Raw genomic sequence first — 144179 nt, forward strand, 5'->3', positions numbered from 1 at the left:
CAGGGGCTCATCCGAGGTTCTTTGCTCGGCCTGTCAGTAAGATAGATGTAATGCTTGGGGTTAGTGCTGAGAGCGTGGGCTTTTCAAGCCTGGTTCGAATCCCCACCTCCTGATGGCCCTCCATATATCGTTTGAATTTGACAACATCGTCCGCTACTTGGCTCGACGATTCGTTCTTTCGAGTTTATTTCTCTTCCTTTACATACTTCCGCAGATGTCCTTTGCGAATGAGAGTTTCAATCTCTTCTTTCAAGTTGACACAATCGCTGGTGTTGTGCCCATGATCGCAATGAAAGCGACAGTATTTGCGCTTGTCTCGTTGGCTTGCTTCTGTTTTCATGTAGCTTGACCAATGTAACAACCTCTTGTCCCAGATATCTAACAGGATCTGCTCCAGAGGAATGTTGAGGGGAGTATATGAGTTGAATTTGCTTTTTGGTCTCCTACTTAGCCTCTGATCACAGGAGGCGTTTGCGTCCGACCTCCTTTTGTTTGCTTGGGATGGCATCTCGTCTTTTCGCTTATTTTTCTTTAGATGAATATTCCGAGCCTTGGTTGTTCTTTCGCAAACTGAAGAATTCTTCCGCGTTCGTATACTTCTGAGCCCGACTGATGAGCTTTCTAAGTGTAGTTGGCGGATTCTTCCCTATAGAGAAGAGGAACCTCCCATCTTTGAGTCCGCTGATTATCGCGGTCAGAGCCATCTTGTTGGGGTAATCGTTGAACTGCAACGCCTCCTCGTTGAAATGAGAAATGTAGTATTTTAGTGATTCTTCGCTCTTTTGCTTGAGGGTGAGTAAGTGAGTTGATGGCTTTCGACTCTTTTTCCTAACAATGAACTGCGTCAAGAAAGCTCTATTGAGCTCGACAAATGTGCTGATTGACTTTGGTTTGAGCTGTCGGTACCAACTTCTCGCAGCCTTTGTGAGGGTTATGGAGAATGCTTTGCACATCATCACCTCCAATGCTGACTGGATCTGCATCCAAGAGCGGTAAGATTCCATGTGCTCTGTCGGGTCCTCAGAACCTGAGTACTGAATGATGGGGGGCATCCTGAACCTTAGAGGCATTGCTGCGCCCATGATTTTGCTGGTGAACGGAGGCTCGATCTCCTCCATCATCGCTTCCACTGCGGTTGGAGTCTGCATTTGGTGATCCCATTGCAAGCTCTTGATTTGGTTTCGGAGTTCATTAAGTTGGGCTTCCCATGGATCTTTGTTCTCAGCAACAGTTTCACGAGGAGCTTCGACCTCGGGTGTCCCTTCTCCTCCTTTCCACCTCATGGCGGAGGTCAGTTGGGGCTAACACCGAGGTCTCAGACATGTAAGTCAGTGCTCGGGTTGCTGCATTTCGCACAGGATTTGGGGCTCCAGCTGACATACTCTTGGACGCTCCTGCTTGCGAACTTACGAGAACGGGTTGTTCCGTTGCCACTAGAGCGACCTCCCCCTGATCGAGGGGTGGCTGTTGTCTTGCCATCTGCTGCTGCTTCATTTGGTTAATCTCGTTGACAGTGCCTGCACTTGGTTCTGCAACGCACGGTACTTGCCTCCTCGGCTCCGAGTCCGTTGAGACAGTTCTGTTGGAGCTGATTCAACATGAAGTGTTGAAGACAATTGTCGTTGTCTTGTAGGTTTTGGTTTTGCCATCGCTACTTGAGGTGCTTTCTTCTTTCCCCTAACCATTTCTGGTAAAGTCACTAAGACTTTTTGTCTCGTGTTTCCCATAGACGGCACCAAAATATTGATGCAAAAATCTGGTTCATCCTCGCCGAGCTCCAAGCACTTGCTCCGAGCCCTATAAGCCTGCACATGAGAAGGACAAAGGAGACCCTGGCTAGAGCAGGGGACCCTCCAATGCCAAAGTTAGGCTAAGAATCTGGGTCTAAGTAGTGTAGCTAGGGCTTAAGGTGTGAGATATTACATATATGTTCCTGTGGATATGTCTTCTATTTATACCTTCTGATCGAAGTAAATGTGCCCGTCATTCTCGGCATGTGTTACTAGAGTTGATCCTTGAGCATGACCATAAGCTCCATCTCCTTCTGAGCCGACCTTGTAGCCTAGTGCCATCGTCCGAGCAGACCCTATAGTCTGAATCCTTCATTTTACCGTCCGAACCCATAAGCGGGTCAAGCCTAGGCGTTTGTCAACGAGAACTGGGTCGGAACCAATGAATGGGGTGTTTAATGGCTTCTTTCGGGTTCCAGACTGATGTAAAAGCTCTACAAAAGAACTTGGAAGTCGAACTTTGGTTGCTATGACCGAACCAGGATAGACAAGCTATTACCGATGAGCCGAGGTTCGACTCATCAGCCTTAGTTGTCCAGCCTATTATGATGAGTCCACCCAACTGACCGAGTTATGCTTTCCTCAATTGGAGTCGGAGGTGCTCCTGCCTTGGTATATCCACTCAATCGGCCAAGCCGTGTCCACCTCTTCCCACGTGGGCCTAGATTTTCCCATGACAGGATACACTAAACGCCAAGGCATTTTAGAAGATAGCTGGGCCACACAAAGTTAATATATTTTTTTTGTGGTGTCCCGTCTGATTTTTGATCAGGATGATACTCGGGATGTACGGTGAAAAATATATGCGAACCAGATGCACGGTTTGGATTCCACATTCGCATCTTGGGCGATCCCCACATGGATCGGACATACAGTAATTGCTTACATTTGGAACGTAAGCGATCATTCATTTCCCATAGAGTTATTAATTAATTTTTCGATACACTAATATGGAGTGACTCCGTTGATGCTTCTCGTGCTCAAGTGACTCTTTTATCGTGGTCCATGATCCATCAACGAAAAGATCTGACGAATTGACGGTCCAGATAACCGTACACCAGGCCGTACACAGAAGATAGGAGACCACGCATTAGGTGGGCCGTACTGCATGGTGTGCACAGTTCTAGAACCATACCGATCACACATAACCCGAACAAAAAAAGGAAAAAAACAAAAAAAAACGAAGAGCCTATAGGGAGACAGAAAAGTGGAATAAAACACTCCTTGGTCGGTTAGGATCTTTCCAACATCTCGACCTTTAATCTGGACCACTGCTTCCACCTTATGAACACTCCAGGTCTCGTCCACATGCCACGCGTTCAGCTGTCGACCACTGCTTCGTCTGTCTCCACCAGCGTCAAAGAAGTGCAGCACCGCCATTGCATTAGAGAAAAATTCTAAACACTCTGTAGAGTGTGATGAATGATACACAAGCACTTGGAAATTGCATTCGTGGCATACAATTAATTCAAATAATTAATTTATTTAAACACATAAGTATCAGATTGGTGGCCATTCATTGGACGGTTAAGAAATGAAGAATAATCAATGGTTCTATTCAACAAACAAGTGTCCAAGAACCAGAGGCTACGATTGTTCAACCAGTATGATTTTGGTAAGATACGGGTTCTACAATTTAGTGCCAAGTGTACCATTTATAAGTGCCTGCATATCAAGCGTAATACGCAGCCAGAGTATCAAAGAGTTCCCTTGTATTATCCACAGATTTGAGAAGCTTCAAAAGGCCCGCGAAGTCGCAGCTGAAAAGCAAACGGATAAGAGAGAGAGAGTGAGAGAGAGAGTTGAGTTGCAATGGCGACTCTGCAACTCACGGATTCAAACCCGATTCGCTTCAAACCCTCTTTAAATAATTCTTCCCTCTACACGAATCGCCATTTCCGCACCTCTCAAGCTCGCTTCATTCCCAAAGCTTCTTCTGCTTCTCCTCCTTCTTCTTCCTCGAGTCGACGGCAATTTCTCGCCGAAACCGTGGCGATCTCTGCAGCTACTCTCGTTCCTCTCCTCGGTTTCGAGCAACCGGCAAGATCAGATGACGGCCTTTCCGAATGGGAGAGGGTTTTCCTTCCGATTGATCCCGGCGTCGTCCTTCTTGACATCGCGTTTGTGCCCGACGACACGAATCACGGTCAGATCAGATCCAGATCTCTAGTGGTTCTTCCAAATTCCATTTCAGCATATTCGTTCTTTCTCGAATTCATGGATTTTAGATTATTTTTTTCCCGCTGAATTTTGTTTTTAAAAAAAGAAGGATTTGTTGTTTTCTTATTTCTCTCTGGTGGTGTTTGAATTTGAAGTCATGATGTGGATGTTATCATTTGAATTTCTGCTTTGTATTGGTGATTTTTCGTGTTTTTTGGTTCTGATGATGTAATTGTTGTTGAAGTGACATTTTTCACCTATAAAATAGGCCATTTCCTTCCACAATTGCACTTGTTTTTGTAAGGGTTACGTTTGGTAGCACCAAATATCAGTTTCATGATTAGTCAGTCTAATTTGGTGTAAAATATCATTGAAATTGCATGATATTTGGGTGCAACCAAACGCACCCTAAAGTATAATGAACCCATGGAATTGTGCTTGAGGGGTCATACAATGATCTGAGTTCTCATTTTGGTCAATGTTATGTAAAATGGGGCCCACCGCCCACCTTTCAGTGATCGAGATAGTGCATTAGGTGGTACGGGCAATAGGACAGCTACTTCATTGAACAACACCCAGCCATCCAATTCGTGCGCTTCCTGGCATTGCATATGGATCTTTTTAATTGTCCATTTGCAGGCCAATTATGATATCAGATGACTATTAATGTCCAGTAGGAAAGTTCTTTGCAGGACTATCCATCCCATGGGGACCACCAGATGAACAGCTGGATTACTGGAAGGTGTGACCTGGCAGCTGGCAGCAAGGTATTCAATAAAGGTATGGCCGTTACAGCTCCCGTAATGGCTGTTACGGCCTTGTAATGGTTATGTTTTTTTTTTAGAGGAGGAAAATGTATCGGTCCCGTATTGGCCATGACACTGCCAGTATGGGATGCATGCCCGATGTGAACCTCGGTTACCTGGGCCAACAATCTCATATTTCATCTGTGTTCTTACCTCTTTGGACATGCTGTTGGAGGTTTGTTTCTTTGTGAACTTTCGTGTGAATTTATTGCATTAGCATCATCGTGAATCCTGTGATTGTTATATCAGAAAACTGAGATTTGAGCGATAAGAGAAATGAATGGAATTAATCTACGAAAGTCCGCATTTTTAGGCTTTTAAAAAAAATTGTAGGCTTATTCATGGCCACCAGCTATAAGATTTGAGCAGAATAGATACGTTTTTGGGTACTGTTGCTCTCATAGTGTCCTTTTGTTCTACAGACTTCACAACATTTGATTGCATGGTGATTTGGGTAATTCAGGTTTTCTTCTAGGGACACGACAAACCATCTTGGAGACAAAAGATGGTGGAAACACCTGGTTTCCACGTTCAATACCTTCTGCAGAAGACGAAGACTTCAACTACAGATTCAATTCCATCAGCTTCAAGGGGAAGGAAGGATGGATAGTTGGAAAGCCCGCGATTTTGTTGCACACATCGGATGCGGGAGAAAGCTGGGAAAGGATACCATTAAGTAATCAACTTCCGGGTGATATGGTAAGCATGTCCTGTTGGAATTTGTGCAAGTTCTGCACTTGGTGGTATTAGTTTCGATAAATGCAAGTAGCATTTCCTGTTTTCTTTCTTGGTTTCATATATAGCAAAACCTTCTTCTTCTTCTTCTTCTTCTTCTTTTTTTTGTAAAGAAAAGAAAAGGAGAACTGGTTGTGTCTAGCTCAATTTGAGCAGACTAGTGAATTGAGTGCCAGGAAACATTAGATTGACGGTTCCATGTCTCCAGCAAATCCCCTCAATGCCCAGTTGTCATTTCTGTCTGAATGAATTCATGCACATCTCAACATATTGATTCACTTCCCAGATTCACAGTCTAGACTCAACAGTTTCAAAGACTGGTCTTGCACAATTCACGAATTTGTTATTGGAACTCATCAGATGTTCAGGAAACGTTACTGATCTTATCTTGATATTTGATCCCATACATTGTTTTAAGACTCATCCGAGTTCAGTATGACTTGGATGAGTCGAACTGGACTTGGTGGGACCCGATGCAGTTCGACACCACAAGTCACCCCACCTCCTCCTAACTCATGCGAGTTGGGCTGATTCAGCCTCGACTTGGGCAAATCGTGACTCGACTCATGGGCAAACGAGTCGATCAGAGTTGCCGAGTCTTTTAAGTATGATCTCATAAGCCTTGACAGATTTTTCTGACTTTGTTCAACCTATATGTAAACCAATTTGCTACAGATGTCAGATGTGGTCTCATGGAGGGATAATTGCTTTATGAAGATGTTATGAACTTATGATGAGTTCAATACATTGATCTTAAATCTTGATCGTTGGACTTATGTAATGTAAGACGTGCCACAGATGCATTCTTAGCACGATTGGACCAAAAGAAGCCCAAATGAAAACAGAAGTAGTCCGTCAAATCTAGGCCCAATCCTAAGTAGGGCATGACGTAACTGGGCCCCAAGCACATCCAGTTCAAAGAAATTCAGCCCTTACTTTTGATCCAGGCATTGTCACAAAAAGCACAACCTATCGATCTTTATGTAACGATGGTTCTAGGGTCAACCGACTTGCATAGTAGGTCGTGTCCATCCGTTTCACGAGAAACATGCTTCCAATTCAAATTCGGGATTTTAAGAAAATTTTACTATTTTTTGTAATTCCGATTTTTGTCGTATCTTCTTAATTTTAGAGTTTTAAATTTCCATTATTTTTAGATATTGATTGTAATTATGCCACGAATGCTCCAGTAAGGTTAATTTAAGACTTTCTATTTTTAACAAAACTTACTATTTTGGTAAGTTCTATTCTAGTTGAATTAGGACTTCTATTGGGGTTAGAATTTTGCTATTTTGGGTAATTTCAAATTAGGATTTTTTATTTTTTATTTTTTTTAATTAGTAATGTATTTGAGAAATCATACATATTAGACATTATTCAATAAAATATTTGAGTTCTCTCTTTTTTCTTGTGGATTGAAGGCCTTTACTATTGTTTCACACTCTTCCCTGCGTCATTATGCCTCTCTAATAATTCATAATCATGCACCATGTTTTAATAAGGTTATGACACATTGCCTTTGAAGCCATCTACTGATTCATCTAATGTTAGATTATATTTCTACTACATGATATAAGTGATCCTGGTATTATGTTATACGTGATAAATAACAATCACCAATAGACCAAGATGAGGCTGATGTTACATTACGATCACTTAATGTAACTGTTGTTGACAATTGTGTTGAAAAAAAACAATTCCCAAATAGAAACAACAGAAATAAAAATAAAATGATATTTTAATTCAAACACCTCTGATAAGAATGCCTCAAGCTCTTCGCAGAACCATTTGAATAACACTTCATTCCACTCTCTTGTTGACGCTTCCTCGTGGTTTTTCTAGATCCCCATGAAATAAGAAGCTGGAGTTTCCCTTTGCTTCTTCTTCTTCTTCTTCTTTTTTTTTTCTTCTTTTCTTTTATCACTTCCTTTTTCGTCAACCTTGATCCCTCACATATTCATCAAGTGATGAAGCTCACTTCCACTTAGGAAATCTCAAGATTGACTCCCTTTTCTTTGCTACTAATGCAGGTTTATATAAAAGCAACTGGGGAGAAGAGTGCAGAGATGGTCACAGATGAAGGAGCAATTTATATTACATCAAATAGAGGATACAACTGGAGGGCCGCTGTACAAGAGACAGTTTCAGCTACTCTTAACAGGTATATTTTAGAAGGTGAATGTAATGATCTTACTGTTTGAATAAAGAAGGGGTTTTGAAGATTTGTGCTGAATGGTTGCTACTTCTGCACCTGAGAAAGCTAAAATTAGAATGCTCTCTTCTTGTGGGTGGGAAGGTGCTGTTAGTAATCAAGGACATCTTGACTCCAGACATGCGAGTGTATGTGCTAGAGTATTTGAACATAGACTAAATGGAAAACAATGTTCGGACTTTTGTCTTCTGTCTCTTTGCCAGTGGCAATTAAGACTTTTTTTCTTTTCTTTGGAGTTGATTGACGTTTAACATGTTTAATGTGCTTGTAGATAATCAATTTGCAATGGTATAGCACATCGGTCATAGTTGCAGTTGCCTAGTTAGTAGGATTCAGGAGATAGGGTCAGAGTCTGTTATGTTATTAATATCCAGGAGAGCAAATCCCTGTAGCTGTACCTTGTCCAGGCATTAGAAACTATGGTGTATAGAGATTCTTTCCTTTTCGGAATGCAATACCAATGGCAGACTTCATCTGAATTGACACCTAGGGCACAGTTCCAGCCCTTCAAACTCACCTTTCTTTATTACTGTTGCAGAACAGTTTCTAGTGGCATTAGCGGCGCTAGCTACTATACAGGAACTTTTAATACAGTAAACCGCTCCCCTGATGGCAGCTATGTTGCTGTATCCAGCCGTGGGAACTTCTACTTGACCTGGGAGCCTGGGCAGGTGAGCTGCTTCTCTTTATGAATGCTGTCTCAGCCATTTTCTTTCAGCAGCTCCACATGCTTAAGTTAAAATCCATCTACTGTCTTTGTGTGACTATGAATGTGGTTTGCTTATGGCAGATGAGCAGTTATTAAGCCCCATGAAGATTCTTATGTAATTCTCATATTTTGCAGCCATACTGGCAACCACACAATAGAGCAGTTGCACGGAGAATTCAGAATATGGGATGGAGGGCTGATGGTGGTCTTTGGCTTCTAGTGCGTGGTGGTGGACTTTACCTTAGCAAAGGCACAGGGGTAAGTAAAAGAGAAGAACTTTCTCATCTTTAAAGAAAAAAAAGAAAGAGAGAGTATGTGTAATGTAGATCTGTGTATCCATATTCTTATCTAATGATGCCTGAATACTAGTATTCTTCATTTTTATTTTTATTTTACTGAGATTGCAAATGCAGGTGCTTTTAGTTTTGGAGGCAACTGGTAGATACTTGCACCAGAGCTGATTAGTTGTGTGTCTTCACTTTCTACTTGATGTTGAAGGGATTAGCCATCTGCTTAACCCATGAAGTTCTGATTGAGTCAATTTAATTTAAGGCCTGGTTTTAATCTTTCGTTTATAACACCTGAAAGTTTCCACTGTTAGTATCAAATCAACTTGCTGCAAAAGAACAGGCAAAGGTCTCAGACAAGAAGACTGTACAGCACATTATATTTTGGATAAATAAACTTAACAGATTCCTGGATCGGAATCATAAGAATAGTTCCATAATCCAGAACCTATGTAGCTACCGATTCATTGTGTCCTAGTAACAGTGTTCTTTCTTCTGTCAGTGACATTCGTAAACCCCTTTTCTTGAATAGATAATGAGTGTGACAAGATCATGCCATTTTCTGGAAAAAGTGGTTTCTGGCAGTGTTCAACACTCGTGTCAGACATTGACACGGCTGTTAGGGAAAAGAAAAATCAATTTATATTCTATTCTATTAGTTCAGAAGCATTTATGTAGTATTTATACAGGGCTAGTGCATTTCTTTTTGTTTATATACACTAGTCTATCTTATGCATCTGCAAGCTAAATAAACTTTTATGTAATAAAACATTTTTTTATTTATATTACATCTCTACAGATGTGATGGCCTGTCAGGTTTTCCAACATCTATTGACTGAATACCCATGTTTATGTCCACGTTATGTAGATGACCGCTGAAAAGCTGAATTCCGTTCCCTGTTTAAGAGCTAATTGATAGGTTAATAGACAATGAAAATGAGATGAAAAGAAGACCCCTATCACAAACCTTTCCATTGGACAAAAGGGTAACCACAACCCTTTCTGCACTCTCTAGCCATGATTTGGTGGGGCTTAACTGAGTTGAAAGAAAATACTATGCAAACTATATCTTCATTAGGAGAAGAAAAAAAAAAGTTGGTTGGACATCTGTTAATTCTACCATTTTCATGCAGGACTGGGCATTGTCCCTTTGATGCTATTGTTCAATGAATTCCTATTAGCCAGTCTAGTTGATGCCTGTTTCCAGTGGAAATGGGTCAACTGACCAGCTGGGGTCCCATCCAATTCTTTAAAGCTACAAGTGTACATCTTCTATGGTTAGTTTCTTCCAAGTTCAGAGGACTGCGTTGGCTGTGCTATCCTAAGATTTTACCTTGATGATATCTCCTTAGCCAGGAATTCTTTCAAATGAATGAATATGTTTACAGAGCTACTTTTCTTGGTTTAATAGGGGTTGTCTCATTATTCCAATTATATTTATTACTTACTCTCCATGGTGATCAACACCCCCTATATATATATATATATATATATATATATATATATAAAAGAAAAAGAAAAGAAGAAGATTGTTTCCACTGACAAGACAGTTGAGCAGTTTGGATATGTGGATTCCACATGGTAATCATTACTCATATCCATGGTCACGATTCTCTAGCATAAGAAACAAGGTGACGGTTATCTAATGATTTTTAGTATTCCACTTGATATACAAACTGGTACCTACTTGAGTTTTTGCCAATAATTTTTCCTTTCTTAATTTCTTAATCCCTAGTTTTATCTGCATTCACCCTTTTCTGCCCCTAGTAAAATCAACATATGGTGCTTCCAGCCATTTAACTGTTAGAAGATTTTCTGTATTGTTTGTGCGATAATCTATGATTTGATTCTTGAAATTTGAAACTGAAATGGTAAGTGAACTTTTCAGATCACCGAGGATTTCGAAGAAGTTCCAGTTCAGAGTCGGGGTTTTGGTATTCTTGATGTTGGATACCGTTCAAAGGTAATATTTGAAGTAAATGTTGAGATTTGGGGTTTTTATATAAATGTGACTCTGAGCTATATAATATATAGGATTGCGTTTTGCTACAGAAATGTGTGTATTTGAAAGCTACCCATAAATAACTCATCATCATCATCATCATCTAAGACTTATCCCAGCTAATGGGGTCAGCTACGTGAATCCTGTTCCGCTCCTCCGCTCTATCAAGGACCATGTCCGCAGTTAAACCATATGTCAAGTCTTTTCTTACTATCCTCACCTGTGTCCTTTTGGGCCTTCCCCTTGCCCTTTAGTCTTCCACAACAAGTTATGCAGGGAGAAAAAAAGAGATGAAGTAAAGAAACAAAAAGTTTACCAGAATAATACATTGTAAAGAGAAGTAAGAAGGAAAGAAAATCATCATCATCATCATGTTAGCCTTATCCCAATTAATTGGGGTCAGCTACATGAATCGTGTTCCACCTGTTCCACTCTATCAAGGGCCATACCTTTAGTTAGACCGTAGGTCATCAAGTTTATTCTTTCTATCTCCATCCACATCGTTTTGGGCCTTCCTTGCACTTTTAGAGCCTTCAACTAATACCAATTCACTCTTAACTGGTGTGGTTCTTGGTATTCATTGCACATGACCAACCATCAAAGTCTACTTTTCCTCTTCTTATTACCTATTTGTGCTACTCGTAAGTTTCCCTTGAATGCATTCATTTCTAATTCTATCCTACCATGTCTTGCTATTCATCCATCTCAACTATCATGCTAATTAATATGTTCTCTTTTGTTTTCTAGCTAATTTTATTTGCATGTATATATTGGTTTCCTAGTCCCATATGTACGCATGTAGGTTGATGTGCCAACATGTGTAAACATCTGGCTCAGGTGAGGCCCCGCCATGTAGAAGGCCTAGCCCAAAAATCATGCTAGCCTATTCATTAGATGGGTCCACTGGTATGGGAAAAAAAGAAGAGAAAAAGGTGACTGTTATATTCAATGTGCACACATGGTCTACCTGTGGAGTGGACCTACCTCATTTTTGAGCTAGGTAACTAACATAGTGGGGCGCTCCTGATGTGCAGTTCAGACGTTGACAGGTGTGCATTGGTGTTGTTGGATAATTACATGTTTTCTTACCTCTTCCATAATTTTGCAAGTTCATGGAGGCAACGGGCATCTTATGGTTTAATTGGCCAAACGATTGATGACATTTAGTGTTGAAGTCACTAATCCTTGAAAAAAATATACACTAGCTTTGCAGTTCATAGAATTGCATCATCTATTGGATATTTTTCCAGTTCATTGTCTTTACCGTTGCGTTCTTGTAAGGAAAAAAAAAAGTTAAATATTTTTTAGTTTCAAAGTTTTCCACCTTTGAGCCTTACTGAATGTTTCCATGATAGCAGGAGGAAGCATGGGCAGCTGGGGGAAGTGGAATTCTGTTGAGAACAACAAATGGTGGAAAGACATGGATCCGGGATAAAGCTGCAGATAATATTGCTGCGAATCTCTATTCCGTAAAGTGAGCTTTACTTTTCTTGTCAGCACATCACTCATCTTTTGCTATTGGATTAGTAACCTAAGGCCCTGTTTGGATTTGACTTAAAAAATAATTTCATCTCATTTTAGTTAACAGTAATTATGAATTAAAGATAACCAGCATTTACATAAACTATGATCTCTAATTTGTAACTACTGTTATCTATGATACATAACTACACTCAACTAAAATGAGATCACATTATTTTGTAGTGGCAACCAAACAGGGCCTTAGATGCCTTCTCAAATTAATGATCCAGGCATTTCTGGAACTGTCTCCAAGACATGGAACGGCAGGACAGCTTGTCAACCACCTCGTCCGAGAATGTCAATCTGCTATGAACCGTCCTCATTCTGGCTTCTTCTTCTTCTTCTTCTTTTTTTGGGATGAGTAATCAGATATGGGCTGTATCATTAGTTATGATAAAGCCGTTTTTTCTGTCAACATGTCATGTGTAGAATGTCCAATCCATGCAAAACGTGGGCCACACCATGATGATCACTTGATATGAAAATCAGGCCATCCACTTATAAAGAGGGACACAACGTCAACAATTGATTCCAAATGCTGACTCAGGTTATTGGAATGTCCCGCCCAATGAGTGGATTAGCCCAATTTTCATATCAGGGGAATGTCATGGTATCCCACCTTTTACACAAATTGGACGAACATGTGGGAAAACTGGCTCTATCATAACTTCTGATACAGCCACTGTATCTGATCATTTCTCATGCTGGCCATGTGTATTAGCGCCTCTCTGTAGGGCCTCACTTCCCCAAAATGCCTGCATCCTGCATTCTGGGGTACCCATCCAAACTGGCTACTAACATTTGCCTTGCACTGTGCTTGATCCCAACCCTTTTAAATTCCTTTAACAAAGGGTAGTTAACTACAACTCACGTAAAGAAAATGCCTGGGCCGGTTACTTAATAGCAAGTTTATGTTAAGTAGGGAATTAGGGATTAGGTGAAACCACTCAAATCAGACCTGAACCCAACCCATGGATAAATGTTTTGGTTTTGGATCCTCTTATTCCAGACCTGGCCTAACCATGGTTTGCAAATCAGTTTCTGATCATTTCTCATGCTGGCTATGGGTATTAGCGCCTCTCTGTAGGGCCTCACTTCCCCAAAATGCCTGCATCCTGCATTCTGGGGTACCCATCCAAACTGGCTATTAACATTTGCCTTGCACTGTGCTTGATCCCAACCCTTTTAAATTCCTTTAACAAAGGGTAATTAACTACAACTCATGTAAAGAAAATGCCTGGGCTGGTTACTTAATAGCAAGTTTATGTTAAGTAGGGAATTAGGGATTAGGTGAACCCACTCAAATCAGACCTGAACCCAACCCATAGATAAATGTTTTGGTTTTGGATCCTCTTATTCCAGACCTGGCCTAACCATGGTTTGCAAATCAGTTTCAGTGTACCTATTGCCCTGCATTGCCTCCAGTATTGAGCCATTTTGGGCAGATAAAACTGATTTGTTCATGGGCAATGCCAGTACATATCGGGTGATATGTACCCGTTTTGGATAATACGTCAAACCTTATGTTTTTTACTTGGATCCAACCTGGAGATGTGTTGGGTGTTGGGCTAAACCTGATTGTTAAATGGGCCAGGTCTCTTCTCTATCCATTTCAACCCATTTGCATGGGTTATCAATGCCTTGAAATTGTTAATTATAATTCATTTTCTCCTATGCCAGATTACAACATGAAATCTACAGGAAACATGGAGACGATAAACATCTTTTTCATTCCCACTAGTACACAAAAAAAAAAAAAGTGTACAGAAACTAATTAACTCTCTGATGTTTTCATCTTTTCCCGCTGCAGGTTTATCAATGATAACAAAGGTTTTGTACTTGGCAATGATGGCGTCTTGCTTCGGTACCTGGGATAATGTAACAAATTTGCATAAACCTAGATCCAAGCCTTTTTGGTACCAGAAATAGGTAGCCATGTTCTATTTGTATTCAATATTGTTTTAACAAATACATAGAAACAAATAATTCTTTGCTTCAATGTGGATTGCTGTGATTACAGAGAGGAATTTTGCATTTTTCAGATCTCCAACAAATTCCCCCTCCTTTTACCTGAGAAGATGAGTACTTCATTAAGCAAGCAGAAAAAATAATACAAAGTGCAGAAAGTGACCCTGTTGTCACTCCACTGCAAACCAGAAAAAAACTATAATTACAGACATGCAGAAGGAAAAACAAGCTCAGAAAAGAAACAACAATTGCCTGAAAAGCTGGCCAATCACCCCAGAGAACAATTGAATCCCAATGCCTTGTAGCCATGGCCTTCCAGGTTCCAGGTAACTCTGGGAGACCACTGACCCATTCCAAAGCCAAAGAGCGTGGAAAAGGACAACTGACATTCTGACACTCTTTCCTTCAAAAAAATTCTTGCATCCTTTCCTTCCATAACACCCATGGACATCCCAAACTTTTCTTCCACAGGCAGAATGGGGCGGAATTCCAACCAGCCATAACCTGCCAAAGCGTCCTTTCTAGAGCCCAGTTCACTCTAAACAGCTTAAAGAATTGGTCCCAGGCAGTGCAGGAATGAATGATCCAATGTACATATTTGCCATTGCCATATTCCTCCTATTCAGATTATCCACTGTAAGGATCTTATTTGCAACAGCTAGCCACAAGAAGGCCTGCACTCAAGGGAGGCATAAGGCCTCTCCAAATCTTAGTCCAAGGATAATGAAGGACACCTGAGAAGCATATTTTAGAGAATATGGACTTGTTGGCTGAGAATGAACCATTTGACGCCCACTTCCAAAACTTCATTTCCTTCTAAATGCTTCTTTCAGCAACACCTTAATTATGATGACGTGGCAATGTCGAATAATCCGTTTTGAGAATCTCTATGATCTGTGTCACACTTTTTATGGCCGGAAAATTTTCATGGTTTTAGACACCTGAAGCCGGCAAAAGGGGCACCGGGTAACAGCAGATGAGCATCTGCGACACAGGACATGCCCACAAGGAACTATTGCAATGTCCACTTCAGCACTCAGGCAGACACGGCATGACCATGCCGCCTTGGCTGCATCGGCTTCTTTTGTTGCTGTGTCGGCCTTCTCCTGCAAATTCATCCCATTATCAGAAAGAAAAAAAAAAGAAAAAGAAAAAGAGAGACTCCAATCAATACGGCACTAGGACCTAAATTCGGAGCACAGATCTCACTATCCAGAGATGGCAGGCAGGAACCAAAAAGGTATTTCAAAAGGTCATTTGAAAATGTCATTCAATGCATGTTGGGATTCCGACCCGTCATATTTAGACAGTTGGGAAATATGGTTACTGACTCTTGGGGCACACAGCTTTCTTTACTAATATATTATCCAGGGTTGGCAACTTCATTTGCCATTGCAATCTCTACCTCTGTAGTTCGAAACAAGTTTTTGAAAGAGGAATTATAGTATCCTTTACATATGGATAGGTATCATGTGTCCTTGGGTCCTCTTTATGAGAGGGGTCAATATTTGGGTGAGCCAGACATTGGGCACATGGTTGATGACCATGCCCTAGAAGTCTCTCCTATGAGGAGATCCTAGTCCTTTCACTGGCAGCCTGAATACAGGAAGGGTCCACATCCCACTGAAAAAAAAAAGAAGCCAAAGATACAATGGCTTAGATCTTCCAACCTGGATGATTTGGGGGTAGATCATGGTCTGAAATTGTGGGTGCAACTTGGGTGGGCTGGGTCAGGTTGGGTTGAGGGTCAACCCAAGCTTGACCTCAAGACAACCCAACCTGCAACCTGACCTGAACTGAATTCCTCTATACTCAACCCTAAATGAACTCAACGCAATCCAAATACATGTGATCATTCCCAACCTGACCCAACCCGACCTGGATTTGCTCAACCCGAGCCAATCCTATTTCAAATTGATCTGGAGTTTTCCAACCCTGACCCGAGACCCCGATAACCTGACCCAACCCAACCTGAACTTGGGTTTGCTTAGTCAGGTTTGGGTCAGCCCCAACCCAAGTTGCAACCCTAGTCTAGAATCTAGATCACTAAACCATGGGCCATCCAAGTACAAACTGAAAACCCAAAGTCACTGTGCATCTCACAGTTGAATATATTATGGGTTCCCTCTTGAAAGTTTTGACTGACACTGCTGCTGGACTGTGCTGCACCAGCCTTAATCATGAAGAGAATAGAAAAAATAAACTGGTGGTATTGACTCACCCAAGTTAAACAATGCGATAAACAAGAGAGAGAACAACAAACAGACCTGCTCGAGAAGAAGTGCCGCTTGAGATTCTTTGAGCTGTTCTTGCAGAGATAGAGTTGTTCGCAGTAGGGTCTGCTTCTCAGCATCCATGTTGATCCCAGCTGCAGCAAGCATGTCATGGACAGCCTGCACCAGTTCCTCTGCAGACACCCGGCCATACTGGAGTTCTTTAACTGACTGCTGCAAAGAGAACCTTCTTAGTTCCAGGCCTGAGTATCGCTGTAATAAATTTTATCTGAAAAATGCTGTAGTGCACAAAGTGTATGGGAACACTCCCATGCACATAGTGGCATTTAGACACATTGGTAGCTCATGTTAGTGATGTGGAGTTGTGGGTCATTCATTTAATCCAACCCAACTCTCCATGGATCACTGTAAAAATCACATTTGATCAGACAATTCTAACAATCCATGCATTGATCCATTTCAAATGACCATCTCTTTTTGAACCATACATAGGACACGTAAGCATCATCTAACGAAAATGCTTTGCAGCCATTTAATGCAGGGCCCACCGACTGGTTGATTGAGATTGACAATAGGACCCATTTTTATGTAAATAATATTCACTCCCTTCTTTTCCACATATTGATTGAATGGTTAGGAGTGTGGATTTTCAAGTGGCCAAATGAAAAATCAGTTGGATCAAATGGATGGTCCAGATCAATGATAAGGCGTGGCCCACACATCCAAAATGCAACTAGTTGCATGGAAAGGTTTTCACGCACTCAGCATTGGAGAACTTTCTTTTTTCTTTTTGAGTCATTTTTTTTTAAAAGGAAAAGAAAAGAGGTGTAATAGCAGAAAACCAGCTCCATGGATAAAACTAGAGACCCACAGGTTCAGGAAGCACTTCACAATTAAAAGTAAAATCAAACTGCCATCAGGAGGATCAGGGAGTCTCAGACCTGGGAAACTGTTTTGCCACTTCCAGAAGCTTTATGAATCTGTGCACGATCCCTGTTTTCTGCATTAGTCTGACCACCCTCCAGCAAGGTTGACGTTGAAGCCCCATCCTCCGTAGAAATGCTTCTGAACGAGAAAATCTGTGAAGAAAGAAGAGCTTGTGTCTCTCCTGGTGCGGTTTCCACCATAAACCTGTAAAGAGCCTGGCCAGCAGACGGCCTCACATCCTCCGGAACTCTACCATACTTCAGCTTCTCCCCATCCTTTCCTGGCCGCCATGCCACTATCTCTCCTCTGTAAAATGGCCGCAGTGGATGGAACTGTACTTGCAGAGCATCCTGTGGTAATAGCTCCTTGCCTACCAATCTATCGCTACCACTTCCACCGCCTGTTTCCCCTCTATCAGATCCGAGTCTTAGTATATTAAGGATTTCATTTTCTGAACCCTCGGGGCCAGAAAGTAACGGCCCGATGGGTAATACTGTTGGGGAACCCAATACCTGACTCACAATAGCTGCAATGACATCGAAAACAGACATGGAATTGGGAGGCTCTGCAACCAAAACACGAGTACTTGATCTGTCGACATAGTAAAGAGTCCGATGCCCTGGTCCACCTTCCCATTCAGGAATACCGGAATCCTTGGTTATGCGGGTAATGTCCAAAGATTTTGGAAGTAGCAGAAATCGAGTCCAAAGGCATCGAACAAACTGTAACTTCTCTCCCATGGATTCAAGGTAACTTCGTATCTGCTCCAGTGTCAGGCCTTCAAATCCAGGTACATAATCAGTTAAGCTATTTCTAACAGTCCATACTGCAGCTTGGAAAGATCTGCTCATGAGCCTGGCTGTTATCATCTTCAATGGAACCGACCGAAGCTCATCTGAAACTTGTAAGTTTTGCTCGTGATCCAGTTCCTGAAACAAATGCAGATCTTGTTTGAAAAATTGAATAGTTCTTTTCAGAGAGAGACAAATTCTACTGATTAAGAGAGAATTAAGAGCAAGTTTGGATTCTTTTTATTCATTTATTTAAGAAATGGAATCTTCCAGATTCATGATGTCCCTTGATAGAGTGGAATGACAGAATAGATTTGATGGTTGGGATAAGTAGATGACAATGATGATGATGAGAAATGCCATTTTCCATGAAATCACAAATTCGGGATGGGCCTGCAGCATATATCAGCAAGACCGTAAACTACATTCATCATTTCGTGGGAAGAGGTCTGCAAAACAAATGAATAACTGATATCTGGTTGGGGCCACCAAATTTGCGCTTTATGAAAATTTGAGATTTCAAATCCAAATGACACTGAATGCAAATTTAAGGCAGATGCAGAAAAGGATAACATTAGGTTCTGTACCTCCACAACCATTTCAGACAGCATTTTGATGCCCAAGGTCGTGCACATCTTTTCTGGAAGATCTGGGTGAACAAATCTTAACCTAGAAGTATCTATATTCCTGAGAAAATGGGATCCATTAGCATCAATGCAGACACATGATCTTGCCAAAACAAGCCTGCATCCATCATCCGGGACTATTGCTTCTGTTGCCCAATTGGATCGATCTGACCTTGCCTGAGCAATCCCATCACATATGAAGTGAAGAATCTCCATCACAGCACGGAGTTCATTAGGATTGAGACGTTGATATCCACATGATCTCTGGATGCCTAACAGAAGATCCTTTGCACAGGAGAGAGACAGCACATCTTGAAGGCCAATGTCCTTGAGAATCTTCACAAATGGGAGATACCGAGTAGGAAGTTCGAATGCAAATGGGGAAAGGTTGACTGTCAGACGTACAAAAAGGGAACTCGCCTTAACCAAACGTGTGCCATTTGCAACTGGTATGAATGCCACCTTCTGCAACTCTGATATATCTGCCAAAAATAGAACACATCAGAGGCTTGAATAGTAGGTGAAGTTACCAACTCCTAAGATAAACAGGAGGGTACCCATTTAACAACTGGGTGGGCCATTTAACAGGATCTACCGCTGACCTAAAGCATATCAGCTAATCACCCAGATTTGTCACCCAGCATGGGTCCCCTGAAAGAAAAGATATATCTACCTAATATCTATCTACAGACTGTATGGGTGTGCATGTTCTATATTTATACATGCAACACACATACATGCACATGCATGCATGCATACGTGCATTGCAATATGATATTTTTGAAATCATAAGGTTAAATTATGGCCAAGAAAAAGAAAAGAAAAGAAAAAGAAATTAAGTTGAACATAATAACTTGGTTACAATTTTTTCCTGAGAGGAAACACAGATTTTATCAGAAAAAAAGGCGCTGACGAGAAATCAATGCCCTAAAATTACAAGCTAGACCAAGAGGAATAAAAAGAAACAACAGTAGAACTAGTGTCAGGGCTTAAGAATCAAAGCCTATGCGATTGATTCTATTTGATTGTTATTCATCCTAACAAAGCATACACAATTAGTGTAGTCGGTTAATTTATGCATGCTCCTCACAAGAATCACTTGGACGCAGTTTACCATATTTTGAAGTATCTCAAAGGTTCACTTAGACGAGGAATTCTTTATTCTCCACATGGTCATCTTCATATTGAGGCACATACCAATGCAAAGTGGGATGGGTCTCCTGATCACGATCTACTTCTGGTTATTGCACCTTGGTGGGAATCTAGTAACATGGAAAAGCAAAAAGCAATTTGCAGCGGCCCACTCCAATGCCGAAAAGGAGTTTTGGGCGATGGCTCATTGTGTATGTGAGCTACTTTGGCTGAAGGCCATTTTTAACTGAATTAGGTCTTCTCAATTTCTTCTCCCATGACACTACACGGTGATAATCCTGTAGCTATTCACATCTCCTCTAACCTAGTTTATCATGAGCACACTAAACACATTAATGTAGGCCCATGGCCCACCATATACTGATTTTAGACGGTTTGTTGATAGATTTAGGGCCTAAACATCATGAACTGCAATTTACTATTTGTGGAAGATATGGGGCTGATTAAAAGATGGGATTGAGATTTTGAGGATTATTTCTTAGATTTGCTTTTACTATTATTAGTCTTGCTACCATCTTAGGTAGATTAGATTGATTTGAAATCAATTAAGATTTATTTGAAATCATCTAATAGCTTAGGGACTTTCATTAAAGATTTATAAGGATTGTCTTTAGGGTCTATAAGGAGGGCAGAGGGAAGGAGGTAGGCATTCAAAAAATTTCAAGTGTGAGTTTTCTTCAGTATTGTAAGAGGAAGCTTAATATCAATGAAATTATTTCTCCCTCAGTATTGTAAGAGGAAGCTTAATATCAGTGAAATTATTTCTCCCTCATATCAATGAAATTATTTCTCCCTCAGTATTGTAAGAGGAAGCTTAATATCAATGAAATTATTTCTCCCTCTACCAATGTTGTCAAAATCATTATCGTATCGCAAATCGAAGTAGGGGTTGAATCACATCAAATCGCAAATCGTATCATAAATCGTAAGATTTTTTTTTTACAATTTTCTTTAAAAATTGGAAAATATAAATTACTCGATTTTTTTTTTTTGTAAAACTCATCTATCTTCCTTTTGCCATCAATGTGCACCAAATAATAGCATGTCATGATAGTGGTAAAGGATTCTAATTCCTTTATTTTTTGTCTTCCAAGAAATTTCCCTTAAAAATACATACAAGGGTTCTTCAATCATTTATGTTCTTGTTGCCTTTAGAATCACGGCAAAAAAGTAGCCTTTGATACTATAAACTGACAAAAAAGAAAAGAAAAGAAAAGAAAAAGATATTTTGATTTCTAACATCATTCCATAATACATATGAGTTAGCATGATCGTAATCATCCCAAAAAACATTACAGGTGAGTCATACATCAATTTAGTGTTTCGACCAATTAAGATGTAAGAAATCACAAAAAAGCTACATGATTTAATGCTGAAGAAAATATATATCATTTAATCTCTTAGAAAGAACAAATAAAATAATTTACCTTTTCTAAACGAGTCTTAAAGCCCCCAATAATTTAAAAACACAAGATGAAAGCCAAGTTAAGCTTAAAATCGAAGAGAACAAGTATAATTTGAATCGTAAATCAGAATTTCAATCGTAAATCGTAGGATACAAATCACAAACTCGTAGGATTCATATAAAAAGGGATTCAAGGTTGGGATTCAGTTTTGCTTAAGATTTGGCTAAAATTGTATATCGTAAATCGTAAATCGTGGGATTTTGACAGAACTACTCTCTACTAGTGTTCTAAGTATCGGTATCCCAATGATGCGATACGTAACGCGATACTGATATTTCGAACACTGCTTAGTGATATATTGCCAATACCTAGAATTTTTTATACTACGAGTGTTATCAGTATCGCCAAGCCGGCGACACTAATAATATTAGCAACATTATCAATAATATCACCAATACTGAGAACAATGCATGTCATATCAAAAGTTAGATGATAAACTCATTGATTTTCTAAGAAAGGGCACTGGTCGTCACCATCTTCTTCGCCTGTGGCATGATTGTTATCCATGCTCCAACTTAAGGGGGAGCGTAGGGAATGTGAATGTATATGTAAATGTGTGCGCATGTATATTCTATTGTTGAATCCCTGCTGAACATTATGTTTCTCTCATGTTAATATGTCTTCTTCTTAATAATATATATTTTTATAAATAAATCTCTCTCTCTCTCTCTCTCTCTCTCTCTCTCTCTCTCTCTCTCTCTCTCGACTCTTTGATCCGTGAACTGTCTGCATTAACTTCTTTCTACTCGTTGATCCATGAACTATATGCACAACCTCCAACACTAATACTTCCAAGGGAAGTCCCCTAGAGCTGAAACCATGATTCCTTCCTAATAGGAGACCAGTCTGACCATCCTATAAATAGAGATCTAACCGAGCCATCTCGAAAAAATCTCCCCACATACAACAAACCGTCCATGTTGGAATGAGACCAGAGTGAGATCCACAACTCTATTTGGTTGATCTCTTTAATCAGTCTTCTTTGAGAAATCCCCACATAAAAGGACAAACAATCCACCACCTCCATGATGGATGGACATTCCTCACCAAAGCTAACACTCTACACACCAACACTTTCCAGGAACTTTGCACACCATTTGGTGAGCCCCTCACCATAACCCCGTTTTCCGATTTCTCAACCCATACAAAAACCTCCCTTTGACAAGTGTGCCTTCCTTTTTTCTTGCTAGATTCAGCATGTTACCTCTTGAATGAAAGACATCATGAAACAAAGTTGTCCCTCAATGGATGCTAGACAAACAAACTTGGTCTATCACTCCAACTAGGGTGCTTCCCATCTTGAAAGGGGTGTTGGTCCCCTTTCTATGCTCATAAAGGACCTCCCCATATTTAGCTATGGACCATGGTGTGCCATAGCAGCCGTTACGTAAAGGTAACGGTGGCAACCATTACACATTACGGGTTTTTTTTTTTTTTCCCAATAAAAAAAAAAAGAGACCGTAATGGCCGTCGCAACACGTAAAATGAAGGTAATGGTGGTGGCCGTCACGACCACTGTTACCGTTATGGAATGCCTTGCTGTGGACAAAATCCTCCCCCCAAAAAGCCAGGCACCATTCAACTAGTTTGCAGCTTCCTCCACCTTTGTAGATGATTCGAAGTGCACAAACACAAACACCTAAATGATAGCCGATCGATGTATTCAGGGGATAACGACCTCCCAAACCCTACCAAACCTTCCAAACTCCCCATACAAGTGCGCTTTTGACCACTAATCCAAGAAGTTTTCCACATACAGAGTCAGGAATACACTGTATGTGCTTTCCTTTTACATTTCTCTTTCCAATTTTTCACTGCAATCCATTCACCTTCCTTGATTTGTCACTCAATGTTGTTCTCTTACACTGTCCATAACAGCCTAACCCTCATAAACTTCTCCTTAACATGAAAAGAAATTAGGACGGAGTCAAAATTTTAGAAAATGACTATAAGAGCTAATATCAAAGCAATCCAGTTATAAGAAGCTTCATCAACCTTGCAAGTATATACTGTAAGGAATTAAAGAGGATATCAGCATTCTATTTCAACAATTGTAACTTTTGTCTCATGAAATCACATTTTGGCCTAAGCTAGCGAACATCACAAGCAAGAGAGACTCTTATGAAATATGCTGCATTTCTCATCCACAACACATGGCATAGCCCTCACTAAAAACTGCAAACTGGAAGTCTAACCTAGGTGTTCAAACTAGCCATGTATATGATGATGGTCCAGTTGGACCTACATACCCACTCCAAGCAAGTATAGCAATTACCTGCATGGATTCATTTCGTATGGCACTTTAATTGTTTGGATAAGATGCACATGGGTGCATAGACATTCAGGATCTGTGGTGCATTAGGAATTTCGACTGCCTTACGTTATGTGGAGAGACCGATAAAGAAAATACTGACCTGAAGCAGAAAGCGTTCCCCAGATCTTATCCAGATATTTCAAAACTTCAGAAGAAGCTTCCTCTATGGTCATCACATCCGATGATGTTGGCCAGTGTGCAAGGGTGTCTTCACCGCCATTTTTACCAACAATCTGGTAGGCGTTTTAATTATATGTTAAATGTGGATGGTAGTTTCCCGCATATGAACATAAAAAGGAACTAATTTTGGACAAATGATAATTGCAAACAGCTTACTGCACAGGTTTGTTGAATATGATTTCTGCAGTGACATGTTGCAGCTTTATACAAGATCTGAACCACTCAACTACAGGTCTCACACCATGTTTACGCCATGGCCCAAAATTCAGGCCAATCGGATGATTGGAACTGTTCGATCAGAACATAACCTAAAAATTGATGGTGGCAATTTTTCCTCAAATCAAGAGGCTGGGACTAACCTACCAGATTGATTTTTGAGTCACGGCACATCCATGGCATATCTTGCACAATGAACTGGTCCAGATCTCTTAAACCATGTGTCCTGATGGGAACTTGTGTGAAATAAGTTTCATTACAGGAGCATTCCTCTTTAATTTCGTTACCTGTAAATGCTTCAGGACTGTAGAAAAAGCAGGAGGACTCCTCAGATGGAATGCTCCCCAAGAGTATTCTGGTGGAATAACATTCTGTTTGGCAAGAATAGGAGCACAACTCCAGGCTAAAGGCCAATCCTTCAAAAGGATTACTTCGCTATATGAAGAAAGCACCCGCTTCCCACCTTTCTTGCCACCAATACTCGGGAACCCTTTTTCAGCAGGTACAAATGTAATCCTGCTAAGCTGATTACAGAAGTTATTGCCATTATTGCCATATAGAACTACAAAGTTTGTCAATATGGATTCCACAACAGACCCAGCAAGAGACCATATTTCCAAAGGGATTTCATTTTGGGAATCAGAAAAATCCGACTCAAAATCACTAGGATCCTCTATACATTTCATGGATTGGCTCCCAAGCAACTCTACTTTTTGGGCACACTCAAGTATCATATCTGCTTCTGATGATGTTCGAAGGCCTGTTTTCCTTAAAATGTGAAGCCATTCATCTGCAGTAAACCTCTCACCAGGAAACATATTTCTCTCCCCAGAGAACACTGATGTTAGTAGAGGATCACAAGGATCAAGTAGCTCTTTTGGTTTAAATAATTCTACACAAAGTTCCTTGGAATTTCGCACAAACTTAGTCTCTTTTAAAGCACTAACTACTGCAGAATCAAGTTGTAGATCTTGCCAATTCGTATATAAATATATCAATATATCTTCCTGTTCACCCTGAGCTTTATGTTCAAAACCAGGCAGGGCAAACCTAACCAGTATCTCTTGATCATGCAACTCAGGAACCCCAAGGGCACGGAATAATGGACCGCCACTTGAATCTATTGAATTTGAAAGGCACCGTCCATCGTAAGGCTGAAAGAAGGAACTTGGAGAAATAATACACTGATCTGTACCCTGTAATCGTGTATATGATCCCACAGCTGTCTTGTATATGGGTAGTTCTCGCAATACATCAAGCTCTTCTCTTTTGTATGTAGAGCCATTGGAAGAAGTGAAATCTGACGCGAAAAGTGCAAACAGTTCATCACGATCAGCATCTAAGAAAGAAGCTGGTTCAGAAAAATAACCAGCACGTTTAGCTGCAAGCAACTTCGAAACTATCACTTGCCCAAGCGATTGACCAGGTATAGGTATACAATGGGATGGTCCACCGGCATCTAGAAAAGATACATCATATACAGGAACATTACACTGGTTCAACAGTGAAAATAACCAAGGGTATCGTGAATTGGTCATTTCAAATGCTGCTACGTAACGCCGCATTAATTCAGATTGAGAAATATTATTTCCAGATGAACTCGCCATCTCACTCGCCTCATGACTCTCAGCTCTATTTTCTGAAATTGGCTCAGTAATGGGTGGTATAAACACCAGTCGATGCTCCTTCACACGGCATAAGAAGGGCCTACCAAGAAAAGTTGGAATAAGGGGCCAGTCAGAAAAAAGAGAGAGATCTCCTGATGAGCCACTAAAGCTTTTCCAGAAGAGCCGTATCCATTCAGGAGAAGGACCCCCACCTGTTGAATTAGTACTGTTCTCCCATGAAACCCAAGGAGCCTTAGAGCTTGTTACATGATTTACCCAATATTCACTGAAAAGTAACCTCAGATTCTTTGACAATAGGTGAGGGGAGAAATTCTGCAATTTCAAAAATCTGTGAATCGTTTGGTTGGATAAAAGATCATCTAAATGTGGTCTTTCTAAGCATTGCGGATGGATAAACTTTGCTGCTAGCGGAAGCATTAGCGACTGCTGGTCCTTGTTCCCAACCCAAAGTTCAGTAACCCCCAACCTTGCAAGATGCTTTGTTGCAGTTGGACAAGGCAAGTCTTTCAACTCAACAGCTATGGCTGACTCAGCATCCATACTACTACCAGCAGTAGTGTTCCTGTGAACTGAAGAGCCTGCAGCCCTGCCTATATCTTCCACAACCACACGGCCAAAATCGAACAAGGCCTTGCCCAAATTTGTCATCATTTCCACTGCATCTGGATTCTGGGTAACCACATGATGTGACCTCGGTACATTTGGATTTAACATAGAAGGTGCCCTATTTCTGTGAATATTGCTATCCCCAGGCACATGCATCTCATTAACAGGATCCAAACTAGCATGTTCCCCTGATGGGTCAGCTCTGTAGAGATTAGATGACTGCTGCACATGAATATCACACAAACAGTATTCCAGAACATCTATATATGTCTCAACTGATCGAAGAACAATAGATGTAGAAGAAGCTTTCAGAAGATCCCGGACCATCTTAGGCTTGATTTCTCTCACTGTAATTCCCACAGCTTGAATTTCACTGACCAATTCCCATGGTACTGAAAATACAGGATAATGTTCTTTTATGAAGCTACAAACTGTGGCGGGGGGCAAATGATCGCCTGTTCCCTTCCCAGATTGGGAAAGAAACATGCCTTCATCAGCTTTGACAACATTTCCGCAGTAGAGCTGCCAGACCGGAAGATCAACAAGGCGTGCATAAAAAGGCCTTATCACTTGTTCAATCAGGCGTTCCCAATCTGCCTCAAGTGCTTTGCGTGGACTTGAATTACTGACAATAGGATCAGGTTGAATCCCAGCTAAAGACCGCTGTTTAGACCTTGGCCAGAATGAGTAGATTCTATCTGCATAAGCCTGCAAAATCAGGCTAACAGCACGTGCTGAATTTGGCTCGATACTTGAAGTCAAGGGGTCCCTTCTTAGCTTTTGAAATTCCAACACCATTTCAATATATGAGTCACGAATGCAAGACATCAGTTCTTTGTTCCAAGCTTCTATTAGCTGCTTTCCCACATCAGGTCGTGATTCTGATGAAGCCACACTGTTTTGGTACTTGAACAGATAGCGTCCCCCATTGTGACACACAAGGAAGCATCCAAGAGCAGTGACTGGCATGCTTATGTCACCAGAAAGGGGAAGGGGAGACAAAATGCAGCTGGATGAGCGCGCACTGGCAGGCTGTCCATTTCGAGATATGTGTGCTGCAACTCCAGCAACTGGTGTTAAGTTGTAAGCAAGATACCTCCTGGAAGGAAATATATGGGTAAGTAATGAGTATCAACTACAAAGAATTTCATCAATGTCCCTAAGTTGTAAGTAATGAGTATCAATCAGAAGTAATGATGGCGTTAAGTTGCAAGTAATGAGTATCAATCTACAGAGGAAAAAGTACATAGGCTGAAAAATATGATTGTGTATGCTAGAAAGGGCAGAATGTGCTATGATGTCCTTCTATCATCCTCACCATCATCGCCATAGCCTTATCTCAACTACAAAGAATTTCTTCAATGTCCCTAATTTTCTTTAAATAAGAGAAATAAATACGGAAACAAAGACAGTTTTCATTAGATGCATTGAAGCAATGCAGGATTGATGATTCCTAGATTGAAGGTTAAATGGAAAGAGATGACGGCCATGCATCTTAGAACTCCTTTTGTGAATAGAGAGTGAGATACCACAACATGCAACATAGTATGGACTATGGAATACCTAGAATTAACAATGGCATGTGTTCAACCGTACATCACCTTGAACCCTTGACAATCGTACATAAATTTCTTTTAGCAGCCACTAATGCAACGTGAAGGCAGTTAATGTGGGGTTGCTAGCATAGTTGCCCAAAGCATTAATTGACGCAGCAACGGATTCAGGTGCGGTAGTGGGGAAGTGTCAAATGCTAGGTATATACAGTGAAGCGGGAGTGCAAATCAGAAGCGCGATACAAAGTTGGAGTGGCACCTTTTCAAAAAGGTCATGCAACTAAGGACATCCTAGTGACAAGCAACTACAGATAATTTCTGAAGGGTTTAAGAATGGTTTAGGGATACTACCTTTCAAGAAAAAAAAAGAAGTTAAGGGATATTAATTTTGTATGGTGTTGGAGCCCATATGATGAGATCATTCGGCTCATTGAACCATAAAAGCAAATAAAGTGGGCCCTGATTATCTACATCAAGCATGCAACAACAGGAGATGGTGGGTAACATGAGCACAACGATCAAATGCTTCAAAGCGGTCTTCGGGCTGAGAGTCAATATGAATAAGACCAAAATATTCGAGATTAACTTGGACCAGGTAGAGATCAGCTCCTATGTGGCCCTGTTCAACTGCCTCAGCAGCAGCCTTCCATCCTTCTTCGTGGGCATTCCGCTCTGCATCGGTAAGCCGCCTATATCTTTTTGGAACAAGGTCATTAACAAATTTGATTAGCATGCCAGATGGAAATGCAGATACCTATCCTTTGGAGGCCGCGTTACTCTCATCAAATCGGCCCTATTGAACCTTCCGCTCTACTTTTATGTCTTTATTCAGATGTCCTGCTTCAGTTTTGGATACTTTAGATAAACTCAGACGTGACTTTCTTTGGCACGGGAAAGAAGATAAGAAAAAATTCCACCTGGTGGACTGGAAGGAGGTATGCAAACATAATCAGGCTGGAGGTGCAGGCATTAAATCTTTAAAGAATATGAACAGAGCTTTAATTGGTAAGTGGATATGGAGATTGGGAGCAAAAAAAGGATCTCTATGGAACAATGTCATAAAAAGTTCTTCAGGTGGATGGTGGACCTTAAAATCGTCTTCTTACAGGGCCTCGGCCCTATGGAGAAGCATTCTCACCATGAAAAGAGAGACCCTCAAAGATATCAGCTTTGTCATAGGCAATGGTGCTAATGTCCAATTCTGGGAAGATAGATGGCTAGGAGATCTCCCTCTCAAAGTTGAATTCCCAAACATATACCACATAGTCCCAAATAGAGATATATCCGTTGCAATGTGCACGTCTATTTTTGATGGAATCCTGGAATGGAATTTAGTTTGTAGAAGAAATCTCCACGACTGGGAGATAGAGGAGCTTGCGGCTCTTCTTCATCGAATTTCAAACTGCAAGCTGGATCCCCTATCTGAAGATAAGATCAGCCGGAGGGCAGACAAATCGGGCATTTTCTTTGTAAAGTCTTTCTACAAATCCTTAAACTTCAACCCCTCTCTAATGGCTGATACTATTACTAGCCACATATGGCAGTATTCAGCCCCTCCTAAGGTAATCTTTTTTGGTTGGTTGGTCGGAAAGAACAAGGCTCTCACGGTTGATAATCTAAAGAGGAGAGGGATGATCCTCCCTAACGTTTGCCTCTGCTACATGGCTGAAGAAGAAATGAACAACCACTTGTTCGTGCACTGCTCCCTCATTAGTCAGATTTGGGCTCAAATTCTCACAGCATTTGGCATGTCCTGGTGTTTCCCGAACTCAACAGGATCTCTTTTAAAGATGTGGCATGGTGTTCGTGTTGGTTCCCAAAGAACCCCTATCTGGAGAATTTCCCTCTTGGCTGTCTGGGAAGAGAGAAATGGCAGATGTTTCAGAGATGTCTCTAATCCAGCAGCGTCTCTAGTGCGTAGAGTTAAGCAATTTATTGTAGAATGGACTGCTAGTGTAGACAAGCTTAAGGGTTGTAACCTCCTTTTTCTCAGAGCCTAGTCGGCCCGCTATCTCAGCGGCCTTGCTCCTCTGTGTTTTTTTTTTTTTCCTGTTTTTTGTTTTCTTCTTTCTGTTTGTTTCTGTTCTGTTTCCTCTTTCTTTTTTTATATAATCTTCGTGACTCTTCAAAAAAAAAAAAAACAACATAAACTGTCAATGAATGCGAGAGACGGAGAAGTCCCTTGTCAAGATTAGTTGATGAACCCTATTTTTCTAGCTTTAAGAGGAGATCCATGTTTTAGGAAAGAAATATGTTTAGATACTTGATATCTATGGTGGAGACATTTGAATGAGGTTACTCACACTTTATTATTACAAATGAATGCCCTTATCTGATTGAGGATTCCCTCATCTGTTTAGATGGGAAAACTCCATTCTTATTGTTATTCCCAGATAGATTAGTATTTTTTGTTCCTCGTAAAGTGTTTGGTTGTATTTGTTTTGTCCATCTCATTGGGTCTGGTCAAGACAAATTTGCACCTCAATTGGTTAAATGTATCTTTCTAGGATATTTTCGTACCCAAAAAGGTTATGGATGCTATTGTCTTTCACTCAAAAAGCAGTTTGTAACAATTGATATTACATTCTTCGAAAGCAACCCATTTTATGGTATAACTAAATGCATTCCAAAAGTCACACCTATGGAAGTTCCTTTACCTAATATTTATCCTCCAGATTTTGTTGTCGAGGAATCATTACCACAAAAGGATGTCACGTAGACATATTACAAAAAGCGGAGAAAAAATTAAGTAATACGGACTATTCCCTCTAAATAGACACAATCAACTACTGCGCTTAATGTCGTTCTCACTCTTTCTGAGTCTACAGAAGTGGTTAATGATCTTCCCATTGCGGTTCATAATGGTAAACGTTCCTGTGTTTCTCGTCCAATCTCCAACTTTGTTACCAATAACCACTTGTCTACAGATTAACAAAAGTTTGCTCTTACATTCTCTAATGTATCTGTAGTCCTACGTCAATTCAAGATGCATTGTTGGATAAAAATTTTAAAAGGGCTATGGATGAGGAGGTGAGTGTTATATATTCAAATGATAAGTGGGAACTAACTGATCTACCATCGGGTAAGACACTACTGAAGTGTAGATGAGTTTTCACGGTAAAAATTCTTCTTGATGGATCAATTAATCATTATAAAGACAGATTGGTTGGCAAGGGGTACATTCAAGTTTATGAAGTAGATTATCTAGATACTTTTTCTCCAATGGCCAAGCTCAATTTGGTTTGGCTATTATATCTATAGTTGCAATCTTGATTGGTCACTCCTTTAGCTAGATGTAAAAAAATGCATTTCTATATGGAGAATTACATAAAGAAATCTATATGGAGCAACCTCCTGGGTATGTTGCTCTGGGGGAGTTCTCTACTGTTTGTAAACTAAATAAGTCAATATATGGATTGAAGCAATTGCTACGGGCCTGGTTTGAGAAGTTCATTAATGTAGTTGCGTTGTATGGTTGAAGAGGAGTAAAGTAGATCACTCCATTTTCTCGAAGCACAGTAAATATGGCTATGTTGTACTTGTGCATGTGGATGACATTATAATGACAGGCGATGACCTGAAGCGTATCAAGAAGCTGAATTCATATCTTCAATTCCAATTCCAAATCAAGGATCTTGGTCTTCTTCAATATTTCCTGAGCATTGAAGTGACGAGATCCAAAGCTGGAATAGATCTATGTCAAAGAAAATGTATTTGCAACTTATTAGAAGAGACAAGTATGTTGGCTGCCAAGCTTGCGGATACTCTGATGGATCCACATCCCAAACTTGAGCCTAAAGACAAAGAGTTACTAGCAAATCCTAGCATGTACAGAAGACTTGTCGGTAAACTTCTCTATTTGACTGTCACTAGACCAAACATTGCCTTCTCTATCAGCATGGCAGTCAATTCATGCAAAGTCCAATAGCACCTCATTTGGCTGCAATTATGAGAATTCTCTGGTACCTAAAGGGTACGCCTGGGAAAGGTATCATGTATAGGTCTCAAGGTCATCTCCAGATAATAGGTTATTCCGGTGCAGATTATGCAAGGTCAAGATATGACATATGGTCAACTACAGGTTATTGCACCTTCCTTGGTGGCAATGTGGTTACCTGGAAAAGTAAGAAGCAGAATGTGGTTTCCAGGTCAAGTGCTGAAGCATAACACAGATCAATGGCACATACAACGTGTGAACTTGTATGGCTTAAATCTCTTCTTGAAGAATTATGGTTCATCGTGCAAGATCCAATGTCTTCACATTGTGATAATCAAGTTGTTATACATATTATCAACCATCTAATATTCCATGAGAGAATGAAGCATATCGAGGTCGATTGACATTTCGATTGAGACAGGGTCTCTCAGAAGGAAATTCACGGTCTGTATATCTCCTCTTATGAACAAATTACATATTTATTCACCAAAGCTCTTGGAAAATCTCAATTTGAAAATCTAATATCCTGGATATGTTTGATATCTATGCTCCAGCTTGAGGGGAGTGTTAAATTTGTCAAATTATAGAGTGGTAGTGTGTGGAGTGTTATTGGGCCTTAGCGTATGGGTTTTGATGTTGTTTGGGCCATTGATTAAGACTTAAAGTCATTCCCTAAGCAAGAGGGGCATATTTGTAATTTTACTCTTTATTTTGTGAAGCCCTAATAAAAGAATGGAGAGGGGGACGTGTAATGGCTCTCAATAGTCCAACCATCCACTACTCTTCTTTCTCCTTTTCATCCTTTCTCTTTTATTTTCTTTCTTCTTATTCTTTCATCTCTCTTTTCTACTTTCTTTAATAATATTTCACTTTACACTGTTCACAACAGGAAAATGTGTCATTGTCTTCAAGCATCTCCTCGCCCCCAGCCTTTTTTTCTTTTCTTTTTTTCCAAAGCTTACAACAAACTTGTTATCTGTTAGTTCCCTTACCAAAGCCCTAAAATGTTTTGTAACCATTTTCCCTATCATTGTGCATTTCAAAACCTAAAAACGGAGTAGGTGATTGGTGGTGGGCACGAAGAGCAAGGGTTGTATCTCTCGACTCTCATACTAGCTCTCAAGTAACTAGTTTTCTCAATATAAATAAAGAAAACTCCATAAGTGACATTGTCGCTTTGGTCACCCCTTGGTTCAAATTTTAAATATGTTGTTACCTACTTCTATTGGTTGTAGTCCATTGTCATGTGATACCTGTGGACACTCGAAGCATCATAGAAGTACTTTTCCTAATGTAAGTATGCTCTCAATCTATTTGAAGAAACTGGCAATCTTAGCTTATTGCATGATGGTGAACCTCTTTCGGATCCTCGAGTGTTTCAGAAGATAGTTGGAATGTTGATTTACTTCACAATTACATGTCCAGATATGGCACAAATTGTTGGAGTTCTAAGCCAATCCATGCATGCCCCTCACACAACCCACCTTCTGGCAGCTAAACGTGTTATTCATTACATAAAAGGAGCGCCAGGGTGTGGGATTCTTTACTCAGACCAAGGACACTTACGGGTCATTGTTTATTCAGATGCAAATTGGACAGGAAGACCAAATGACAGGATCAACTTCTAGATACTGTACTTTTGTTGGTGGGAATCTTGTCACCTGGAAAAGTAAAAAGCAGATAGTGGTGGCTCCGTCCAGTGCAAAAGCATAGTACCGAGTAATGGCCCATCTATATGTGAGTTACTCTGGCTAAAAAAGTTGCTGACAAAATTACAATTCCCAGTTAAAGATCCTATGGAGCTGGGATGTAAGTGACACCAAGCCGTAACACATATCTCAACAAACCCTATCTTCCATAAGCAAACTGAACACATGGAAGTTTACTGCCATTTGATCAGGGAGAAGATTGTTGCAAAAGAAATCATCACTCCATATGTCCACTCTAAAGAGCAGTTAGCAGACATGTTTACAAAATGTATCCCTAAGGATCAACTCACTTCGATCACAAGCAAGCCAGGCATGATCGATATTTATGCTCTAGCTTGAGGGGAAGGAGTTCACCTCGTGCATACTCCTACAGAGTACTATACAGTTTTGGGCATCCTTCTTATGTACTCCTCAATGTACCATTCCTGTAATATAGTGTATTAGATTCATCCTTATTATATATTCATTAGGTCTTATCATGTTTATTCTGAAGTAAGAATATCCTCTCTATAAGTTGTAACCTGCCTGAGGAACGAAACACAATACAAAAATCTTCTCCATTCAAGCATCCTCTCTTCTTCTTTGTTCTTCTTTTTTTTCTTTCTCTGTGAGATGCATGAGACATCTCACTTCAACTGCTCCCAACATTGTGACTGGTGAGACAATTGATAACCACCACTCGCCACCTTTAAAGGTACTCATGGTGATCCCATAGTTGTGATCATTGAGCAAGGACTTGAGGAAGCAGCTCCCTCAACTTGCACCCACTCTCCCAAAGTTTCATACTTTGATTCATAAGTTTATTCCAAGGATAGTTAGTGCAGCTCCATCTACTTTATCATTGTAAAAATAGGAATGATTGTACTTTATCTCTACTCATCTAGAATTTTCTCCATTCTTACAATCATGTTGAATACTTAGTCAACCAAAATAAGCAAATTTCTCCTATGCACTTCCAAACCTCTCCGGTATACCATCTGGTCCTAAGGCCTTTTCGAAGCTTCTTGAATTTAAGATATCCTAATCTCATTAAAGTAACTATGATCTTTGACCTCATTTGAGTATATGATTTCTTCTATCCCCAGATTCTCAAAGTTGTTGTCAAGATTCATGATAGAAGTTGTAGCAGAAGTTTCACATCATCTACCAACCTAATGCAACCCACCTCTCTTTGGGCTTGGGACAAAGGATGAGAGCACAAAACTCTCACAGGCATTATTAACTTCTTTCTCAAAAAAAAAAGAAGAAGACACCTAATGATAAAGTTGAAGCTCAATGGCAGGACCTAATAAACAGGGTAACACATAAACTATCGTATATGCTAATGTAGAAAGTCTACTGATAGCTTACCTATGAGAATTCTTGCTTAAAAAGGGACTTGTAAAGCTGATCCCAAATGTATGGGACAAGGATATGGTGATGATGATGGCAACACTAAATGTAGAACATTATATCAATAAATTCATACTCGAAATAAAATTTCAATCATATATTTAAAAGCGTGTCAGCAAAAGTTACTTCCTTTTTCAATGTATGATTTTTTAGAAGGGTTTTCAATTTATGATTAACATCCAAAGTTCGACACAATTAAGCAAGTGTGCACGGGGGGGGGGGGGGGTGGGGGGGGGAGAGAGAGAGAGAGAGAGAGAGAGAGAGATGCCCACCAAGTACTTTTCAATTAACGTACCTATCGAGGGCCATGTTTCTTGTTTGTCCAGATCCAAGGCTAAGCACAACCAACCATTTGTCAATAAATTTGTTTCCTTCATGGAACAAGTGCATATCTATTGTGTGCAACTTTATTGCAGCGCTTGAGCTACTAAACAATCTTGATATTTGGAATTTCCTCCACTTCTTTTCAGAAAAAGGATTCCTCATAACAGCAGATGATGAATCAACACAAACAGAATAGTCCTGACAGGGATGTGAACTTCCCTCCTCCCAAGTTGATAATGACACCTGAGAATAATGGACCACGTTGAGCACATTGCAGTAACAATTACAATTTCCCAGTCTCTTCTATCAAAGTTAATAAAAGAAGAAAACTCTCTTTTATAGAACCATACCTGAAATGATTATAAAAAATACGAGCATATCAACAAGAATTCAATAGGACTAATACTATATGTGCTTTAGAGGGAAATGAGTAAAGAATGAATGTTTCTGTTAAGCAACACAGATAAATAATGTTCCTTCTTGAACACAATGAGCAATTTAGCTGATAACTAAGTTCCGGTTGCCACAATCCAAGGAGTCCGTACTCCAACTCTGTATGACCGTAATCATCTTGTGTAAATATAAGCAATGATTAAAGTACATGCACACCAACAACAATTTTTAATGGCCATACGCCATTGACGTGACACCATACACTAATTAAAGGTTGAAATCAGTTTCCCACAGCAGGATGTTGCTCAATTTTGATGAGGATAGCCCACAATCATTTGACTACCAGTGCTGGGAGTCTAAAAGAAAGTGAACAGAACTGGTGGTTAGTATAAAAGACCAAGATCTGGTTCTTAAGGGTGGCAATTGTTTGGCCTAGAAAGGTCCTGGTAGGTTGGGCCTATTTAAAAATTATCATTTGCACAGCCTAGGCCCAGGCTGTTGCCAACCTAATTATTTTCAAGCTGTATAGATCATAGAAAAAAGAGGAATTGATCAATATTTCCCATCAAGAAGCATCCCAAATCTTCTTACATTTTTTTATTTTTTATTTTGTTTTTATTTTTTTAATAACTGAACTTTTCATTTCAACGAAAGCTGAACACTTTACAGCATGGACAATTTCGGGCAGGCCCACTGACAAAATTGGGAGGGCCCACCTATCATAAGACAGAAGAGGAGAAACAAAACAGCCATGGAGGAAGCTAGACTTCCCTCAAGTTTCCCAGGCCCACTCTATCCATGAAGAACAGGCCACGAATGGGCTTGGGGAGATCACCCAGCGATCGGAACATCTTGTCCCGTTGACCGTCGCTCCCCAATCTGGTGAGGGAATCTGCCACGGCGTTACTCGTTAGCCTCCCGAGGGGTGTGAGAGATGCGTACATCCATGTTGCTCATGAGAGAGCGGATTCTTGACTTCCAGTACCAAATCTTCTTACATGCTTATCTGCCAAGTCAAGTCCACATTCCTCCATGCAGAAGTACCACACCCCCATAACTGCATATTGCATTTTGTGATACTTGACTAATAACCATCATGCATCCATCATCGCAAAGCTGAAACCAGAACCCAAAATGGTTGAGGGTTCACAATAACATTAGTATTCAGTTACGGATAAAAAGGAAACTGACTTGCAAGGAGGCAGCTGCATCCAACAATTTACAATAAAACGCAGCGTAAATTTTACTCGGCCATCAAAAACCAAAAAACAAAAATAAAATACCCAGATCACTCCATTTCTTCTAATGAATGACATAATTTATTCAAATGAAAAGGAAAGAGAAGCATAAAAATTACAGGAGAAAATTCTCAGGTCATTTCTAGGAATTTGCAAATAAATTTAGGGATGCGAGTGCATCAGTAGAAACCATTGTAATTTCAATTTACATTGCCAAAAGTTCAATGACATGGAAGATTAACTTCATGACTGCACATGTAGCAAAAGCATGAATGGAACTTTACCATAGACATTTATGATTTACTGGACAAGTTCAGACAAAGGAATATTAAAAATATAGTTTACCCACAAGATACATCTTTATTGGGCTGCTATTACCTGCAAAACTGACTTTAGAAACAGAAGCGTTGTAGACGCATGCTCCATGAATCTCTCGAAGATCTGTTTTACTTTCATATAGCTAGAGTCAAGTCCTTTCATGCATTCTGGTGATAGAGGCATGCGAATAACTGTTGAATCTGATGATGAAAGTGAAATGCTCTGACTACTAAGCAGAGGATGAAACTGATCATGGAATCTCTCTGCCAAATTAGTACCTGCATAAATTTGCTAAAAGTTGAGCAGGCAAGGATTTTAATTGTGTTGGAAAGGTTTCAACAATTCCACAAGCATGAAATTTTAACATGTTGATTGCTTTAAGATGTTTTTAATGTTTTTTTTTTTAAAAAAAAGTTAAAAGTTAAAAATAGAGGACATGCATAATTCTGTTTCTTAGTGATATCTACATTGATGAGACAGCAGATTTCATTGCTGATGGGGTTACTAATCATGATGCTTTGGTTCATTGGTGGCGTGGTCCTTCACCAGGGGGTTGGGCGGGTTCTTTGTACAGTCTGATTCCTTGTGTGATTATCTGGGAGATCTGGAAGGGCAGAAACGAAGGTAAGTTTGAGGGCAGGCATCCCCCAATCCAGGTCCAGATTGCTCGGGTCAGAGGGTGGATCCAAGCCATAGCAAAAAGGTGGTTCCCTGCTCGGCCTAAGTTGTGGGCCAATAGAAGGTTGCTGTCAGCATTGGGGATCGCTGGGCCCTCTTCCCCTGGCAGTAGAGTACAGGTTGTTAGGTGGCTGTGTCCTCCCCCTGGCTGGTTTAAATTGAACGTGGATGGGTCAGCCATGGGCAACCCAGGTATGGCAGGGGGTGGTGGTCTCTGCAGAGGCGAAAATGGAGATCCTACTTTTTGCTTCCATGCAGGATATGGGGTGACTTCCAATACGGAAGCAGAAATCAGGGCAGTGCATGATGGCCTCCTTCTATGCATTTCCAAGGGGCTGGTTAAGATTATCATTGAGTCGGACTATCTCTTGGTGGTGAACTTACTTTCAGGGCTGTCCAAGTCGGGCTGGAAATGGAGGTACTGGCAGTCCAGGATCTACGGTCTTATGGCTAAAGGTGAGGTTAAGATCCATCACACCCTCAGGGAAGGGAATGGGCCTGCTGACGGCCTGGCTAGAATGGGCAGCAGTTCCCAAGGGTCAGCTCTGTTCCACAGTTCCTCCGGTCTTCCCAGAGAGGTTAGGGGCCGTATCTTCCTTGATAAGGTGGGCCTGGGCACAATCAGAAGCTAGCCGGTCAGCGGTCGGTCTGTCCAGCAGCCTTTTTGCTGTCAATGCTTTGTTTTAGTCTTATGATAGGATCCCCCAGGTCCTTTTCTTCCTGGGGATCCCGAATGTATAGCTGCGTTGTAATGATTCTTTAGTGAATCGGTAATGGAAAAAAGGACTGTTGCCAAAAAAAAAAATCATGATGCTTTGGTGCTGTCTCTTCTAAGATTCTACCCACTCATATCCATGAGGGCGCGCTGGAAGTGCAGATACCTATCCATGGGGGGAAGGCTAACGCTCATCAAGGCCGCTATGTCTAATATTCCTATCTACTTCTTCCCCCTTTTCATTTGCCCGCCTCGGGTGATGCGTAGGATCGACAACTTAAGAAGAGACTTCTTGTGGAGTGGCAAGGAAAACCACAAAAAATTTCATCTTTTGGAATGGAAAGATGTTTGCAGCCATTTCAGAAGTGGGGGTGCTAGCGTAACTAATTTGAAAATCATGAATAAAGCCCTGATTGGGAAGTGGACTTGGAGACTTGGTACAGAACCGGAAGCTTTGTGGAATATTATCATTAAAGGGAAATATGGATCTGTCCCGGGCGGCTGGTGGACAAGGGACTCCACAATCTACAAAGCCTCTTCCATATGGAGAGGCATAATGCGCTACAAACAAGCGGTTACCAATAATATCTCTTTTCAGCTGGGAAACGGCTCGTCGATTCGGTTCTGGGAGGATCATTGGATTGGGGACAGTTGTTTGCGGGACTCTTTCCCTTCAATTTATCGCTTGGCTGTTCATCAAAATAGACATATCGACTGTTTCTTCTCCATATCGGATTCTGCTACTGTTTGGGACATCCGATGCCGCAGAAATCTTCGTGACTGGGAGGTGATTCATTATGCAGATCTTTTGTCCCTCCTCTCCAGGGCGAATCCCTCTACCTCTGAAGGTGACAAGATTATATGGTCCTTAGACAAATCATCCATCTTCTCCGTCAAATCCCTGTATTCCAACCTCATCCAATCCCACCGGCCTGTCGTGATCACCTCCCGTTTCATCTGGAAATACCCCATTCGTCCAAAATATATATGCTTTGCCTGGTTGGCTTCTAGAAATCGGATTCTAACTGTGGATAACCTCATCAAGAGAGGTATGCAGCTCCCCAACATCAGTCTGTGTTGCATGAACAGTGGCAAATCAGTCAATCATCTTCTCATGCACTGTCCGCTCGTCTCTCAGATTCATCAGGACTTCATCTCTCGTTTCAGAGTTGCTGGCTGTATCCCTTCCTCTGCTTCTTCTCTTCTCGCTTATTGGCATGGTTTCCAGCTGGGTAAGGTGAAGTCCAAGGTTTGGAAAATGGTCATTGTGGCCATCTGGTGGGCTGTCTGGAAGGAAAGAAATGATAGATGCTTTAACAACACTCACGGTTCTGCTCAGTCTATTGGTTCGAAAGCGAAAAAGTTTCTTATTGATTGGGCTGCGAATGTGCCTCTCCTAGCTAGCTTTGATTTTCTCTTTCCAGGTCTTTAGTTTTTTCTTTCTTTTCTGTTTCCCTTTTTTTTTTTTTTGGCTATCTCAGCAACCCCATTTGTATCTTTTTCCTTTCTTTCAATATATTCCCATTACTTTAAAAAATAAATAAATAAATAAATATCCATGAGGGCGGTGCTTCATGTATCCTGTCATTCTTCATGGATCCTGTCATTTCTTACTGATGGGGTCGTGTTTTGAGTCATCAGGAAAAAAGTAATGAAACAACACTGAGAATCTTATATCATTTTCATGTAATGTGATACCATCTCAACTCACTTCAGGTGTTAACATCTATGAGGCATGCAAAAATTCCACCTATGAACACAAAGCTCGCTTTACCAGATTTAGAGCTCAAGTAAACCTTAGTTATATAGTTTGCACAAATGCCGTTCCTTTGATTCCATCGCGGCCACTAGCACACCAATGGGTGATTAGACATTAGTTATGAACTGGAAACAGAACAAAGGTGATGTGGGACGGATGATCTAGCCTAGAATAATGCAATGAGATCATCAACGGATTAACTAGAACAATTTAAAGCACAAAATAAAGCTAACCTAACACATATTTTTATTTTATTTTATTTTATTTCAGCTATGGAACATGTTCGAATTCAAGCCATACGACGGTCCCGCAATGTAGATCCAATAAAATACCAAATAATCAGGATCTATGGAAGGTAGGACTTCCATCTAAGCATAGGGGTTGTTCTCAATTCAAATGGGTTCCCTTGGTTTGTGAGGGTTTAGGTGGGTTAGGATTAGGACTTTAGGGTCTGGAAATTGAATTTTGGAAATTAGGGTTTGGAAGTAGGGTTATGGGGAATTACGGTTTTGAGAGTTAAGTTTTAAGACTTGGGATTTTAGGGTTAGGGTTTTAGGAAACTAGGGTTAGGATTTGGGGATTAGGGTTTGAACTGGGGAAAACAAAGGATGAAAGGGAGGGAGATGCTGACCATAAGGGCAGATCTACAAGTTTATCCGTACGGTTGTACGGACAAGTGGCAATGGCCAAGTATGGCCATACAAGTGTACGGTTAGGGGGAGTTTGGGACGGGTTAGGTTGCCAGTGTAAGGATTGGCAAAAGGAAGAAGAAGGATGGAGATGGAGATGGTTTGTTATTGGAGAAATAAGAAAAGAGAACTAGAAAGAAAGAGAAAGAGAAAAAATTACCTCTTGATGGAAGAGAAAGAAAGAGAATAATAACTTGGATTCACTCCATGGCATCACACCAAATCACTCCAACCACAGGAGATTTGCTTCATCTCAAAGCAAAGAAGAAGAAAAACTTTTTTCATATATTCAATCATGGGCCAGGGTGCGGACGTCGAAGAATTTATAATCTCAGAAAAGACTTTTTACAAAAAGACGCTCTCAGATAAGAAGTTTCACATAAAGATGCTCAATAAAATAAAATTTGTTCCTAACTCCCTAAACTGAGCAAAAATATAAGCTAAACCAAAATATAACAAAAATATAAAACAAATAAATAAACTAAACTATTTCGTGGCCCATGATCAAGATGTCCAATGGCAATGATCCAACAGTTGGAATGGTCCATTGAAGTATCCCACATGCATCTTCCCAATGTGAGGTCTTCAAAGAAGCATAATCATGCATGTGGGGTCTTCAACAGGCTAGGCACTTGAATTGGGTCCACGGGACCCCATGTATGCATCACCTAGTCATAAAGAAATAATAGCTCTCCTCCTTCTTTGGTATACTCTAACTGGTGCTTGGATGTCCTCATCAAAAGGTGTGAAAGACATCAAATCCCAAATCTCAAACAAGGGCCATGCCTACAGTATTTGTCAAGGGCTTCCAAGAAGAATGGCCATACGCGAATTTCCACTGGGTTTTTGGGAGGTATAGGAGAGTAATGGAAATTGTCATCCTTTAAGTTCATCGATCAGCAATTATAAGGGTATCATGAGAATGGGATCAATTGATGAAGCAAAGGAGGCATCATCCAAGCTCAATTGTAAATGGTTGTCAGGGGGAGAGGTCTTACCAAACATTGTGCAAAACCATTGGAGGGCCATTGAGTGATATATAGTGGCATTATTGAAGTTTTCATCTAGGTGGTGAGAGATTGGCTGCTTAGAGGAGTGGCTTGTTGGAGCAGGACCACGTTATCAAGACAATCAACCAATAAAAAAGGTGGCCCTCTCTTCAGCAAAACTTAAACGTCGACGGTCTTTTATATGAAAGTAAATTTTCCTGCAATAGATCGGTCAGTCAACTGACTAGATGAGTGTAGTCACTACGTGGATTGGTCGAGCAGTTCCAAATCTAGCTTCTCCCACTTGACGTCTAAACTCTAAAAGTGATGAGAGCATTTGGTGCTTACATCGAAGAACTCACTATAATCGACCCTAAGTCGTAGTACTATGAGGACATCAAGTACATCAAGGCAAAAATCAGAAGAAAAAAGATCCATCCAACATCAGATTCAATAGAGTTATGTATGGGTGCATAACTTTCATGAAATTGGGTAAGGACACATCTTAGAAGATGCAGATCGTAGGATGGAGAATCAAGTTCTCAGTCAGGAAGGGTGGTTAAAGCCCAACTATTAAGGTGGAGGAAGGAACACGAATTCAAATACTTCCAAGACCACAATGATAGGGTCAGGATTAGAGTTATCAATGGGTTGGACCATTATTGATCGAGTTGGGCCATTATTGATTACGGCCCATAAACCCGTGTTTTAGGAGAACCTATTTTTTCCTCACACTTTTCTTGATGTCGACTAGGATGAAGAGGATTTTGGGGAGGGTGGAGGACAAGCTCTGGGTCTCGACAATATGAGTGACAAGTGATCAAGAAGAGGATGGGGAGTAGAGCTATTAATGGGTCAAACTAGCCTATCGGGCTATGGGCTCCAACCCACTTTGGACCGATCTTGGGATGGAGTATCAAGCCTAAGGGCCAGTTGGCCAGGTCTACGACTAAAATTCATACCCATTTATTAATCGAGTTGGGCTCATCCCATGTATGATAGCCCATAGGCCCAACCCATTTAGGGTTTCAAGGACATTTCTACAATATATTACACCACATAAACCCTTCAACCTCCCTCCCTTAGTTAAAACCATTGTTTTCAGTATCGACAATATCGGCTGATATATCCCACGATATATCTTGTATCCCACTTGTGCGATACAAAACATACAACAATGTCGATATATCCCACCTATTTGATCTAGTGAGCATCTTCGATTTTCAATTTTTCTGTTGTAAATCATGTTAAATCAGTGTCAAAGGGTACAAATACATGATTCTTCATGTTTTGCATGAAAAATCATTAATTTGGAGCTTCGATATTGAGATTTGGAGGAGATGGGCCGAGTTGGGAAAATTTGGAAAAAATCAAAATTTTCCAATTTTTCACAAATCGGTTGCAATTTGTGTCCAAACACAATATCAAATATGCATATAACAAAAATCTAGTGATTGTTGGTAATTTGAGGATTTTTTAAATTAAAAATTCATTAAAATGTTAAAAAATATTTTTGTCACAATTTCACTTTGATCAACCGTTAATTGGCCCCCATTTCATAGTATTTAGGAGTGTTTGATGAAATCATCATCACATACACTCTAATTTTGAGATTCAGGGGAAGACCGATTTGCAGCAAATTAGAGAAATTTTGAAATTTTTCCAAATTTTCTCAAATTAGAGGGGATGAGTACCAACGTTATATTAGAGAGTATCTTCACTGGTATCATTCTATTATGACCTGGGCATAGTATTGTTGGTTTGTGGAGAAGCAATACTATGCGTAGCCCCGTATAGATGGAGATGATGATTTTGAGCAACCGTGCAGCTCTATGTGGGTCTCAGCCACAACCACACATTATTCGCTGGTATGTTTCTAATTTTCCACTTCTTTTGCTTTTGAATGTGCTACTTGTGTTTTCATTCATATCTTCTTCCATTTATAACTTACATGAATAGACTTTGAATATACTTGCATCAGTTCAGTTAGATGGCACACAAAATAGGAACTCATACAAAGGAAACCTATTATGTGCACTTATTTTTTGTGACGTTTTAATTTCTATGTATTGATTTCTTTTTTAACAATCCCTAAAGTTTTATTGAAAAATTCATCCAATTTCTTAATGTTTCCCCATGTTTCTTAATAACAACAATACATTATGCAATACAACCAATATATCCCATGAGACAACCAATATGTATATGTATCCTAAGGGTGCGATACATTACAAAATAATGATACAAAAAATATTGGTTCGAACTATTCAAAAACGGTTATGTAGCAGTTATTATGTAACGATAATGGTGGGACCCGTTACACAATACGAGGTTGTAACGCTTGTTTTAGGATTAGAGCTGAAGGAAAAAATCCAAACTACCAAGATCTATAATAAATTAATAAATAAATAAATACAAAGCCAAAGAAAACAAGTGCAAATGGGGGTGTGAGAAATGGAATGTAGCGATGCGAATGAATGAAAACTCCATCTAGTGTGTCCCGTATTCCAACAAGGGCATTGGTCCTAGAGATCGAGAAGGAAGAAGAACTCTCTAATCTTCCTACGAGTAATGGTTTGGGAGCCAAAACCCAAGACACAAGAGGTTTGGGTGCACACCCTTGCCAGCCAATTGCAATGGTCGGAGAGCCACAACTCAAGACCCAAGAGGTCTGGGAGCACACCCTTGTCAATTGCACTAAGATTCTAAGAAGCTTAGGGGGGTCTTAAGTCATTGACACCTCTCTTTTCTTAGTGTGTTGTGTTCCTCTTCTTCTCCTTCACAAAGTAAGCCTATAAGGGGATGAGTTCCCTAAGGTGTTCTCTAGAAGTTAGGGGGACTAGGAAGAAGGCGGAGAAAGAGGACTAAAAAGAGGCATAAGGAGAGCTTGAGAATCCAAAGGCCCTTTACAAGACCCTTTGCTTGGAGGCAAAGGGGCTTTATTTATAGAGGTTTGGACAGCTCTTTGGTAGATAGTGGGGAAGCTTGAGGGCAAAGACACATGGCATATCCTCATACGGTCCTTAGTACTAGGGCCACTTGACATAGCCCTATAGGACCTTAGCAGAGGCTTTTTAGTAGTTTTGAAGTCTTTCAAGGGTGAAGGTTTGGTATGAGAGACATGGCATTTAAAAAAAAAAAAAAACAGAAATTAAAAAGCAAGAATTGCTCCTCTCTCTCTCTCTCTCTCTCTCTCTCTCTCTCTCTCTCTCTGCCTCTCAAATTAGGCCCCACACGAAGGATGCTCCACATCGAAGGTGGGCCCACATGATGGACAATCCACATCAAAGGTGGGCCCCGCATGATGGATGGCCCAATATTAACATGGGCCCACATAATGGATGGTCCACATCAAAGGTTGACCCATAATAAATAGCCCAAATCCAAAGTAGGCTGGTATGATGGACGGTCCACATCAAAGGTGGGCTCCACATGATGGGCAATGGACATTGAAGCTGAGCCCCACATGATGGACGGTCCACATCAAAGGTCAACCCCTAATGATGAATGGCCCACATCCAAGGTGAGCCTCGCATGATGAGCAACCCACATTGAAGGTGGAGCCCACATGATGGACAGTCCACATCAAAGGTGGCTCCACATGATGAGCAATTAATAATGGTGGGCCCCACATGATGGACGGTCCACATCAAAGGTCGGTCCTAATGATGAGTGACCTATATCCAGGGTGGCCCTACATGATGGACGGTCCACTTAGAGGTGGGCTCCACATGATGGGCGATGGATATTGAAGGTGGGCCCCATATGATGGACAGTAACATCGATGGTGGGCCCCACATGATGGATGACCAACATCAAAGGTGGGCCCTGCATAATGGACGGTGCACATAATGGTCAGCCCCTAATAATGAATGGCCCACATCCAAGGTGGGCCACGCATGATGGACGACCCACATCAAAGGTGGGGTCCACACAATGAACGATCCACATCGGAGGTTGGTCCCACATGGGGCAGTGGATGCGAGTAGGACCAAACAAACATGAGGGATAAATACTTATGATATTCGAAACCAAACATGCTTTCCTACATTTTGGCTGATAAGTATGCTGTTTACCAAACATACTTATCTACTGACTAAGTAGAAACCAACATAAGCTACTTCTGGAATAAGTAGCTTATCTAAAGTAGCTTACGATCCAAATGCCCCCTTATAGTGCTCCTAGTTGCATTGGGACACTTAGTCCAATCCATTTATCCAAACTGGTCATTGTGTCCAACAAACATTTCATAGGCTACCTTGCAAACATTACACCAACCCAACAAATATAAACCATGCTCAATGACTATTAATATGGAAGGTCAAGATGGTTTCCACAAAATAGGTCCAATCAATAATTCGATCCATCTTTGTTAGGGCCCATCATGATTGCTTATGATTCTCTAAAGAATCACTTTTGTTAGACAATGTAGCCATTCCATCCATGCTTGGAAAAAGGATCGTTAAAGTATATAGGCAAAATCAAGGGTGAATTAGATCATCCAATCAGTATGATTTTTGCAAGGTAGTCCATGAAATGTGTTATGGACTTAATAGACAATTCAGATTGATCGATTGAACTGTTCAAGTGGACCGATGCAACTAGGAGCACTATAACTTACAGTGTTCTGAGAGCATTGGAGAATTTCGCTAAAAAAGCTATGATTGTTTTCAGACAAGAGTTGGAAGGGGGAATAGTGCCTACGTTGGGTCAGCATATCTGGTGGAAATCCAATTTCCACCATATTTTGATGGCAGGCTAATTTGGACAGATAGTCAAGTCAAATTTTGATTTTCACTGGATGCTTGAGATTCCAGACAAATTGTCTAGCGGAAATTCAATTTCCACTAGATGTTGGGTCCCTAGCCTGATTGACTAGTGAAAATTAGCTAGCGTAAATTGAGTTTCCACCCGCCCTCTTATTGCATTTCAAGCTAAAATTTGAGTGTCTTTTTGGCTTAAAATCTGGCTTAGGCTATGGTCTGACCATAATGGTCATGATCCCTTTTGAAGTAGGTGTTGAGGAGTCGGCCCTCCTGATCCAGTCCGACTAAATGATTTTGATGAATCTTTTGTTAGGTGGAGTGTCTACAGGGCCCCTAATAAAATCCCTCGGAATCTTTACCATATAAAGACTCCAAAGAATCAAGCTACAAACAAAAACACATATGATCCCTATCTCTTAAAATTCCCTAAGCACAACTCAAATGTGCAGGGCACACTAAACAGGCCGAATGACCCGCCAATTGACCTTCTAGAGCCCATAAGTTCATCGCACGCTTTCTGCAATCGTTCCCACTTGCATTTCTTATCTATTCTGGCTGTTGACAGACACCAAGATCTAGTTTCTCTTATCTATTCTTCTCTATTTCCTGCTTTCCTTGGTTCTTGCTTTCTTTTGAGTTGTAAAGGATTCTTCAATCTCCAGTTGGGTACATATAATTCAACTTGAATTTTTTAATTTGGAGCCTAAATTCACCACTGTGCAGCATCAATATGCATATATCGCATCACAACCTACTACTAACTAAAATTAATCAATGCACTTAGTCTGTCAAATGAGCTCTGTGATGCATCCATTGTGCTAGATAACCAACTTGGCAAGATAAGCACAATCAGTTCATGAAATACTGAACTTGTGTGAACTAATGATGACAATGAGTTTTAACATACAGTTCCTGATGTACAGATGCAATTATACAATCCACAGCATATAAACAATAACATTATATATTTGTTAATACATTAAAAATGCAAGTTTGTGAACATGCCATCAAAAAATGTAGAAAAGATGCGTGATGAATAGACTAAATAGCATACCTATCAAAGAGAACACTTTTGCAGAGGGAGCATGGCTCGAAGGTGCAGCAAGAGCCAAACCAAGAGGGTCAAAAATGTAAAAGTAGCCACTTGAAACAACTGAAGGGAGATCGGATACAAAATAACAGCTAAGAAGTCCTAAACCATAGTTAAGAGTAGTGCCACGAAGCTTCCATGGTGGAAGAAGCTGGAGACTGCATATTTCTTCCCTGTTCAAAGTAGCCCCTTCTAGGACAACTGTCAGAGCAGGCCCTTGAAATTCACCTGTACAAATTACAACACACACACACACACACACACACACACACACACACACACACACACACACAAAATAAAAATAAAAATAAAGGATTGTACCCAAGATTAAATATGGGAAATGGAACTCAAATAGAATGGAGCACAATATAAGCTCAACCAAAATTGCAAATTGACAAGACCTCACAGGTGTGATGAAGTTCAAGTCTCCATTCGGGTCTTATAAAAACTGAATATAGGTTACCTAGATTGTGTTGGAGCAAAGATTGGCGTGGATGTTCTCGCTTATCAAATATCAGGTGCACCTTCTTTGCCTTGCAGCAGTCTGCCAACTCTAGCAGGTCAAACAACAAAAAATCATTGTTTCCATATAACGCCAGCAATTCATTTATTTTACCATGATCCATGCATGGCAAGTCTTTTGTCAGCTCATCATCAACTAAAGACAGGCAGCGAAGTGACTGTACCCCCAGTTTGTTTGCCAGATCATTGCTAATACTTGGATGTACAAAATGTTTTGCAGAAAGACTATTCTTCTCCATCCACGGTGCATCATTGTACACTAGATCCATTGAGTGCATCAGAACTCCAGAAGAATCAGGAAGTATTACTGAACTCATAAATGTATCGGATGCTTGGTTGTCTGCAGAACAGTCCACAACAGCTTCGAGGACACGATGAACAAAACTCAACTGCTCCGGTGATAATGGTGAGCCTTTCAGGTCATGTTGCAAGTGTTGCAGCACGTGCAAATAATCCGCAATATCGAAGGTTAGTCGCACACCTAGTCCCGAAAGTAAAACCCTGAATTCCACCAACTCGGATGGTACAACATACAAGTATGGATGAAATTTCACAGGTGAGTCAAATGCAAGTGCCTTTGGTGACACAAAATTGTCACCAATCCAAACCCATGGAATGCCATCCACAGCAGATTTCAAAATCATGAATTCATCAGTACCGACAAATTCCTGCAATTTTGAGTAAAGAGATGGGATTTCCCTCTGCAATGCAGCATCAGGAAGAGGCTCCTGTTCAGACTGTAACTTAAGCTGGCAGTAGGACTTGGACAGCTCAACTAATTGAGCAGAAAGAACATAGATATCAGGTTGATCCATCCAGCCAAGCTTACTTTGTAGGTACTGCGAGCAGCATTCACCATCAAGTATCCTCATTGTTGATGACACCATCCACATCTGTGACTTAGGTCTCACAATGCTTGGAGATGCTACTTGGTGTTTGGAAACAACCCACGGAAGTCCATTTAGTGGTGACTCAACACAAACAGGGCACCAACTAATGGTTCTCATTTCTGACCAAAATTCTTCGTCCGGTTCATCATGCATCAAATTGCCTAAACATGATTGCAACTCCTGATCCCAGTGGCAGTAGTTCTCTTCATCTGTCTTTTTAGAGTATATAAATTCTGCATCTTCACTTGAATTACCATTCTTGGGATATAAAATAGAATTACTGAGATCACTGAAATTTTCTTCTCCATCTCTTCTGGAAAGCTGAGACCCTAGAGCATCTAAGCAAGCAAGTAGCCTCCTTCCATAATCAAAAGCTTCAACATTCCCTGAATCATGCAACATTGAAACTGACCGGGCAGCATCAAGCAAACCAGCAAAGCCCAAGGTTTGCCTAAGTCCCAAGCTGACTAAAGTTTCAAGACTTTCAGTATTTAAGAACTTGTCACAAGGAAAGAAAGCTTCTCTGTGCAGCAATTTCTGTAAGCCAGGAACACGAGCATCATAAAGCCTGCATAGGAAACATTTCAGAACAAGAGATGCATTTACAATCCCACCCTTCATCATAAATTGTAGTTGAAAATCTTTTTGGAAGGCAAAATTCAAAAATATGGAAGAGAAATAAAGTATATAGGTTCCCTAAATCAAAGTAATTAGTGTATATGTTGAAGCTAATACAATTGCTTGTGGATACATACTTATTCATGCAGAAGAGTTCCCCAAACATGAATACCAAACTATCAAGTATTAACCAAACCGAGATCATTAAGTAATGTACCAATTACCAAATACCTTACTGACGCCTCGACAGTCGATACATATTTTTGACAGAAGCATTAAATCCATCTTATAATACCCAATCAGAGGGAAATGATTCATGTGCTTCGTGAATTAGAGCTATGAGACTAAAGGAGATAAAATACACATTGATCTCTAAGTTTGAATTTTTACAAAAGTTTAGTTCACCTTCAATGTCAGGTGATGCAAGACCCCATGTACATAGAACCATGAGAAAAGCAAGACTGTTTTTGTCACCTTGTAAAGTCCTTTTGACTCTGGGTCAAAAGTCATTTGGATAAAATTTTCAGAAGTCTCGAGTTGAATAGCATATTATCATGTGTAGTTATGAGTAAAATAACTATAAAAATAAGGTCACCATACAGTTTTTCCCTTTTTCAAATAGAGAAAAGAAGGGATTCTCGTAGCGAAATGAGTAAGTAAAAGGAGACAATGAGATGATAAGATCTTTTCTTTATTGGATGAGCTAGAGAAGTGCTTGGGACAAGTAATCAATTCACTAAGAGCTTGCAAAAAAAAAAAACATAAACATGTCCTAATACAGCTACATTTGGGATTCTCCATATGGAGATCATGAATTGATCCATAACAATCAACAAGCAGCTCTTCTTGATTATGTAATGGAAATCAAGTTAATTTTTTCCCTAAATGTGAACCTAGGCAGAACTGGATTTACAGGTGCCAGTAAGGCTGTCGACAGGTCATGTTCAGGTCCAGTCCTGGTGTAACCATACCCAGACATGCTTGGGGTCAGGTTCGGACACCCATTGTGTCTTCGGACATTCACTTTGGGTCATATTTGGGTCCAGCTCAGAAGGGTTTGGGTACTGAAGAGGGCAATTGAGGCATGAGAGCTAAATCAACCCACGTTTCACCAAATGCAATGAAGGGCATATGGAAAGGTACAGAGTCAGAGCAAATTGCAGAAACCCACTGACCCATCCATATGATTACAAAAGACAAACAGCCTCTTAAGCACTTCTTACCGAAAATTGCAGCAGACAGAGAAATCCTAGAGAAGCAAATGCTGCCAGATTTATTTATTTTTTTCCTTTTTTAAAAGATAAACAGAAATTTTATTAAGAGAAGAAGTGCCAAAAAGGCACAAAAATTATACAAATGAAAGAAAAAACAAACTCCCTCAAAAATTTACAGCAGAAAAAAAACTCCCCCAAAAATTTAGAGCAGAAACTATACAGAAATGCTACCAGAAGTTAGCAAGAGAAAAGCTCCATCAATACTGAAAGTGTGCACAAGGGTCCCTGAAGAAGTAGCCCGTGAGGCAAGCATCACTAGGATCCCAATAATGTTCCAGCTTAAGGTATCAAAGGAAAAGAAAATCTGGTATATGGATAGGAGAAGGCCAGCAGTCCATAGAAATAGAAAAACAGTGCCAAAATAAATAACTGGCTAAAACAGGTAGGTGATGAGAGACAGCAAGCAGCATGAGAGCAGTAACCTCGCCAAATTCCTCAAGGAACCCAATCAATGAATCCCAGCTAGAATGGTCCATGTAACGATGGCACCGACAGACAGGAACTGAAAAACTGAGAAGATTTAGCACTTAAACTACCCAACTGGCCCATTTAGATTAAGCAGTAGTACCAAAACAGACCTGATTTTTAAACAACCCTGCTATGGTGGACCCAAACCCAAACTGATGTTTAAATGGGTCAGAAAAATAGGCCAGAACCCAATTAAATCAGGCAGGCTTGACGGACCCACAATCCGGGTACCCGTTGACAGCCCTAGGTGCAGGACAGGATTAGAGAAATGGAGAAAAGATCTATTGAATGAGGCCACTTGCTCAATGATATTGATTCGGAAGTTTAAGCGTACAAGATGTGTAAGAAGAATTAAATTTCAAGTGCAGTAAGAACAAACTTAATTTGTCTAGATAAATTTCAGAAGATCAATAACCACAGTAATGGCATTTTGCCATAAGTGTGACCACAGAGCAAGAGAGACAAAATTAGAAAGCATACCTGGAAGGATGTTGCCACGATCCATCAGCTGCCAGAACAAAAGGTGTTTGTGAGAGAGCAGTTTTAATTGAAGCATCTTCTTCAATTAAAAGCTTTAAATCAAGGAATATGGCAGAAACAACAACCGGCCGTGAAAGGAACTCTGACATGTGAGTAAGCACATGATCCTTGTAAAATTCAGTCCTAGAGGGTTCTCGGATCCCCAGATAACTTCTTAGAATGGTTTTTTCCCTTTCTGATTCTGTGCGCACAAAACTTTCATCCAAGAGCTCATCATGCACACCTTCTGGTTTAAGCCATTTGGTAGGCTTATTTAAACTTATAAGCTTCCTATTTTTGTATGACTCAAAGATAGGGAGAAGCTTAATAATGTCAATGTGCGCAGAATCCATCTGATTCCCATGAAACCACTTCGATTGGAAAATAAAACTTCGAAGTTCACGCATCTCTCCTTCTGATGCATCACTAAAGAGGCCCTTGATTTCATGTGGCTCACCAGCAATAGAAAGTAAAGCATTTAAGATGCCAGTTGCTGTTGCATCCTGCACAAAATTGTGCAACTGTGGATGATTGATGGACAGGTCAGACCTCAAGAAGAAACACCCTAATTTCTGCAACAGCGAATACATGTTCTCACTCCATCCATCATCTCTTATCACATTTGAACTTTTGACAAGCTGCAAGAGGCAGCCATTCCTTACAGGCAAAATAGGCCACTTAGAAAAAATTGAAAGGTCAAGACAGGATGACTTCAAATACATCCAAAGTAGTCCCATCCACTCCAAACTTGGTTGCCCTTGGTTGCCTGGGGTCCAAGACACCTGCTTAGCATGCTGCCACTCTACCGGAAGAAGCCTTGGAAAGAGGTCCACAAGTGAATGACACGTCAGCAATGAAATATTTGAGTCCCCAGATTGAGCTATATCCCGTAGCTTCCCGAGAGGTACTTCTGGAATGGTGCAGTCCACAAGAAGGTGAGGAACTGAGCCCTTGAGAAGATCATACTCATTCTGGCATGTGATGAAGACTCTTTCGCCCTCTCCACGCTCGTCAAATGTTGTAAATGAACCATTGGCAAGAGGAACCAAAGGCAAACCATGCAAACTAGAACAGGGAGTAGATCCTTTTATGTCACTCAAGCAGTATTCTAGCGTCACGATCATTGCATCTCTGTTCTTAAATTCACGTTTGCGTCGAATTAACAGGGTCCTCAGCAATTGAGGGGTCAGAAAATGCAGTGAGGGGCAAATCTCCATAAATCTTTCAACCATTGGCTTAGAAACAGTAACCAAAGGCAAACCAGCATTGGATAATGCTTCTGAAAGCTCATTTGCTTTGGGAAAGGTAAAGTCAGGAAAAACAGCCTGTTTCGTTGAGATCCACTGACCCCCTCTAGCTTTTGTGTATAAAACACGGCATCCAAGATCAGCAATGCATGCATAGAGCCTCCTAACCATGGATGCCCATGGTTCAGGTCTGTTTGTTGTGGGCCAAAGTGAAAAGAACAGGTCAGACGGACCAATCTCTGCTGCAACCTTCACAAGCAAGTGACCATAAGCAGGAGCAACAACATCCTCAAGGAGGTAAATATTCCAGTCAGATCGTGCTTTTCCACCCCCTGCCATATCATTGCCAAACCAGATATCCCTCCGATTTGATGACAATTCAAAATATGCATTAACATGTGTTGGCAAACCAGTACTGATTGGCAGAGGCAGGAAGCAAAAGGCTCGGCCCTCAAACTCCCTTCTATGCTGCCTGGAACCTGAAGGAATTTGATAGTGGTCCAAAATGTTACCATTGGGTTCTGCTTCAGTAGTCTGACCACCATCACTTGGTTCCTTTACATCCTTCACAATGACAGAGTACAAGTAAGCAGCAACACACGCCCAGGGAATAAAATTTCGAGATCTGTTATCCATGGCCACAGATTTGCTTCTAGCACGTCCACCTCCCAGACATTCACTGACCATCCAGAAATGTGACCTTTCACCAGAAAGGTCTTGTTCTGTCACCACAATCTTCTGACAATTCCGTGGCAAGTCACTCTCCACAGTTTTGCTCAATTTGCTAAAGAAATTATCTTTATCCATTCCACTCTGCTGATTTCCACGAATAAAGTCAAGCATATCATGTGCTGGATAGGCTTCACTTTCAGGTTCCCTAATGATGTTCCGGGAAACACGGTGAAACAGTTGCATATCATGACCAGCCCCCTCCTTCACAAAAATGGAAATGGTTTTCACATTACGGAGAAAAAGAAGGGTCTCAGAGACAACTTCAGAAAAAGAAGAGAAAAGTGAAAGGACGTCTTCAGGTGCATACTTCTCTTTCTTTATTTGACTTCGTGAGGCTGCATTTTCACTCCTTAGAGGGAAGCGGAAGAGGGTACCAGGAAATGGATGTTGTAAATCACAGCCAAAATGCAGAAACGGAGCAAACTGATCAGGAAATTGTTCTAAGATCCTTCTCCCAACAAATCTTATTCGAAGGCCTGGATGGCTTGGGGAGATCCCAGGCAGATTACATGCATGAGGATCAAACATCACAATGTTCTCTCCAGAAACAAACCCTGGAATATCTGTAAAATGGTAAACACAGTTGAAGCCAAGCCCAAACCTTCCAATTGCAAAAGGCTTTTCAAGTTTACTGTCCTGACCAATGCGTGAAATTGCATAAAGGTCTTGTGGACTAAAAACAGAACTATTGAAACAGTAAAGAGCAGGCCCCTGCCAGTCTGCCATTTCAGGTGACAGAACAGATGAAGTCCCATACTGAGTTTTATCCAACAGAAAGATCACCTCAGAAGCTCCTGCATCATCTGCATTTTGCACCAGCTCAAAAAGTATCCCAGGTCCATCCGCATACATTTCAACTATATGCTTAAGCCTGGTTGTTAAGGCCTCATGCTGCCCAAAAGCTTCAGCAACTCCGGATAAACTCAGATTCATTGAATCAGCACTCTCAGCAAGCAACAGCCGACGGAGGGAGCATACACCAAGCTTCTCTGCTACATCATTTGAAATGTTGCCATGAACGTATTTATGAACATTTCTCTGCACACTCAAAGCAATGGTAGGTGTATTCCCAAATGCACCGTCTCCAGAGCTCAGCAACCATGGAGCATCGTTGTAAACTAGATCAGCGGCAGGAAATAATACAGATGACGCATCTGGTAAGTAGACTTTAACCTGCTGATCCTGAAAGTGAACTTCAGCCAGATGCTGCACAACCAATACTGCTGCTCTGAGTTCCTGCGCATCAAGTGGAGTAGATCCTTTCTTCGCAGCCATTCTATATAGAATATTCGCATAATCTGTGGGCTTCAGAAATTCACGTATGCCAAGTTCCAAAAACAACTCCCTGAAAACTGCTAGATCAACCGGAATAACACGAATGTAAGGAGCCAAATGAAGAGGGCCGTTTAAAACTACTTCATCCGATGTTGCAAACCCATCCCCCACCCAAATCCAGCGACATCCTTCCAGAACAGCTTTGACTATGTCCATCTCATCCAAGCCAATCATACCTGCCAATATAGAGTATATCCTTGGCATCGCGAGGGCTAACTCCTGCCGAAGCACCTGATCCGTCACAAGCTCATTGTTTTTGCCAAGCTCAAGAAGTTGGGCAGCAATTATGCTTCCACCAGGTGGAGAAGACCATCCCAGGCTGCATGACAACGCAGTTGAAGAGCATTCACCATCTAGTATGCGCATGCTTGCTGAAACAAGCCATAAATCGGCCGGTAGTCTGACCAGCTTTGGAGGAGCAACCGTAGATGATACAGAAGGCCATGGTAAAGCTTGATAAGGAGAAGAAACCAGAACTGGGCACCAGCAGATCATTCTCAAGTCACTCCAGAACTTTTCGAAGTCAGACTCCACAGAGGTATCGCGTGATCTAAAAGGTGTTCCAACCTTTGAGAACAACCTGTTCACTGTTCTTTGGCCGTCAAGAGAATTGGACAACCATTTGATTGCATTTACTTCTAGGTAAGAGAGAAGCACCTTGCCTCGTGAATGTGCCTTCAACGGGTTGCTATGCATCGCTGATTCAATCTGGCGAGCACTCTGTATAACTGTCTCAGGAGAGACTGATGATCTAAGGCCCAAACCCTGCAGCATGTCCAAAACCCCCGATTGCAGGAATGCGCCACATGGAAAACTGTCAGAATCTTCTAGAAGATCATATAGTTCTTCATTTCGAGGATCGTACAGCACCTGAGGACACTTTAAAGTCCCAGAAAGTGTAGGAACAAATTCCAGCTTCTGCAAAGATTCCCTTAAAGATGGGTCCTCCTGACACAGTTGAGGTAGATCTTGCAAAATTGATAACATAATCGTGTCACGAACCCCTGGTTGAAACTCATCAATTCTGTTCAACACTTTTTTCTTGTAGAAATGTGACTTCCTCATGCGTTCAATTCCATAATATCTCGATAAGATCTCTTCTTCACTATTAGATAAGCTGCAAACAAACTCTCTGTCCAGAAAGAACTCAGGAACATCAAGAGGTGGCAAGTACTTTTTAGGCATTTGTAAATCAGCAAAACCTCCACCATAGACTTCATAAATGGGTAGCCTTCTGCAGTTCTGTCGGTGAGAATCAGATAGAACACATCCGATATACCACTTTGGATCTAGAAGAAATTGGCGAAGTTCGCTTCTCTCACCAGCTCCAAAATTGTTGAAAAGAGTTTGTAAGATGTCCTCATTTGATGAAATCACATCAAAAATTGCATCCAGAACACCTGCACAGTTTGCATTTTGAACATAGAGAGACAACTCCTGGTGTTCAACACCATAATTACAGTCCAGTATCTTGCAGCCAATCTTAGCGAGGATATTCTTCATTGTATCAGATAACAGATCTGCATTAATCAATTTTGAGTATTTGGAAGCTCTGTAAAGATGCCCTGAAGTGGATGGCAGTATAGGCCAGTCACCAAATACTGATAGATCATCACACTGATTGTGAAGATACTGCCAAAAAAGCATGAACCAAGTGGCAGTCGGATGGTTAGAACAGGATTCTGGATCCCAGACAACTTTATTATTGTATTTCCAATCAGCGGGGAAAACTCTTGGGAATAGCTGAAGAAAACAGTGGACATCAAAGAAAGCAATATTTGCCTTTGAAGACTTTGCAATAGCCGAAAGCCTGCTGAATAAGTTGGGAGGAATATTCCGATCAATCATTTCATTAGAAATTTGGTGCACCAGCCGGTACTCCAATTCATTGCAGATAAAATATGATATTCCTTTTGAGACTTCAGAAAATAGCCCAAACTCGCCACTTGCTAAAGGCAGCAAAGGCAGGCCATTTGCATGTTTACCGACATCAGCATCAGTCAAATCCAGGAGACAATATTCCAACAGGACTAATTTATGATATCTGCTTGACGTAATCAGGATCTTGCATTCCTTAAGGTGCTTTCGTACTGCAAGAGGACTAACCACCCTTTTCCGAGAACTAGCATCATATTTGAAGAGCATGTCAACAAGTGGCTTAGGCAAACTAACAATAGGCATTCCGAGAAGTATAAGGGCCTCCCCGAGTTCTTTTGTTTTATGGAAATCCTCATCATGACGAAAAGCTTCAGCTGGGGATACCCATTTTCCTCCTTCAACATCAGAATAGAAAAGCGGAGCATCATCAATACTTCTATAGATCTGGTTCACTAAAATACTCCAAGGCTCCTCAAATGTACCCTTCGGCCATAATGAATAGTATGACTCAGTGGGACCCAATAACTTGCGCACACCAAGCAATAACTTCTTGAAAGCTGGGGCAACAATATCTTCTAAGAGAAGCCTATTCCAATCAGAACGAAGTTTTCCACCTCTGTCCATGTCAGCTCCAAACCATATGCTGCGACGATTCGAGGAAACTTCAAAGTAACCATTTACTTGGACAGTCAATCCCGTTCTTACTGGCAGCGGAAGAAAACAGAAAGCCCGACCTTGCTTAAGAACATCAGCCTGTTAAAATCATGTTACACAAAAAGCACTAGTTGAGTTAAAATACAAAGACGAAAACATGGCTAAGCTATAACAGCACATCACTCACACTTTAATGAAGAGCAGAAGTTAAATAGCATTGGAGACTACATTGCACACATAGTAGAAAGATAAAGATCTACGAAGTAGTGCTACTAAGGGAAAGATAATGCGCACATATGTCAATGGGAACCTTGATTGATGGAAAGGTGGAAGTGAGGCACAAATCAGATTATTCTGACACATGTTATATCCATACCCAAACATCAAGCTCGTTAAAGCTTTAGTTAAAAAATAAAATTAAAAAAAAACTACAAAGTTCAGAAATCTGAAGATGAAAGTAATGTAAGAGTAAAGGATATGCAGACAACTAAAAATGTGTTGCCAAAGTGCCATGTTTCAATTAATGAAATCATATGTTAGAAAATGAAACTGTATTAGAGAAGTTAAAAACCCAAATAATATGGAAGTTAAAAACTTGAGGTTCTCAACCAGGAACCAAGATAAGTTAACTATAGAGGAAGTCCTTGGACTCATACCAGATACTAACAGAAGTGACCTACTCCGCTCTACATTCACTTGTTATTAAAAGAACTGTCCATAATCCCATACAAGCATGCAAAAGCATCAGACGACCATGAAATAAACAGAGGAAAGAATTTTCTGGAACTGTGACAGTAATCAGTACTGAATTGCAGTTACAAGAGTTCCAAGAATCATTTAAATCAAATAGCATCATTTAAATCAAATAGCACTTGCAACACAGGCCATTTAGATTGGGGGCATTCGGATTCCTGCAGATCCCATTCTCCACTTCAGGAGCAACTTTTGTGTTTGGGCTGTTGGACATTGGAATTAGGATGTAACTTGGGTTGGGTCAACCCTAACTTTAGCATGGGATGGGTTGGGCTTTTGGCCAAAAATCTTCAATCCGACCCCAGGTCCCCAACCCAGCTCAAGTCAGGTTGGGTTAGGATTGACGACTTGGGCAACCCGAACCCAACCTCATATGCATTACATATACATGAGTTATGACTAAGACAAGGCACAAATGTAAAATCATGGCTTGCATAGAAGATAGGGTTCATTATTGGAACTGACCTGGGCCCACATGCCAAGTGGTTCGAGGGTTATATGTTTGACTTTATGTGTTAATTTACTCATTGCAGCTATCACCCAACCCAACCCAATCGAACCCCACCCAACCAGAATTGTGTTAGGGTTGAGTATTCGGTACCTTGGGTTGGGCTTGGGTTGCATCTTAGGCCAACTCCTCTTGAGGATGGGTTGGCTTGGGTTTTTTATTATTATTTAACGTGAAGGATGGGTTGGCTTGGGTTGACCCTCACCCCAACCCAAGTTACCCAACCCACCCAAGTTGCACTGCTAATTGGAATACTAATATATTCAAATGCGCGATGGGTATCTCAATGCCCTAAAAGAAGGGAATCACAATGCCCATAAAAATAAAATTTAAATTTTAAAATTTAAAAAAAAAAAAAAACTAGGATTTTCGTATTTCCACTAGCGATTGCCACCTCTTTGGTTCGAGTCTGGGCGAAGAAAAAATATATATATCTAAGGTGGGAAACACGCGATAGTTAGGATCATCCGACCAAAATATTTTTTTAAGGTGGATGAGCAATCGAAAGTGGGACCCGCATGATGGAGGATCTAAATCAATGATAGCACCACTTTGTAGTAAGGTCCATTTCCCTTGCTATTGGTTGGACGATCCAAAAATCAAGCCATTCCAAGACTAAGATGGGCCACACCACGTGATTTTAGAGGTTCAAGGGATGATTTTACATGATGGCCCACTTGAGTTTTTCAACTTCCTGGTTTTTGGGATCCAAGGAGAACATGATGGTAATCATATTATGGACAGAGTGGATTTCATATACACCCAAACATCAGGCCATTCCAAAACTCAAGTGAGTCACACCAAATGATTTTAGAGGTTTTAGGCATGATTTTATATGGTAGACCACATGGATTTTTAGTTGGCCTGATTTTTGGGATCCAAGGGGAACATGAGGGGGCTCTACATGGGTCATAGTCAGTGTTCAAATTGTCGGCGAAAAATCGATAATATCGCCGATATTATCGGTGTCGCCAAGCCGGCGATACCGAAACCCCCTAGTTTCGTTTCTCTTCCAATTGTCGGCGATTTTTCGGCGATAAATAAAATTATCGACGATAAATAAAGTTATCGGCGATAAATTCGCTGTAGCTAACCCACCGAAAATTTCGGGAGTGCGTAAATATGAAAAAAAAAAAAAATTTAAAAATGAAGAAGATGAAAAATCATTCCGATCCATGTAAGAGGATATTTTCGATACCTTTAAAAGAGGATTCAAAATTTGGAGGTAGCACACCAGTCGATCGATCGTCGAAATCCGTGCGTTGTTCTTCCATATGTAAAAAAAAACTTCGATTTTTCCTTTTTTTTTTCTTCAAATAAATGAAAGATTTCAAAGAAGCGGCAATTTCGGCAAAGAATCTTTCATAGATGGGTGGATATTTCCTAAATTTTGGAGAGAATTTGAGAAATTCCAGGGATTTGAAGGATTCGAGGGCTTCGGAAGATTTTCCCCAAAATGGTTTCCCGCATCCGAAGCTCCCTTTCACGGGATGACCACACGTGAGACATGAAGTGCTCACTGCTCTGTGGGCCCACTATGATGTAATGTGTTTCATTTACGCCGTCCATTTATTTTGAAAGATCATTTTAGGTCATGAGCCGTTAAATGAGTCAGATCCACATTTCAGGTGGACCACATCAAAGGAAACAGCGGTGATTGAACGCTTACCTTTAAAAACTTTTTAAGGCCCACTGTAACGGTTATTTGCCATCCAACTATTTGATTAAGTCACACAGATTTGGATGAAGGGAAAACACAAATATCAGCTTGATCGAAACTTTTGTAGCTCCCGATGAGTTTTTAATGGTGGCCATTCAATAACCACTGTTTCCTGCCATGTGGTCCACCTTAAATTTGGATCTGTCTCATTTTTTGTCTGATGCCTTAAAATGATCTGCCAAAATGAATGGACGGTAAAGATACACAACTGTTGATAAGGCCCTATGATATTTATTTGACATACAACATGTTAAGAAGGTACACAACTGTTGATAAGATCACGTGATATTTATTTGACATCCAAAACGTGTTGATAAGGTATACAACTATGGATAAGGTCACGTGATCCTTGGGCCCATCATAATGTTTCTGTGATGTTTATTTGACATCCAACGTGTTGATAAGGTCACGTGACCGTAGATGAAGGGAAAAAAATAAATCTCAGCTTGATTCAAATTTTTTGTAGCCCATTAACGGACAATCGCCACTTTTTCATCTGCAGGTAGGGTCTAACTGAGAATTGGATCTACTTCATTTTTTGCGGTCATGCCCTAAAATAATCTTAAAAATTGGATGGACAACATGGATATAGAAGACATACATCAAGGTAGTCCCCACACTAAGGGTTACACCGTCTCATGTGAGTTTGCACCTAATCTTCATTAGAGTGTGTGACTTGGGTGTGACCCCAGAACCAGTGGCGTGGGTGCCTATAGGGCCCACTTGTTAAGGCGTGATTTAAAAAAATTAAGAAGATATAAATTACAGGTCTTCCACACTACAGGAAATAGTGGTTGAATGCCTACCATTAAAATTTTCCTAAGGTCCACAGTAATATTTTTTGACCATCTAAGCTATTGATAAGGTCAAACAGACCTAAACAGACCTGAATGAAAAGAATAAAAAAAAAAAAAAAACACACACACACACACACACAAATATCAGCTCGATCCAAAACTTATGTGGCCCACAAAAGGTTTTTAATGGTCATTAACCAATGTTTCCTATGGCGTGGTCCACACAAAATTTGTATCTACTTTATTTTTTAGTCCACACCCTAAAATAAGCCGGCAAAATAGATGAACGTCGTGGATATACAATGCATACATTGAGGTGGGTCCTACGATCAAGATTTAGACGATGACTACAAGCCACCTCATCACTCCATGTAGGGATGAGGGATGGCAAAAAAGGTATGCTTTGTTAGTTCATTTAATTTTACATATCTTAATTATTGTACTATAGTTGCATTTGTATTATATAAATTTATTTTGGTTACTATTTGAGTGATTTTTGTGACAACGCATGCCTTTTAGCCCCCATTAAATGGAACTTATAATTTAATGCATTCTTTTTGCAATTTTTTCATTCTTGAATATGTAAATATGTGTATTTAGGCATGTCCTGAAGTTTCACTGAAAAATTCCACCATTTTCTCTATGTTTCCCCCATTTTCCCTGCATTTCCAGTTATCGGCGATATTATCAGCGATAACGATATTATATCTTTATCTCCGGCCAGCGAAACTTGTAGCGATACCGACAACTCGAACACTGGTCATAGTCTTGTAGAGGAACCAACCTCTCCAATTCGCTGTAAAAATAGTAAGTTCTATGGCAATTAAAACTCTATATAGTCCATGTCCATTACATAAGCTTAATATTTTAAACACACAATCTCTATATTTTTAAGTATTTAATATTAAAATAGCATAATATTTTAAATATGTTAAATACAAGATGCAATACTTTAAAATTTTATAAATTTTTCTAACAAAACTAACATTTTACCAGTCTGTTCTGTTGTGATTTTTAATTAAATATTTTATTAGTTATAAGGATAAAGAAACTTAACTAGCAAAATTTTAATGAATTTCCCTAATAAATCTCTTAAAAATTTTAAATTTTTTATTTTGTGTTAAATTTGTAAAAATGGTGTTCCACGTGCATAAGTGGGTGCCAATTGACTTGTGTGTGCGTGATTTATGGAGACGAATTCTAATTTATACATATCTACATATGCGTGTGCACAAATATAGGAGAATGTTCCTATACAGTGTGGGCTCCACAGTGATGTTTGTCAGACATGCAAATCGTGCATCTGTTGAGTTGCTCAAGATCATGTGATGTCCCAAAAATCAATTGTATTTGGAACTCGTGTCAATCACACAATATAGAACAGCGTAAAATCATGCATAAAACAACTAATATCACTTCATGGGGCTGACATAAGTTTGTGATCTATGAACAATATAATTTATATATTTACATGTGTGTGCACATATACAAGCGAATTTTCGCTAACCTTACGGTAGCTTTACCGTGAGGTCGAGCAATGTGGGTCCAACGGTGATGTGTTAAACATAAACCATGCATTTGGTGAGTCCCTCCAGGTGATGGGATGTCCGAAAGTCGTATTCAAAACTCAAGTCGGCTGCACCATCTAGAACCATTGTTCGAAATATCGATACTATTGGCCGATACATCGGCCAATATTATCGGTATCGCGGTTACGAAACCTTTCAAAAGAGATTAAAAATTTGGAAACTTTTACAGAATACTTTGTATCGATCGATATATTGATAAATATCGCATATTATCGTCAAATATCGTTTGATATCGCTAAATATTGTGCGATATCAACGATATTATCACTTTTATCGGGATTTTATTTTTTTTTTCAAGAAATTTGTTGTACAAGGGCTACAGTAGCCAACTCAGGGATGTTCGGACAACATCATTATCAAAAAAAAAAAAAAAGAAAAGAAAAACTTTCAACTATAGATTTCGGTACCTATAGAGGAGATCGCCCTGATCAGAAGTTGCATTTGATGGGCCATTCGAATCGAAGCGTTGTAGGTTAGTGCAAACAAAATCTTTGATGAGAGATTTGGGCGAAATCTATCGAAATTCAGAGAAATCGCGAAATTTGGAAAAATCCTCGGCCAAATGATAGATTTGGGAGCAATTTTAGGGCTCCGGAACGCCAGAACCCTCTCTACTTCGAAAAAAAAAAAGGTCCCCTGAGCACTTATTACAAGAAGCGGATGCATTGGTGTACCGTACACCACCGACCCGGATGGTGTGTTCACGTCGCCATTTTCAATGGGTCCCATCATAAGGTATATGTCGTATCCAAACCGTTCGTCCATTTGGCGAGCTCGTAGTAAGGCTTGAGCTGAAAAATAAGACAAATCCAAAGATCAAGTGGACCACACTGAAAAAGGCAGCGGGAGATTGAACGTCTACCATTGAAACCCTTTTGGGGGTCACAACAGTTTTGGATCAATTTGATATTTGTTTTTCCTCTTCATCCAAGTATGTGTGACCTCATGAACAGATTGGATGGAAAATAAACATTATGGTGGGCCCTACGAATGTTTTAATGGTGAGAATCATTCTCCCCACTGCCATTTATGGTGTGGTACACTTGAACTTTGGATGTGACTCATTTTTGGGCTCATGATCTAAAATGATCTCCAAATGGATGAATGGTGTGGATATAATAAATACATTATGTGGGGCCCATGTAGCTTTGATCTCCTTTGAACTATTTGTACAACTCGAGCTCGAGGAGTGTGAATTCGCACAACACGTACCCACACTAGCCAAGTCGCTGGTGTGTGGTACACCAGCCAATCCACACCGTCCATCCACTTTCATAAGTCATTTTAGGGCATGAGCCCAAAAAGAAGACACATGTAAGGCTCAAGTGTACCACACCACAAGAAAACATGGTGGCAATGATGTCCACCCTTGAAGCTTCTTAGGGCCCACCGTGATGTTTATTTGCCATCCAATCCGTTCATAAGGTTTGACAGACCTGGATAGGAAGACATAAATATTAACTTGATCCACAAATTTTATAGCCCCAAAAAAGTTTAATGGTGATCATTCAATGCCCACTATTTTGTGTGGTGTGGTCCACCTCAGATTTGGAACTGCCTTATTTTTCGGCCCATGCCCTAAAAAAATTTTGATACACCATCTTATATCGAGGTAGCCCCATGGTCAGGGTCCCATCCAAGTCGTTGGTTGCTTAGATTTGACCAAACAAATTGCGTGCATGAGTAAACTCTTAGGGCCCACCTCGATGCATGTACTGCATAACAACACCATCCATATGTTTGGATTGCTTATTTTATGGTATGGTCCCAAAAATAAAACAGATACAAGTTTCAAGTGAACCACACTATGAGAAACAGTGGTCATTGATCCCCCACCATTGAAAACTTCCTAGGGTCCACCATGACCATCCAACCTGTTGATAAGTTCACACAGACTTGGATGAAAGGAAAAAACAAATATCAACTTGATCCCAAAAAATTTGTGGCCCACAAAATTTTTATTAGTCAATAACCACTATTTTGTGTGGAGTGGTCCACATTTACCTAAAATTTGTATCTGCCTAATTTTTTAGGCCAACCCCTAAAATTAGGTTGCAAAACAAATGGACGATGCCAATATGCCGTGCATGCATTGAGGTGGGCCCTATTGTTTTCGACGGTAGCATCAATTGATCAAAGCCTTTTGCGGCTCCAAGAAGTTTCGACGGTAGCATCAATTCCAACTGGTTTCACTTGCGTAGTCCACATAAGTTTGAATGAAGGGGAAAAAAAAACAATTATCATCTTGATCCAAAACTTGTGGCCCACTAATGGTCAATCACCATTGTTTTTTATGGTATGGTCCCCCTGATTATTGGATCTGCTTCATTTTTTGGATAATGTCTAAAATGATATGGAAAAACAGATGGACGGGGTGGATATTGAATACACACATCATTGATAGGTATGTTTTCTAATTTCTACAATATCGTATGCTTTTGAATGCATTGGTTATGTTTTCATACATATCTTTATACATTTATAAATGTTATGCATTTAATTTGAATTTAGTTGCATTAGTTCAGTCAAACAACGCACAACTTAGGACCTTATACAAAGGAAATTTATTATGTGCACTTCTTTCTTAAGATTTTATGATTTAAAAGTGTGTATTAAGGTCTTTTTAAATAATCCCTGAAGTTTCGTAAAAAAATTCAACCATTTTGCCAATGGTTCCCCATGTTTCCCAAAAAGTGCAATAAATTACGTGATACAAACAATATATCCCGTGCGATAACCGATACATATTTGTATCCGAAGGTTGCGATACATTGCGCGATACCGATATTTCGAACATCGTCTAGAACAATGTGAAATCATGCCTAAAACATCTAAAATCACTTCGCAATGCTCACTTGAGTTTTGGAAGGCCTAAAATTTGGCAAGCCCCCCTCATCTAGGTGGGGGACACAAATGACAGCTTGGATGTTTGAACCACATCTCAATGGGCCCCATAAACAATCCGGAAGGTTTTAACAGCAACGCATCCATTCTCAATTCTTTCCTATCATGTGGCCTATCTAAATCATGGATCAACCAGATTTTGGGCTCTACCTAATAGGAAGGAGCACATATGATGGACGGTGTGGATGTCCAACACATCATGGCAGGGCCCACTTCATCCTAGTGGGGTGCACCAAGTAGGGTTGGATGGCATATACACCACGGTCGAGCCCACACAACATTTGAATGGTTTCTATTTCAGTTCATCCCCATGTCCATTGTTCATTGTTGCATGGAGCCATCACAAAATTGAAAACAGTGGATTCCAACAATAATTCTGCCAGTTGGGTTTGAAGTACAATTTTCAATGAAAATGTTGAAGGATAAAGCTGTCAAAACAACAAGGTCTCTCATAACCTTGGAAATCTAAACTAAACAGCTTTTTTGACAAATATCAATAATTCAATACGCACAATTTTTTGCTAAAACCTAGTAAACAGAAAATGATTTCCTGCCCTACTTTTCTCTTAAACAGGGGAAAAGCAGGTTCCCTTGGAAAACCTTTTCATTTCTAGGTTTTCAACACTCATAAACACCCCCTAAGCAACTCAACATTCAGATCACAACCAAAATAATTTTATTCAAATCTCATACAAAATTTCAAGTTTGAGAATCAAGTTTATACCAATTTATACTACTGCAGATATTGATACACAAATTATAGCTTCCACATGGAAAAGGAGCATAGCTATATGCCTATACCTAGATATATTATTTGTAGAAACGTGAGTTTCATCCATTCTCCATCTGGTACAGTTTATTAATTTATTCACCTTTCTCCTCTCATAAAAATGCGTTAAACATATTTGACATATCCAATCTTTTCTATGATACATCAAAAACCAGAACTACTGAATAAGATACGAGAGTAAAGGGTTTGAGCCCATTTCTCAATGGTAGACAAGGTGCGTTTCAACATTGAGGTCTTGGGTTCAAAGCCCAACTTACCCATCAAAAAGGAAAGGGAAAAAGAAGGTATGAAAGTATGTAAGAAAAGATAACCAATATGGAGTAGAGTGGCATATGGGATGCAAGGGCACACTTGGGGTAGGCGGCCACTGAGAGGCGGGTGGCTTGTGTGAGGCAGTACCCGTGTGATGCAGGGCCCACGAGGGGAGTTCGACCAAGGTCCTAACCCATGGGATGTGGGACCTAGGCTATGAGATAAATGGATTAATTCACCATGCTCTATCAGTTCGAGCTTTTAGGGCATATGGTTAATTGTCCTACATCAAAGTGGTATCTAAGTGGGAGATCTCGTGTTCGAGACTCCTCACCGGGGGTGATTAATGCAGAGGCATTTTCACATCGGGCTCGAGTGGGGTGGCCTGTGGGATGCAGGGGCACACTCCGGGCAGGTGGCCCGTGTGAGGTGGGTGGCTCGTGTGAGGCAATACCCATGTGATGTGGGGCCCACGAGGGGGTTTCGACTGAGGTCCTAACCCATGGGATGTGGGGCCTAGGTTATGAGATAAATGGATTAATTCGCCATGCTCTATCAGTTTGAGCTTTTAGAGCAAGTAGTTAATTGTCCTGCATCAAAATCCTATCAAAATAACGGCAACATGAATTAAATAGGAAAAACAAATGCTATCAAAACTCTTATTTCATTCCAAACTGCACTTATTTCTTCCCCATTGCCTTCCCTTGCCTTCCACTTCTACTACAAATGAATCCATGGCTAATAGGAAGCATGTTTCAGCCAGGAATAATCGTTCTTCCCCATCTGTAGCTGCTCATGCAGCTTCCTCTCCAGCAGCCCGTTCATCGGAGGATTCCTCATTCCGGTTTTGTACAACTGACGAGGAGAAGATTCGATACGCTGTTCTCGTGTTGTGGAATAGCTCCGACACCTCTTTCATCCCGTCTGCATTTGTAGTTGCTGCAAGAGCCCTCCTACGGTTGGAAGAGCAACAAACAGTTGCAGCCAGAAAAAACAATGACTTCTTCTTCGATGTTGAGCTCTTCAACAGTAAAGATCGTCCAGGAAAAATTCGGATGATGTGAGATGTTATCGTACAGCAAAAGGCCAAATACCTTCCTCTAGATACCCCGGCGTAGCTAATGCGTGAGGCAGGAGCAAAACTCAACACTCGTATTGCTGCTTTGTCTTTAGAAAATGAATCTGCAGTACATCCTGTCGCCGTTCCACAAGCCCTGGACAGACAACCCAGATTTCACTCCCGCTTCTTCCCAAGCTCCGGCCGGAATTAATGGCAGCCACCAATCTTCCTCAGCTACTCCTGCTTCTTCCCAAGCTCCGGCTGGATTTAATGGCAGCTGTCACTCTTCCTCTGCTGATTCACACGCTCCAGCAATGGCACCGAAGATTATTCCATCTAGAAAGACGCCGCTCGACGGCAGGGATTCTATCCCTCCTTCCGAGCACTAGAAATGTTGTGCAAAGGGCTACCTCCACCATCATTGCTCTGCCGTTGAAGACGCTATGGATTTTCCGGCCTTGAGGACGACGCCTGACATTTCTCGTTCACCAGAGCTCCGGCAATCGGAATCAGATCCTGGCAGGCATCACCCTACAATTGCAAGTTCCCCAATGATCATCTCCTCAACGGCTACCTGCTCTCTGATAGGTAACCATGCCACTGCAACGGTCAAGTTTCCAACTGTTGCAGAGAACAAGGGATCTCTAGCTCTTAATAAGTTGAATTCTGGGCATGCCTCTGGACTGGCCGATGAGCCCTCCCTACTTGCCCGTTCCTTGAAGGGCGGCTAGATCCCAGTGGACCTGTACCTTCAGGGTCAATCATTAGTGGGCTTACAGCTACTGACCTTTTACAACATAACCGAGCAGTTGCTAGGCCAACATCTACTGTGTCTCACACCTCTGATCAAACCCTAATCTATGGCCCACCTACTAAACCTGTTGGGAATGGAGAATCTGTCGGGCTCATGGGAAGTGTTGGGCCCATTGGGTCTGTTAAGCATGATGTTGGGCCCACTGTTATTGGGCCTGGGAGGACTAGCCCGCCCACTAGACCTTCATCTTTAGTTGTGATTCATGTACCTACTACTCAATCTCCACAATCAAATGCTACTGAATCTAATGTGCAACCGCAACCCAAAGGTAGTTCTAGGGGATGGATTAACCTCTTCAAGGTTGACCCTAATCCCTCCCTCAATTTGAATTTCATTGACCCGGACCCAGTGGAGCACTTCACCATTCCCATAGAGGAAGAGGAAGTCCACGATGGAGAAAAATCATGGAACAACACCCTTTTCGGTTACTTTATTGGTAAGTGGCACTTCTTTCCGGTGGTCAAGTCGGCTCTTGAGCGTGCATGGAAAGTGAAGAACGGTCTGGAGATCTCAAACCTTGAGAATGGTTTCTACATGTTCAAATTCCAAGACTTTGATGAAAGTCAAGCCATTCTTGAGAGAGGACCTTGGTTTGTTAGCGGGCATCCTTTGATGCTAAGGAGGTGGTCTACCACTATATCTCTCCAAAAGGAAGATTTGGACACCATCACTTCATGGATTAAGCTTCCTAATCTGAACTTCATCTACAGAACACCTCACATTTTAAGCAAGATTGCTAGTACCATTGGCAATCCGCTCTTTATGGATAAAGCCACCACTATGGGCATGAGATCCTTTGCGAGTGTATGTGTGGAAATTGCGGTACATTCCATACTCCCTGACTCTATTAAAATTAAATGCAAAGGGAAAATCATTGATCAACCCGTTGAGTATGTATGGAAACCGGCAGCTTGCAAAGACTATGAAACATTCAATCATTCGCAAAAAGGTTGTCCAAAAAATCATGTTGTTGCTAAGGTTTCCCCTCCTACCATGGTAGCTCCCATTCTGAGTGCTTCCAATGTGGTTGGAAACTTGCCTCTGAGAGGATCCTCTTCCTCATCGAGAAATGTAGTCTCCCATGGGAACTTTGCTCCTTTAGGAGCCTCTACCGCCCTTGGAGGATCCAAACAAATTTGGGTGCAAAAGCGATCCATTAACAAAACATCTATTGAGAAAAACCAAAATATAGAACATGTTGAAGTTCGCAATGATCCAGGTGAGGGGCCCTCTTTGCCTACTGCTTGCGGTAGAAGGAGAGATCATGCTCCCCCCATTGACCTTGTTAGGTCAAGATCTTTTAGCCCAACAAACCATTCCAATAACTTTTCTGTCCTATCTAACTTCAATGGAAACGTGGAACTTGATGTAGATCAAGCTACTAACCTTACACAACAAGTGACCTTGGCCGCTGAGGGGAATGTCAATCCTTTTTCTCCTTCCATCAATAGTGTTAGATGAAGATCCTCATCTGGAATTTTAGAGGCCTTAATAGGCCTGCCATGCAGAAAGAAGTTAGAGATATGATTCATAGCCTCAACCTTAATATGATTTGCATTGTGGAGACTCGCATTAGAAGCTCTAACCTTTATGTTGTTTGCAATTCTTTCTTGCCCCATAATTGGAATTATGATATGAATGTTGACATGAGCTCCAATTGTAGAATTCTTATTGCTTGGAATAACTCGATTCAGTTATCTGTTATTCGCAAAATGGACAAACTTATGCATTGTCAGCTTACCTCTTTGGAAATTCCTAGCTCTACGATCTTCATGAGTATCTATGCTGCTAATTTACCAGCCCAAAGAGAGCTCTTATGGAATGGCATCTCCCAGATTGTTGTGAACTTGAACAATCCTTGGGTGGTTGCAAGAGATTTCAACTACATTCGATTCATGAATGAAAAGAGGGGAAGTGTGAATCCTAAACTAAAGCATGTTGAGTACTTCAACAATTGTATTGCTTCAGTCGCCTAGATGACCTTACGCTCTCGGGTAATATATTTTCTTGGTCTAACAGCAGCGTGGCTCCTAAAAGGATGGAATGCAGGTTGGATAGGATTCTTGCCAACCCGACCTTCATCTTGTCTTTTAGATCATATAAAGCTTCTTATATGTCTCTGGGCCTTTCGGACCATGCTTCTATGCTTTTGGATTTTTATTCCTTGTCAATTGCCTGCAAATCTCCCTTTTGTTTCTTCAACCATTGGTGTAAAATGGATGGTTTCTTTCATGTGGTGGCTAAAACCTGGGAGTAGCACGTTGTGGGTACTCCCGTGTTCATTGTTGCTACCAAGCTCAAAATTTTAAAGATAGCCCTCAAGAGCTGGATAGCTAATAAACCAAAATTAAATGATCAGCTTGCTAAAGCTAATGGGGACCCCCTTGCCATCCAAACTCTCATTCAATTTGATTTGTCTTCCACCAACGTTGAAGCTGAGCATAGAGCCAAAGATAATCTTGCTCACCTTCAATCTATGGAGGTCTTTGTGCTAAGGTAAAAGGCTAAAGAAATGAACTTAACCTCAACAACTCTTAACTCAACAAATTTCTATGCTTCCATTAAATCTAAACAAGCTTCATCCAAATTTTGGAAAATCAAAGATAAGGAGGGCACCTTCAAGGAAAACCAAGATGAAATTACGGAAATAGTTATCGATCATTTTAAAGATTTTCTTACTCATAGCTAAAGGGATCGGTTCCCTGTTGACTTATGCCTCTTAGACAATATCCCTAAACTTTGTAATGAAGAGGGTAATCAACTCATTACACCTGTCACCGTTCAAGAAATTGAAGTAGCCAGCAAGTCTACTAATCCCAATAAGGCCCCGGGTCCTAATGGTTTTAATGATCACTTTTATAAGATCTATAGGCCTATTATTGGGAAAGACGTATCCACTGCCATTCTCAACTTCTTCAGCTCTGGAAAAATGCTACAACAACTCAACAACACTCTTGTGGCCTTGATTCCAAAATCTGACAATACTGAAACCCCTAATGATTTCAGGCCTATTTCTTTGACCAATGAGATATACAAAATCATATCCTGTATCACGGTCAACAGAATGAAAGTTATTACGCCTTCCATTATTAGCCATACTCAATCTACATTCATTCCAGGCCGTAATATCTCTAATAATATTCTACTTAGCCATGACCTTATTCGAGGTATCCACCTTAATAGAGGTCCACCTAGAATGTGTGCTAAGATTGACCTCAAGAAGGCTTTTGATTCTGTTAGATGGGATTTCATCCTTGAAGCCCTTCGTATCCTTAACTTTCCTAACGTTTGGATTAACTAGATTCATGCCGCTATCTCCACCCCCTCAATTATTATTAACGGGAAGGCTCGTGGGTTTTTCAAGAGTAGAAGAGATATTAGGCAGGGAGACCTGCTCTCCCCATTCCTCTTTACAATTGTCATGGAAATGTTCTCAGCTTTTGTTTGGTAAATACTATGACAACAGGCTTGTTGATACCCCCTTCAAAGCCAGATGCATTGTCATCTCTCATCTCCTTTTCGTTGACGACTTAATGATTTTTTCTAGTGCGGATCCTCATTGTGCCCTTAATCTGAGAAACTTCTTACCTAATTTTGTTGAAAACTCGAGGCTTCAAGTTAATCTTTAGAAGAGTGTATTAACTATCTCTAACTCATGTACCTGCAAGCAATGTTTTAAATATCGTTATCGCATAATGTATCACACCCTTAGGATACGGATACATATCGGTTATCGCATGGGATATATCGGTTGTATCACATAATTTACCGTTGATGTTGGGAAACATGGGAACGTTGGGAAATTGGTCAAATTTTTCAATGAAACTTCAGGGATAGTTGAAAAAGACATCAATACACACTTAGAAATCAAAACATTACAAAACAAAGTGCACAAAATAGGGGTTTCCTTTGTATGGGGTCCTAATATATGCGGTCCTAATATATGCGCTTTCCAACTGAACTGATGCAAGTATATTCAAAGTCTATTCATATAATTTATAAACGCAAGAAGACATGTATGGAAACCCAAGCAATACATTCAAAAGCAAAAGAAGAATCACTAAATTAGGTTACATACATGTTTAATTTTGTGTTTGGATACAAAGATTGCAACTAATTTGCTCAACTTGACCCATCTCCCCCAAATCTCAAAATCAAAGTTCCAATGATTTTTTGTGGAAAACATGAAGAATCATAGATTCGTAACCATTTGACACTGGTTTAATGTGATTTACAGCAAAAACATAGATCAAAAATTGAAAATGCTTACTGGATCAAATAGTTGGGATATATCGACACTACCAGTGTGTTTCATATCGCACAGGTGGGAAATAAGATATATCGTGGGATATATCGGCAGATATCGTCGATATTTAAAACACTGCTTGCAAGCATGAAATTAAAAGTATCCTAAGTATGGATGAAGGTCAACTCCCTATTTGGGAGTTCCATTGTTCTCCCCCAAACTCCATATTTCGGACTGCCAGTCACTAATTGATAGCCTTAGTAAAAAGCTTGGTGGTTGGAGGCCATCTCTCATCTCCTATGCGGGTAGACTGAAGCTAATCAATTCCACTCTTTCTAGCCTCCATATCTTTTAGTCTCGTGCTTTTTTTCTCCCGAAAGCTTGTTATAACATTAATGCTAGACGTATTAGGGATTTTCTTTAGGGCTTTTCGCCATTTCATACCAACAACTAGGAGAAGATCTGCAGACCCAAAAATGAGGGTGGCCTTGGCATAACTCCTATGGAAAGTTTCTGCCAAAGCCTGCCTTATCAAACAATTGTGGAAAATAATCTGCAAAGAAGACAACCTTTGGGTCAAATGCGTCCACCAGAAGTACATTGGTTGTAAAACTATATGGAATATTCAAATGCATTCCAATGCTTCCTGAGCTTGGCACAACATTCTCAGTGTTCGTAACATCGCTAAGCCCCACCAGATTTCTGATAAGGAATGGGCAATCTACGGACTTCTGGTTTGATCCTTGCCTAGGGAATTCTAGCCTTTTTTATTGCCTAGGCATCTCCATCATTCATGACCTGGGGCTAGGAACTAACTTCCCAGTTAGTCTCCTAATCCAAGACTCGGAGTGGCAATTCCCGACCATAATTCTCATGTCTTGGCGAATCTTTTCCATGAGATAAAAGCTGACCAAATTGTCCCAGTGCAAGATGAAATCATCTGGACCCTATACCCAAATGGCGACCTTAATTTTGCCTTTGCTTTAAAAGCCTGCAGATCTGTTAACCCGAGCTCGCCTTAGAGTGACCTTATATGGAGTTTTATTCCTAGGCACTCTATTGCAGCCCGGATGGCTTTTCTTGAAAAGCTCAAAACGAAAGACCTCCTTTCTTCCCTCAATATTGGATGATACTACTTGTGTTCTTTGTCAGCATGATATTGAATCTATTAATCATTTATTTTTCTCCTATAGGTTCACTGGTTGGATTTGGAGAAATCTGCACTCTAAACTTCTTATCCCCTTTATCCGCCACCCTACTTTTCTTCAATTTGTTGCTTATCTAGTGGAAAATGCAAGTGACCCCCTTTCCTCCTCTTTGCAAGCACTCTTACTCAACCCTTGTATGGCACATTTGGAGAGAGAATTAACCGCATTTTTAACAACACATAGTCACCTAAGGAGACTTTAGAAATATCATCTGGGATCTGAGAGCTAGAGCCCTTTTCTTATTTGGGCCTTCTATTGCGGCCAAAGCCCCAGGCGCTACTTCTGCTGCTTGGGACTTTCCAATTGCTTACTCGGTTATGCGGCCCCCCATTCGCCAAGTATCTCAGCATTGCAGAACTTCTTCCAGTTAGACCAAAGCCTGTGCTGAGATTTCGTCTTCTAGAGTCGGGCTCCTACGCTACACTCCTGATGGGGCTCCTGTTTGCGGAATAGTCTCTGAATGTACCATCCAAGGAACAATGGAGCTTGCAAACCTTACTCCTTGATATATCTAACTTGCGTATGGATCGAACTGCAGGTATTAGCATCCTCGTGCACAATCAGCAAAGTATTGCAGCAATCAAAGACCCGTCGACCTCCACTTCGAAGATGTGCATGTTTGCTTGGAGGCTTCATTCCTTTACTACTTCTCCCAGCAACCATTTTGGGATTACTATCAACTACCTTCGGACAGTTCTCTCCAAATTGGCCGATATCCACATGCACTCCTCTTCCAGATTCATCATTGAGGTTGAGATTGCTGATTTGATGTGATGCCTGGCCCAGGCCATGGGTCCTCTTCCTCCTCCTTTGCTCTTTTTCCTTCTATGCTCTTCCCCCTTCTACTTTTATTTTTTGCCTTTTTTTCTTTTCTCCCTATGGCCCGGAGTGTGGGTTGCTTGTTCTTTTTTTTTCTTATTCTTTTTTCTTCTTTTGGGGTTCACCTCCTTCTGTTGTATCTTTTCAGACTTTGACCTGGGTAAGTAATAAGAGAGTTTTGCTCGCTTGGTTCCCCCCCCCCCCCCCCAAAAAAAAAGACACATAAAATACATTGATGATTCATGATCATGGTATTCCATAACAGTGACGGTGGCCGTAACAGTCACCACTGTTATTGTTATTATATGGGCCATAATGGCAGTTACGGTCTTCTTCTATTTTTCTATTTTCTTTTTTGTCAAAATAAAAATAAATAAATAAATAAAACCTTGTATCAACCCCCTATTACAAGTCATTTTTTCCATAATAGCCGTTACGACCCCCGTAATGTGTAGTGGCCGGACCACTTACTGTTACGTAACAGCCGTTACGGCACACCTTGTCCATGATGTTTTTCCAGTTGACAGCAAATAAAAAAATCAGAATCAACCCAGACTTCATCTCCCATGCCGACAAACCCCCAAACTGAAGTTAGAAGTTCTTTTAGTGCAATTGCATGAGTGTTACAGAAATATACTCCAAAATAGCACAAAACAATCAAGGAATCTTATGCAAAGAAGAAGGAAACATGAAAAATGCCTAACGAAGAAAAAATAGATTGCATCAGAAGTTTGACATGGAAAGCATGATGTCAGATGTTACACATAGAAACTAAGTTGGTTCTGTCTGTATGTAAGTAGTCATGAGTTACCTCGTTCAAGTCATTTGATATGCACGCTGCAACAGATGCCCAAGGCAGTAGGTGAAGATCATATTCTTTGGCGGCGGCAGCAGCAAATGAACCAATTTTGCTAGATGATGGTGCCATTGCCTGTACAATGAAAAAGGTGTCGACCCTCTTCCCCAAATGTGTCCCTAAGACTTCCTCTCTTGAAAAGTCCAAAGAGAAGGTATCTATTTTCCCACCTGCAGATCCAACTGAATTAGAAAGTCGCAAAAGAGCCTGGCGATGCCAAATTGTTTCATCATTAGGTGAGTTGACAGAGCAAGAATACAGCTTCCGTGGCTCTGGTGCATCAGCATCCCATATGTACATTTCAACTGAAAGGACACTTTTAAGAAATAGCATCGTAAAAACTGATTCCTTATAAAGTTGAACAAACATGGAAGAGATGTCATCTTCCAAGTACACCTGCCTTGAGAGCTTACTAGCGGCTGCCTGATCTGCATTCCTCAAAGGGAAACGAAATAAAGTTCCAGGGAAAGGCCTTTTCATGTCACATCCAAAAGCACAATATGGAAAGAACTGGTCTCTATAAAGTGAGATTGCTGAAGAGCTAACATACTCGAGTCGCTTTCCAGGATTTGCTGCCGAAATATTTGGAAGGTAAACACCCTGAGGATCAAATAACACCGCATATTTGCCACTCACAAAAGATGGTAGATCCGTTAAATGGTACACCGAATTGAAGCCAACCCTGGAAAAGCAAACCGCCAGTGGATAGTAAGAACATCTATCTCATCCATGATTAATGATGCCACTGAACTGACTGTAAAAGGACAAGAAGACTTCAAATCACCAATTCGTCATCAAGCATGCAATTGCTTAAAAAATCTATTGCTGATTAGACTTGATTTCTCAAACATCTAAGACAATGAATCCACTGTCGAGGGAGAGGGCAAGATGCATGTCAGCCTAAGACGAAAGGGCCACAAACTCTTCCTCCTCCTCCATGAGGTTTCTCCAATAGGGAGGGGGGCCCACACCACTCCACTGCCCGCCAATGTGAAGCAACTAGCAACCAGTGTTTTAAATAGTGAATAGTGTGTAGCATAACGTTCACCCAGCTGAAGTGTGAGGCGTAAGTTACATTGCGTGTAGCATAAGCTACATACTACTTTTAGATTTTTAATCAAGTTTGTGCTTGGTTGCACCAATTCATGATATTCTACACCAAATTAGATTAATTAATAATGAAATTATGATATTTGGTGCAACCAAACGCAACTTAAAGTAATAGGAAAGGGCAATGATTAAGTGAAAAGGTAAAGAGAGAGAAACGAAACTGATTTAATACTGTTACTTACATCATTTTATTAAAAGCATTTAAAAGATTAACCAAGTGTTATTGAAAATAGAAAAATGTAACAATCATTGAAAATATTAATTCATTTTAATGTTGTAGTGAAAAGTTACTTGTAATGTGAGCTATGTAGAGTGTAGAGTAGTCTACATAGAGTGCAGCATATGCAAATTATCATGTAGCGTAGGCTACATGCAACTTAAGCTATTTTCATGAGCTACATAGCGTCAAGCCTAAGCTACGCACCACACACTACTTAGCTACTTAAAATACTGCTAGCAACTAAGGGCCTGTTTGGTTTTCTAATTTCCTATGAAATGCAAAGTAAATGAGCCATCATTATCATTTCATGAGTTTGTTTAAATAGGAATTATGCCTTGTACATCGAAGGTCAAATACACTTGTAAAGGAAGTAGGGAAAGTAAATTGTAATCATTACATTTTCACATTATAAAATTATTATTTTTACAGTGATTTCTGGGTGAAGTGAATACAATTACCATTTCTCAGAGAGAAAGAGGTTCCCGAACGGAAGATATGTTCGATAAAGGATATAGCCTTCCAAACAAAGGACACACAATAAAGAGAAGAAGACTTTATACCCCAGCCGCCCGATTTAGAGCCATATTTGGCAATAACAAGTTCCCTCCATAACTTGATTGTCTCAACACCAAACCTACAGTGCCATTTTTCGAGAAGAGCGACATTCATATGCTCCAGCTTTTTTAGACCTACTCCTACCTTATTAGTCAGCTTACAAACTTCATCTCATTTGAGTAAGTTCAACTTCTTATCTTCATACCCTTTCCACAGGAAACCTCCTCTCAATTTCTCGAGCCTACTGCCTACCCACCGGCTTTGGGCATTTGAAAATAGACATAAAATATATCGGCTTGTTGGAAAAGGCCGTTTTGATGAACATCAACCGACCTCTTAGAGAAAGAATATGATGCTTCCAACTAGACAGCTTTCTTTTGTTTCTTAACTCTATCACATGTGTAAAGCCAATTTTCCTATGCATAAAGGCCAAGGTATTCAAAATCAGTCATAACCATTACGCATTACGGGGTTGAAATAGCCGTTACAAAAAAAAAAAGGCCACAAAGGCCCTGTAACTGTCCCATAACGGGCTATAAGGGTCCATAACGGCCCCATAACGGTCCTATAACAATTTTTTCAAAAAAATAAAAAATGGTCACAACGACCAATACGGGGGCCAATGGCAACGGCCACCGTTATCGTTTTGGAACACCTTGATAGGGGCAACCCCAAATAGGAAGAGGGGAAGGATCTGTAATGGTCCGTAATGGCCCCATAACGGTCCTATAACAATTTTTACAAAAAATAAAATAGGGTTGACAGCCACCATTACCATTTTAGAACACCTTGATAGGGGCAACCCCAGATAGGAAGAGGGGAAGGATCCTATTTTGCAGCCAAAGACATTGGCCAAGTGTTGAAGATATTCATTAAGCACATGGATTCCTAGCATTTCGCTTTTGGAGACATTAATAAGGAAATTAATTACTAGGAAAGAAATGACGAAGAGCATCAGCAAAAATGTGACCAAACCAAGGGTGCCCAAAACAGACTCGGTCTCCTTTTTCAAATTGGATTCTATAAGGGAAGTAGATGAACTAGCATCCACATTAAGGAAATATAAGCCATGAGCCTCATGACCAACACCAATCATCCTCCTGGTCTGCAAATCCTGAATAACACGAATTGGGAAAAAAGGTAACACAACTAAAGTTGTTTAGTCAGGACACTAACAGAAAGTAAACTAGAACATAAAAATCGAAGATGAGGAGGTGAAGCAATAGATGAGATTAGTTGATAGGATGCTTCCCTAGACACTCTAGAATAAGATCCATCAACTAGTTTAACTCTATGACGAAACGGAGAATAAGAGAGTAAGCTAACTTCCTAACTAGTCAAGTGATTAGTAGCACTAAAATCAATGATCCAAGACAAACTAGGATGTCAAACAGACTTGGACACGTGATTTGTAAAAATACCTAAAGAGTCCCCCGATGGGACCCATCATTAAGGCTAAAGAATCATCATCAACTCCTTGTTGAGGAGCGGTAGCCTAGCTTGGCTTGGTGGTGGAATGCTCCCCCTCCCCTGTCTTGGGATTAGGTCGAAGTTGTGGGTGTAAGTCATAACAGAAATTGTCGGTGTGACGACATCTACCATAGTGAGTACATATCAAATTATCTCGATCCACAGCTCAAGAAGGTGCACGATCGGTGCACTCACTAGTCTGCCCTCTTGTAGGATATTCCCCCCATTCAGTTTGAAACCAACCAAGGCAGATCTCTCGGGAGCAGGCAAAGACTGAGTAACAGTAGAGGCATGGTGAAGGGCCTCGCTCTGAACATAATTATAGACCATCTCTAAGGATGGCAAAGACTCTCTTCCTAAGACTTGGACCCATTAAGACTCAAATTCATCGTTAAGTCCACTAAGAATTTTAGGGATCCGACACTTTTCATTGCACTTATGCAATTCACAATAAATAGCGACCAATGGCATATAATAATCTAATTCCTTCCACCTCTGACATATGTGAGCATAATATGCTTCAATGGATGACTATCCCTGCCACATATGAAGAATTTCCCAATGCAACTAATACGTGCAAAAGTCATCTTTGTGAGAATATGTCTCAGCAATAGTCTCCCAGATCTCCTTACCAGATGTGCGCATCATCAATGGTCCACTAATCTCGGTTTGCATAAAAAAAGTAACCAACTCATGAGTCATGACAATATAATTGTCACTCACCTAGTTGTCACCAAAGGAGTCATTAGGAATTGGTTTTGTCTCATTCCAATCAAGATATCCCAATTTCCTTTTTCCACCAAGGTACATCTTGTTGGATTGGGACCATGTCAAACAATTGTGACCATCTAATTTGATGGTTGTGATATACAAACTTGGATATTCACAAGTTCCAACCTCAGATCCATCCATGTTTTCTCCTCAAACAAGTTTGGGTTGTTGAATTAACTTAATGGATAAAAAAACACAAAAGAACAATCAGATGGTCATAAAGAAACTAAGACAAAACCACGTTGGACTGATTCACATATCCTAGAACTAAAGCCAATGGCAGAAAAGGCCTACGAAGACAATGAGTGATGGTGATAATGCTGCTATAGATGGTGCAGCAACAAGAAAGAGCCCACAAAGATGGTTGGAGGCGGTGACAGTGCCGCTACAAATGGTGCAGCGGTGGCAGAAAACTGTGTGACTGTTGTTGGCTGCAGCAATCAGCAATGGTGCCGTTGGCGGCCCCGCTGCTGGTAGCTACTGTGGTCGGCAGCCCTACCACTGGTAGTTGTTGCGGTTGGCAGTCCTGTCGCTACTCACAGACAATAAGAACGATGACACCGACTCTTATCAGTGGGGAGGAAGAAAAAGAAAGAAGAGAGAGAGAGAGAGAGAGAGAGAGAGAGAGAGCCCTAGCTCTGATACCATGTTTTTGGAAGAAAATTAGGGTTAGGGTTTCCCCCTTCCCCTCTCTTCTATTTATAGACATAAAAACATATGGTGGTCCAAAGGACTACACTTCTATGGTACACAATTACTAACACGCTGCCACTAACAAAGCAGAAAGATTTGGTTGACCTTCTTTCCTCTGCCTTTCAACGAGTTATCACTCTTAAGGTCTGTGTTTTCTTCTTAGGTTTTCTTTGTTCTACACATGGTGTGCTGTATAGGCCGTTACGGGGCCGTAAAGGTAACGGTGTGAATCGTTACACGTTATGGGGTCGTAAAGGTCGTAACGGCCGTTACGGATAAAATGACCCGTAAAGGCCGTTACAACCCCCGTAGGCTGTAATGGCCCCGTAACAGCCCGTTACCGGGCCAATACATGTTTTTCGGATTTTTTTCAATAGAAGAGAGAGAGAGAGAGAGAGAGACCGTAACGGCCGTTACAGCCCGTATCGTAAAGGTAACAATGGTGGCTGTTACGGCCACCGTTACCGTTACGGAATACCTTGGTTCTACACCTTATCTATTCCATATACACGACCCAAATCATTCCTTTACCCATGAGCACATGCATAGCTTCGAAGCCACTCAATTCAAACCTCCAAGCCTCTGGTTGTAATTTAAAATTTGCAATTAGTTTTCTACAAAACCAGATGAGATGAAGGCCAGGATATCAAACCAGATATTTTCTCTAGTAAGTGGATGCTTTTACAGATTTCTGAACTCCCCAATGTAATCTCTCAATTTAATATTCAGATTTTGTTACATTTTGTTTTTCTCATATTCGATTGTAGGGATACTGCTCCCATCCAATCTAACCAATACTATTGCTCATGCAACATTTTAACCAGCTGCAATACTACGAGCCCTGCCAGTAATTGCAGCCTTGCCTGCAATTGGATGCTCGGCCAGTCTGCTTCGAATGCGGTAATTCAATTCAAGACGAGGAAACAGACAAGCTGGAGTTTGTTCCTTGCTATAGGTGTAATGGGGCTTGCTCCACTGTTTCCTCTTCACTGAATCGAATTAATGCACAACTCAATTTTACATCCAAATGAAGCCATAAACAAAAAGCCAAATTGAATTATTGGATATAATTTAGTTGAGCATCCAAAACACCTTAAAATAAGATGCCAAATGGAATTGTTGCGTATAATTCATATTGATCATCCAAACAAAGCCTAAAACGGCAAATAAAAGAACTACAATTTCTATAAATTTCAGGCTACTTCGAAAGCTATGACCTAAACAAGAACATGAAATCAAAAATAGGAAGAAAGAGAGCAAAAAAAAATAAGTCGAGCAAGTTCTTCAATGGTTACCCAAAGCGACCAGTTTTCCAAGCCTGCCCCTGCTTCTTGCTATCCCCAATTCTCGAAATGCTGACAAAATCGTCCTCCGTGAACACGGCGTTGTTATACGCCAGCAGAGCTGGGCCTTGCCACTCCGCAAGCCTATCCGACAGCAGCGACCGCACGCCATGGGACCTACGGTCCAGGCACAGGCAGACCTTCGTGGCGCCGGCATCATCGGCATTCTGTATCAGCTCCCGCAGCACGGTCGTTCCTTCGGGGTAATTCAGCAGAACCTCTCGGATTCTCCTGGTCAGATCGACCCTCTGACCGAAATCCTCCAGGAACAACGGATCCGTCGACAACGATTGCTCCATCTGAAGCCCTAGATCTGTACGATCAACGACATTGGCTAAGAGGAGCCACTGGGTCTTTCTTAATTGAGAAGAGAAACCCTAGAACTCGATCGGGAACCGAAATTCAAATGGATTCTTACACCGACAGGAGGATTTTCTTCTCTCTTTTGTCGGAAGATTGGCATTTTATAGGTGAGGAGGAATGTCTTTCGTCGTCGTTGGGGTGACGGTCTCTTCACTAATCGGCGGATGGTGGGTCGCGACTCCGAATCGCTGAAAGAGAGGAGGATATTAGTCTAGTAGACCGCGGGATCACCTTATTTCGTAGTTCATCGGAACATGCTGACCGTGAAGGGGACCACCCTCACCGTTGATCAAGTGGGCCACATCGAAAAGAAAAAATTCGATGTTTTTAGTGTGGATTGTGGTGGGGCTTTCCTGAGGATGAATCTATACGTTTCCCTTCTATTCCTAGTATAGCCCTTTGGGGATGAACGCGGTTTCGGTGGATCCGAGGAACCAAGGAGGTCTCCGAATCCATAACAGCGGGGCCCACCTTGATGTGTTTATTCTATATCCACGCCGTGCATCAGGTCAACAGATAAATCCTGATACCCTAATTCCCATTGGTCCACGTCACCACTCACTAAAAAAATAAAAAATAAAAAATAATAAAAAACAGCTTCGGACGCCAAAGCATTAGGGTAACAGAAATTCTCTGTTGACCCGATAACAGAGGATCCCGGCTCTTTAATAAATGGTGGCGACCATCCGTTTTTCCATCTCACTTTAGTGCAAAATACCAAAAATGAAACAGATCCAAATCTTATATGGACCATACCACAGTGGTGATTGAACGCCCACTATTAAAAAATTCCTGGGACCCACCACAAGGATTATTTTACATCCAAACTGTTGATAAGGTTACAGACCTAAATGAAGGTAAAACACAAATATCAGCTTGATCCTAAACTTTTGTGGGCCCAGGAAATTTGTAATTATAGTCATTCATTCACCACTGTTTTCTATAGTGTGGTCCACTTGAGAATTGGATCTGCTTTATTTTTAGGCTCATTCCGTAAAATGATATAAAAAAACAGATGAACGGCATGGATATAAATAAATAAATAAATACATTACCGTGGGTCCCACAGTCACGGATCCACTTTGGGGATGGAGTGCGGCACAAAGGCAACGTGATGGCACATCTCGACGTCCGTTCCGTTGCACCGTTGAATTTAGGTTTCTTGCATTACATTGAACCATCCATTTTCTGGTGATTTACAGGCAATTCCTCGGGCCGTGCTGTGGCCTGCGAATGGACGCTGTCGAACCAAAGATGAAGGGACCCAGAAATGGACGCTCCGGTCGTTCTTATTGGGCGCGTGTGTGGTGGAGGTGAGTGAGGCCGGTCATTGACAGGACGCGGATTTCCTGCGAAAGAAGTTCCTGCGCTGGGAATCCAGGTGGGGCCCATTGTGATGTTTGTGAGAAATCCTCCCCGTCCATCCTTTTTTTGAGTGTTTTTAAGAATACGAGGCCAAAAATGACCCGTATCCAATACTCAAGTGGGCCAAAAACGGGATAATTGAACGTCCACAGTTGAAATATTCGTGGGCCAATAAAAGTTTTGAATCATGCTAATATTTTTGTTTTCAGTTCATCCTAGTAAGAATGACATTATTAACGGTATGGATGGCATGTAAACATCACCGTAGAACCCAGGGAAGTTTCAACGGTAGGAATTTCCCTAAACACCTTTTCCTTTAGTACGGCCCACTTGAGTCTTGGATCCTCCTCAATTTTGGTCTTCTCTGTTAAAATGAGCTTACAAAACGGATGGAGGGAGCGGATTCCTGAAAAACATCACACGTGGGCCCCACCTGAGTTCTTATTGGGCGCGTGTGTGGTGGAGGTGAGTGAGGCCGGTCATTGAACCCATCGCCCGCCTCATTTGGAAGCGGATCGGCTGGTGTACGTCACACCAGCTATATAGCTGCTGTAGGTACGTGTCGTGCGAAGACGGGAAACGGATTGGCTACTCCCCTGGCACCGGCCCTGAGCTGATTGTCGGTGCTCTGTGGGCCCCACCATGACGTATGTGTTTCATCCATTCCGTCCATCTATTTTTATAGATCCATGTATGGTAACATATAGAAAATAAGGTATGTCCCGGTCTCAAATGGACCACATTACAGGAAACAGTGTTTAATGAACTTTGACCATTAAAAACTTTTTAGGGGCCATAAAATTATTGGATCAAGTTGATCTCTGTTTTTTCCCTTCATCTGTGTCTTTATCACCTAATCAACAGATTGGATGTCAAATAAACAGTACAGTGGGCCTTAGAAGGATTTAAATGATGGATATCCAATCACTATTGTTTTCCTGTCGTGTGATCCAGCTGAGATTTATCCCTCTCATTTTTGGGATATAGACCTAAAATAATATTTAAAAGTGGATGAACGAAATGGATGAAACACATACACCATGGTGAGGTCCACGGAGCACCAACCACCAGCTCCGGGCCGGCGTCGGGAGTAGTAGCCAATCCGTTTCCGCGAAGACGAGCACTGACGCTCCTTCAGCTCCGAGTTGTACCAACGGTTCAAGGAAATCAAAGTTACATGGCCCCACAGTGATGTATTTATTATATCTACACCGTTCATCTATTTTTAGAGATCATTTTAGAGCATTATCCTAAAAATGAATCATGTCCAAAGATCATCTGGACCACACCATAAATAGCAGTAGAGATAATGATTTTCACCATTAAAAAATTCGTAGGGCCCACCATAATGTTTATTTTCCATCCAATTTGTTTATCAGGTCAAAAAGACCTAAATGAATATAAAAAAAAATTCTTATTTAGTCAAAACTTCTGTGACCCCAAAAAAGGTTTCAATGAAGGCCAACACAGCAACTATCAAGTACACTAGCCAATCTGCTTCCGCCTCATTTCTTACGTGTGAGAAGTCGGTGCGACCTGGCCTCACCCAAGACATTGCGGTGCTAGCCATGGGGCCCACCTAAATGTATATATTTTATATTTATGCCGTCCACCCTTTTTGTACTGATCATTTTAAGTGCATGAGCCCAACAATCAAGCAGATCCAAGTCTAAAGTGGACCCTACCAAAGGAATCAGTGGTAAATGATTATTATAAACTTCTGGCTGGCCATAAAAGTTTTGGATGAAGTTGTATTTTATTTTTTTTTCTCTACATCTAGGTTTGTTTAGCCTTATCGACCAATTATATATCAAATAAATATCACAGAAACATTACCTTGAGCCCTAAGAAATTTTTTAACGGCGGAGCGTTCAACCACCACTGTTTCCTGTAGTATGGTCCACCTGAGAATTGGTTATGTTTCATTTTGGTCTGAAAAAACAAATGAACCGTGTGGATACAGTATACATACATCAAGGCGAGCCCCACAGTAATGACTGGACCATTTTGGATGACGTGGAGGCAGCACCTAATCCGCTCCCGGACGTTATAGTGCGTTGGTATTTAGAGCCAAAATAATAATAATAATAATAATGCCTTTTTTACTATATACGCAACTGACCATCTACTGTTTTTTACTTGAACAGAAGAAAATCTACATTACTAATCTTGATCTTTACTTGTATGGACTAACCAATAAAGATAAAAATATTTTTACTTCTTTCAACTGCTTCACCGTAGGGGTATTTTTATCTCATAATATAAGTTTCCAGCTTTTCATAAAATAAAATTAAAAAACGCATAAAATGTAAGCGTAGGCAGTGCTAATTTTTTTTTAAAAGTCCTGGTCCACGCCAAAAAGTGTAGAAACGTTTTCTACGGCTCCTATTTCAACTGTCCTTGCTGATGTCCACCATAGAACACTTATGACATCCAACCCGTGTATCAAGTGATCCCACAAACCATGATTCTAAAATCGGGTATATATAATCATTAAATGGGCCACAACATGAGAAATAAAGGACATCCGCTGAAAAACTTTCTAACTTCACATGGGGCCCATATGATGATTTTGTCGGCCTTATTAGGGCAATCTTGGCATGGGACCCCTTTGGACGGGCCAGATTGATGCATAAACAACGATGAGCTCCTCAAGCAAAGTGGTAGAATAAGATTCTGTTGCAACAGTTGTAAAGCGACTGGCTCAAATGAAGAATCACATCGGATGGCCAACAGTTGTAACACGCGCAGCTTATGATGGATTTCAATTTACACAAGCGATGGTACGGTGATCGACCATGGCCCAAGAAAGTCCCAGATTGGAAGATCACACACGTTGATCTCTGAGCATTTTCAGTGAACTGGCCCATCATTAATGGGCTGGGCCCCACTTGGTAAATACTTGCTCCAGGTTCATGGATTTTGCTCTGTCCCAGTGTTCCCTGCAATGTGGCCACCTGAGTTTGTGGACATGGCTGATTTTTCGTCTTGTGGCCTATCATCAAGGAGTGTACCTAATGGACGGGGTTGATTAACATATACAGCATTGTGGCCCTAAAAGAGCTTTGGTTTTTTTATGCACTCCGACCAATAGCCCAAAGCAAAGAAAAAATTAGCACCGTAGACTCATCCGTTGTATGCTTTTTTTTCCCGACACTTGAAAACTTACGTTACCAAAGTAAATATTTAAGGTATGAAAAAGGAGTTTTGGACGAAAATGCCCCTAATTTTTAAGGGGAAAGTAGCTGAAAAAAGTATGGCTATTTTTGTTTTTATTGGTTCGTCTGTACAGGTAGATGTCTAGTTTAATAAGATAGATTTTATTCGGGTCGAATAAAAAAAGGTGAGTGGTAGGTCAGGTCTATAATAAAAGATTACCCCAAAGCAAAAGTAGTTGTGCTCACTCTTTCTTCTTTTCTTTTCTTTTTTCTTTTGTTAAAACAGGCACACTAGAATTCATAGTGGATTTAGCCACCTTTTTAAGCCCATGGGACTCATATTTCACATGTTGGAGATATTTTTTATATTTCATTTGTTAAAGTGAGACTTTAAGGATAATTTATATTAGAGGTAATGTAGAGTTATGAATTCAAAGAGTGTGTGAGAGGTTCTTCTTACACAACGTGAGAAAGGGTTTCAAGTAAGGTTTTTTTTCTTGAATGCAAAATTAAAGGTCTTAAGGTTTCCAAAATGTGTTCTAAGATCTTTTTTGTAATGTATTAAAGGTGAGAAGATTTATTGTTAGCAATGCAATGTTTGAAGGGTTTTTTTTTTTTTTAAGCTTAGATTCAAATAAGTTTTGTTATATTATTAAATAAGGTAATTCATTCATTGTTCTTTGTAATTCCTCCTTGTTATAGTGATTTTTTCTTTGCTAGATTGACCATGATGTATCCAAAGTTGTGAACCATGAATATCTTGTGTTCCTGTATGGTTGTGGTTTTATTTATTTTTTCATTATTTTCTCTTCTTTTTTTACACACAATCATTGCATATTCCATACGTCATTAGAATCAATGGATGTTTGATTTTGGTGACATGTTGTTTGGACAGTGATTTTAATCATATCAAGTGATTGGTAGAGGTTTTAGCCGCTTCAAGTGGTATCGGAGCTTTTGGTTTTGTGATAAATTGAAAAAGATAGCTAGTGGCATATTTCACGGTCAACCATGAATATCACAGTGAGTCACGATTGGCCGTGGATCATCATAGTCAATCGTGCCCTAAAGAATGCAAGGCATCTGTATAACAATCTCCACCCTGATTTATGTTTTGTCAAGTCACATTGAAGACCTCTTATGCAACCTCCACTTTGAGCATAGATCGCTCCCTACATCCCTTCACTTGGAATGTAGCTACATCCGCACACATGTGCAAGAATACTCAATCTCATCAATGGCCAGTGAGATTGATTGAATCTAAGCAGTGCTTGATCTTCTCTGTGGTCACGAGCTTTGTCAGCATATTTGTAACATTCTCACCCGTATGAATATTCTAAAACATACTCTCCCTTGAAGCAATGAGCTCCCATATCTTGTGAAACCTCACTTTGATGTGCTTGGTTCGCGCATGATACACTTGATTTATTGTCAGACGGATAACACTCTGACTATCACAATGCAACCGAGTCACATCATGCTTCAACCCGAGTTCTGTAAAATGTATGACTCGTCCTCGAGTACCATATAGTATACACAACAATCATACTCGCACATGTTATACCCAATCTCAACCATGTAAGAATCGAACCACTTGTACCACCACTCATAAACTGCTTAAGGCCATATAACGACTTCTTTAGCCTACACGCGTGGCATTTTTTACAAAACTCCTCGAAACCTTAAGGTTGCCTCATGTAAAAGACTTCCTCCAAGCTCCTATGAAGGAATGTCTCTTCACTTCGATCTGTTCAAATTTCAAATTGCATTCTGCTATCAACACCAGTAGCACCTTGATTTGTTTCACGATCGAAGAGAAAATTTCATTGTAATAAACTCCTTCCCTCTGCAATTATCCGTTTGCCATGAGCCATGCCCTATACTTTTCATCATCATTTCTTGTTAAAAGCTTCTTTCGTCCTATAGACCCATTTGCACCCTATAACTCGCTAACCTTTAAGAAGTTTTACCAACTCTCATGTATGATTCCTGTAGAGTGATTCCATCTCATATGTCATGGTTGACAACCACTTGTGGCCATTCTTTTCAGATTTTACTTAGTGAAAGGCGGAGGGATCTTCGCTCTCTATGAACAATGCAAATGAGACCATGTCCCCAAACCCGCATCGAACTGGGGCTTTAATGGTTCTTTTCTCACTATTCACAGCTAAACTTTCCTGAGTATCTTTCTGATTATGTTGCTCAGTGTCTTGCTCCTTCTAAAATGACCTTCAGTAACCTAACCAGGTACCTTCACCCACATCGAAAATCTTGGATTTTAACACCTTTCTCATACCCAAAAAAATTGTAGCCCTTGCACCTTTCTCATACCTAAAAAATGCGCTTCCTAGACTTTGGATTAAATTTCATCATCTGTCCACTTTACACGTGAACATATATTAGACACCCGAAGATTCTCAGTCCCAAGTAATCAACGTCCTTACATGTCCAAACTTCTCTTGTAACCTTGGATTTTAACACTGTAGGTGGTGACCGATTTACTATGTAGCATGCAGTGTTCGAGTTGTCGGTATCGCTACAAGTTTCGCTGGCCGGAGATAAAGATATAATATCGCCATCCTCTCCACTAGGGTTCCATTCAACATCTCTGCCACCTCGTTCTACTGTGGGGGTCCCTGGAGTTGAGAAGTGCCTTGTGATGCCTTGATCCTTGCATAATTCCATGAATTTTACCTCTTTGTACTCCGTACTATTGTCTGACTTAAGACACTAGACCTGTCTCTCGGTTTGCTTCTCTACTTCCGCCTTGCATTGCTTGAACTTGGCAAACACTTTAGACTTGTGCTTCATGAAGTATACCTAAACCATCATCAAGTAATTATCAATGAAAATCAAGAAGTATTGTGCCCCTTCCTTAGACAATATTGTTACTGGCCCACAGACACCAAAATGAATACAGTCAAGCACCCCACTGTTAGTGTATGTAGCAAGCTTGAAGCTAACCCTACATTGTTTTCCTATAATGTATTGCTTATAGAAATCCACCTTACATGCCTTAACTCCCTTTAACAATTTCCATTTGTGAAGTTCCATCATGCCCTTCTTGTTCACATGCCCTAACCGCATATGCCACAAAATTGTATTATCTGTGTCGAATTCTGCATATGAGGTGGTAGCGACCCCACCCATAATTATGCTCCCGACCAACTTATACATATTTCTAACCTTGTGTCCCTTCATCAACACCATTACACCTTCAGTAACCTTTCATACACCGCGAGATATAATGAACGTGTAACCGTTCGTATCTAAAACCTTAAAGGATGTTAAGTTTTTCTTCAGATTTGGGACATGCCTAATATCACCAAGGGTTCGAATGACTCCGTCAAACATCCTTACCTTCATGATCCCTATTCCAATAGCCCTGCATGTTACATTATTTCCCATCAGAACACTTCGACCATCACACGACTTGTAGGAATCGAACCAAGTCCTATCCAAGCACATGTGATACGAACATCCTGAGTCTAGAATCCAAGTGTCTGAAAGATGACTCGTACCTGAAGAGAGTGAGAGGATGTCTCATTTTGAGTTCTCTTCTACTACAATTGTTGATTCACATGTGTTCGTTTTTCTTTTGCTTTTACTTTTCATGTCATCATTCCATTTTTGGCAGTCTCTCTTGAAGTGCCCCTTAATGCCGCAATAGAAGCATCCGTCATTTGCATTCAACTTCGATCTAGACCTTTTCTTTTGGTCAAATCGAGATCGCTCGACGGATCGCCCACGTCCATGACCTCCTTTCACGACTAATCCTTCTACCCGAGAGTCTTCATCACTCGACTTGTTCCTCATCTCGTTGGAAACGAGCGCTGCAGTGATTTCTTCAAGCTTCATTGTATTTTTCTCATACAACTGAGTAATGACGAGATGGTCGTATAATGAGAGAATTAATGCTATAAGTAGCACAACTTTGCATTCTTCCTTGACCGTATCTTTGAGCCTTACCAACTCGCTACATAGGAGATCCGATCATTGATTCAATTTCATCCCGAAAAGTTGTTTATTCACAAACAAATTATTTGTGAGGGACTTTAACATGTACGTGTCTTCTATCTTCTTCCACATCATCAAGGGAGATTCCTCATTCATGACATTGTACATAACCTCATTTGACAGATACAAAAGGATGGTGACCATATATTTCTCCCTAAGTCATCATCCGACATCATCTCCAATTTTATTTCCAATAATGCCTTACTCAACTCTTATGAAACTAGAATTTCCTTGATCTTTCACTGCCATAAACTAAAATTGTTCTTCCCATCAAACTTTTGTATATCGAATTTTGATTTCGACATCTTCGCTTAAACCCAAAACATACAACTTGACGATGTGATACCACTTTATTGTGAGTGAACTTACTCTGTATCACACCACAATGATGTAAACTAGAAGAGTTTGTTGTGATGGGTAATTAAAACCTTATATGCAAGTTGAATAAATCATTGTATGGCATCAAGCAAGCATTAAAATGATGGTATAAAAAAATTTAACTCTTTTATGTTAAGTCTTGAATATAAAAAAAGTGATCATGACCATTACTTATAATTTGAGTTTTTCCGTGATGGAAATTTGGGTTTTATATGCTGATGATATACTTTTGGTATGTAAAGATGATGAAAAGATTGATGAGTTAAATGTTCAATCTAGTGAAATTTTTGATATGAACGATTTAGGGGTGACACATCAAATCCTTAAAATAGAGATAGAATGGGATAGACAAAGTGAAACCTTATCGCTTTATCAAAGGAGGTTCATTGAAAATGTGATAGACAGCTTTCGCATAAGTAAGGCAAAGCCAGTAAAAACTCAATTGGCGACTCATTTCATGTTATGTTTCAAACAAAGTCCAATGTTGAAGGAAGAAAAAGAATATATGACTTAAGTTTCGTATGTAATTATGGTTGGAAGTTTGATGTTTGCTTTGGTATGTACTAGGCCGAATATAGCTTATTCGGTTGGAGTGCTTAATTCTTTTATGGTAAATCTAGAAAAACCACATCTGGAGGTGGTAAAATGAGTCTTTTGAACACTTGAGAGGCACAAGTAATCATGTGCTTATATATAACAAATGAGCAAATGTGATGAATACTTTTGTTGATGCAAATGGGCAAAATGTAACAGACATGCTTACAAAGACCATTCAGTTGGAAAAGCTAAATTGAAGCTTGACTTCTCTAGGCTTCAAAGCAAGGTAATAATGGTAGATTGGCAAGGTAAGCGAGTGATTTTATTATCAAATGTGAAGATTGTTAAAAGAATAAAACCAAAATCACTATAATCTTACCCACCTCTTAAGTCTATATGACTAATGTTTCACATAAGTAAATAAGGCTCACGTGGACTTTTGGAGGGGTATTTTTGATATTTCACTCATAAAGAAAAGTTTAGGTCAAGTCATGTTGGAGTTAAGATATGATTACGAATTTAGAGAGTAATATATGGGTTCTTCTTACACAATTTAAGAGATAATTTCAAAGGAAAATTTCTTAACGAAGGCAATATTGAATGTTTTAAGGCTTAGAAGTATTTCAAGGTCTTTTTCTCAAGGTGCGTAAATTGAGAAAATTCATTGCCAACATTACAATGGTGGATATTTTTAAAAAATATATTAGATTCAAATGGGTTTTGTTATATTCTTAAGGAAGGTACTCCATTACTTGTTTTTTTTTTTAGATCCTCGTTGTTATAGTGGAAAATTTTCTTTGACGGATTATTTGTGGATGTAGCTCAAGTAGTGAATTGCATATATATCTTATGTTATTGTGTAATTGTGGTATTGGATTTTTCTCCATTATATTCTTTTTATTTATTGCACACAATCCTTGCGTATTACATGTGCCATTGGAATAAATTGATTCTTAATTTTGATAGTATATTGTTTTTGACAATCGTTCTAGTTGCATCAAGTGGTCAGTGACGATTTTAGCCACTTCATCTTTTAGTTATTTGACTAAATATGATTATTTCTTAATTTTTCTCTCTTGTGTATGTATTAAGTTTAAGAGAAATGCTCTAGTGCTCTCAAAATAATGTAATAAACATTGCTCCTAGTTGCATCTGTCTATGTAGGCAATCCAATTAACCAATCTGAACCATCCATTAATTCCAAAATTAAAAAAAAAACATTTAATGGGCAACCTTTCAAAAATATCAATGATTAGATAAGTAGATATATACTTGATCTGGCGTTATTTTTCCTCTTCCATGGATAGATAGTACAATTACTATTGCCTATATAACGAAAGTGATTCTTTAGAATTACAAGCAATATATGACGGACCTTGACAAATAGATGGATGTGGATCCGCAATACTAAGTACCATTGATCAAATGATTAATCTTCGCTGGATGGGTGTAATGCATGCAAATGATACATCTTTGTGGGGATGGGTGTAACGTTTGCATGTTAGAACCGAATCATTTTTTCTTAGTTTAACGATTGCGTATCTGATCAGGTAAAGATGCATTCAAGTCTTCAAACGAACTTCACCCAGCAAACATATGAGGTTGACTTTTTCAGGCCATACCATTGCTTGCGAAGGATTCTTGGGGCACTAAGTTTTGTAGGCCCCACCATGACGTATGTGTCATATCCACTCCGTCCATCTATTTCGTTGGCTTATTTTAAGAGATGGGCCAAACAGGAGCGAGATCAAAAGCTCAAATGGACCACACCACTAATGGTAGAGTTTAAACGGCCATAATCCAAAATTTCTTGGGACCACAAAAGTTTTGGATCAAGCTCCTATTTATACCGGTAGGATGATGGGCACTGGGAAGGTTTTAACCGTGGCCATCTCTATCCTCATTATTTTCTTGTGGAGTGGTAATCTTGATCTTTGGGTTTGTATGGTGCTTGGATTTATGTCCTAAAATCAGCTGAAGAAACAGATGAATGGAATGAATATAATATAAATCTATAATGCAAAATAAGCGTAATAAAGGACACACTGATTGAGAAGCCATATCTACAGGAGATGTCCGAATATAAGATTCCCTAATTATATAGTTTAGAGGATTGATGAGTTTGGAACCCATTCTCCCTTAAAGTTCCACACGAATTTGGTAACGGGACAATTTAGACCTACCTTTTAGAATTCTTAGGGGTTGAGGAGCGTGAAACCTATTAAACTCATCTTCCTTAAGGCCGCTCCACACAAATTTGGTAATCCTATTCTAACCCTTAGGGCAATTCAGACCGTTGATCAATAAGGCCTATCTTATAAAATTCTTACATATAAGACATATGTCATGGTGGCCCATCTCATGAATAATGAATATAAATGACCACTTGTGAGAGAATATATTAAAAAGGAACGCGGATTGCGTCCTAACCCCCGGACGGTAATCCCTCCAGGTAGGGCTCTGTGGGGCCCACCACGATGTAAGTGTTTTATCCACGCCGTTGATCGATTTTCTTAGATCATTTTAAGATATCCACTAATATAATCAGTTGAGTACAATGCTGGAAGGAAATATATAAATGAAAAAAAAAGCCCCAGAAGACCGCCGCATGCTCCAAGCTCAACATTGCTGCAACCTAACATCACCTGCACGCATCTATCGTGCATAAGCTTATAGAAAGCTTAGAGGGTGGTGTAAGTGTGTGCACAAGGTAAGTGCCAAGTATTCCATATCAGAGTAATCAAGTTAAGCGGAAGTACTGACAAGTCCATGGATCATACAATATCAGGGTACACAACACAAATCAACTATGCAAATGAGGAGTCAAAGCGAGCCAAATATTAGATGCCGAGGATACAATGTCATAAATCACACAATATTGAAAGTACTGGTAATCCATAAATTGTATAATGTCGAAATAAGCAGAAATACTGACAAGAGCATGAATTATCATAGTAAACAGAATATTGACAAGATCATAAATCATACGATAACAGAGTAAGCGAAAATACGGACAAGTCCATGAGTCAATCAATGTCAGAATATGCAATGTAGAACAACTATGCAAATGAGGAATCATAGATAGCCAAATATCAGATGCAGAGGATGCAATACAATATACATTCCTGATGAGTAACACAAATAGCGTCAGCTGTACCTAGACCATATAAATGCAGGGACACAATAACCCAAAATGTCGTATGTCGCGAATGTCATGCAATATGCGGTGCGAATGGAATGACCATACTGGAGTGTGAAGTCGGGATGATAGTACGTAGTATCGCGGGCTATGGGGTCCATCACAAGGGACTTCTATCCAAACCAGTCCCATACCTAAATTTGGATAGTCAGACTCAATGTGGTAAACTCCTGATCTCAGGTTAGTCGCGCGCCCCAACCGAAATCCTAGCCATTGCGAAGGTACACGTAACAAATAGTTGCGCACCACCAGCCCGAGTGGATAGTGAATGAATGAGTATGCAACTCCTGCTCAATAAGTCCACATATCAGTACGGTTCATCTATGGGATCATCACTGGGGTCTATTACACTACGCCAACTTGCCGCCCCTATCCGAGCGCACAACTGGGTAAGTGGAAGAGACCTCACTATCCGCCTGCCAATATCGGGCCCAGCTCATCGATAGCGGACCCATTCCTCAAGCTGGTCAAACTCAACCTAGATATTGCCCCCTTCACTCAGGCAAGTAAGGTCACACTCCCTCCCAACCGACCACGACACAGTGGGAGACGCGGCCTACTAGTATACGGCCCTCATGCGCTCATATATATTCACTCGGTCTCAATGTTGGGGCATCTCCTGGCCACGGAGGTATAGGAATTTTCACCCAGGGACATCTATGGCGCCCGTATGCTAGAACAAAATATTTCCGGTGTCCCATTTGACTTCCACGATACGCCTGTGAAGGCTACGGCCCTGGTGTTGCTAGGGCATACAATAATCATAATACGAAATGCATGAGTCATACAATCCAGTCATGTATCAATCCTATGCATACTGCGTGCTCAAGTGAAATAACCTCCGCCTATCAGGGAGTCTCATAACAACATGCTCAATGACATATGCAATGATCAACCACATCTCATATCAAACATGCAGATGATGCGTATGGGCATGTATCATGATGTTATCTATCACATACTCATAATCGGTATCGATAACCGGCCTATATACAAGGTGGGGTCCACAGATGGACAACCGATCTAAACCATAACAAAAGGATCAGCCCTCAACGAGCCAAACATATAATGGGCCCATAGCCTCACATAAGAGGCCGATATACAACATAGTGGGCCTTACTCAAGGACCACATATGCCCTCGCTCATGTACCTCAAATACATGACATGTGGGCCCTACACATGGGTCTCGAATACATCAAATGGGCCGTGCATCATGGGCCATGAATACATCACAATGGGCCTTTCTCATGGGCCTAACGTACATCATAATGGGATTCATAGCCTGGTCCTCAAATGCATCCCAATAGGCCTCATTGTATAGGCCTCATATACATCATATTAGACCTTAAACACGGCTTGAATGCACATCACAACGGTCCTCAAATACGGGCCGCATATACATCGCATTGGGCCTCAACAATCGGCCTCGATATTCGGCCTCATTAATCGGTACCAATAATCAACAACTATAATCAGCACTGATAATCAGCATCAATAATCGACACCAACAACCAGCATATATAAACAAGGTGGGGTCCATAGATAGACAACCAATCAACAATAATGTAAAGATCGGCTCTCAGCCGTGGTTATATCAATCCGACAGTACGGAGCCATCTGTCTATGGTGAATGGGGCCCACTTATTTGGGTTTACCCACGAAGAGAATGGGTCGAACATGGCCTATGGGAAGGTCACAATATGGACATTCAACCATCATCGCCCATCAAGGTGGACATTTAACCAACATTGGTCCCACGTAATGGCCCATGTAGTGTCAAACATAAGGTGGGCGCAAGTATCCAACAGGTGGCCTCAAATAGTCATCACAGGTGGGACTTACACATGCAGCACGTGGGCCTACACATCACGGTGGGTCGATACATTGGGCCGCACCATTAGCCTAATATGCACATCACGGTGGGTCGCATCATTGGGCCGCATCAATGGGCGTCAATCCAACAAGTGGGTTGCAACACATGGGCCACATAAACATCTCATCGGGCCTCATCATATGGCCACAATTACATCATAGTGGGCTGCATCAATGGGCCGCACTAACGAGCCGTAAATACATCACAATGGGCCGCACTAATGGGCCTCATACTCATCAAGTCGGCTACGTCAATGGGCCCGATGGATGACCCACAAATACATCGAGGTGGGCCTCATAGTTTATCGCATTGGGCCTCATACAAGGGCCTTGTAGTAGCTGGGCCCTGCACAACTAGCAGGTGGGCCTGCACCATCTAAATGATCCCCCAGGTGAACAACACGGATGTACAACACATACATCTAAGGTGGACCCCTCCATAACATTTATTTTCCATACAATCTGTACACAAGGTCACAAAGACCTGGATTAAGAGGAAAACAAATTTCATACTTATCCAAAACTTCTGTACTCCAAAAAGGGGATTTCAATGGCAGGCGTTTAATTCCTACTATTTATTGCCATGTGGTCCACCTGATACTAGATCTGTCTTATTTTTATTATTTTTTTATATTTTTATTTTTTTTAAACCTTAGGATTGGCTCACCTAATGGATGGACAGTTGGATGAACCATATACATTTAAGGTGGGGTCCATGTACGTGGCCCACCAGAGACGTGAATCTGCTTCATTTTTAGTCTCAAGCTTATGAAAAGCGAACCAAATGGATGGACGGCTGGATGCAGCACGTCACATCAAGTGGTGGGTCCCACCTGTCCAGCATGCTGGATAGGTGTGACGAAACCCAATCATCACGGTGGCCCCACGTCCACGTACAGGTGGACGGTAGGGATACAACACAACATCATGGTGGGGCGTACCTGGCACGCCAAACCCACCATGATATTTATATAAAATATTATATTATATTATATAATAATAATATAAAACATTATATGATATAATAATGTATATTATCATATGTAATATATATGTATATACGTGTGTGCGTGTGTGAGAGGGAGTGGGAGTGTCAGCGTTGTCATCTGATGGTGGGCCCCACATATATGGACGGTTGATGCAACACATGCGTCATGGCCCATGTCCAGGGGATGGACGACTTGGGTAAAACACCCACATCATGTGTGGTCCACGTCCGCCCCATGGACGAACGGTGTTGATGAAACATTACATTAAGGTGGGCTTCATCAGAGGGCCTCATACATCATCAATGGGCCCCATCGGATGAGTAGCATGGAGGTACAATACATGCAGCAGATGGGCCACAGCTGGACGGTTAGCCCACTGCTTCCTGTGGTGTGGATCACTTGAGACATGGATCAGTCCCATTTCCCCGGCCCATGGCCTAAAATGACATGGAAATTGGATGGATGGTCTGGATACTACACATACATTGTGTGAGAGCCCCCATGCATCAATAATGGCCCCACAATCAATGGCCAACATGGTTTTACAACACATGCAGCAAGGTGGGCCGTTTGCTGGACGGTCAGTCCACTTGCTGCTCGCCTTGATATTGATCAACGTGGCCATCTGGTTGCCATTGATCTAAGGTGGGGTCCACGCCAGAAAATGGACGGACGGTGTAGATTACATGTACACATCATGTGGACCCCACTGCCTAAAGGGCCCACTGCAGAAAATAGGGAAAAGCAAGTGTATGGCTAGGTAAAACACTGCATCACGGTGATGCCAGGGAGGCTCCAGCGATAGCCATTCCTTCTCTACTATCCCAGGAAACGGTGGGGTCCACTGGAGCTATGAAACAACTGATATTTGTGGCTTCTCGTCAATCAGGTCACACGTGACCTACTCCCACGTTGGATAGCAAATGAATATCAGGGTGGGCCGCAGGAAGATTTCAACGACAGGCTGCCCATCACCACTGTTTGTTTATTTGGTCCTCAGCTGGACGGTCTGGATGAAGCACACCATGGTGCATCCCATGTTGCTGGATGGTGGGTACAACACATATTCAAGGTGGGGTCCACGTGAGTGGGCCACCCCACTAGAACCAAGGTGATATTTGTGGTTTCCCTTGAAACAGGGCCTGTCCAAAACGGACAGCAAGGTGGTTCTGTTGGGTGGGTAGCATGGATAAAATACATGTACATGGTGGGTCCCACCTATAGACTGTCCACCAGGAGGGTGGGACCTATCCAGATGGCCATAAAAGGGATGGATGGAGTGGATCTAAACACAAACATCATAGCAGGGGCTGCGGCTGACAACCAACCGGTCATGCAGGCCCAAGAATGGGCAAACAGGGCTGGCCCTCTAACTGGATGGTGCAGATAAAAATACATACATCATGGAAAGGTCCACATGGGTGAGCCACTCGGCTTAGAATTAAGCTGCTATTTGTGGCTTCGCTTCAACCAGGGCCTGTCCTAAAAGGGGCAACAATGGTGCTACTGGACAGTGTGGGTGGGCCACACACATACATGCATACTGGGTGCGGTCCACGTCAGTGTGGCCCACCAGATCGATCAGATAAAATGATATTTGTGATTTCCTTCATCATCAATGCCTGTTGCTAATCGATAGCAGGTCCAACTGGGTGTGGCCCACCGGATCCACGTCTGGATGATTAGGGGAGGGTGTGGATGGTGAAGATGTAACCCATAAATCACAATGGGGTCCATGGGGGGCCCACACGGCTGGAGATCAAGCTGATATTGTTGTTTTTCCCACCGTCCAGGCCTGTCCAAACGGCAGCAAGGTGGCCCTGGACGGTCCAGCAAGCCTGTCCCATTGTGGACAGCGTGGATCTCATATATGCATCCATGGTGGGCCTTCAAACCAAGGAGAGAGAGAGAGAGAGAGAGAGAGAGAGGAACACCCACATCGAGGCTCTAGATCTCCTTCTTCTTCCACCTTCGGTCTTCTTAGCTTCAAGGGAGGGACTTTAACGGTGGAGATGAGGTTTGGAGGGTTAGATCAAGAGGGGCTAAAGCTTGAAGTTGCTGGATTTGGGAGCTTTCATGGACGGTTGGAGATTGCAAGGAGTAGAAAGGGAGAAGGAGAGAGAAAGAGGGGTAAAAGAGAGATGCAATGATGGCTTTGTAAGGCCTTATTAATTGTAAGGAGGCATGCCAACAATTATTGCTTTGACTAAAAAGCAATGATGACTTTGGGTGATGTCACCCCAGTTGAGAATGGTGCCATGTGATAAGTGGGTCCTTCAACATGCGGTCCATGGCCTTTACAGTGCGCGGGTCACAACTGATGCTCTAGACGTCGGATTGACACACGAGACGCGGCGACGATGCGATCAATTAAACTCATCTTCCTTAAGGCCGCTCCACACAAATTTGGTAATCCTATTCTAACCCTTAGGGCAATTCAGACCGTTGATCAATAAGGCCTATCTTATAAAATTCTTACATATAAGACATATGTCATGGTGGCCCATCTCATGAATAATGAATATAAATGACCACTTGTGAGAGAATATATTAAAAAGGAACGCGGATTGCGTCCTAACCCCCGGACGGTAATCCCTCCAGGCAGGGCTCTGTGGGGCCCACCACGATGTAAGTGTTTTATCCACGCCATTGATCGATTTTCTTAGATCATTTTAAGATATGATCATAAAAATGAGGCAGGTTCAGCTCCAGTAGACTACACCAAAGGAAGCTGCAGTGATAATGATACCCACCGTTGAAACCTTTCTAAGGGCCACTGTGATGTTTTTTTAACCACAACCTACTTATAACAACAACATCTATATCCCCTAATTACGCATCTATATCCCCTAATTACACCCCTTAATTACAATTACAGAATCTATATCCCCTAATTACACCATAATTACAGCAATATATGGTACAACAATATATGGTAGGTTTGTTGTCTATCCTACTAACATCCCCCCTCAAATTGATGCTGGTCGATCAAGAAGCATCAATTTGCCAACAAGAAATTGATGACGTAGTCGTGTCATAGCTTTGGTGAAGACGTCCGCTATCTGAAGATCGCTTGAGACATGTGGAAGAGAGATAACCCGAGTATCAACAACTTCCCGAATAGAATGGCAGTCCATCTCAATATGTTTGGTACGCTCGTGATAGACGGGATTGGTAGCGATCTGAATAGCACTCGTATTATCAGCATGAAGAGGAGTGGGAGTAGACTGAGGAAAACCTATTTCAGCAAGTAAGCCACGGAGCCACATAATCTCCGAGCAGGCTGCCGACATGGCACGGTACTCGGACTCGGTCGAAGATTTGGAAACACGATCCTGTTTCTTACTCTTCCAAGAGATAAGTGAATCACCAAGAAACATACACCACCCGGTGACAGACCGGCGAGTATCAGGACATCCTGCCCAATCAGCATCACTAAAAGCCACAAGGCGAAGAGGAGTACCAGTAGAGAAGAACAAGCCACGGTGAGAGGAACCCCGGAGATATCGAATAATTCGGCGGACTGCGGCAAGATGAAGGTGGCGAGGAGATTGCAGAAATTGACTGACTTGCTGGACAGCAAAGGAGATGTCAGGCCGTGTAATAGTGAGATAATTGAGACTACCAACTAACTGTCGAAACACCATGGGATCAGGAAGGAGATCCCCCTCCTCACGTCGATACTTGACATTCACTTCCAAAGGGGTATCCACTGAAGAGGAGTCCTGCCAACCAGACAAGGAAATCAAGTCCTCCGTGTATTTATGCTGATGCAGGAAAACCCCAGAGGAATCGGACTGAACCTCCAAACCGAGGAAATACCGGAGAGGACCAAGATCCTTCATATGGAATGAATCATGAAGATGTTGCTTGAGTTGATCAATGAGGGCAGAATCAGTCCCAGTGATGACAATGTCGTCGACATAAACTAGAAGAAGAACGATACCAACAGAAGTCGTTCGAAGAAACAACGAAGAATCATACTGGCTTTGGATGAAAGAAAATCGAAGTAAGGTAGCCCGGAACTTATCAAACCAAGCCCGGGGAGCCTGTTTCAAACCATACAGAGAGCGCTTCAGCTTACACACATTCGACGTTGATGACGAGCAGAGGCCAGGAGGAGGTGTCATGTAAACATCTTCCTGTAAATCACCGTGAAGAAATGCGTTCTTCACATCCATCTGGCAAAGGGACCATCCCTGAGAGGCTGCGATGGCAATAATAGTACGCACAGTTGTCATTTTAGCGACAGGAGCAAAGGTCTCCTCATAGTCAACCCCATACTCCTGGCGGTTACCAAGGGCAACCAAACGAGCCTTATAACGGTCCACAGACCCATTAGGCCGAAGTTTCACAGAAAAAATCCACTTACACCCAATTAGCTTGACATGAGAAGGACAATAGACCATGTCCCAAGTCTGATTTTCTTGAAGAGCTTGAAGTTCTTCCTGCATAGCCTTTCTCCAACACTCATGTTTATCAGCTTGTGAGTAGGAATTATGAATTGACACAGTTGATAAGGTAGCCGTGAAGGAGGTATGAGGGAAACCATACCTATCCGGTTGATGAGAAGTACGGCCAGATCGTCGAGGAGGGTGCAAAACAGGATCAGGTGGTAGATCAAACTCAGGAAGAGGTAGAGTTGGTCGACGGCGTTCATACACAAAACCAGGCTTGAAGCGTTCAGCAGGGCACATCAAATCATCAAAGTGAGGAAGAACAAAAACTACAGGAGATGATGCAATAGAACTAGGAAAGAAATATTGATGCTCAAAGAAAACGACATTACAAGATATATGAAATTTATTGGAAGAAGCATCATAGCACATAAATCCTTTTTGAGATAAGTTATATCCCATAAAAACACATTTCACAGATTGCGCAAAGAGTTTGTGACATTGATGCGGAGGTAGATGCACAAAACAGACACAGCCAAAAGTGTGTAAGTCAAGAAAGCTAGGGTGCTATTTATGCAGACGATAGTATGGAGAGTCGAAATTTAGCACTTTAGAAGGCAACCTATTAATCAAATATACTACTGTAACTAAAGCTTCAACCCAAAATTTAGGAGGAATAGAATATGCAAGTAACAAGGTCCTAACAACATCTAACAAATGTCGATTTTTGCGCTCAGCCATGCCATTTTGTTGAGGCATATAAGGACACGAGTGGTGAGAAACAATTCCTTTGTGACGAAGAAACTCAAGAAATTTATGAGACATTCTCCACCAGAATCAGATCGTAAAGTCTTAATACCCTATATATCACTATGAATAAGGTCAAAACAATTCTTTGCCCTACTCCCTGAAGAAGGGAATAGAAGAATCTTACTTTTTCTGATTTTACACGTAAAACAATCAAAAGGCAAAGCATGAGGCAAAGAAGAATATTTTTTTCCCAACGAACTATAATTCAATAAATGCGATAAAACAACATTGTTTGGATGGCTTAAACGTTTGTGCCATACTTTACAATTATTGGAGACAGTAGTACAAGCTAAAGAAATGATACAAAAATATTATAATGAAAAAGTATAATGGAAACAGTCTCCTAACTTTAGGCCCCTTCGTTATTGTCCTCCCCGACACCGGATCCTGCACATGACAACCATCACGAGAAAACTGAACATTATAATTATCATCCACTAATTGTCCAACCGAGATAAGACTCGTAGAAAGCCCATGTGATACAAAAATATTAGTAAGTGATGGTGCGATATCACCAACCTCAGTAATCGATAAACGATGGCCATTAGCAACTTGAATATTGGAAGAACTAGTGTACTTACGAACATTGTTGCGCATATCAAGAGAACTGGTCATGTGATTGGATGCAGCAGAGTCAACAAGCTAAGATTGAGAGGGTATAGTACGTATAGTACCCTTACCTTGCAGTCCTAAAGCGGAAAATGTCGATACAATAATTTGCTGCACCATTTCTGGTGTAAGGGCAGGTCTAGTAGCAGTGGAAGATGACACTAGAGCGAGATTTTGAGTGCTGGTTACCCCATCCGAAGTGTGGCTAGTAGCAGTAGCATGATAAGCATTCACGGGTCAGTTTTGAGGACGTGTTGGGCATTCTTTGATGATGTGCCCCTTCTGTTTACAGTAGTTGCAGAACTTTTTAGCACAATGGGCAGCAATATGCCCATAATCTTTGCAACTGTAGCACTGAACTGTACGCATGTCTCGAACCCTCCCTTTGCCTTGAGCAGCGTATGCGACAGCATTCTCTTGTGGAAGCAAAGATTGAGTAAGAAGACGTTCCTCTCGAAGAAGTGCTCCAAAACACACGTCAAGAGATGGTGAAGGATCCCTGTGCATCAGGTTGGAGCGAATAGACTCGAATTCTGGCCTTAGTTTCATTAAAAACTGGTCTCTTTTGCTAACTTCATGAACTGCTTGAACAGCAGAGAGGGACTCGGTCGACACGTCGGCATACACAATGTCGGAAAACTCAGCCCAAAGATTCTGAAAACCACAGAAATATTCCTGAACAGAGAGTGTACCTTGGGAATAGGAAGCAAGATCAGTTTCCAACTGAAATCGCCGGGCGGAATGATCGTGATGATAGACCTTTTTCAAGTACTCCCACATCGATTTAGCCGTCTTGTGCGGCCTTAAATTGAGTATAAGCAGTGGATCAATAGACCCAAGAATCCAAGTCATCACGCGAGCATCTTTCACCTTCCATTGAACCAACGTCGTAGGATCGGTAGGCACTGGATCAGTCCCATCAACATGACCCCACAACTCCTTTCTCATGACAAAAAGTTGAAACTGAAATTCCTAGACAGCATAATTCTTCCCTGTAAACCGAGTTTGAAAGACTTCTGAGTTGGAGTTGTTAGCCATAACTAGAATCTCTCGAAATGCACCAAAAAAACTGCAAACCAAAACCCGCACCCAAGAAACCAGAAAACCAGAGCCTAGAACCACGAAGATTGGACCATGTATTTGGTGGTGTAACAATCTACTTTGTGTCAGATTTGCTCAATGACCCTCAATTAAGTGGTCCTTTTCTTATATAGAAATCATTTTCCCTACTTACAATATATCCCTTAATTACAACATAACAGCAACCTCTATATCCCCTAATTATAGCTCTTAATTACAGCATAACAGCAGCATCTATATCCCCTAATTACAGCCCTAAATTACAGCGTAACAACAGCATCTATATCCCCTAATTACAACCCCATATGTCATGGTGGCCCATCTCATGAATAATGAATATAAATGACCACTTGTGAGAGAATATATTAAAAAGGAACGCGGATTGCGTCCTAACCCCCGGACGGTAATCCCTCCAGGCAGGGCTCTGTGGGGCCCACCACGATGTAAGTGTTTTATCCACGCCATTGATCGATTTTCTTAGATCATTTTAAGATATGATCATAAAAATGAGGCAGGTCCAGCTCCAGTAGACTACACCAAAGGAAGTTGCAGTGATAATGATACCCACCGTTGAAACCTTTCTAAGGGCCACTGTGATGTTTTTTTTACCATCCAACCTATTCATAAGGTCATGTAGACGTGGATGAAGTGAAAACACAAATATCATCTTGATCTGAAACTTCTCCAGATCCCAATAAGTTTTTAATGGTGGACGTTCAAACCCCAATTTGTGGTCCACTTAAGCCTTGCACCTGCCTCATTTTTTGAATCATATCTTAAAATGATCTGAGAAAAACAATGAACGTCGTGGATAAAACACTTACATCACGGTGGGCCCTACCAAGCCGATAATCCGTGCGGGGGTAGGACGCAATCCGCGTTCATTAAAAAGGCTTATTCACTGCTCCAGATTCAAACACAACCTTTATCTATGATACAAGAGACAAACAACCACTTCAAAGCAAAAGACTTTATAAATGATAGTGTATCAATGTATATTGGGAAGTGGATTGCATCTTACCCCCAATGTGGGCCCCACCTTGATGTAAAGGTTTTATCCACACCGTCCATCCATATTTACAGATCATTTCTGAACCAAAAATTTAGGTGGAACCAATGCTTAAGTGGACCACAAAGTGAGGGTTGAACGCTCACCATTAAAAACTTATTGGGAGCTGCAGAAGTTTCGGATTAAGCTGATATATATATATATATAATATATATATATATATATATATATATATATATATATATATATATATATATATATATATATATATATATATAATACAAGTATACATGACCTTATGAATAGGTTGGATGGTAAAAAAACATCACGACGGCCCTTAGAAAAATTTCAACGGTGGATTCATTATCAATGGTGCTTACTTTGGTGTGGTCCACTGGAACTGTGGACATTCTTCATTTTTAGGATCATGCTACAAGCATTTCAAATTGCCAGCAACTTGAGATGCTCGATGTCTCCCATAACGTGCTCGAAGATAAGATTTCGTCATTGTTGGGGGATTTCCAAAGCTACAGAAGCTGTTCTTGGCGAAGAACCAATTTTCATGGGAGATACCATTAGAATTGGTGCGGAAAGAAATCCCGAATATTTCCACGGCACCCAACTACTGCATAGTGGAATGGATGAAGAAAGAGTTCATCCAGCGATTTGGGTGCCATGAAAAGATCTCCACTTTATTCATTTCTAAAATAAAAATACATAATTCAATCCTAATTACTGTTTCCCCATAACTAAATCAAGAAAAGAAAACTAAATTAAAGAAAGCATACCTCCCATTTCAGTTCCTTGCATGTTACCCTTTTTCTCTACGTGTTGGTGGGAACATGCATTATTAGGCTTCCAAGAAAGGACCTTTTTGGGAGGAATGAGAGAATTAGGAGCATCATTAGCATCGCCCCAAACAATGAATTTGTCACCAGTGTCATTGTCAATTAGCTGATAAGCACCGGGAGTTCCAGTGGGTTTCCGAGTGTAAGTAGCCCTGACAGAAAGAAAACGCTGATTTGGGGCATTTCATTCGCTCGCTAGCGAAGAGGAGTCTCTCTTTCTTGAAATATTTCAGGGATTCCTGCAATTTTAGAGGAGCTTTCGCCAACATTTCTTCCTCTTTCTATCCTGGTGAATTCACCTATAGCTTAGGGTTTTTTTGTTTTGGGATATATATACCCCTGGTCGAGTCGAATTCGAGTCAAGCCGAGTCGAGTCGATTTCGAGTACTATTCGAGTCGAGTCGAGTCGAGTCGAGCAGGGTCAAGCTCGTGCTCAGCTCGAACTCAATTCAAGCACCAAAAATTAGCTCGTGCTCGGCTCGAGCTCATTTCAAGCCGAGCCGAGTATTTCTAAGTCGAGTCGAGCGAGTTACCTAGCTAACTCTGCTTGTGTACAACTCTAGTCCCAGATATAGTTGCAGAGGTATGATCTCCTCTCTCACAGTGGTGAAGACGAACAGAGAAGAAGGAGGGCGCAAAAATGCGCTATGGACCAACGAAACACCTTCAGTTCAAACCCTTTTTTTTTTTTCAGGCGATGCAGTGCAATGAAAGCGTTGCACTGCACGATGTGAAGATTAATGACAACAGTGACGTGTGGCATTCATAATCTGGTTCGGCGATGTACTCGGGTGGCACGTGTGTGCCGGATTTCAATCGAATTCAAACACTAGTTATTGTATTATTTAATGAAAAAACAATGCAATACAATCTGGGCCGTTGATCCAAACACGCAGTGTATCAATGTATATTGGGAAGCGGATTGTGTCCTACCCCCGTTGTGGACCCCACCTTGATGTAAGGGTTTTATCCACGCCGTCCATCCATATTTACAGATCATTTTAGGATCTGAACCAAAAATTTAGGTGGAACCAATGCTTAAGTAGACCACAAAGTGAGGGTTGAACGCTTACCATTAAAAACTTATTAGGAGGTGCAGAAGTTTCAGATTAAGCTTATATATATATATATATATATATATATATATATATATATATATATATATATATATATATATATATATATTCACTTAATACAGGTATACATGACCTTATGAATAGGTTGGATGGTAAAAAACATCACGGTGGCCCTTAGAAAAGTTTCAACGGTGGATTCATTATCAATGGTGCTTACTTTGGTGTGGTCCACTGGAACTGCGGACATTTTTCATTTTTAGGATCATGCTATAAAATGATCTGAAAAAAGGGATAAACCGCGTGGATAAAGTATTTACATCATGGTGGGCCCCATAGAGCACTGCACGAACGGAGTCGGACGCAATCCGCTTCCTGTATATTGAGGGACTTAAACAATGCTATTGCTTGAAAGGCAGGCCACTTAAAAGATGGATAGTGTCACCCAATCAACGTTTATTTTGGACCTTTGCCTCATGGCAAGGACAAGTGGATGGATGTCCCCCGATCGACACATCACCGGACCGTGTGTAGTTTGAACTTGAAGAGATGGGTCTACCGGCTCTACGGTATCTCCTTCCTCAATCAAAGAAAACTGTACAAGCGGCTCTGAGACCCTTGTTTCAGCTATCTAGATCACTTGATTTGATGGGCCATTCTTCAAGACTTCCCTAATTGGACGGTCCTCAGCAATTCACTTTGGGTCTTCCAAAGCAATAATTCAGTCCGCGGAACAAAGACCAGCGGGCCCATGCTTCTATCACAAGTGTAGCATCGGTTGGCCTCCAGTCTGTCCAAACGATCCAAACCGTTGATCCGATGGGCTCTTTGAGAATGGACCTTGGCAAAGTGGACGGCTATTTGTAACCCTGTACAAGCACGCAAAATACACGAGTTAACGTGGCACACATGCAAGATCCAAGACACCCACGAAGTTCACCATTAGTGACTGTACACTGAATGCGGCCAGTGGATTACATTTCTGGCCGTCCATTTGTTGTACGTGCATCCCATTTGATGAGTGGACCCTTCATGGGACCGATCACTGTAAGGATCACTTGATAAGCGGATCCAATCTCACACGTACCTAGGGAAGACTCAGATGACCAAGCCGTGCTGAAAGCCTGAAGCATATCTAAGTTCAGCTGAGACGGCCGCAAAATTAAAGAATCCGAATCAGGCTCGGCTGGACGACCATTGAAAATACCAACCGTGGATGGGCCTTTGGGCAGAAGAAAGCCCAACTCTGTTAGTTAATTATTGGGCCTGAAACTCATGTCTGATTAGAGCGGGGCACGGGATGACTCGACTCTTCCAACTCATTTAGACATGACTGGACCTGAACTGAATGGGTGAGTTGGTCTGAACCGAGTAGGCTTCACCCAATCCGAACTCAAACCAAATCGAGTTCGAGTCACCCAGTAACTCAACTCGATCCAGCCAAATTCAACTCAATTCGAAACCCGACTCGACCTGGATTCAGGTATATATATATGAGTCATGCTCCCCTGCGCACCTACGCACGTGCGCACCTTTGCACACGTGCCATGGGTGTCTAATCTGAACGGTCCATGTGATGCGGAATCCCATAAAACCACATGTGACAAATTTTCACCCCGATCTAATATTCTGGTGGGCCATATCAAAGAGAAATGCAAATCAAGGGAGGAAATTGTTTTCATGTTTCATGGCCCATCAAAGTTTTAGATCACAGCAAAACTTAGGCCCAAAGGGTTTCAGGAGGTGATGCTTCACATGAACGGTTCAGATTTTGGATCCACATCACGTATGATGGGTTCTCAAAAAAGTTCATACGTAGTACGTACGAACTGATTCACAGGTGAGCGTTTCCATATATATATATATATATATATATATATATATATATATATATATATATATATAAATAAAATTTTATGATTTAAACGGGGAGAGACCACATGCAATCCAGCGATTTGAGGCTGTTAATAGCGGATTGCCTCTACCAAGTTATCATGCTTCCGGTCTATGTTATCAAATTTCTCTCTCTCTCTCTAATCCACGACAAGAGGCATGCATGCAACAGGTTGGATTTGGGCCGGGATTACACTTACGGCCTGAGGCCCAGCATGGCCTAGCACAAACAACTTGAGCCCAAAAAATAATTGGTTGGGCTAGGCCGGCCCAGCCCGACTCCATCAGAGAAATGAAAATCAACGGTTTACATGCAATGTTGCCGTATTACCTAAACTGATTATTGGAACCGCATGTCTATAGTATAGAACGCATGTATACATATGAACTTGGGTGGGGCAGGGCCCGGTTGGGTTAAAATGTCACGAGCCCAAGAATGGCTTAAAATGCCCAACCTCTAACCACACAGGCCCACCTGATAAGTCCATTCTTTTTCCAAAGTCTGGCGATCCCCCACTGCTGGCCCGTTGCCGCCTTTTGACTGAGGGGGCAACGTTTGTGCAAGCGAGGCAGATGGTCTACCAACCCAAACCATTAGCATTGTGGGCCTCTCTGTGAAAAGGCCGCGAACCAAAATTCTCTCACACACACACACACACACACCAGTTCTCACTACTTCTCATGAGAATTTTTTGAAAACTCATCAGACATGATGTGAGCCCAAAATCTGAACCGTCCACGTTATGCAGCATCACATGAAACCCCTCGGCTCAACTTTTACCTTAATTCAAAACTTTGGTGGGCCATGAAAAAAAAATAGTTTCCTCTCATTAATGGCATCTCTCTTTGCTATGGCCAACCAGAATTTTGGATCAAAGTAAAAATTAGTACTTGGTTCTATGGAGTGTGGCATCACATGTACCGTTCAGATTTTAGGCCCATAACATGTGTGCGAAGGTGCATAGGTGCGCACGTGCGCAGGTAAGTATGCCTCTCTCTCTCTCTGTATATATGTGAGAAATGTTGACACACAACTAGTTGGACATTAAGTCTACCACCAAAGCATGAGTAAATACCCAAATTGCTTAGCATGTGGCCAGCAATTGAACAACACATTCAATTAAAAACGGCCAGAAAATTCAAGAGTCTGAACATGGTCTCATGTCGTTTTAGAGCATAAGCGACTAAAAACAGCCAGACAATTCAAGAGTCTGAACATGGTCTCTCGATGTCGTTTTAGAGTATAAGGCCCAATCTAGACCATTAAGAGGAAAAAGGCCAAACGCCACTTATGCCATACTAATCAGAGACTAGTGAGCATGACATTGACAAATGCATGTGAAGAGAGGAAGTGAATTACCTCGAGAATCTTCGCATTAGTTTGATTGCACGATAGCCATGTGGGTCCACTAATCAATAATTCAAGTGGGCCATAACAAAGGAAATAATAAGAACACTATAGAATATGACGTCCTCGGAAGAAATTTTCAGATGGAATATAAAGGTCCATTGTGTTGTGTACATGTGGCTAAGTGTATGAGATCCATCACTCATTAACAATACACGTGGCTAAGTGTATGAGATCCAAGCCGTTCATATGTTGGGACCTATCATGGATTGGGTTACCCTAAAGAATCAAATCAGCACATTATTTGGGTGATCCTAACCACCTAGTGGATTTTTTTTTTTCAGGATTTCAGTCAATGGTGCAAATTCTGTCAACTAACGGCTTACATCATCTAATAAGCGTGCTATTCGGTGTATGACTGTCAGGTGGGACCCATCGGTGAAAGGTCCGAATTTCATGTGCGTGTATGACGAGACATTAATTTTTAGCACTTGGATCCTTTCGAGTGACTAGAATATCCTATGCATATGCCTTTATATCTTCAGGGCAGGAACTGATCCCATGCAGGTAATGCACCACAACCTGTGATACCGTACCATGTTTCCCACCAATATGCCTTGTGTATACTATCAGTGCCATCAAAACGGTAGGCCCCACCATGATGATCATCTGGCACAAAAATCAAGCTGGTTACTGCTCAGGTAGTACACACCGTTGGAATCAGTGGACAACCAATGGTCTGAGTAAGTGTACAGGTGTGGCCCACCTAGCGAATACATTATGCTGATTCTCAAAAATCATAAACTTCAAGGTGGGACCTACTGTTTTATTGGTACTGATGTCTCCTCCAAGAGTGTCATTTTTGTGGGACATATGGTACGGTACGGCAAACTGTGGTACCTTGCCTGTAGGTAGTCCGTTCGATGGACAGATTTTCTGGCCCGACCGCTTATGATTTTGACAGCAAAAAATCCTCTAAATTAAATGAAAGAATCTTCACCTTTCAATGGTAGCCAAAGGATGGTCGGTTAAGAAAGAAAGTACTATAATGAGTTCACATTCAAGACAAAAAAGTGCTCAATCTTTTTTACAATTTACGGTTTCTTCTGTACGTATCAACGGTTTGGATAGCTGATCCATGGGTCCCACTTACACAAACACTGGGCAAATGGCAGTGTACTGTACACTTACTTGTTTGCTCTGTCATTATGTCTAATTATTTCATACTCTGTCACAGTACTGCGGTTCATACGCGTGCATTAAAAAACTGTACATACTGTATGCGCTATCTTGAATAAAAATATCTAGTTTATTAAGATCCACTATTGATAGGATTGTGACTTATACATCTTCTCAACTTATCCATCTTAGTTTAATTTGCATTGCATACATCATTATTATTTAAGTCTTATTTCAATTAATAAGGTCAGTTTTGCATTACAGGTCATTATCAGCCTGTATTTGATATGAATTGAATTATTACTATTGGATTAATGTGAATGGGAATCCTCAGTTACATTTGTCACTCTAGATGAAATTTGGTAGAATAAGAAAATTTATGCTTTGCATATAGAGTAAAATTATGTCATCTTTGAATCATGCATAAGACGGATTTATAAATTTTCACTTGTAAACCATAGTGTTATTTTATGTTAAAATCCACCTTAGTTAATAGGTGTGTCACTCCACTGTTTTAAGCATAAGGCCCAAAAAACAGCCTAATTCGTGATTAAAGTGGACCACATAATTAGAAATAGTATATAAGGCATTGATCACCATTTAAATTGTTTCCCTTTATGTAGCTCACCTGAGTTATGATGGCCTTTGATTTTTCCCTAGACTTAAATTTTAGATTGGCATCAAATGGTTAAAGTGAATTTGTATGATCATCACGGCTGGCCTTAAAAAATCAAGGGTTGGTGTCTCTCTCCCAACTCTTTTTCTTCATATGGCCCATTTGAATTAACAGTCCAAGTTTTTGCCACCCTAGCATTAAAATGGAATGACGCACTTGGTGATCAGGTTAATTTCACTTCAATGGTATGGCGGATGAAGCCAATGCTCTTTGGCTGAGGGTGGCAGTAGGTCAAGAAGCCCTTCCAACCTAGCTTTGGCCAACTTTGGACCTACTAGCTTGATTCGTCGGCCAGGGTTGGGCCTTGCATGCATAGCTCGATCAATTTTTAGGTAAGCCAGGGCTCAAGTCATTTTAGCTTGACCTTGCTCAAACCAGCCTAACCCAGCTCAACTTTATATGTCTATGTGTTATGTCTCACAAATATGCTATTTCAATACTTAGGTAATCATTTATTTTGAACTTGATTTCATTCCTCTAAACTGTTGATTTTAATGTGCATGTGGCTCACTTGGAATAAAAGGCAAAATAATAATTTTATCAAATTTTGGGTCTATGTGTGGCTCACTTGGATTAAAAGGAAAAATAATAATCTTATCAAATTTCGGGTCTATGTGAGTAAGGCTTGGGCTTAGCTAATTTTTTTTAGGTCAGCCTCGACTTGCTATGCTAGGCGCATGATGGAGTTAGGATTTACGTCTTAGAGTCAGGTTTGCTTTATTGATAGAGTGCCGTTACTCTGCTATAGTGTTGTTCGGTTGACCGAGGAATTTTTGGGTTGATCAAACTACGCTGTGATGTTCCTGATCGACCGAGATCTGTTTCGGTTGATCGAGATTGAGAGACTCTGTTAATGTCTAAGTTAACCGAAAGTGCAACTAAGTTGAATGCGTAAGTGCGACCTTTTGTTTTTAATTTCATATAGAAGTGTATAAATAAACTTCTAATTATGCAAGTACAGTAAAACGAAATGAACTTAGTATGTTTTCAAGGCTTCTAAGACAGATGTTAGGTTTCTTGCCGGTAAATTATTCCATCTCTCGTAACCTTTTGATTACGGTGAATTGTTTATCATAATGTTTTTTTTCTTTTTAAATGAGCTTTTTCACATAAAATTGGTGTGTTCATTATAATTGCTTGACATTTTCTTTTCCCATTATGTTGTGTGATTCCATCTAAGGTTACTTCTGCTTTGGACAAGTCCTGTTAAAACTCGTTGCATCCTCAACCAGCCTAGGCCTAGCCCCACCTAACCCGGCCTAGCCCAACCTCGGCACACTCTATCACTATACGGTTCGTTTTGTTGTAATTCATTGCAGTTTTTTTTTCCACTTTTAACGTCCACCACTACCTATTTTTATTTCCACGGTAGCTTTGAAAGCTACTAATTTAGATAGATACGAACGAAAAACATCTAAATCCATGTACATTGTCAACCACTTTCTCTACAGAAGCGGTTAGATGGACAGTCCAAGATCATTAGTCAATGTCATGGACGGTAGATAGATGTTGAACACCCAAGGTTGTTGTATGGATTAATAAGTGTATGGCAACCTTCCCATGCACACAACTCCATTTGGACTCCATGACATCCATGTCACCTATCCGAACCACTCATCAGGTCCAATGAACTATTTATAGGCTTTCTTATAAAATAAATTTCGATCAGATGATCCAAACCGTCCAGTTAGTGCCATGAAGACAGATGTAAAGAACCGTTGTTTAAAATCATCAGATTGTCGTGACTTATAACCATAACAAAAGAAGAGGGGCTTGGACCTAATTGACGGTTCAGATAAATGATATGAATGCTAATAAGTCAACTTTGTGCGCCAAAGTTTTTCATGCACCTTTGGGCAGCCTTCTTGTCACGCCTTGAAATTCGGTACCCAAGTTAGCCAGACCCAGGTCCGAATCCCAGGTCATGATTTAATATTAAACATTCACAACTATACTTAATTAATCTCATTACAATAACAACGTTCATCAAATATAACCTTTAACTATTACAGCCTAAACTCACTTCTAAATTTTTATTATACATTTTTTTTTTCCATCGGTACAAATAAAAGATAAGTAAATTGATGAATGGATCTTATATGTCCTAGAGGGTGGGTTAATACGACAATGCCAAATAAAACTTATAACATAGGAATTAAAAAGAATATGATAGACAAAATAAATCAAAATCCAAGAAACTAAAATAACCTCAAAATTCAGATCTTGAGAGGTTGATACAAATGTTGTTCTAAGGACAACCTTACACCAAAACCAGAGTTTATGGTAGGACAACCTTATTTCTAGAAAGGTCTTTGTATCAATTGATTCGTCGGCCAGGGTTGGGCCTTGCATGCATAGCTCGATCAATTTTTAGGTAAGCCAGGGCTCAAGTCATTTTAGCTTGACCTTGCTCAAACCAGCCTAACCCAGCTCAACTTTATATGTCTATGTGTTATGTCTCACAAATATGCTATTTCAATACTTAGGTAATCATTTATTTTGAACTTGATTTCATTCCTCTAAACTGTTGATTTTAATGTGCATGTGGCTCACTTGGAATAAAAGGCAAAATAATAATTTTATCAAATTTTGGGTCTATGTGTGGCTCACTTGGATTAAAAGGAAAAATAATAATCTTATCAAATTTCGGGTCTATGTGAGTAAGGCTTGGGCTTAGCTAATTTTTTTTAGGTCAGCCTCGACTTGCTATGCTAGGCGCATGATGGAGTTAGGATTTACGTCTTAGAGTCAGGTTTGCTTTATTGATAGAGTGCCGTTACTCTGCTATAGTGTTGTTCGGTTGACCGAGGAATTTTTGGGTTGATCAAACTACGCTGTGATGTTCCTGATCGACCGAGATCTGTTTCGGTTGATCGAGATTGAGAGACTCTGTTAATGTCTAAGTTAACCGAAAGTGCAACTAAGTTGAATGCGTAAGTGCGACCTTTTGTTTTTAATTTCATATAGAAGTGTATAAATAAACTTCTAATTATGCAAGTACAGTAAAACGAAATGAACTTAGTATGTTTTCAAGGCTTCTAAGACAGATGTTAGGTTTCTTGCCGGTAAATTATTCCATCTCTCGTAACCTTTTGATTACGGTGAATTGTTTATCATAATGTTTTTTTTCTTTTTAAATGAGCTTTTTCACATAAAATTGGTGTGTTCATTATAATTGCTTGACATTTTCTTTTCCCATTATGTTGTGTGATTCCATCTAAGGTTACTTCTGCTTTGGACAAGTCCTGTTAAAACTCGTTGCATCCTCAACCAGCCTAGGCCTAGCCCCACCTAACCCGGCCTAGCCCAACCTCGGCACACTCTATCACTATACGGTTCGTTTTGTTGTAATTCATTGCAGTTTTTTTTTCCACTTTTAACGTCCACCACTACCTATTTTTATTTCCACGGTAGCTTTGAAAGCTACTAATTTAGATAGATACGAACGAAGAACATCTAAATCCATGTACATTGTCAACCACTTTCTCTACAGAAGCGGTTAGATGGACAGTCCAAGATCATTAGTCAATGTCATGGACGGTAGATAGATGTTGAACACCCAAGCTTGTTGTATGGATTAATAAGTGTATGGCAACCTTCCCATGCACACAACTCCATTTGGACTCCATGACATCCATGTCACCTATCCGAACCACTCATCAGGTCCAATGAACTATTTATAGGCTTTCTTATAAAATAAATTTCGATCAGATGATCCAAACCGTCCAGTTAGTGCCATGAAGACAGATGTAAAGAACCGTTGTTTAAAATCATCAGATTGTCGTGACTTATAACCATAACAAAAGAAGAGGGGCTTGGACCTAATTGACGGTTCAGATAAATGATATGAATGCTAATAAGTCAACTTTGTGCGCCAAAGTTTTTCATGCACCTTTGGGCAGCCTTCTTGTCACGCCTTGAAATTCGGTACCCAAGTTAGCCAGACACAGGTCCGAATCCCAGGTCATGATTTAATATTAAACATTCACAACTATACTTAATTAATCTCATTACAATAACAACGTTCATCAAATATAACCTTTAACTATTACAGCCTAAACTCACTTCTAAATTCTTATTATACATTTTTTTTTCCATCGGTACAAATAAAAGATAAGTAAATTGATGAATGGATCTTCACTTCACTTTGCCCTTGACTAAACTCTGATGCCCTGAAACACTGTTATTTTGGGTATGAGCACAACCGCTCGTGGGATTTTATCCAACCAAATCTGAAATTTCTATATTTGTATCGAACAAATAAATAATAAAAGTACTTTCTTGATATTCAAAACATAAATTAAAATATTGAATATTAAATATGATATGAATGCGATGCTAGAATCATAAAGACGTACTGAATGCTACACTATCATGAATTCAATAATAAAATTAAATAATCATCACATCTTACAACACCGTACCTAGGTGTATGGTTATGTTGCATTAACGCCCACACACTGGTACCTCGTGGTGAGGAACCCATTTATACGTTAGCTGGTCAAACTACTGCTTCAGTTGTACCTCTGACGTATGTTCGCCCACACAATTGTACTCATACGCCATACATAAAGGAGACTCCGAAGGATCCAACGGGTTCTAGGGTCTTTCACCCAAGGGACACGATTGCCCTACTTGCTAATACCACAATCATTTCTTCATTTTTTCTTTCTTTTCCATAATTCCGTAATCAGTAGAGATGAATGCATGTCATGAATTATTTCAAAATCAGTAGCAAAATAATTTAATTATTTAAATCCCGATACAACAATGCAAGTTCTATACAAATGTGCAGAAATTCGATGCCGTAAAAATTCAATTCCTGAAATTTACTGAAACATCAAGCTATTTTTTTTGCCCCTTTAAAAAAAAAAAGAAAACCAAAATTTAGAATCAAATTAATTAATATTATTTTAAACCAATTAATTTAAATCAATTACTTTAACACAAATTTAAGGTCTAAATCTTAACACCAAATTTTAGAAATAAAAGTTAAATTAAAATCTAATTCTATAAGTTAATCAGATTAAGTAAATGCTAAAATTTAGAAAAGTATATATTAGGTATAAAAGAATTTGACAATATTAATTTGAAGTCATTATGTCAAAAAATTAAATAAATAAATAAATTTTCTAAAATACATAAAATCAGAAAGTTCATAAATGGAGGAGAATCACCTACCTGATATTTGGACCATCGATTTCTGGACTAGACCATACGCCCATGACCTATTTAGCGTCGCATGTTAGACCTGACCAACGCTTACGCTCTCAACGAGTTTCTCCCACCGACGTAATACATAACATTAACTTATTGTCTACACTCGCTGGATGCGTGAGAAGTTGAGTTTCATGATACCATCTACCAAAAGAAAATAACACCTAAGTGGTCTATTTGATGAATGGTTTGGATTTCAAGTTAGTCTATTTAACCATGACTGTTTCCAATTAAGGTTTTCTACTGTTCGTGTTGTTGGGCTGATATGGTATGTAAGATGAATCACTGTTTCACAATCGAAAATATCAACAATATAAATTTTTATTTCTAATTAATAATTCTAGATATCATTTTGTTAAAACTTTAATAATTCAAATACTTAAATAAAATATTATTTTTACTATTATTTAATTTAGGAATTACAGTAAAATAATGTACAAAAAATTTTATTTAAATTCTAACTTTAATTAAATTAATTTTTTTACTTAAATAATGTTAAATATTAGCATAAAAAGATTTATTTTTTTTATTCACTAAATTCTAAAATTAAAATTTTTATTTTATTTATCACATAAACTTAACAAACACACACACACACACACACACACACACACACACATTTTATAAAAAAATTTAATTTCTCTTTGATAATTCATTGAGAATGTATATTTAGGTTTAATCGATAAATTATTTAAATTTTAATTGAAACAAAAATTTTGAACTATAAGGAAAAGATTTTTTTTTTTTTTTAAAGTTAAAAATCTAATATTATATTTTATTAAAATTTTAATTTAATAAAGTTTAAAATATACATTAATTACTAGAATTCCAAAATATAGAAATCTAATCAATTTAGTTTCAATTCCAAAATTTTGAAATTTTTTTCTTAAACTTAAGTTCATTTAAATTTAAATTAATTAACTCTCTAAAATTTTAGAATTAAAATTTGAATTTTTAATCTTTACAGAAACAAAAATATTACAATGATTTCTATAATATAACATTAATAATGTAATTGAATTATTATTTAATAATTTAAGTTAATCTATCTTAAAATTTTTAATCTAATTATTTTAAATCTAAATTCAGAATTTTATTATTATTTATTTTATATTTAAATTTAATAAGTTAAAGGAAGTTATTAATTTAAACTTTGGATACTATTAATTTTTTATTTCATTTTAAATTATTATTTTTTTAAATTATAATTAATTCTAAATATTATAAATTATTGGAATTTAAATTTTTGGCTTACCTTTTTTTTTTACTTGATATATATATATATATATATATATATATATATATATATATAATTCGGATTAATTAAACGATTAAATTTAATAACTAACATACTTATTAATTAAAAATATTATAAAAGTAATTCAAATTTACTAATTTAAATAAATTCATAAATTAATTTGAATTTAATCTATTTTTAATAATTTACTTTCATATTAATTAATTTTTAAAATTTTAGAAATAATTTATATTTAATTTTTAATCTAAAAAAAGAATTAATAAATTAAAATATAAACTTAGATAAATTATATATTTTATTCTGTATAATTTTTTTTTCTCTCTCTTTTCAAAATGACAGAAATAAAGCAATTAATATTTATTCTAATCAAACAAACTTAACTTAGATATTTTAACTTTTAATTAAAGTCTAAATTTAGCTAATTTAATTTAATATACCTAAAACTAAATTTTAGATTTGATGTTAGAATAAAATTGAACTTTATGAATCAATAAAATTAAATTAATATTAAATTCAAAAATATAAACATCATGTATAAATGAATTTGATAATTCTATTTATAAGAAATTTATTTTAAATTTTAATTCTCAGAAATATATAAAAATAGAAAATTCATAAATGAGCAGGATTACCCACATAATAATCAATGAAAATAATATTTCTATTAAAATTTTGGAATAAATAATCATCATAATTAACTGAAAATGATAAACTTTAGGATAAGATCACCTACCTCAAAAATCTGATGATTCGGCCCTACTCCAGTCTCTCTCTCTTGATGTACAGAGTTTTCTCTCTCCCTCTCTCTCCTTTCGATATGATTGAATATTTGTTTATATCTTTCCTTCCTTTTTAATGGATGTGAAGAACGAGGCGAAAGAGTTGGGAATGTAGGTAGTTTCGTTTCGTGGGAGGGTTCGGTGCCCATTACCGTACGAAAAGGAAGGAAGAATGGAAAATGTGGGTTAGGCGGCTGCAGAAGATAAAATCTTTATTTTTATTTTATTAATTTTTTTAAAAAGATTTGGTGGGTCCCACTAACGATGATATAAATCTACTCCGTCCATTATCTTGGCCTTTCCATTGAGAGGATATAAGGTAAAAAATGAGGCTGATCCAAAACTCAGGTGGGCCACATACAAGTGGACGGTGAGGTTGGTTCCTACAAAAAATGGGTTGTTCTCGATTTTTATTTTATTTTTTAACAACAATTTAGTGGTTAAGATCAGATTAATCTCAGTGCACAGTCAATAGTTGATGTTGGCTAGATTTAGATTAGTTAATAATTAAACACGTGGTCTTAAGTATATGAGTTGAGAGTGTGCATTATAAATAAACTTATATATATTTTACCAAAATCATGTAATCATTAATGACATTAATTAATAGTTCGCACTAAGCAAAACGATCACACATATCAACGGTCACAATTTACATGAGCCGATCGATGCATGTGTGCATGGGTGCGTGGATGTATGCATGGGTCTATGTGTGTATACTCCAATGAAGGCAATTGTACATACATATATGTGTATGCACGTGTACCAAAATCCTGAGTCATTACACTTCTCTAGTTCATGTTTGGGTTGGTGGTGGTTTATAATATCTCAGTTCATGTTTGGGTTGGTAATTGTTTATAATACCTTGTCTAGTGAGTTAAAAGATAAACGCCATTCTACCTTCAAGTCTATCTAACATGGTACACGTGGCATATTTAACTAGCACACTAGCACGTGGATTAGCTACTGAACCTGACGGTAGCTTGTCTCGCTACTAAAGTGACTTGAGCATGTTTTATGGGCCCCAACATGATGTATATGTTGTATCCACACCATCCATCCATTTGAAGAGATCATTTTAAGGAATGAGTCAAAAGACGAGACAAATAAAAAGCTTAAGTGGATTCCACCATATAAAACAATGGAGACAATGACAACCATAGATGAAACCTTACTAGAGCCGACTATGATGTTTATTTGAAATCCAATCTGCTTATAAGTTAATACTGACATGGAATAAGGAAAAACAAAAGTATCAACTTGATCTAAAACTTTTGTGGCCTTGGGATGTTTTTAATGGTAGGCATTCATTCCCTACTCTTTTTTTTTTTTTCGTTTGGTGGTGGGTCGACTTTAGCTTTAGATGTGCATCATTCTTTCCCTCGTACCCTAATCTGATCTCTCCCGATGGATGGATGGTGCGTACACAACACATAAATCACGGTGAGCCTCACAGAATGCGGCGACGGCTGCTCCTATTGTCAGTGTGCATTTAACCGTATCGGTACCTATCTCTTTGTAGACGCTGACATTTAACTGTATTTGTACCTATCTCTATATAAAACGAATTTCGTAATGAGTTACTCAATACTCTAGGAGTACTGAATTTTTGTGGGGCCCACCATGATTTATGTATTTTATCCCCTCCGCCCACCATTTTACCACGTAATTTTATTACTTGAGAGGAAAAATGAAGCATATCAGATATCAAAAGCTTACCACATAATTTTATAGCTTGAGATGAAAAAAGAAGCATATCAAAAGCTCAAGTGGACCACACCACAGGAAACAATGTGAATTGAACCTCTACCGTTGAAAAATTCTTGGGGGCCACAAGTTTTGGATCAAGCTGATATTTGTGTTTTCTCTTCATCTATGTCTTTATGATCGTTGGATGATAAATAAGCATCAATGTGGGCCATAGGAAGGTTTCAATAGTGGAAATTATTATTCTTACTATTTCCTGTGGTATGGTCCACTTGAGCTTCGTGTATGTTACAATTTTGGGCTCTGCCCCTAAAATGAGCTGGAAAAACGGATGGATGGCATGGATAAATTATGTTACGAGAGAATTGGAGCCGGTCCCAATTGAGGTAGGCTCGGCCCGGTTAGTTGAGCAGCCTCATCAATGCAGGTCGGATTGCAGAGCTAGGGGAGCCGGCCGTATTGAGTCCTTAGCTCGTTTACTCTGACTAAGTCACGACGGTTGATGTTAAGCTTCCAAGTTCTTTTGTAAAGCTTTCACATCACCTTGGAACTCAGAAGAAGTCATTACACACCCCATCCGTTGCCTTCGACCCGACCCTTGTCGACGAGCGACCAAGCTCGGTCAGTTTATGGGCTCGAACCATTTTAGGGTCGACCTGGATGAAGATGTGACCTACAATCACGTTGAGAAATCAACTCCAGTAACGCACATGAGAAGTAATGTCTGGCGCACGATCGCGAGGTAACTACCAACATCAGCGCATGCACCGTTCACACCCAATGGCAGAAGTCGGGTCGAGAATGACGGACACGATTACTCCAATTAGGAGATATAAATAGGAGACACATCAATAAGGACAGGTATGCAAAATCTCTCACTTGAAAGATACTCACACTACTTAGACCCAGATTCCTAGCCTGACTTTGGCATTGGAGGGTCCCCTGCTCTAGCTAGAGTCTCCTTTGTCCTTCTCCTGTACAGGCTCATAAGGCTCGGTGCGAGTGCTTGGAGCTCCGCGAGGGTGAACCATATTTTTGCATCAACATTTTGGCACTGTCTATGAGAAACTTACATAAAAAATGCTACTACTTTATCGGGGAGAACTGATGAAAGGGAAGAAGAAGGTACATGCACCAATTATGGCGGTTGATCTTGAGCCGTCAAGGGTGCGGAATTCGACCTCGGGACTGTAGATAGATTCTACGCCTATAGAGCCTACTCAACGATCTAGAAACTGAGGAGGCAAGTACCAAGCATTGCAAAACTGAATGGAAATGCGGGTCAATGAGGTCAGCTAAATGAGGCAACAAATGAATAGACAACATCCACCTATCGATCAGGAGGTGAATGCTCTGACAGTTGTAGAACGTCCAGCCCCTTCAGCGTCTCGGGGCGCCTCGCGGGGCACATCCGGCCGAATCCTGATGCAAGCAGAATCCCGATGCAAGCACAGGAGCCATTGAACTGAGCCCCAACACATGTTTCTGAGACCTCGACATTGGCTCTGACCGATCTTCGCCATGAACTGGAATGGAGGAGACATGGAAGGACTCCTAAGCTTGATCATGCTCGGGAAGCAGTGGCTGAGAATAGAGATCCCTGGGAGACTTAGCTCGAAGAGCTGCGAGGTCAAATCAACATAAGGCACCAGATGTACTAGGCGTAGCCCCAACCACCATAGAAGTAATGATGGAAGAGTCGGAACCCCATTTCACAACTGAGATAATGAGTACGGTAATGCCTCCGAGGTTCCGGATGCCTCCCATTATGCCCTATTCGGGTTCTGGGGATCCTACCGAGCATATGGAGTCTTATCGTTTGTGGATCGAGCTTCAGTCGGCCTCCGGACCAATCATGTGTAGAGCATTTTCGATAACGCTTACTGGAGCAGCACGAGGCAGGTAACGACAACTGAAGCCAAAATCGATTGGCTTGTTTGCCAAGCTTAGTAAAGCATTCCTCACTTAATTCATCGTAGGGAAGCAGCAAAGGAAACCCTCCGCGCATTTGCTCACTATCAAATAGAAGGATGGGGAAGCATTGAAGGACTACATCCTCCGATTCAATGGGGAGGCAATGCGGGTCGATTACTACTTCGATAAGATAGCTTTGGCGGCTATAATCTCTGGGCTTAAGGAGGGAAAGTTCTTATTCTCAATAGGAAAAAACCTTCTGACTACGTTGGGAGAATTCATGAACCGAGCCCAAAAGTATTCAAATGCCGATGACTTTTTCAGCTCTCGAAAGGGAGCTCAGCATGTGGAAAACTTCTGAGATAAAAAGCGCAAAGATGCCCCATCTCAGCCAAGCACGAGCAGAAAAAGGGCAGATGAGGATGGATCTTGTAGCCAAAGGCTGAGCAGGAAGCCTAAAAGTTGATTCAGTTCGTACACCCCTCTCAATACATCTCAGGAGCAGATCCTCTTGGAGATCCGAGACAAGAAGCTATTGATGTAGCCAAGCTGCATGAAAACGGATGCAGGCCAGCGAGACAAGCGCAAATGTTGTCTCTTTCACCGCGATCATTAGCACAATACCAATGACTGCGCCGACCTAAAAGAAGATATTGGGACTCTCATTCGCAAGGGACACTTGTGTCAGTACATAAAGGAAGAAAAATAGGCTCAGAAGGACAAGTAGTCGAGCAGAGCAGCTGACGATGACACGGAGATCCGGACGATATGCGGTGGACCATCTGGGGGTGGGGACTCAAACCAAGCCCTAAAGGCTCATGCTCGAAGTACCGATCCCTAACACTACTTCCACCTAGCTGACAAACTGAGCAAAGAACCTGAGATGAGTCCATGCAGCCTGACGTTTATAGAGAATGACACACGAGGAATTCAACATCCTTATGATCATGCTCTGGTGGTCACCATGATGATAGCCAATCAGAAGGTGTACTGCATCCTGATCGACACGGGGAGCTCGACCGATATCCTATATTCTGAGGCATTTGACAAGATGCTATTGATAGGTCGCGCCTCCGACCTGTTCAGATCCCGTTGCGCGGATTTGCAGGCGATAAAGTTATCTCAGAAGGGGTGATCTCTCTCCTAGTCACAGTAGGGGAGGGACAAAGTCAAGTCACCTTGTCGGTAGACTTTTTGGTAGAAAATACACCTTTAACATACAACGTCATTCTTGGATGACCATCACTTAACTCCATGAGGGCAGTGGTATCCTCATACCATATGATGATGAAATTTCCTCCCGTTGGGGGGATCGGCTACCTCCGAGGAGATCAGTAGGAGGCCCGACGTTGTTACATTATAGCGGTTAGAAAGGGCTTGGCAAAACAGGCATTTACGGTTAATGCGCTTGACCCCAAAGAAGACACTTCAGAAGGGAGTTCCCTTATGGAAGATCTTCTGACCATTCCGCTCGACGATACCAACCCGACTCGAACGGTCCAGCTCGGATCATCATTGAATACCGATCAGCAAGCATAGATGTTGGAATTTCTATGTCAGCATAGGGACGTCTTCGCATGGTCCCATCAGAATATGCTGGGCATCGTTCCCAAAGTCATGGTCCACAGGTTAAATGTGGACCTAGAGCACAAATTGATCAAATAGAAAAGAAGAGCCTATGAACCTAAGAGGTACGCAACAATAGCTGAGGAGGTCACCAAATTGCTCGACGCAGGCTTTATCGAGGAAGTCCATTACCCAGACTAGATTGCGAATGTCATGCTTGTCAAGAAGGCCAATGGAAAATGACGAGTTTGTGTCGACTACTTGGACCTAAACAATGCCCGTCCCAAAGACAGCTCCCCCCTCCCTAGGATTTACCAATTGGTCGATAGTACATCCAAGCACGAACTCCTTACATTCATGGATGCATACTCTGGCTACAACTAGATTACAATGCATCCCCCGGACAAGCAGAAGACGACCTTCATCACAGATAAAGGACTCTACAATTACTGTGTCATGCCCTTCGTCCTGAAAAATATTAGGGCCACATATTAAAGACTAGTAAACAAGATGTTTGCTTATCAGATTGGTCGAACCATGGAGGTCTACGTCGACAACATGCTGGTGAAAAACGTCAGATCATCTAATCATATATCGGACCTCGGAGAGACTTTCTTTATTCTACGAAAGTATCAAATGAGGTTGAACTCGACCAAGTGTGCATTTGGTGTGGGCTCAGGTCAATTCCTCGGTTTCCAAGTAAGCCAGAGAGGCATTAAGGCAAACCCAGATAAGATTAAGGCCCTCATTGACATGAGCTTGCTTCGGACGACAGAGGAGATCCAATGCCTCACTGGAAGAGTAGCCGTGCTCAGTTGGTTCGTCTCCAGAGCAACAGATAAGTGCTTCCCCTTCTTCCGGCAATTAAAGGATAATAAGAAGGCATAATGAACCTCGGATTGTGAGCAGGCATTTCAGCAGTTGAAGCAAGATCTTCGATCGCCCCCGTTGTTGTCTAAGCTGGACAAAGAGGAACCACTGTTCCTTTACTTAATGGTCTCAGCCTTGGAAATAAGCTCGGCCCTTGTTAGGGATTCTGAAGGAAAATAATATCCATGTACTATGTCAGTAAAGCGATGGTCCCGGCAGAGACAAGATATCTGAGCATGGGGAAGCTCACCCTGGCTCTAGTCGTTTAAGCGTGACGGCTGCACCCATACTTCCAGGCACACTCAATAGTTGTCCTCACTGCTCAAACGCTTTAACAGGTACTCTAGAAGCCTGAAGTATTTGGACGCCTAACCAAGTGGGCTATAGAGCTCGACGAATTCGATATCAAGTATCGACCGAGGACAACCATCAAGGGCCAAGCGGTAGAGTAACACCCCGTACTTTCCAGTACTCGGGTGTTACCATGTGATCTAGCATAGTAGAAATACAAACCTAACCTACTTAAATATTCATGATCACAACGGTTTAAATCTGATCGTTTAAAACAGTCCCCGTCCGTATGATAACTCATCCATCTGTTGGGGTTCAAGACGAACCATCACACCATTAACACAATCCATTGTTAGGACGTTGATCACCTTGATAGATGAATCAAGCCACCCAGAGGTCATATGATATTTAGATAAGTATATTATCTTATACAAACATAGATCAAATTTTGTAGATGTATTTTAATAATTTATCTGAAAATGTATTGTAATAGGGTGATATATATATATATATATATATATTTAATGTATATGAAATATTATGAAAATAATATTATATTAAATTTTACAATGTATAATTGAACTATAAATATTAGTGTAGTAGTACATATCTTTTATAAATATGTATACAAAAATGATTAGACATTTAATAAAATTGTATATTATTTAACGATGTGATTTTAGATATGATATTGTACAATTTTCAATTCATATATATGTATAATATGATATTGTATATTATGAATTTTATATTAATAAATATGTGAGCAATAGCATGTATATAGTAGTATGTTAATATTAAAATTATATTTATATGTGTGTATGAAATTTTAGTCATCATAACTATAAGTAATGTAAAATAGTAATAATATTTATAAAAAAATATTAGTATTGGTTAGTAATACATGATGAGAGCCTTACAAATGGCCCATTAGGATCTTTTGACCGTTGACGTTCAATCTCGGGATGATTTGACCACTAGATTAACGGAAAGCCACCATTAGAATATGAATCAACTCGTATGGCCCCACCTGGGCCTCGCATTAGCCCCAAGTTGGGTCGGGACCCCTATAAAGGACTCCCAATGTAAATGAACGGAGTGAATTTGTCACAAACATCATAGTGGACCCCACACGGAGTGCATGTGCACCACATGCAATTGTGCACGATGTGCACTAGGGACAATGGGCTCGGTCAATTGAGCTTTGACCGAGCTCCTTGCAAAAAAAGAGGAAAAATGGCGGATTTCTCCCGCCAATGAACGTTTCAAATCTGGGAGACTTCACCGCCCACAGTGGCCCACTATGGGCACTTTCCAGATGATCCGAGCCGTTCATTCGTCTTATGGGCCCGGCCTAACAAAACGGTATAGGCTTTTAAGCCCATGCAAAGGAATGTGGAAGATAGGTTGCAATCGTCCAAGGTCTTGCACGTAGTGGATATCCGCAAGGTGGGACCCATCTCGGACCCCATGGGTGGCCTGTGATCGTTTTGATCAGGCCATCCCAGTCGTCCATCGGCAGGGAGAGCTGTGCTCTCTCTTTTCCAGAAATGGTCGAGCAAGGTCTGTGGAGTGTAAAGCAAAAAGTAAGCTTCCACTTTGGGAAGTGCTGGTGCATTTCTAGCCGTTCCTGGGGCCATGTGGCGCCATCCCAGCCGCTGGTTCTAGACGAGATGAGAAGGAGAAAAGAGAACGAATCATCTCATGAGAAATAGAGATTTTCGCGAGACGAATCAAAACTAATGTTTGGGGCCTAAAAAGTGGACCCCACGTTGATCAGAGGTTCAATCTGGTCTGCTCAAATGGACCAGATCATGGTGAAATATGTGGCTCTATGATCTTCCATTAGAGGACCGATCATCTTCCCCGATAACCCATGCAAACGAGATGACGAGATGGGCCCCACCAGATCAGAAAAGTTACTTTTCTGGTAGGCCTAGGTGTTAGCTATCCATCCTGGTGTATGGATGGGCCCCATGCAAGGCCACCTTTTGATCACAACCATTGCACAGTGGGCTACTTTTTCTAACCGTTGAGACTCCCCTCCCACTTCTATAAATAGAGTCCTGTAGCCTTGAGATTCACACTAGAGGAGGAAGAGAGATAGCTGGGAGTTAAGTCAGGTAACAAGTTGTCCCTTCTCATTTCCCTTTTCTTTTTCTTCCAACGGTGGGAACACCAACATGAGAGCTAGAGCTGGCCTCCTTCAGGCCATGGAGTCAGGCCATGCCAAGCTCTAACGAGCCAAGGAGTCAAGCCGTAAGCAAGCCAAGCAATGGCTGTTTTCCAGGCGGAGAGACAGGCCAACTAATAGCTATTTTCCAGGTTGAGAAACAAGTCAAGCAATAGCTGTGTTTCGAACTAAATCCAAGACAAGCTATGACAGTGTTTTGGACCGAACCATGCCGGATGATGGCTATGTTCGGGGCGAAATCAGGCCAAACAATGATGGTGTTTTGGGGGTGGAACCAAGCCAAACAGTGGTTGTGGTTAGGGCTGAAACTAGGTCAAAATTATAGCTCTATTTCGGGTCAAGGCTAGGCTTAGTAGTGGCTGAGTTCTGGGCCGGAATGGTGGTAGGAAACAAACCCCTTTAACAAGCTCTACTATGGATTGTGGGTGACTGTAACTAGGCTGTGAAAGCAGCCTCCTGCTGGTTCAAATAACAGTCTGAAAACGGCTCTTGAATGGACCGGAGCAAGGCCGAGTAGCGGCTCAGTTGTAGGGCCGAAAAATGACCACCATCCAGGCCTCCAACGGCAAAGTTTGGGCCCTGCACGATGTACCTGGGCTACAATATATCCAGATGGTGGGCCGCACTTGAGAAAACTCTCAGTGGGCTGCACCATATAAGAAGGTGGACCACACGTCAACATTAGCTGGCCGCACATGAGATTTGGATCTCAGTGGGCCGCACCATGTATATGGCGGGCCGCACATGAGATTGGATCTCAGTGGGCCATGCATGCAGATCAATCTGGGCCAGCAACGACCCAGTTTTCCTGGCATCTAGCTGGGCTAGAACGACCCAGCCCACCCGCTTTGACTTCCAACAGGCACTGCCTTAGGGCGATGATGGGCTGAGATAGCCAACCCAACTCATGGGCTGGTGCGTTTGGTTGCTCGGCTAGGACGGAGCCCAGCTCAAGTGCTTACATTGGGCCATGTGTATGGGCCTGAGGTGGAGCCAGCAATAGGCTGCCCAGTACATGTATGTACGCTAGGTCGTCCATTATGGGCCAAGGAATGGCCAAGCTTAGTCCAAACCTTCTTTGGACTTGTATTAGGCCTAATATCTAAGCCAAGATAAGGCCCAGTTTGGCCTTTAGGTGGGGGCAAATTTCAGGCCCAAATCTAGGCCACTTTGTTGGGCCTAAGATGATGGGCCTAATCACCTTGATACGGGCCCGTGTCCATGCTTATGGGCCCTTGCAAATCCCAAATGGTCTTAGTGAGTTAGATGACCCAAAACCTTGAGTGATCCTTATCTAACATAGACTATTGGAAAAAAAAATCACAGGGAATCGTTTATGCAACATTGGACCACAAAGCAGCTACAGAAACTTAGACCATGGAAGTTGCTGCCACTCCTTCTTTCCATTAAGCTTTCCATCTCTAAATTAGATTAAGGATAACTTTTAAATTGATTATAAATGATGACTTAGAACTTGATTAATTTTATGATTAGCTTACTTAGTTATATGTTTGAGTAATGATCGTGAACATCAAATGCATATGCTAGATCTTGATTAATTTGTTAGTTCTTGAATTGTATTTACATTTGTACTTTATTAGAATGATATTCTAGTTCGATACTTGATCTCTATGTCATTTGGATATGCTATTATACTATTTACAAGAGACATATGAATCGAAATCTCTCTAGTCTATGATGGGAACCTCTATTTATGAAAGAAAGTCCGTTCTTAGGGTGTAACGAGATTGAACGTGATTGTAATGGACCTTCGACTTAGTGGTTATTGAATGATGGTTTAAATGGATCTTGATGTAGGCCTACCATCCAGGGGTTGCTATGTCTAAATGGTTTTTAAAGATGGTCTTTTATCTCATGGTTTTGATGATGACCCTATGTGGCTTAGTTTTGATGATGGCCCTTTGTGGCTTAGTTTTGATATTCGCCCTAAGTGGCATTGTTTTGGTATTTGCCTTATACGGGTTCGGTGTATTACTTTGTACAACCATGCGATGGTAAGCCCCATATACTGAAATATGATTGGCTACTAGTCGACGAGTTTCCATTAAACATCCTAAGGTGGTAGCCTCATGGGCCAGGAATGGTGATATGAGACCTATGCCCGAGCTATCGGCCTATGCTGGGTGATGAACCCCCCGTTGTGTCAGACAATGGAAAGCAGTTTGACAATGATAAATTCAAAGGAATGTGTCAAGGGCTCAGCATCAGAAACGCTACTCGTCACTGTCAATCCAACGATCAAGTAGAAATCGTGAACAAGATCATAAAAAATCATCTCAAGACCAAGCTGGAGAGAGAAAAAGGAGCCTAGGTCGAGGAACTCCCGTTCGTATTGTGGACATACCGAACTATGGCTTAAATGGCAACAGGAGAAATCCCTTTCTCCCTTTCTTACAACGCTGAGGCGGTTGTTCCTGTCGAGATAGGACTCCCCACCGCTCGAGTGTGATCTTTCCAGGATGCAGAAAATGCTGAGCACATGGTAACGAACCTCGATTTACTTGAGGAAATGAGGAACACGGCTGAACTACGGATCACAGCTCGGCATTAGCAGGTCACTCGTTTCTACAATTCCTGAGTCAAGACGAGGTGGTTCAGAAAGGGAGACCCTATCCTTCGCCGGGTATTCCAAAACACTGCGGAACCTGGAGTAGGATCCCTGGGACCAAATTGGGAGGGACCCTACCGAGTGGTTAGCTCAGCTAGATGTGGCTCATACCATCTCGAGAATATGGAAGGACGTCCACTACCGCACCCATGGAATGTCGAGCACCTGAAGATTTACTACTCCTAAGGGGATTGATGTAAAGGTCGACCCTATTTGTAGTAAATTTGTGACTTAAATAAAAAGTACATTTTTCTATGATGTCCTACATATTCTACGTGGAACCACAAACACAGATGGAATAGCCTCATGGATGAGCCAATCATGTAAAGAAGTAAACGGCTCGCCACCCAGGCACACTACGAAGGACCATCTCTCACGTGCAGAAATGGAACCCTTCGATGAGCCGACTCTTAAAGAAGAGGTCAGCTCATCATTCGACACACATCATAAACAACACATGAATCAACCAAAAAAGTATATTGATCAAAGTAATGTCACAACGTCGTAATATCTAGTTGTATATATATAAAGAAATAACATATGATTAGCAAAGGTTAGTCGGCACAAAATGGAGGAACGTCTGCACTAGGGCATTGGTCGGCTGGAGGAGCAACAACGCTGGGGAGCTGGTCGGCAAGAAATCTTCAGCCTCCTTGGTAGCTAGAGTGTTAAGGTCGAGGTCTGAATAGAGTTCCTTAACGTCATCCAGGTAGGCATTATAACTGTAGAAGTAGACCTTGTCAATCTCGGCAGACCTCTCTGCTGAAGATTGAAACTCCTCAACGACAACAACAACTACAACAACGACTTTCGAAGCAATGGACGCCTCGAGCTCGACACGCTATGCAGCTAAGGCCCCCTCCACGACCTCCTTCAACTCAGCAATAGCGTCGAGCTTGGCCTGCCCTACCTCAGCTGCCAGCCGCGCATTATCGTCCTCCACCCGTCCAAGGAGGGCCTTCGTGTCCACTAGCTTAGGTTCAACAAAGTCCAAGCGGGATTGGAGCTTGTTGACTTATCCTTGGAACACCATCTCCCTCAGCTGGCCCTCTGCAACTAGGCCTTTCAACTTCTCCTGCTCCTCGGTTGAGGCCTTCAAGAGAGTCTCCAACTTGGTTTTCTCTACCTCCATTCTGGTTATCGCCTGAAGCCTATCCCGAACCAACATAAACATCGGAAGAACATGAAATATAGATATAAGTTAGAAATAATACGAAATCAAGAGGTACAAATCGGATAAGACTAAAATTCTACCGTGTAACAAACTAAAGTAAAGTGTTGACGAACGACTCAGGACAGCGGGATAGGATGTTGGCGATTGACACCTTAGGCGCATGCTTCGTCGCCAAGTCGACCATGAGGGAAATGTGGTAACTGGGTGGAAATTTCCCCGACCCCATAGGATGAGCAGACCCAGCGGCTTCGCCAACGCCACTGGCAGCTGAGGCCTGAGGTTCGACTTCAGGTGCGCCACCATCCCTAGGCGGGGATTGGGTCCTGCCGACTAGATAGTCGATGTCAGCTGGTGTAAGCATAATGCCCTCGGCCTTCGCCATGGCCTCTCCCCTTGGACTAGCACGGGAGGGGCTCAGAGCGATGGTCTCTCCGATCACTTCCCCTTCCAAACCGGGCAGACGAGAAGGAACAACAGGAGGGAGCTCGGGAGCAGGGGCGGGAGCTGAGGTGGGTTCGGTTACAGCATGAAGAACTTTCTTCTTCTTTTGCACCGTAATCTTCACGCGAGGCTCAGATCGCATCATCACGCTGAGAGGAGGACGCTGCTTCCTCTTCTTCTTACATCCTGAAGCCTCGACCATACCTATACAAAACAGCTCAACTTAGGGGAACATTTACAGCGAGAATCTAAGCCATATTCGAAACTACACAACTCACCTAGAGCGACAGGGAAATGCTTGAATCTACAGAGGCCTGACTGAAGAAGGCTGTCTGGATTGATGACGCTGTGCCAGACGTGCAGCTCTTCCTTAAGTACTCTGGCCCTAGCAACCTGGGCTCAGAGAAAGGAAGAGAGTTCGGGGGGACCCTTCGAGTAGCCTGCAAAAAGAAAACAAGAAACAAGGATTATAACAAAAGGAACAAATTAAAAGTCGAAAGCAGAGCATACATCTCGAGAGATTCAACATGGGTTGGAGAATTTGGTGGGCACTCTGAGCCGCAAGCTGCTGAGCTCGGACGTAGGTGCTTCCTACTCTCTCGAGACCCAAAATCACTTGTTCTTCCAATATTTGTTGGAAGATGGGAGCCTAGTGACGAGGCCTGGACCATATTGAGTCCTCGTTGAGAAGTAATACCGACACGGCTCAAAGGAGTTGTGTTTGGCTTAATACATGGACATGAACTCTTCTGGCGTCAACTCTTGGTTTTTGAACTGACGCCAGGTGATGTAGGAAGTTATTAAAGTCCTCCAAGCATTGGGGAAAAGCTGGCCCGGGGCTAGCTTCAGGTGTGCGGTCATCGCGCGCACGAAGGGATGAATTGGAAACTGGAGCCCGCACTGAAGAGCGCAGATGAAGATTGCTATGTCCCCATCGGCTGTGACCCCTAGGGCATCTAGAGGGGTGAGAGCGCAGATATGTACAAAGTTGGGAATCTAATAATCCTCTCGGATCTGAGCCATCTAAGACTCGATGAAAACCAAGCCCCCGAGAACTACCTCAGTGGGCCAACCACCAGAAGGCCTAGTTATGGCTCGTCCAGCTGGGTCTCGGGCTATCCTCTTTGTCCCTTTGGGGCGAGACCTAGCCTTGGCGCCCGCAATCTTCTTGGCACTAGGTCGGAGGGGAATTGCTTCGAGTAGACCCTCCAAACCTTCGTGCCTAGAGTCAGTACTCTCCGACTTGGAGTCACCCTAAAAAACATGGACTTCGCGAACCTTATCTGAATCGCTCGACATTGTGAGATTAAAGGAAACTGAATGAAGATGGAAAGGAAAGGAGACTCACAGAGATTTGTTTACTCTGGAAACTGATTCGTAGCACAAGCTCTATGAATGAAGGAGGAGGAGATTCTAAAAGAGAGGAGAAACCAGATCTTATAGCTCCAATGGCTGTTTGCAATCATGACAAATAGCTGTCTCCAAAGTCGAAGCGATGCAGAATCGAGCTCTTTGATACAGGTGGCAGCCTATTATTAGCCTAGGCTTATATTCTCTGAGCCACGCGCTGCTCACATTAAATGGAGGTTAATGCAGAGACGCCTCTCCACCTTTCTAAGTCCACACAGCACTGCCCTGTTCGCCTCGGCGATACAGAATCTCAATCATCGCCATGTGTCTACCTACCACTAGTGCGCAATCGAAAGGTTGCCGCTGTAGTACAGCGCCTCAATAACAAAGAACCATGATTGCGGCGATATACTCTGATTTTGCTGTCTCATCATTTCATAGAGCATGGCGGAACATCTCCCTAGGCATTTACTCCCTGAGTCCGAGCTCGAACGCAGAGAGTAGGGAGCTTCTGTTGTGGGAGATTTGGAGCCTGTCCCAATTAAGGTAGGCTTGGCCTGATTAGTTGAGCAGCCTTGTCAATGCAAGTCGGACTGCAGAGCTAGGGGAGCCGGCCCGTATTGATTTCTTAGCTTGTCTACTTTGACTAAGTCATGACGGTCGATGTTCAACTTCCAAGTTCTTTTGTAGAGCTTTCAAATAAGCCTAGAACTGCCTCCAACCCGACCCCTGTCGACAAGCGACCAAGCTCGGTCTGCTTATGGGCTCGGACCATTTCAGGGTCGACCTGGATGAGGACGTCGCCTACAATCACGCTGAGGAATCAACTCTAGTAACACACATGAGGAGTAATGTCCGACACACAATCGCGAGGTAACTGCCAACATCAATGTGTGCACCGTTCACGCCTAATGGCAGAAGTTGTGTCAAGAATGACGGACACGATCACTCCAACTAGGAGGTATAAATAGGAGACACATCAACAAAGACAAGTACGTAAAATCTCTCACCTAAAACCTACTCACACTACCTAGACCTGGATTCCTACCTTGACTTTGGCATCGAAGGTCCCTTGCTCTAGCTAGGGTCTCCTTTGTCCTTCTCAGTACACAGGCCTACAGGACTTTAGCACAGATGAGCCAGACTTTTACATTAACAAACTAAGTACATTCATGGTTGGCCGAACAGAATTTACCCAATACGAGTTGATTAGTACGCAGTCCAATTTCATCTCTATAAAATTCACTCAGTACGATAAAAGGACACTGAGTTGCACAGTACGCAGTCCGATTTCATCTCCGAAATAAATAGAGTTTTGGCAATTTTACCCCTACAAGTAATTGTCAGAGGTAAAATTTTAGCTTTCTGTCCTTCTAGCCTTTCGGTGGAGGATAGTTTTATCCTTTTAATTTATATGCAACTGGCCTACATTAATGTGTGACCGTACATCTTAAACGGTCATGTTAAGACATTCGATAAAAAATGATGGGATCTAAGTTTTTAAGTGGGCCACAAAATTGGAAATCATTGAAATGGGTAGTTGAATTGGAAAACATTGAAATGGTCATGTTAACACATTCGAGACATGCAATGGCTCTTACGAAGAGATATAACTGTGACTGGGGCTGTGTGGGCCCCACGGATATGTCCGTGACAAATCCACTCATCTGTTTTTAAAGTCCACAACAGGACAGTAATCTAAAAATCAGATACATCCAAAACCCCGGTGGGCCACCCCAAGCAAAACAATGGGAACATAAACATCCACCGTAACATTTTAAGAGCTGACCATGATGTTTATATGACATCCAAACCGTTCATAGACTTATTACCACTCGTATAAACTCTCGTCACGTATATCATCTTACCATAAAACTACTGTCACCGCCAAGTGTTCAATCCCCACTGTTTCGTCCACCTTAGTTCTGGATCTGCTTTATTTCTAGATTCATGTTTTATTGTAGCCTTGAAAAACAGATGGACGGAGTGGATTTGTCACAGACATCCCTGTGGGCCCCACAAAGCCCCAGGCACATGAATATCTATTTGCCCAGGCAATCGGGAGCGGATTAGGTGCGGCCCTCACCGTGGGGCCCACCTTGATAATTTTTAACCGTCATTTTCATGCAACTGCTTGGATCTCGGTTGCGCCTTTTGGATCGTGGGCCATCCACGGTAGCGCATGCGACATGAAGAGTCGACATCTCGTACACGGGTACAATTTTCTGCATGTGGGAACTTGGACTGACTTATGGGTAAGAAAATACGTGTTTCACGTGGGAACGGATTGGCTACTCCCCCTGACACCAGCCATTGGCTGGTGGTCGGTGCTCTGTGGGGCCCACCATGATATATGTGTGTCATCCATGCTGTCCATCTATTTTTATATATAATTTAATGACATGAGAAAAAAAATGAAGTATATCTAAATCTTAAGTGGACCACATTACAGGAAACAGTGTTGAATAAATTTTGACCATTAAAAACGTTTTGGGGGCCATAAAAATTTTGGATTAAGCTGATATTTATTTTTTCCCTTCATCTGGGTCTTTATGACCAAATCAACAGATTGGATGTTAAATAAACAGTACAGTGGGCCTTAGGAGGATTTTAATGGTGAATATCCATTCATTATTTTTCTCCTGTGGTGCGGCCTATTTAAGATTTATATCCTTATAATTTTTGGTATCAAGCCATAAAATGATCTCTAAAAATGGATGAACGGAATGGATGAAACACTTACATCATGGTGGAGCCCACAGAGCACCGACCACCAGCCACGGGGCTGGTGTCAGGGGGAGTAGCCAATCCGTCTCCGTTTCACGTGGGGTTTTTTTTTTTCTCGAAGAGGAACCCGAGAACGAGCACCAAGGACCAGAGTCTTTTGAACATGTGTTTGTACCGCGCTTGAGTCCTGTGGACTCACTTTATTGTTTCTGTAATATCCACTCCACCAATCGGATGCACCACTCGATGCTAGGACTATCTCCAAATCTAAGACTTATCCACAACTCCTGTGGGCCACACCACAGATAAAATTGGGAGGAGATTTCAACCATAGTTTTGTGTTTGGGTATCGGAATGTTGTTTAAATCCAATCCAATCCAATCCAATCCATCAATAAAGCTAATCTCACAAGGATAAACAGACAAACAAAATAGATGAATGATTCAAAACTCAGGCAGACCACACCAAGCACACGTCTTAGGCGTGATTTTACATTGCTTCCCGTGCAGTGGGCCGTCTGAGTTTTAGATGGGGCTGATGTTTGTGATGTACGGTGAAAGTGAGAAAGCTCAACTTATTGGAGTGGGTTTTGGTCCCACATAGCTGAGGAGTTTTACCCGCTCCGTACACAGGTGTTTGAGATGATTCCGATCCGAGAATCAGGCACTTGCATTCGGTTCCCGTCCTCCAACCCGCATCAGGCACTTTAACTAAAATCCAAACATCCAAGAGAAGTAATCATGTCAGCGTACACATTATCTTCATCTGATGTAGTCACTTGTCAATAAAAATTATACCCGTGAAAAATGTGGGCCACGTCATAAAGATTACCTAGGACGAAAATGAGGATGTGCCATTCATCAAGCGAGATAAAACGTTGACATTAATGTACCGCAGATGGTCTCAGTGAACGTGTGTATGTGGCCCACAAGGTCAGTGGATCATTCCAATTTTCGCTTCATGTGACCTTCATTGTATGGTCCACCATTTTCATGGATCAGATTTTCCATTGAAGTGACACGTAATAAAAATAAAAGACTTACCTGCTAAATTAGCATACAACATTATCATAATGGAGCTCACCTTCTTGTATGTGTTATATTTTATTTTAATGTTGCCTGTTTCGCCAGCTCATTTTAAGGTATGATCCTAAAAATTAGCATACAACATTGTCATAAGGTGATTCAATGCCTATAGTTAAAAACTTCCCAGGCTTATCATAAGGTGGATTTACCACTTACTCTTGCGCTGGTAGTAGACTTTCAGGAGTTTCAACACCTGGTCATGGGTTCAAGTACCCATAGGTATGAAATTATACTATGGCGTATGTGAGGGGGTATGTGTGACTCTGTAAAAAAAAATAAAAAAAATAAAAAAATAATAATAATAAAATAAAAAATAAAAGAGAACAGATTTGCCACTTAACTTTTGATATAGCTTCACAGGCACGGATGAAGAGAAAAAATATATCAGCTTGATCCAAAACCTTTGTAGCCCATAAGAAGTTACTAATAGTCAATCACCACTAATTTCCTTGGTGTCGCCCAACTAAGACTCCAATGTACTTAATCTTATTTTTGGGGCCATGCCCTAAAATAAGCAGACAAATGGATAAACAACATAAATATTCAACAAATACATCAAAATGGCCTCACATTCCATCTTGACAGAACTCTGTATGGCATCCTGGCCCACATGCAAGTTGGCGCACATGCCGTTAGGGCCCATGCATCTAAGAACCTAGCTTTTCCAATGCCCCAACATAGGCCCACGAATTACAAAAAAGAATGATTATAAACCTTCCAAGCTTTTTTTTCCCTCTATGGGAAGATCCATCTGTTTCGATAATAGATATGTTATGGCCAGCCTAAGGAGCATAATGGCCAGTTTTTAACGGTTAATCACGACTGTTTCCTCTAGTGTGGTCCACATACGATATAAAAATAAGCTGATAAAATAGATTAACAATTTAGATATACAACAAATACATCAAGATGAGCCCCGCATCACACCTTGTCCGAACTCCATCTTATCCCGAACTGATCGAATCCTCTCATGAGCCCGGCACCCTGGTCCATATGCACGTTGGTACACGTGTTGATGTGGCCCATGCACCTAAGAACCTAGCTTTCCTATGCCCCCAACAACGATTACATCTTCCTTTTGGCACTTTAAATAGGCCACTACGTACTAAAAGAATAATAGGTAAATCTCTAAAGCATTTTTTCTCTGTGCTAGTTCATCTGTTTTGGCAATTGGTATACTGTAGCCGGCCAGTACCTTTTAATGGTCAATCACAGTTGTTTCCTCTGGTATGGTCCATTTGAGATTTGATGTAGAGCGGGTCGTGGACACTTTCATGTCCAAGATGATCCAAAGAAGGCCTGGTAGAATGCAGAAGTCATCAATACCGGCAGAACCTTAAACAGACATATCCCACAAACTTGAATAAGTTATTCAACGGACCATATATGATTTTGGGGGTAGAATGAGCAAATTTAGCCAACAAACCCATTTGCGAGATTTGCGAGATTCCATCATATCTACAGTCAAATTACATGTTTATTTCTGTTTTTACCATTTTTAGTAAGTTTTAATTTAATTATAACTCTTCATCCATTGTTCTTTAACACGTGTGTCCAATATGAAAAGTGGTTAGAATAATTTGGAGAATAACATGGTTAAGCCGCATAGGATATGTATTTACTATGTATAGTAAGTTACGAATATTAGGGAGTTTTAGTTGTAGTTTAATTCTGCAATTTCTTCCAAAGCTTGTATCCCTATTTAAATGGTTGTACACTTGTTTACTTCATCTATCAATCAAATTACGAATTTTATAAAATTTATTTCTATTTTTTCTTGCTTTTTTCTCGTGGATTCGAGATTCTCTACGAGGAGTACAGAGAAGCTCAACAGTTATCCTTGAGGAAGAGGGTGATCAACCACATCACATTCACCCCTGTGTCAGGATTCCAATGTACTTCATTTTTTAGTCCAAGTCCTAAAATGAGCTAACAAAATGGATGACCAACACGAATATACAACGAATACATCTAGATGGCCCCACATCCCAGCTGATCGAGAACTTCAAGTCACCCTGACCTGATTGAATCTCTCAAACCTGTCACCCACACCCATTATGCACATTTGCACACGTGTCAATATGACCCACACATCTGAGAACCTAGCTTTCCTACACCCCCAACAACGATTACATACCCAGCATGGCTTTTTAAGTAGGCCACAACGTACCAAAAAGAATGATAGGTAACTCTATATAATAACTTGCAACTTAACCTGCTGGGAACCGTCATACACCGTAATATCTTACGGCAGAGCGGGTTCTGAGGAGTTACAAGTTGGGCCTCTACTCTCTAGAAAAACACATAAATGAAGCGACAAAAATATAAATTAAGCAAGATCAATTATTTATGGAAGAGATTGATGAATAATACCTGGCAAACAAATGGAGAGAAACCCGTTGACTTACTTTGTAGAGTTATATAGGAAGAGATTGCTTGTATTGGTTCTAAGAATCAAAGATATGCAATTTGGAAGGTCATGTTGAATTTCATCTAAAAAGAGGAAAAAAATCTACAGCTGATATTCTAGAAGATACTAACATAGAACTTGAAAATTTAACATATGGACAACAACTTTCAGTTTTGCTCTCCATTAAGCACAAAAAATGACAGAACAACAAATAGAGAATTGTAGCATACCCGCTAAAAGGATGTTAATCAGTTGACAGTCCTTTTTTAAGTCAATGTGAAGCTTTAAGGATTCTCTTTACTTGCATAAATTGCAGTTTTTTATTTCAATGTTGATTTTTGGATTGAGACTGACTCTTTGCAAGTAAATAATAGTGCTATTTGCTTTGGCAACTGCGGGAGGAAACCATCACTGCCTTTTTGTACTTCTTACCTAAATTACTCCAACTATCACTGAACCTAAAACTTGAAAAATGGCACAGAAAAAAACTTCTCTTGGTGAGAATTATCTAACATGAATGCGGTTATTCTCAATTAGAAATTCTTATGCCCTGTTTGGTAGACGCCTAAAAACGAGTTCATCCATTTTATTTAACGGTAACATTAATTCATTATGCACTAGAGATCAAGATCTAAAATACATAACTATTGTTAAATAAAGCGAGTTGAACTCTGTTTTAGGTGTCCACCAAACAGGCTATCCACATTAGGTCCCAACAAATGAATGCTCCAGATCTCACACACCATCATTCAGGGTTTAACACCTGATAATTCCCATTGTCTAGTTTCATCGTGTCAACTAAGATTCGTGTGGGTCAAAAAATATGGTCTGACATGGTACCTGATTTGGTAGACTGAACGAAGATTTTTTTCTTATTTTATTTTATTTTATTTTATTTTAATATTGCAAGTGGTGATCCAAGTTTCTTTGTAGATGTGTAGTGCTGAGGAGACCATGCAATGAGATGCTTCTAGGCAAAGGAGAGGAGGGAGAGAGCCTTTGATTTTTAGAGTCTGAGTTCAAGAAAGGGGAGCAGTAAAAGTCTATTATTATATCATGCAAAATAACAACAACCAATGTTTCATATCATGCAAAAAAAAAAAAAATTAACAACAACCAATGTTTCATATCATGCAAAAGTCCTGAAGCACATGCCAGGATTCCATTGATTGGCATTCTTACCAGCACATAGATTCCAAAAACTAAAAAGAATGTTCCAAGTAACCCAGAAACTCATTGGATCGTGACCTCTTCATCCAAATAAAATCCACACATTCAAAGATGCAAGTGGTTTAGAAAAATGGGAAGAGGTATTGCATAAATAAGATGTTCTTCATGTTCAATACTTAAAAGGTGGAAATAATACTGATAATAGAACTCGCAACAAACTATGACAGTCTACCTTCTAATAACTGAGACACCGCATAGCCTTTTACAAAAATCCACCCCAGTATATACTGATCCTACATTCAGTAAGAAAAATAAATAATAATAATAATGTTACAAAAGCGTTCTCCTCGTAAATCAAACAGTGCACATATCTACTACCATTTGACTTTCAGTAAGACATACTTGCCATATTAAAAACATCCTTTGAGGAGAAAAAAAAATTCCAAGCATATTTCTTTAATGTAGAACACTTGGATTTTGAAATGGAAATGCTATTGACATTTTACTTCTCCAAAGAAAAATTCCCTAGACAGATTTTTTTTTTTTTTTTAAAAAATAGCCATAACAGCTGTATATTTGAGATAATGCCTGCTGTGCTAGCAACCGTCCTTCAACAGTTAATTACAGAATTATAATAATCAACTACAGGAAATCTTTATTATAAGACTTGATAGGTCAAAAATAATTTGTAACATTATTATTATAATAATCAACTACAGGAAATCTTTATTATAATAATCAACTACAAGAAATCTTTCAAGTAAGTTTATACCTCATTTGTAACATGAAAAGATTAACTAACAGACATTTTTCTGAAGTCACTTGGATGACCCGGAAGAGATCAACAAAGGACTATAGTGGTTGCACATATGACATCCAATTACAGATATAATATGCCTGGGAGGGAGAAGTTATTGTATATATCCTTTATTCTTTGCTATGGATGTATCCTCTCTCCTCCACGAGAGCAAGTAATCTTCCCCAAATCTCGTCTTGATTCAGCCATTACATAATGGCTATATCTTAAAGGATTAAAGGACTAGTATAATGCTTGAAGATCTCACATAAATTTCAGTTTCGCGCAATCTTCATCATTCTTCGCAACTATCCTCGGTGATTAAACAATTTATCTGGTGGGACCCACCCCATGGATGGGCTAGAGTGAAAAAATAGCAAAAATCAGACAATTCTTCTTTTCTTCTTTTAAACAGTCCTGCAAAACCACAATGGGACTTGCATTTTCTTTTTCCCATCAATCGTGGCTAATACATTGGCAAATGGTTTCAATGATGCTGTTGCCTCACCCCAAAACAGAGGACGGTTTATCGTCCACACCATTAAGCTGTGCCAGCATAGGTGCCAATATTCCAAGCCATCCATCAATCACAATCCACCATCTAGATTTCCTGGCCCATAAAACAGATGTGGCTATTCAGAGGATGATGCCACAGTGCATGAAACAAATCAATGGCTACAACAAACTTCTGCTAGATCTCCACTTCTTCATCCTTATTATATTGCTCTAATGCATGTCATGCACACAGGAAGACTAATGAAGAAGAATGATTTGTTTTCCAGAATGGACTATCTGCTGGGGATTCGTCTCAAATCCTAAAACAGTTTCAACAAAAAATGATGGACAAGATACAAATAGGAACAATATATATATATATATATATATATATATATATATATATATATATATATATATATATATATATATATATATATATATGAAGGTTTTAGCTAATACCTTTGAACTTGTGAATCAGATCAACACCATCAACAACCCTGGTTCGAGAATCTGCAGATGTAATAAGCACTTCTAAATTAGGGATTCGACCATGCAAATCCCTAAAAATGGATTCGACAATGCAAATCCCTAAAAATGGATTCTATAATGCAAATCCCTAATTAGGGATTTGTATTTAACAAAACATATTCCTAATCAAGTATTCTAAAATAGATCATACCTGAGAATCTGAGATTCACCAGCAGCAGAAGACCGAACTGCAGCAGAGTGCAGAAAACAGATCCAAAACCCTAGGAAACAAGAGAGTAGCAAATCTAGATACTACGGAGAGATCCCAAAGCAGCCATG

General features: G+C 40.7%; 2 protein-coding genes and 1 long non-coding RNA gene across 6 annotated transcripts; 1 reads left to right on the forward strand and 2 right to left on the reverse strand.

Annotated features, from left to right (window-relative positions):
* Nucleotides 1-3518: 3518 nt before the first annotated feature.
* On the forward strand, nt 3519-14276 carry LOC131236844 (photosystem II stability/assembly factor HCF136, chloroplastic). Its single transcript, XM_058234324.1, has 8 exons — nt 3519-3936; nt 5220-5455; nt 7522-7652; nt 8242-8374; nt 8548-8670; nt 10588-10662; nt 12060-12175; nt 14033-14276. The coding sequence occupies exons 1-8, from the start codon at nt 3603-3605 to the stop codon at nt 14097-14099; spliced, it is 1215 nt and encodes a 404-aa protein (XP_058090307.1). The 5' UTR covers nt 3519-3602; the 3' UTR covers nt 14100-14276.
* Nucleotides 14277-14999: 723 nt separating this feature from the next.
* LOC131236843 (uncharacterized) lies at nt 15000-83111 on the reverse strand. 4 transcript variants are annotated; one of them, XM_058234319.1, is made up of 13 exons: nt 82448-83046; nt 76289-77015; nt 52133-58116; nt 48344-49860; nt 47845-48108; nt 37255-37472; nt 35217-35488; nt 24384-27429; nt 23801-23933; nt 18730-19250; nt 17366-18280; nt 16458-16637; nt 15000-15296 (listed from the first exon to the last, which is right to left on the reverse strand). In XM_058234319.1, the coding sequence occupies exons 1-13, from the start codon at nt 82792-82794 to the stop codon at nt 15099-15101; spliced, it is 14322 nt and encodes a 4773-aa protein (XP_058090302.1). In that variant the 5' UTR covers nt 82795-83046; the 3' UTR covers nt 15000-15098. The 4 variants fall into 4 exon arrangements, with proteins under 4 accessions (XP_058090302.1, XP_058090303.1, XP_058090306.1 ...); XM_058234320.1 differs by having other exon boundaries at nt 16458-16634; nt 82448-83045; XM_058234321.1 differs by lacking the exons at nt 15000-15296; nt 16458-16637; nt 17366-18280 and adding an exon at nt 18323-18591 and having other exon boundaries at nt 82448-83106.
* Nucleotides 83112-141792: 58681 nt separating this feature from the next.
* LOC131228231 (uncharacterized) lies at nt 141793-143945 on the reverse strand. The gene is made up of 3 exons (XR_009162758.1): nt 143832-143945; nt 142311-142371; nt 141793-141921 (listed from the first exon to the last, which is right to left on the reverse strand). It is a non-coding gene; the product is annotated as an uncharacterized LOC131228231 (long non-coding RNA).
* Between the last annotated feature and the right edge of the window lie 234 nt (nt 143946-144179).

The sequence above is a fragment of the Magnolia sinica genome, chromosome 2 (assembly GCF_029962835.1).
Source record: "Magnolia sinica isolate HGM2019 chromosome 2, MsV1, whole genome shotgun sequence".
Lineage (NCBI taxonomy): Eukaryota > Viridiplantae > Streptophyta > Magnoliopsida > Magnoliales > Magnoliaceae > Magnolia > Magnolia sinica.

What these genes read in the sequence shown, in the direction of transcription:
- LOC131236844 (XM_058234324.1), top strand. Translation starts at nt 3,603, where the DNA reads ATGGCGACTCTGCAACTCACGGATTCAAACCCGATTCGCTTCAAACCC. An exon ending in ATGTTGGATACCGTTCAAAG is followed by an intron (nt 10,663 to 12,059) that starts GTAATATTTGAA and finishes CCATGATAGCAG; the next exon opens with GAGGAAGCATGGGCAGCTGG. An exon ending in GCGAATCTCTATTCCGTAAA is followed by an intron (nt 12,176 to 14,032) that starts GTGAGCTTTACT and finishes TTCCCGCTGCAG; the next exon opens with GTTTATCAATGATAACAAAG.
- LOC131236843 (XM_058234319.1), bottom strand. Translation starts at nt 82,794, where the DNA reads ATGGAGCAATCGTTGTCGACGGATCCGTTGTTCCTGGAGGATTTCGGT. An exon ending in CAGTCCTGAAGCATTTACAG is followed by an intron (nt 23,934 to 24,383) that starts GTAACGAAATTA and finishes AACGCCTACCAG; the next exon opens with ATTGTTGGTAAAAATGGCGG. An exon ending in CGGCACTTCTTCTCGAGCAG is followed by an intron (nt 15,297 to 16,457) that starts GTCTGTTTGTTG and finishes ATGAATTTGCAG; the next exon opens with GAGAAGGCCGACACAGCAAC.